This window comes from Phoenix dactylifera, chromosome 8 (genome assembly GCF_009389715.1).
Source record: "Phoenix dactylifera cultivar Barhee BC4 chromosome 8, palm_55x_up_171113_PBpolish2nd_filt_p, whole genome shotgun sequence".
Lineage (NCBI taxonomy): Eukaryota > Viridiplantae > Streptophyta > Magnoliopsida > Arecales > Arecaceae > Phoenix > Phoenix dactylifera.
This window is the reverse complement of record NC_052399.1, coordinates 25,647,476-25,791,654: the sequence shown is the minus strand read 5'-3', so window position 1 is coordinate 25,791,654 and position 144,179 is coordinate 25,647,476. Positions and strand designations below refer to the sequence as shown.

The following is a 144,179-nucleotide window of genomic DNA, read 5'->3' as shown; positions in this document are numbered from 1 at the left end:
TAGGTTAAAGTTGAAGAAAACAAAATTGGAAGAAAGTTTGTCAAAGGCTGTCATAGGTCAAAGGTGCATTAGGAAACACCTGCTTGTCAACAACATGCACAGACCATAAAGTAATACAATTCTAGTATGAACTGATGCAAATCAAAGGTGCAATAAGAAGTAGAGAAATATGAGTCAAGAGTGTTGAAATATGCGAAGACGAAGAGAAAATAAGAGAATTATATTTCTGCCCGTCTTTACAATGCACATGAGCAGCCTTTATATAGATTAGAAGGTTGACGAAATTTAGTACGTAAGGCCAACTGAGTTTAGCATAATCAATCAATCAATGGACCTAATCAATCATATGATTTTAACACAGAGATTAAACATTTTCCTCTCGATTAACTACCAGCCACAACTATATATACCAGATCAAACTGCTGCAATTGAGCAACTACACATTGGATCTGCATGTATAGAACACACAGTCTTGTTGTATCTGTGTATTGAATTGCAGTGGGTTGGCTGGACTCTTCATATCTCATAAATGCAGCCAGCATTGTGGTCGGGTGACAAGATTAGTCTGAAGTGTTTTATATTCCAATGGCCTACACATAACTTGGGAATGCAAGCTATAGGTTTTTTCTTGCTACTTCTAACCTTTACCTGTGTTTTTGTGTGTGCATTGTTGGGTTGTTGAGGCCTTGCTTGGTGTCTCCAAGGCTTTGGAATCGGGGCCCTTTGGGCATCGGTGGAACCCCCAATGATCTCCCAAGGCACTCTGTGGGGTATGTTTATTAGCTCAAGTGAAAGTTATTAAACAGCTAATTGTACTTTCCAATGAGAAAGCCTTTTCTTTATATGCCTTGATGGAGCCTAGGGTTTGGAAAACTTGTCAGGAAGAGACAGTCAACTGGGTCTGAGGGAGGTGAACATGTGGAGATGACATAACAATGGTAGGCAAGTTTGTTGCAAGATTGGAAGGGAATATTTGGGAGTATGAGAAGGGAATTAGAACTTAGAAGGTTTCTGGCATAAGGGCTTTTACTAATGATTATGATTATAATATGTAACTATTTTAAGCACACTTGGAAGCCAAAATACACCCTTTTGGTCAATGGGGTTTACCCCAAGCACCTGACAACCCTAATTTATAATCCTATCAAGGACAAATACAGAAAATTGTTTATTTTAAACATGTAGTTGGATGTCTTACATCGCAACCTCCAATGTCCTTTGACAATTGGGCCGTATTTTGTTGAATAAATAAATATTAACGTTAGATCAAATTGGACAAAGTGATGCCCCTCTTCCTTTTTAATTAGGTATGATTATTTTGGTAGGCTTTAAGTCATACATAATAGGTTACATTAAACTCAAACACAAGCTGCTTACGCTAACAAGATGGTGTGTCCTAACTTGGCACCATGGCTAGCTCAAATAACTTATCTGTGCCTATCTTTTGCAATTCGACAAGCAAAAAGAGCACAGTCATGCATCCTAGAAACTATCATAGGTTGAAAATCTAGAATGCAAGATCTTGTGTAGAGACCATTTAAAGTTGGAGGATAACAATGGTAATGCAACATGAACTTTTGATGGGTTTACCTTTGTTTCTCTAAGATAAAACAAGACAATAAGGCAACTGTAACAACCCAGGATTTCACCCAAAATGGTTAGCCGGAAAGTATTATTTGGGTTCCTTGATCCTGTATAAGTATCCAAGATCAACCCAGCGAATAACCGATGTGGGACTAAACATACGCCCGCACGGGTCCTCACATACTCCCCCCGTTCAAGCCCTGACGTCCTCGTCAGACTAAGGGTTCATATCTATTCAAATTTAATCACAAACACCACGATCAGTCCGTGGTCAACCCCAATGGATCCGTGCTGCAGTGTCCCTAGTCCACATAAGTTATGGGCCGGGTTCGCTCTGATACCATTTATAACAACTCAGGATTTCACCCAAAATGGCTAGCCGGAAAGTATTATTTGGATTCCTTGATCCTGTATAAGTACCCAAGATCTACCCAGCGAATAACCGATGTAGGACTAAACATACGCCCGCACGGGTCCTCACAGCAACAACTTGATCTTTTGTGTTCCATCGACGTGGCATTCATCAGTAGAATACCAGATAATTTACTTTCGTCATTCAACAAGTTATCTTTCTATTATCATGAGAAAATGCATCATCCCCTATCCCACTAGTAAACGTGACAGGCGGCCTGACATCCTGCAGGTTTCGACCTATAGGTAAACTAAAGAAGAAGTGGCATATAGCATCAATACTAAGCTTTCATAGAAAGATAATTATTCATAATTCAAGATCCAACATTATTTTTCAAATATGTTCTCTGTGTATTTTATACATATTTATTATAAAAGAATATATGCTGCTTCTAGTCCTAGTCCTCTCGCTCACGGCCCATGATCCCATCCGCACTAAATGTTAGCATCTGAAAAAGGGCAAAAAAATGAAAGTGAGTTAAAAAACACAGCAAGTCACCTCTATCTCTAGTTCAATCAAGCATAATATATACAGAATATCAATTTCATTAAATTAGAGTTTTAGTTATAATTAAAAACATGCTGAAGAAAGTAAACTATATATTTTAAAAATATGTAATGCATCCAGTCAAAGATAATATTCCAAATCAATGTTTTCAATTACTCACACTCTCTTCTAGCCTTTACGATTATGGCCACAAATAATCCATGACAAGCTCCGAAAGAGACTAGCTCCTGACCACAACATGCCGCTAATCAACATGCATCAGCGATCGCTCACTAACGACCTGAAGGAGACTAATTTTGAAACCATATGGAAAATATGCTTGCAATAGTATGAGCCAGTAATCCCGCTGTTGATGTAGCATGTAAGAAAGGTAACTCCTAACTAATTTTGAAACCATAAGAAAAATATGCCTGCAATGGCAAGCGCTAGTGATCGTCCCACCAAAGGCCCAGAAGAACACTAAATCCTAACGTGTATGATCATAGTTAGGATAGAGCAAATCATTGCAATAAAAGAAAATCAACAATATCCTAATGCAACAATGATGCAATTTATACCTCAATAAATTATTTTATGCTTAATTATATATTTTTAGAATTGAACATTCATGCAAAAAATACACAACATGTAGAACGCAGTATATAGATACACAAATGATCTTTATAATCAAATCTCAATACACATAAAGTATATTATGCATATGAAAAAATAATAAAGCAGAGATACTGCTCAACTGATAAGATGTAAGAAACCCCCTTATTGAATTAGGCATGACCTATTCAAAACAATTTTCTAATGGTTAGATTTTTCTTTAAAAAAAAAACTCAACTCATATACTAAGTATTCCTACATTCGTGGGGCGACTAAAGTCCTATAATTTAGAAAGGATCCACATCAAGGGTCCTAATCCTAGATCTATCGATTGGTGGCCAGTATCCAGGCGCATGCTTCAAATCTAATCTAGTCCTTATGATGCTATCCATGTCTCCAATCTAAGAATAGTGAATTAGAGGGGTTATAATTACCTCAGTTGTTCGATCAATCCACAAAACCTGACAGGCCTCCAACATCTGGTTCATAATGATCCCCTAAACTTATATAAAAATAAATACACTAGTTTAGTGAGATAAGGAGAAAGATAGAGAGACAGAGGGAGAAAGATATAAGGACATAGATGGAGGTTAGGAGAGCAAAAAGAGTGGGGTTGGCCTTATGCCGATCACCCAAGTGAGAGAGAATTTGAGAGAGATTGGAGAGAGAAATAAAGAAAAAAATAAAACAAGGAAAAGAGAGAATGATAGAGGAAAATGAGAGAGAGAGAAAGTACGAGGCAGGGGAGGTTCTCATGGAAGGAGGAGCGAAGGAGAGAAGAAAAGCAGGGGGTGCTGGTGGCATGGCTAAGGCAGTGGCAAATGGCTTAGTCGTGGGCGGTGGGGAAGATGGTCGATGGAGATGAACAAAACAAGGAAGAGAAGGGATAAGTGCGTAGCCTAGGGAGAAAAGAGAGGATGATGGATGGCTCAGCAGTGTCATAGGCTCCTGAGGTGTGCATAGCAGCAACACTCTCACCGGTGACCCGAAGAAGAAGAACAAGAAAAAGGGCATCACAAGAGGTGCAAATCAAAGCAAGTCTTCATAGATTGCAAGAGGAGAGGGCTTGATTTTAATGTTATTATAAATGTCATCTCACTTTCATGCATAGAAGAAGAAAGGAAGGTGGGCATGATTCGCCTCTTCTCGATTGCCTCCGGCAAGCAAGAAAAGGAGGCATGATCCTTGCCCTGCTTCCTTGCTGGGTCAAGCAAACAAGGAAAGAAAAGATGGCCTCATCGCGGTTAGGCAAAGTAGAAAGGAAGGAGATTGTGGGATTTTAAAATGGATCTAGCCAACTTGGATGGTAGTCGTAGCTCCAGATTCATCCTCGTTAGCTGCCGAAGTTGGCAAGCTAGGTGAGGGATTAAAAAAAATTTAATAAGGGAGGAAAGTTAGCTCACCCCTATTTTAGGCTGTTACACCCTAACCTCCTAAAAGAAATTTCATCCCCAAAATTTAAGACTAATCTGGCCTTCAAAAATTTGAGGGTATCTAGACCTCATTTCATCTTTAAGCTATCAAGTAGCCTCTCTCTTTGTATGGTTGCTCCACTGGACTTTTATATGTAGTGTGGTATGCCATCTCAAAACTTAATCCCTTCTGTCTATAATCTTGATAGGCTACTCCTGATGAGAAAGATCATCATTAAGTTGCAGAAGTTTGAACCTTACGACATGACTAGGATTTGGCATATACTTTATCAGTATGGAGATATGGAACACATTGTGCGCCCCTCCCAAAATTGATGGAAGAGCCAAATGATAGGCTACCTCTCCAACCCTATCTAAGATCTCGAAGAGCCCCATATATTTGGAACTCAATTTGCCTCAAACATCAAATCTCATTACACCCTTGGTAGGAGATACTTTGAGGAATACATGATTTTCCCTTTGAAAATTTAGTTCTCTTCTTTTTTTTTAACATAACTCTTTTGTCTACTCTGAACAATGAGATGTCTCTTCTGGATGAGCTAGATCTTATCTACTATTTGTTGAACAATCTTTGGGCCTACCAATTTTTTCTCACATACATAATTCTAACAAATTAGAGATCTGCATTTTCTTCCATGTAGAGCTTCAAATGAGGCCATCTAGATGCTAGTAGTTATAAGTAAACTCCACAGGATGCAAGTGTTTGTCCCAAGAACCCTTCAAATCTAGCATGCAAGCTCTTAGCATGTCCTCTAAAATTTGAATTATGCTTTCCGACTATCCATTTGTCTGAGGGTGGATGGCCATGCTAAATTTTAGCTTGGTCCTCATGGCCTGATGCAAACTTTTTCAAAATTTAGAGACAAACCTTAATTCTTGATCATATACTATAAATTTAGGAGCACTATGGAGTCTCACAATCTCATCTATATATAGCTTGGCCAGTATTTCAAGTGAGAAACCATTCTGGATGGGCAAGAAGTATGCTGGCTTCATGAGTCGGTCCATGATCACCGAAATTGCATCATTACCTTTATGATTCTTGGGTAGCATAGACATGAAGTCCATAGCTATATGATCCCATTTCCATACTAGATAAAAAGAGGTTGCAATGGTCCTACCGGCCTTTGGTGCTCAGCCTTAACTTGCTGACAAGTCAAAATCACTGGACAACATATTAAATAATTTTTCTCTTCATGACACTCTACCAAAAATTCTCTCTTAAATCGCTGTACATTTTCGTACCACGAGGGTGAACAGTGCAGGCAGATCTATGAGGCTCTTACATAAACTTTGTCAGTTTTGTATTCCTTAGAGTGCAGAGCCTATTACTGAATCCTAGAGAGAATCCTCATGGATCCTAAACTTTTTTCAAACACTAGACTCTATTTCTGCTCTAATTCTCACTAAATTCGGCTCTTCCCTATGAGACGCTTTAATCCTTTCGATTAGGGTAGGCTACACTATGAAGGCAGCAAGCTAACATCCAAAATTGTGTAGCAGCACCTCAATCCCTGATCTCTTTAGTTCTTCTAAGAGAACTTCTGTGAAGTGATCAGAGCTGCTATATCACTAGAGGATTTTCTACTTCAGGAATCTGCGACTATGTTAACTTTCCCTACGTGGTAGCTAATGGTTAAATCATAGTCTTCTAATAACTCCAAATATCTTTTCTGTCTCAAATTCAGCTTCTTTTGAGTGAAAATAACTTGAGTCTCTCATGGTTAGTTAAAACCTCACAAAGTTTTTCATACAATTAATGCATCTAATTTTTCAAGGCAAAAGCAATCGCTACTAGCTCCAAGTCATGCGTTGGGTAATTATGTTCATATTGTTTTAACTGTCTTGAGGCATAAGCCATAACTTTTCAATTTTGTATTAATACACAACCCAAGCTCTTCTAGGAAGCATCATGAATCCGCTATTTTCAGAAGGCAGAGTGAGAAGAAGAGTCATCACTAGGCAGTTCTTCAACTTCTGCAATACCTGGAGAAACCTTCAGCAAATTTTTTGTAATATCTAGCTAGCCCAAGAAAACTACAGACTATATCTAGGTTGGTCGGCTTCAGATCATTTTCATTCTTTTTCACAACTTCTAGCCAAATATTAGCTTTGTCTTATAGTTGGTAAGCTGCAAAGCAAACCTTCTCTTGAATCTGTACGGTCCAAGGCAACAAAGGCTTTCTCCATCTCATTTAGCCATTTTAGTGTCTCTGAAGGTTTAGGAGATCCCTCAAAGTTTGGTGGTGCCATTTTCTTGAACACCACGATGCCTTTCTCCACCTTTGTTGATTTTCCCGCCTTAATCCTTGGCTACATCTCCTATAGAAGATAGGTCAAGACCCAAACAAAATTGGCCATTTGGCCTTAATTTCTTAGATCTCGACTAACTTTTTGATTGTTGTCAGCATTGATTGAGGTGTCATCTTGATAGCAAGTGAAGTTAACATCCTTCCTTCTCACCCCTCCCCTCCACCCCCAATCGACAGGCTATCAACTACCCAAGAGGCAGAAAAGGCATGATGTGCATGCCCTTATTATGCCCCATCCCCGCTAATATGAACGACATATGATAGATGGCCATGCGCCAATAAGGTATAAACTGTAGGACATGTAAAACGAAAGAAAAGGTTACATATAGTATTAAAGCAGGAAAACTAAAATACCAAGCTTTTATAGAATGATAATTATTCATAATTCAAGGTCTAATATTACTTCCAAACATGTTCTTTATGGATTTTATAGATATTTATTACAAAAAAAAGAGTTGCTTCTACTCCTTGTCCTCTCTCTCATAGCCCATGGTCCCATCCATACTAAATGTTGGCATCTGAAAAAGGGCAAAAGAAATGAAAGTGAGCTAAAAATCCCAATAAGTCACCTCTATCTCTAGTTCAATCAAGAGTAATATGCACATAATATCAATTTCAAAATATAAGAGTCTCAATTATAACTAAAGATATGCTGAAGAATGTAAATTATATATTTTAAAAATATGTAATGCATCCGGTCAAAGGTAAAATTCCAAATCAATCTATTTAACCACTCACAGTCCCTCCTAACATTTATGACTATGGTCACGATCGGCCTATGAAAAGCTTCAAAAGTGACTAGCACCTGACTACAGCATGTTGCCAATAAACATGTGCCAATGATCACCTCTATGGAAGCCCAAAAGAAGACTAATTTTGAAATCACCTACAATAACATGCCAGCAATACCCAAAAGAAAATTAACACTTGACTACAACATAATGACAATCGGCATGCGCTAGTGATCAACCCACTAGAGGCCTAGAAGGAGACTAGATCTTGACCCTTATGATCATAGTCAGGCTAGAGAGCAAATTATTGCAATGAAAGAAAATCAACAATGTCCTAATAATTATACTATAATTTAATATATTAATAAAGTATTTCATATTTAGTCATATATTTTTAGAATTAAATATTTTTGTAGAGCATACACAAAAAATAAAATACAACATATAACATATAGATGCCCGAATAATATTCATAATCAAATGTCAATACATATAAAGTATATTATACAAATAAAAAGGTACTAGAATAGAGGTACTTACTGCTCAAAGGCATTCCCTAATCACTAGATTTTCCCTCTAAAGCAAAAGATATTATTTTAAAAGAAAAAAAATGCAGCAAATATGCTCCCTATGTTTGTGGGGCCCACTTGAAGTCCCATAATTCAAAGAAGATCCACATCAAGGGTCATGACCTCAGATCTATCGATTGATGGGTAGAATCTGGGTGCATGCTTCAAATCTATTCATGATCCCATTTACCTACTCCAATCTAAAAATAGTAGAATCAAGAGGGGTTGGAATTACTTCAGGGGTGGGAAAGTTTTCGAGAACCTGAAATGGTTCCAAGATTTGGTGCTCTGCACTCTCATAGACCTACATAAAAATAAATAAATCATGTTAGAGAGAGAAAGAGAGATGGAGAAGTAGAGAGAAAAAGATATATAGGGATATAGAATTATAGATGGAGGTCAAGAGGGTGAGAAGATAGGGGGGTCGGCCTTATGTCAATTAATCAAGTGTGAGAGAATCCAAGAGGAAGAGCGGAGAGACAAATAGAGTGAAAGAGAGAAATGAAGAAAAAGAGAGAACATGAAAGAGAAAGAATGATAAAGGAAATGAGAGACAAAGCCATAGGCAGGGGAGGTGTCCATAGAAGGAGAGGAGGGGGGAAGAGAAAAGAAGTATAAGATGCTGGCAGTCTAGCTAGGACAATGGTGGAAGGCTTGCTTGTGGGCTCAAGGATGATGGCCGGTGAAGATGGACAAAATTTGGGAGGGAGAAAGAGGGCAGAAGGGTCTCAAATCAACCATCCAGTGGGATAGGCTTGGCTTGAAAAAAAAAAAATAAGGATGATAGAGGGCTCACCGGTGTCATAGCTGCCCCTGTGTGCACGGCGACGGTGCTTTCATCCGTGATCCAAGGAGGAAATTAAAAGAAGAATGAGTGAAGGGGCCGATGTAGAAGGTTGAAAAACAAAAGAAAACGTACTTGATTTTAAGGTTATCATGGGAGTCAATCTCACCCACATGTTGAGGAGAAAAAAAGAAAGGAGAAGGGTGCAATCTACCCCTCCTTGGCTGGCTCCGACAAAAAAGAAAGAAGGAAATCTCCTTCCTTATTAGAAGTAGCAAGAATGAAAGAAAAATAGGTACATTTTCAAACAATTTTGGCCATATTTGAATATCTTCAGACCGATTTGGAAGGTAATTGAAGCTCTCGGATTCACCTTTGCTGGCCAATGATGGCAAGCTAGGTGGGGGAGAAAAAGTAATGGAAAGAAAGAAGAAAAATCAACCATCCCCTATTTTGGAATGTTACAGTCTTTGCTCGAGTAGCATTCATAGTGTGGCTACTGTTAGCCACTAGAGATCCCTTAGCAAGGTCAGCAACTTTACGGGTCTTGGTTGAGGCCATCTCAATCTATATCCACAAAAAAAAAAATTATCTTTGAAATTATTATTTAATTAGACTAATTTTAGTATTAAGATTTTTTTTTGCTCAAAAAGATATTATTCTAAGGTGTTCTTCATATCCCAACATTCTATCCACTCTCACTACCTAGCTTCTGATTACAACATCCTAGCAATCGATATGTGCTAGTGATTGCCCCACTGTAGGTCCATGAAAGAGGCTAGATCCGGATTTTTGTGATCAAGGTCAAGCTAAAGAGCAAATCATCGCAACAAAAGAAAATCAATAATGTCCTAATGCAACAATGATACAAATTTATACCATAAGAAATTATTTTATGCTTAATCATATATTTTTACAATTGAATATTTATGAAGAGCATAAACAACATATAGACTATATACAAATGCACAAATAATATTTATAATCAAATCTCAATACATATAAATTATATTATACATATGAAAGGATACTAGAGTAGAGGTACTTACTGCTCAGCCAACAAAGTACAAGAAACTTCCCTATTGAATTTGGCACAATCTATTCAAAAGTATTTCCTAATGGTTAGTTTTTTCTTCTAAAGAAAAAGATAATATTTTAAAAAAAAATTATATACACATAATGAGGATCCCTACATTCGTGGGGTTCACCCGAAGTTTCATAATTCAAAAATGATCCATATCAGAGGTCGGGATCCCAAGTCTATCAATAGATAGCCAGGATATGAATGCATGCCTTGAATCGAATTTAGTTCTCATGATACTATCTACCCCACCCTCCCCCCTGCCACCACCAATCTATAAATAGTTAGAGCAAGAGTGGTTGAAATTACCTCAATAGTGGGATCAGTCTGCAAAGCCTCACATGCCTCCAAGATTTGGTGCTCCTTGCTCTCCTACACGTATATAAAAATAAATAAACTAGTTTAGATAGAGAAAGAGAAAGATAGAGAGGCAAAGGAAGAAAGACATAGGAACATAGATGAAGGTTAAGAGAGTGAGAAGATGGGGGGTCAGCCCTATGCCGATCATTCAAGTTTGAGAGAATCCGAGAGAGAGCGAAAAGAAAAATAAAAAGGAAGAGAGAACATAGCAAAAAGAGAATGTGAGAGGAAAATGAGAGGGAGGGAGAGAGCGTGGGGGAGAGAAGCATCCATGGAAGGAGAGGAGGGAAGGAGAGAGGAGAAGCAAGGAGTATTGGCGGCCTGGCTATATATGGCAGTGGTGGAAGGCTTGGTCATGGGCAGCGACGATGATGGCCGGCGGAGATGGACAAAATAGAGAAAAAAGTGGAAAGGTTCTCGGATCAATGAAAACAGACAGTTAAGGACTCTGCATGAAAAGAAAAGAGTGGGTGATGGAGGGCTCATCAACATCGTGGCTCCTTGGACGTGCATGACAACGGCACCCTCATCAGTGATCTAAGTATAAGAAGAATAAGAAAAAGGGCACTGCATGAGGTGACAATCAAAGAAAGGCTTGATAGATTGAAAACGAGAATGGCTTGATTTTAATGTTATAATGGGCGTCAATCTCGCCCGCACACATAGGAAAAGAAAGAAAGGAGGACGGCATGATTCGCCTCTCCTCGGCTTTATCTAGCAAATAAGAAAAGGAGGCATGACCCTTGCCCTCCTTTCTTACTGTGTCAAGCGAAAAAAAAAAAGAAAGGATGGTCTCCATCACGGTTAGACGAAGCAAAAAAAAAAAGAAATTGAGATAATGACGAGATTTAAAATGGATCCTACCATTTTACCCTTGCTGGCTGCCAAAAATGGCAAGCTGAGTGAGGGAGAAAAAGAAATGAAACAGGAGAGAAATATCAGCCCTCCCATATTTCGGGTCATTACAAAATATGACCAAAATGATCAAGGCCTCAAAATCCTAGATCGTCCAAACACTATTAATGAAGTTGTAAAATCCTTTTCGTTTCTACTTTCCCCTGGTTCAATCAGTTGCCATTGAATTTTAATTTTGCTCGATTATTAGTGGACCATACAACCATGAGTTAGCCCGCCTTTGGAGCTCCTTAGCTACCCAATCTTGGCACAGGCAGGTTCTTCTCCTTGTACACCATCAAGAAAACTTACTCGCAAGCTAGCTTGTAAATTCAGTAATCGAAATGTGGAGAGGATAAGCTCAACTGTGGATAATGATATGATATTTGATTAGGTCACTTCTAATATTGATCTACAGTATATATAAACAGATCAACAATTATACACTTAATTATACGTAACTGAAACTTCCTATTCGCACAGTAGGAATAAAAACCATGCAAACGCTGTCGTCATATGCGGTGGGAAGAGTGAATAATTGAAAGCGGCCGCACACTGTTCGGCAAACTCATGGGACATTGGAACCCACCCACATTTCCAATCCAATTTATGGGTGAGAAAGGGATGGGCAGAGCTCCCGACTCCTCTCTTTTCCCCGTTAGAAAAAGGATTGAGAGAGACCGACATAGAGCGAGTCATCACGGTCCCAAACCGCAGGGTGTGGGGGAAAAGGAATCCCCGCACGAGCCTCCAAACCCTCCTCTTTTCTTTTCCCTTCTTTCTTTCCCTTCTCTCTCTCTCTCTCTCTCTGTCTCTCTATTCTTGAATTGATAATGGTAGTTTTATAACCCGACGTCTCCGGGGTAGCAGATCCGAAGGCCCCCCGTTTCTTTAGTGTTTTGACTATTTGGATCTCTCTCCCACTATACTTTTCTCGAGTGTCATTTTCTCACATATACTCTCTCTCTCTCTCTCTCTCTCTCTCTCTCTCTCTCTCTCTCAGAGGGAAGACCTCAAATCCTTTCCAAATGCCCCTTTCTTTCTCCATTCCCCCACATCCACTAAGGTTATTCGAACACATTGATAACCCCTCCTCTCCTTCTCTCACTCACCCTCCTTACCCTCTCCTTGAGCTCTCCTTTCAGACCTGCCATCGAAACAAGGCTCCAAACAGACAGATAAACTCTTATTCTGATTTCTCCTTCTCTACTCTTCCCCTTGTCTACTCTTCTCGTCCTTCCTCTCTACAATCCTAGCAAAACCACCACACACCAAGCTGAATCTAATCTCTCTCTCTCTCTCTCTCTCCCCATCTATCTCTCTCTGAATTGTGTTCTCTGGATCATGGGATATAAGAGCAAAAGGAGGAGATAATGAGTATAACTTGAGCTTCCAAAATCCCTTTACCATCTCCATTCTTCCCATCAAAGGAAAGCCTTACCGCACTTAGTCTCTGCGGGAAATTACTCTTCCTGTAAAAGAATAGAAGAGTCTCCCACACCTCTTGTTTTCCCTCTCCTTCTCTTTCCCTTCTTCAATAGCTCAAGTGGAGACCGAAAAAAGGAGATGAGGTAGAATTCTCATGAGAATTGCTAGTGATCATATTGTGGATGCTGAATTTCGAAATAGGAAAGTGAGTTCAGATAGCCATCAATTCATACATCAAGTGTAGAAGAGAGAAAAAGGTGAAGGTGAAGAAGATAGAATGCCGATTGAAGAGGTCCTCATGGAAGCCACCTCCATGCCGTCACCCGACCTCTCCTTGCACATCAGCCCGCCAAACAGCGTCCCCTCCTCCACCTCCGGCATAGCCTGTGCCGTTGACTGCGACCGCGGCCACGACCTGCGACGGTGGGCCGACTCCCCGGAGTCCCACCGTTACGGCTCCAATGCCTTCCCCGAGCTCTCACTCTCACACCCCTCGGCCACCTTCGAGGCTGAGAAGACGCAGCAGCGGCAGGGCCCATCGGCAGCGCCACCGCCATCGAATGACCACTGCCACCACGCCCACCACCACAGTATCGGAATTGGGTCATCGGTCCACACATCATCGGAAGGCTCGAGGCCAATTAAGGGGATCCCCATCTACAACAACACCCCCTTTCACTTCCTCCCCTTGGACCACTCCAAGATAGGATTCCACCACCCAGCGTCCGCCTACCCTCCGACATGGTCCTCCTCGTCTTCATCGATGCAGTCGTCCTCCTCGTTGGCCTCACCCTCCAATTTGGACCATGCGGCACCCCTTCTCCACCGAGCAGGTGGGGTTCCGCCGATGGGCTCATCGTACCACCACCGGTTGGTCGCAGCGCCGACAAGTTTCAATTGGTTGTCATCGGAGTCATTCAAGTCACACCACCAGCTCCACCACCATCAGTATGGTATGGGGCCGTTGGACGCCCCACACAGCATGATAAGGTCGCGGTTCATGTCGAAGCACCCGACGAGAAGGAGCATGAGAGCGCCAAGGATGCGGTGGACAAGCACCCTCCATGCCCGTTTTGTCCATGCTGTTGAGCTCCTCGGCGGGCATGAGAGTATGACTCTCCGTTTCCTTCCTCCCCTCTTCACCTCTAATTTTCCCTTTTTTTTCTTTTTTCCTTTTCCCATTGATGATATCGTACTTGGTGCTTGGTTGCTTGTTTAGTATTTTGGAATGCATTGTCCTCTTCCTTTTCTTCCTTATATTTGTTGGTTATGTTGGTGCTTGAGTGTTATGTTTGTTATGTGGATTTTTTTTTTCAGGGGCCACTCCAAAGTCAGTTCTTGAGCTCATGGATGTGAAAGATCTTACTCTGGCCCATGTCAAGAGCCATTTGCAGGTATTTTCCCTTATAATTCTTCGCATTGTGTTCCTCTTTATCATCTCGCTCTTCCATTCCCTCAACCCCCCTCTCCCGAGGGGAGGGGGGCACAAGAGCTAATGGATGCAGTGAATGAGTGACTGACTGAGTGAATGAATGAATAGATGGGTGTGCTTCTCCAAGACAACAGACTGCCATACACAGAAAAGATGAGAGAAGGGGGCGGGGGGTGGGGAGAGATAGAGAGGGGGGGGGGGGGGGGGGGGGGGGGGGGGGGGGCGGGGGGGTGGAGAGAGAGAGGAGTGGTAAGAAAAGTTGCCATCATTTCACAATAATACAACACCATACATAGAAGCAACGCCCCAAAGCGTCAACCTCGTGGGTAATGGCATGGGGAAAGCAAGAAGACCCCTCAAAAAGAAAGGATACATTTGGATTGAGAGTTGGGTTTTTCCTCCATGCTTGTCTTCTCTCTCTTTTTCTTTTCTAGCAACCTCACTTCTCTTTTCCTTTCTTCTTATCTACCCACCTCTCTCTCTCTCTCTCTCTCTTTTTCTTTCTTTAATGGCCTTTGGTTTTTTTTCTCCGTTGCAGATGTATAGGACTGTGAAGACCACTGACAAGCCTGCAGCTTCCTCAGGTAATTCTCCTCATTTACTCTCTCTCTTTTGTTTACCTGAGGCCTTAAAACTTCGTCGGAGATCTTCACTAAAACCATACTGTATTAATTGGTTGTCTCCAAATAAGTATTTCCTTGAACCATGTATCAGTATAATACATTTCCATTGATACTCCCTCACTGTATTTCTCCTATCCTACATATTTGCAGGTCAATCAGACGGCTCCGGTGAAGAAGATTTTGGACCCGGCACCACTGGTCTAAACTTCCGACGGTTCATCAAGCAGAGAGCGACAGAAAGGCCTGTCCAACCACAAGATATGGACTATTCTTCAACCACTGCTACCGATGCCCCCAGTACTATAAGGTGGAGCAACTCATCAAGGTAACCACACCTCTTCTCCCTTGTGATCTTTTGGCAGGGATATGTACTTCTTCATTGCATGGAATTAGGCTTTGGTTAGAGGATTGACAAGCAAACATACATGAGGAATAAAAGGAGCCTGATGGCAGCTTTTGCTTTTCTCCCCCTCTTTGGGTTTTAGATTTCATGTGCGCATATAGTGCTTAGCTTGGACGACCTAAAAGAAAAGCTAAAGAAAGAAAAGAAGAGTGGCAACTGGCAAGTTACAAGCTCAGAGGGCTATATCAAAGAGCATCTAACTTTATTATAGGGATGCTTGTTCATTTTTTAGGAAAAGAGTTGGGTTGCCTATGCTTATTTCTACCATTAAGAAGATAAGATTTTCTTGGCATTAGGCCCCTATTCATAGCATCTCAAAGGAGCTAATGTTCTGTCACATAAGACCAAAAAGACCCCCACGCCCCTTGAGGCCTTGACTTGTGTATACTTATTATATTAGAATATTGGGACGTCCTATTTGTTTCTTGGGCATTGCTTTGTCGTTTTCCTCCTCTTGTACATGACTTTATCTTTCCTTCCAATGCATGGCTCTGATTCCAGGAATATGTTTTGACCTGACAAGCCCTAATTCATAGAAATATGTTTCTGTCTCTGCTCTTCTTTTTTCTTTTTTTTTTTTTTTAAGTGTATTGTTTATGCGCTTTTTCCTCTCTCATTCTTTGCTTTTTATCTTGCTCGAACCAGTTTCGCACTACAGTTGGTGCTTCTTTTCCTTTATCTTTTCTGGTTTATTTCCTTTTCTTCTCTGCCTCACAAAAGTTCAACGCCTTGGAGGGATAGATGTGGTGAAAAACTTCGTAAAGCTGCCTCATCTTACATATTAGAGTATTGTGTCTTTTTTATATCTTTGGGCACTTAATACATGCAGCGTAATTGCCAGTTATAACTCCTAAACTATAGAGAATGGATTTTCAATCTTACGTTATTTCGCTTAGTACAGAGACGATTATGTTGAAAGCCTGGACCTGTTATTAGTACCTTTTTTTGCTTCGGAGTAAGAGATTATTTTTATTGGGTATGCGACAAATAAGCTTAGCTGGAAAAAAATTTCCAAATATTTTCTTGAGAAATGAATTATTGAATTATACATATTATTTACGTCAGATGATTGTTTTATGAGCAAACTTTTGGTTTTGTATGTTCAGAAACTTATCCTTTTGTATGTTTCAAACTGATTTACAATAATAATCAAAACCTGTACTGTCAGTTGATAAAAGATTACTTCTGAAGCATAGATTTAAAGTGAGGGGAAAAGAATCTTTGACAAGGAAATCATTTCTGGGTGTGAAGGCCATTTCCATATGGGTGGAAGATGTTCATTATTTACTTTCAATAAAATTCAACTGCTTATAGCTCAAATAACACATTATTCCCTTTGGTAATATATGACTGAAAAAAATATCTAACTAAATAGAATGAAAACTTGGGAACTGGAGCTGCTAAGTCATTTTGATCCATAAGTATTTTAAAAGTAGCATTCAAACACTGCAAAGTATTCATCTTCTATAGCGTCATGACCATTATTTACTTGCTAGTTTTTCAAAAAATCATGAGCAGTGGCTTCAAAAGTGGTGGGTTGTGGATCCATTTGCTTTGTTCCATAGATATCCGTTGTTATAAAAACACATGCATTTTAGGGTTTCAAAGTGAGAAATAAAAGACATTTTACAAAATAATATTTATTGTTTTCTTGATGGAAGAGGAGGTCTAGATCCAAACACAGAAAAATAATATATCATGTAGTATAAAACAAACATTCAAAATTTTATAAAAGATCTTTCTAAAAAACAATTCTGCAGAAGGCAACGAATAATTTAACGTTAACTGTTAAAAAGAAATTTAACTGAACTGATTTGGTTTCTTCAAGATCTTGCTCTCTTGTTTCCGAGAAAAAACAATTGAAGATAGGTTTCCCGAGTGCATTTTATCTCCAATTTCGTAACTTGTGAAATTATTTATTAAATACGACTTCTGACTGAAAAGAGACTTTGTGATACTTGGTAAGCAAGAAGCTTTTTTTTATCCCCTCCATTCTTTTCATTTACCAAGTTCCATAAAGAGCTCAAACATCTAGTCTCATATGATCGATATCACACAAACAACAATGATTCAGTTATTGTGTGCATGTGCATGCGTTTGCACACATGCATGTACGGGCGTGTACATACGTACGCACGTACAGACATGCATATATACATACATACATGCATACATATGTAGATTCATGTAGATAGGGAGAGGGAGAGAGAGAGAGAGAGAGAGAGGTAGCTAGATAAAGAGAATGGTATAATGGATTTCACACAAAAGTTGCTAACATGCAAAATTTTAAAAGATTCTTGAAGACTAACTAGCATTTGTTCAGAATTGTCTCTAATAACTTAATGAAATCTGAAAAGCAAAGCACCATCTATTACATCATTAATAAGTTTATATGCTACAACTCCTCGGTGTAGGAATTGCATCTGTAAACATTCATTTTGAGGAAAGTGGTTGCGCCAAATGTAAGCCAATCCTGCTGCCCATATACCTTGCTAACTAGAAATATTCTATTTTTACTCACTTAAGTCATTGGAAACTTTTCATAGACGGAACCCCATTTTTTATATATCATATTAATATGATGAGAGAGCTTAATTATGAGCCAGTTGCTTCATATATATCGTAGCCACCATCAAAGAGTAAGCATGCTAATTAGTTGAGATGGTAAAGTCATTAAACAATGGATGCCCGTGATTTTTGTGGGTACCATCCCACCTTCAACCTGATTTTGGCCAGGCTTCCTCCCATGCTAGGTTTCATATAAAAGAAAAGCTCGATTTTTATCTCTATGAGTGTACATATCCTTATCCTCACTATTGAAGATCCTTGTACTCATGATTTATTAACCTTGCTAGTTAGTGAAAACATTTCCTAATCTGAATGAAACTCCTAATCTATCAAAGTTATACTTAATTTTTTTACAATTTAATATAAGTTCAAAGAGTCGTGCAGGCGTGTGTTTAGTGCCACATCGGTTATTCATCGAGATCTTGGGTACTTATATAGAACTAAGGAATCCAAAAAGTACCTTGCGGCTATTTATTTTGGATGAGGTCCTAGATTGCTACAAATAGTATCAAAGCGAACTTGGCTCATAGCCTATGTGGATTAGAGGACACTGCAGTACGAGTTCATTGAGGCTGAACACGGGCCTATCGTGGTATTTGTGATTAGATTTGAATGGATTTGAACTCTTAACCTAACGAGGATGTCAGGGCTTGAATGGGGGGAGTATGTGAGGATTCCATGCGGGCATGCATTTAGTCCCATATTGGTTATTCGTCGAGAAGATCTTGGGCATCTATACGTGACTAAGGAACCCAATAAGTGCCTTTCGGTTATCCTTCATTTTAATGAAGGATCTTGCTTCATGTTTTAACATGGATGCATGTAGTAGCCTTTGCACTAAAACCTGTGAATTTACTGAATTTGATATACTTCTTGTGATGAAGTCTTATTTATATGTTAATCACTGTACTGTGCTTATTTTTTTCGTTTTTCAGTTTTGTTTCTGGAGTTTGTATGGTTCTTAATTTGAATTTTGCATCATAAAAGTCTACATTTCAAAATAAAATAGATCTCAGAAAATAAATATATTTTAAATTTGGCCTAACATATCATTAACATGTCCTATACAGTCTAACAGCGAAAGTTGTTTTCTTCAGATATAACAAATAAAAATTAATCACCGGGCAGTGCTCAATAATGAATTCTTAATAGGCTTCTGACAAAAAAAAATCTTAGTAGGCTCAGATTATGGGGAAAAAAGAATGCACGTTCCAATTTATAAGTCCTTTGACCACTTCCGAAATACTTCCATTCTAGGAAATTGACTTTGCCTGTTTACGCTAGCATAGGTAGGCAAAATGAGATAGGTCAACAATATGCAGTATTATTGCTCTTGTTTGCAAAGGCAACTTTAGGACAAACATTTATTATCAAATAGATTATTTTTTTGTAAAATTCTGAAACTATTCATGGGAGTTACAGATTTGTTCATGAATACTAAGCAATACTTGAAGAATCTCATATTAGGGAATTTGGTGAACATCACATAAATCTCACTGGAAGATCTTTGTTCATTTCTGCAATTTTATCACACAGATATTTATTTAACATTACAAATTATTTAATGAAATAGTCCCTAAGCAGTTCATTGTTGTCCATTATGGTATATAAAGGAGCATTTGGAAACTTTTTTGATCTAAGCTAATAAATATTAGTTGTTAAATAGAAAAGTTAAAGCATAAGAAATTATATCTAACATTACCATCCATGATGAGAAGTATTACACTCTTTATGATGAAGAAATCAAGTTTGAAAAACTGAATAGAATGCACAAATTATGCATGAAATAGAGTTTAATCATTCATTATGAAACTTATTTCGATGTTAACAACTTCAAGGCTGACACCCACCCTTCAATTTAATTATTGTAACAAATGTACATAAAGTAATTTTTAGGAACTATATGAAACTTGCTACTTTAAAGCAACCTGATCTTGCATAATGACACCATGTCAGGATAGACACAGATGTGAACCAATTAACATGTAGCACATTTTTAGTGGTATCTCTACTTGTAAATTATCTAGAGAAGAAAAGAACCACAGTCTGCCTTGTACTTTGTTAAAATGCATTTTAGAAGAAGTGTAAGAGTTGAACAGGTCAACAATATAATCAAAAATATGTAATACTGACTAATGGTTCTGTGCATGTTCAATCAATAAATAAGGAGGGTTTCAGGTTTTTGTGCAGAGGTAAGGGAAGAGTAAGGAATGAGATATTTATGTACATGACAGTTTTTTAGAAGGTTTTGAATGAGCAGCTAATTGGAGTTGTAGATCATATCCCAAATGGTTGGAATAATGCTGCTCAGTTGTGATTATTGAAATTAAGAATGAAGTGAGATAAATGCCCGGGTTTCTGATGATCATGAGGATGGCCACAAAATGTATAGATCCATTCGTTTTGGTATCAGTGCTTAAAACAGGCGATATACAAGCTTGGCTGAATTTGTAATCACTAAAATAAGTGGTCCACTGTATAATATTCTTATAAATGAGGCTTCTACCTAGATATTCTTCAGGAAATAATTCAAAGCTTAAATGGGTATCTTTTCGAGAGAAAAAAAAAAGAATAAGAGATGTTTTTCATGGATATCAAAGAAATTATACTCATCTATCTGGTTGGTGGTAGTTGCAACTAGTCATGGTTTGAAATGATAGACCTTGTGCAAAAGATGGGCTATGCAACATGATACTGAAGCATTAGAGGTGTTTTGGCTAAAACTGAAAAACAAAAGAAAAAAAAATCTCCTCCTATATTGATCTAACGAGCAAGATATAAATTAGGCACAACCAAAAAAAGTTGGTCTTCTGAGTTTCTAATTGTCTATCTTTTTCCAACATCAGTATCTGTTGGTGTACATGATTTATATGATTGACATGATGTGCTTGGTCTTTCTGGAAAATGGTGCATGCTTTGGTTGAGAAAGGTTTCGTTGCTATATGAATCTCAAAAGTTTTTGCATGACAAAAGCTCCTTTAAATAATTTCAGCAGAGGAACATGGCTACAAAACAAACCTAAGTGACAACGATGGGCATAGATCAACAATGTTCTCATCTCAGATTGAGGTATTAACTTACATGCAATCATCAATTCAATTCTTATATGGCATGCATTACAACTAATCGAGCCTACTAAATGCTTCAACACCGCCCTCTCCCTCTTCCTCCTCCTCCCCCTCCTCCTCCTCGATCTCTCTCTCTCTCTCGTCTGTACTTAAGGGTGTGGAAGCAAATGCATGAAGGAACATGCAGAGTAATGACTTTAACTTGTACAGGATAACAATCCTTGCCGATTTAATGGTTTGCAAGTTTCTCAACAAAAGCTCAAAAACCCTAGCTTGGAGTTCACCTTGGGAAGACCAGACTGGTGCGGCGCAGAGCATGATTGATGCTAATAAAGCCTAATCCTCATGGTTTTGGCTCACTTGTTTCAGAAATGGACAAAGAGATCGAGAAGACCAAAAAAGCTTAATCCTTGCATCACGATGCCCTCATTGTCACTAAAGATGACTAGAAAGAGGGAAGCCTATATTAATGAATTTGAGGGTACAGAGGCAAACTTTATTGCATCAGGCATTCATCTCTTTTTCTTTTCTTCTTTTTCTGTCGCCGAATTACAGTCATTGTGGAGTGCGAAAGATGAAGTTGGAAGCTGTTATGCAAATGGAAAGTGGGAAAGAAGGAAAAGGAATATGTTCTAATGGAGGAATCTCAACAATATCAATTTTCATCTTCTGTTTCCTTTTCTAAACTTTTCTCCGTGTCTCCTATGTTAGCGGCTCCTTTTCAGTCCTTATCATTAAAGTGTAAAAGCTTTGACCAAGATCCATACCAATTCCCTTAAGCACAATATAAAAATGATCTAAGTGGAGGAAATATCGTACTATATCCACTCGCATAACATGCAGGCAATGTGTCAAGATGAAACACATGATACATGGATAATGGAAGGAATACTATGTTAGAGGTATGATTGTCATAAATTGTCAATATTGCTTAAAAATAATAATTCCAACAAATTTAATAATAACATAAATTGCACAATTAAATAGAAAAGAAGACGTGCTTGGTTAAAGGTATGTGAAAATAGAACCCTAAAAATGAATTTCATCTCGTTATGATGGTTCATGGTGAGATCATCGCCAAGGTACAACAAACATGGCTCAATCCAATCCTTCTATCATGATCACGATCGTGTGGGAGGCTTGTCCTAATCAACTCTCCTTCAGTTGCTTAGGGAACAGATCAAAATTGGCTTAGAAAACATTCAAAGAATGAAAAATTAATAATAGAGGAGCTATCTCTCAGGCTTTCATAAAGAAGTAGCACAAGACCTGTAGGGTATTGTGTTATATCTGAAATTTCGGATCAAGAGCAATTTTATAGGCTCAGGTCCACATGACCACTGGAAATGCCCATAAAAGGCCTAATGACTCTCTCAATGAAGCACCCCCTCCCCCTCAAAAAAAAACAAGAAAAAACTCTCTCAAACAAGACCTTAAGGGCAAGCAAGCATTGGCGCCTCATAAAGACCCACTTGCACAAGCATGTTATGACTTGTAATGTTTAAGTTATGGTGCTATTTGATATGGCTCAAATTTTCCATCCCTAAAATCTCGCCCACCAAACGACAATATATCCAATGAAATCAACGGCCAATTAAATCTAGGAAACAATCGGCGTAATTGGTTATAACTCAGCATGATCTCAATATGCCCAAAAAAAATATACTAACCGCCCCGATTAGTAAATAAGAAAAGCATTCGATCACGACGCACCTTTCTGATCAACGAATATGGAAAGAGCTCAACTTCCATTCTGCAAATATCGCAATCCTAACCATACAGATTCCCATTCTCTCCTCTATAAATACCAAGCAAGGGACTACAGAAGTATCTAAGTACTACACTCTCATACTTCTATCTCTTTTTATCCCTCCTGTTTCTCTCGAAACTCTGCCTATCTTAAGCATTGTAAGGTCCCCAGCTGGACATATTCTAGCGACCCTCTGATCATTTTCTAGTTAGGTTTTAAGCAACAACACTATTTACACCCCATTTTAACAACTTATAGCTAGAAGACATGAGTAAGCAGCACATGAATAAGGATAGAGGAAGTAAAGATAAATGAAAATCTTATGACCCTTGCTAGGCTGGATAGAGTCCTACTATAAGAAATATCACTTATGATGGTGCAAACTGAAGAGGTAGAATTTGGCCATGATGTTTATAAGTTGATCGATAGACTAATCAGAATACAAGGCATATAAAGTCTGATGGCCAGTAGGAATAGATCGAAATGACTGAACCGGTCTCTAAGATCTTTTCAAAGTAAAGAAGATCGTATTATTGGCTAGAGTAAAGAAAGATAGCCAATGTAACACATCTAAATAGACCAAGGTCAAAAAGATATGATTATTGGCCCAACAATTGGTGAAGAGCAACTATAAAAATAAACGTACATAGTGGGACGACAACTATCATTGGTTATTGGAACCGCCAGGACTTGAAGCCAATCGAGGTAACCATTAGAGTGGGTAGTTATTATCTTTTAGTATAAATAAGTAAAAATTGTACTTTGTAAAGGTCCTTTGATAATCCAAACCAATGCAATTTATCTTATCTAAGTTTTCAGTCTATCAATAGTTTTTATGCAAAAAGTAGCTACAACATAGAATCTTTCCTACTGTAGTCCTGTACTATATACCCTTATCTCTATCCAAATCCATCTCCTTTGATCAATGGTGTGACAATGATAAAAGTCCTTGAAGGTCAAAGTATCTGGAACTATGTTACTCTCTATCCTTCCTTCAATCACCATCTTTTTAGCTGATCTGACATCAGTGGCATTTCTATGTACACATTTAACAACTTCCATCTGAGTTGCCACCCTTCCCCTCCACCAACAAGTTTCATGGCAAACCTAGATGAGATATGAAAACGTAAACAAGTTCTTTGGCATTCCCAGTAGGGCAAAAAGAGCAAAAAAGCTCTTTAGCGTGCTTGATGAGACAAAAAGGTCAAACAAGCTTATTAGCATACTCGATGGGACACTACGTAGTTACCACATATCATTACAGAAGAAAGATAAGAAAATAGTTACCACATATCATGAAATATGCAGCATCTTCAACATCAATAATAGAACAAGTTTGAAACTTGTTTCTATTGTTGGAAACTAATATGTTCAACCAAAGTACATTCTTTGTGGAGGATGAATTGATTTTACATGGAAGTACTATGGTTTATGAAGAATCCAAAATGGAAACTTCGTCTCATCAAGAGAAAATGGCCAAAGACTATTCAATGAAGTCCTTGTAATGCATCGACTGAGGTAGCTTGGAAACTATGCCAACAAGGTTATGATAATTCAAACTAATGAGGGATGCTACGATCAAAATCTGGCTAATATTGGAGAATATCGATCATGGTGAACCGTAGAGGATCGCTAATGAAGTCAGCAAATCCATGCCAATAGTAGTTCAAGATCATTTGTCTCGGACTAAAGGGTAAAATTATAATAGCTTTATAGCACTATCCATAACCATCATGAGAGTTGGGGGGCAACCTAGTCAAATGGCACCTTTAGACTTTTTTTGTAAGACTGTGTTTTCCAAGTGCATATGCCAGGGACAACCTACTCAAAATGTACCTTCAGTGTTTTTCTATGTGATGTGTATTCCAAGTGCGCACTACAAGAAAATCAGGCATTGACAATACTTTTTATCGTCTATTTTGATACTTATAATCTTTGTTAATTTTATTACTGATGCTTTATAAAGCATCGCAAAAGCTTCGACAGTGTGAACGTTGAAAATCAATTTACTGACATTTGTAGAAAGTGTTGCTAACTGCTAATGCTTATACGCATCGCATTTAGCTACGCTTATTAGCGTCGCTAACTGGCGACCCTTATTAGCGTTGCCTATTGCCGATGCTCTAATAGCAACACTTAATAGCGTCACCAGTTAGCGACGCAAAAAAGTGTCGCTAATATTTAAAACATCATTATAATTATTTTTTTAAAAAAATATTTAAAAAGATTTTAAAACTCTATATTCATATATATGCTAAACACGTGCCCAACAAGAGTCATATTATTACATGATAAAATAGATTATTTGAAATATTCATATTGTCATATATGATTACATTTACATTGTCAATTTACATTTATAATGTACTTCGATAAACATAAAAATATACATATAAAACTCCTAAATAAATAGTCTAAGAGCTATCAGGGGTCAATGGTAGCATCATCATCTCAAAGAGTAGAGAAAGTCTCAAAAATCTACAACAAAAAGATAGAAACTTTAGAAGTTAAGGATACAAAAATCATTATGCTAATAAAATAATACATGATAATCATGTAAAATATTTTGCAAGGATGTGGTTACTAACCTGAGGAGGGACAAACCTATGCAACATATATGCAATCTAGTCTAGTTGAGCCCTTAAAGATTGTATCTCTGTCTGATGGCTCTGTCTCATCTCCTCCATCTCTGATGGCTATGCCACATCTCCCCTATCGCTGCCTTCAAACTACAAACCTCTGCGGTGCTACTACTTTGTCTGGCATCTTGGGTATATCTACTCACTGCAAATAACTAAGTGGGATAAGTCCAATGCCATAATCCCTCATTCGATTATATCGCTCTCGGCCCATCAATTCAGTAAACACTTGAGCTTTGACATGACTGGTCTCGCAGGATTGGCTCTTCGAGCAAGGCCAAAGTCATTTTTCTCAGTTGGTTGGCTTCTCAGATGGGTATGAAGTTGTTCCCCTCAACTTGTGTCTAAGATCAAAGAGATAGGTCTGGCCTGAGGTCAAGGTGGCCAATATTTTTTCCATCACTTTTCCTCCACTTTCGAGATCGAACTGTATTCTAGTTCGAGCGATGGAAGTCGAGTCATCACTTCAATCGATGGTGAAATCCTTGTCAAGGTGCAATAAATACGCCGATCAATCTTCTTGAAGCGTCATAATATCTAGGATATCCTACAGTGTCATCATTGCGAGGCTTTCTTTGAGGTGTCACTACTGTAGTGATCCTAGCAAATCGTCAGGCCGTAGCCGAAGTTGACATGCTGCTTGATATGTCCGATAGCCGAATCGGAGCTTTGATCAAGGTCATTCGTGCCTCTATATAAGGATCATCTCTCTCCTTATTTTATACTTCTTGCTTTATTTGCTTCTCCGCTCGAGTGCTCAAGCGTCCAGGCTACCAGGTAGTGCTCCATCAAAGCCCTTCGACTCCGGCTCCAACACCCTTCATGCTTCTCCATTTTTAGTGGGTTTTCGTTCCTTGGCTGCTTGGCTACTTCTCCTTGTCTTCCCCCTCGCCGTTTGGTCTTTTCCTTAATATTTTTCATCATTACCATGAGTAAGGCTGAGGCCAATGCTTTGGAGCAAAGTCAGCCATCTGACCACTTTTCTTGAGGTTGGCAGCCATCACCTATGGGTGAGGCTAAGTCCGAGGTCTGATCAGGCTCGGATTGTGAGACATTCATCTTACTCAGGAGAAAATGGACCTCATCTAAGCTCAGCATTTTGTGCCCTCCGAGTTCATCTTTGAGCTCACTGATCCTAGTGACTAGATGACCAACCCACATCCTTTTCAGCTTGGCTATTATGAGGAGACTCTACGGGCCAAGCTGAGGCTTCTTTTCCACCCCATCTTTGTGCAACTTATGAGGTCTTACAGCCTTGTTCCGACCCAGCTGGTGCCAAACTTCTTGTAGGTCTTAGTTAGTTTTCTTTCTCTTTGATTTCTCTGGAACATTTTAGCCTCGATTCTCCTCTTTCGGGGGTGCTTCACTCTGAAGAAGCATCGTCGAGATAGTATCCTGTGGTACTATTCTCCTCAGAAAGATCTTCGGCTGCTCTAAGGTACTCCCTCTTCTATCCATGGATGGAAAGAAAGATTTTTTTTGGTTCACTTTGAGCAACCATTGGGGTTCGAGATCGTGTGGAGGGCACCTCAGCAAGACCTGCATCGGCCCCTAAGGTTGTTCAGTGACGATCAAAGGGCCTTGTACAAGCTTCTGGAATCTCGATATGAGATTCCTACCCTGCAGGAGCTATTATCTAAGAAGACTCTAATTAACATCGATCCAAGCTAGGCCGACATCCTGGGTAGGATCCTCCTAAACTCTTCCTCTATCTCTCCACCTTGTTGCATTCTCTTCTAACATCATCCTTGGTTTTGCAGTTCTTGCTGCCATGAAGACCAACCTCACATTGATTCATCAGAGGAGGAGAATGAAGAAGAGGTCGGTCGTGGCTATCCAGGTCGAGGACCCCTAGGAGAAGGCAAAAGAAAGGAGTGGTTCTTGGTTATGAAGGAAAAATTATTTTTTTAAGGAAAATTATTCAATCTTCCAAATTGTTAATCAACTTATATTAGCAAAAACATAAGTGAGAACTTCAAAGAAACGTGCAAGAAATAATAGAAAAACTAATAAAAATGGTTTCCATAAAACTCTATAATGCATGGCTTTGCATGCACCTTGATCTCCAAGCACCCCATGCATGTGGCTACCAGACCTTACATGTAGAAGTAAAATTAATTAAATAGTAAACATGCCTTGTCATAATGTGCCAAGGTGACACATACGGGGATGGGTAGGAGGTGGAGCTAGGGGATGATGGCAGTTGATCCTTCTTCCTCCTTTTTTTTTTTGTCAATGACGGTTAGAGTTTCCTTGTGGATGGAGGATGAAGATGATGGGATGATGGCTAATTTGGAGTGCAACTGGGTTTAATAGGGGTTGACCGAACGAGGAGGGGGTTTGATTTGTGCGTGAGGGGGCTTGGAATGTGTTGGGAATTGGTTGGGACCCAAAGTGGGGTTGGGCTAGGGGCGTGATGAGTTGATGGCATGGATAAGGATTAGAAATTCTAATGGAACTAGACTCTAAAGGAATGTGGGATATGGAATACGGTGTGACAGAAAAAATACTAAGATGGCGTGAGAAAAAGAGAGGAGTCCTCTTACTAGGACTCTTAATTAAGGAAAGAATATAGCATGAGAAATAGATTGTGACGTGAGAAAAGATAGTTACAGATTAGGATGAAAGAGTCTCACCTTCACTCCAATCCAAGGGTTGGCATGAAGAAGGAGGAGTCTCACCTTCACCAACTTCTGCCAAAGGCTTGGTATCTCACCAAGAAAAGGAGATGGAGCATCGCACTCCAAGGAGAAAGAGAATTATTCTCAATTCTTCTAAACTCCAATCAATTATATTCTAAATTTTATTCTTCAACCTTATCTTTATGTAGAGTAAAAGGTTGGCAAAATAAGAACTCTTACAACCAAAAATTTGGATAGCAAGGACTACTACTTAATATATACTCTTTTAAATTAAATCAAATATTTGACCAATTCAACCAACAATCTATTTAGACTCCTACTAGACTAGGACTCTTCATGGCGCATGGAATAAGAATCTCATTCATGCTTGGAATCTTAGCTTGCGCACGCCCAAAGAAAGACTTCACGCACGCCTTAGATGAGCCTTCACGCACACCCACAATGCCAATCCTAAATTCAGGTTTTGGAATAAGTCAACAAGCAAACAACTAATTAAGGACTCTTTCTAACTTTGGGTCGAATATATGGTGTCAAAAGTTGAGTCAACTTTGCATCCCTCAGGACTCGAGCAATTCAAGCGTGGGAAAGAAACAAGGGACAAGGAGAAATATAAATTCTTTTAAAAAAAGGGGGAAAAAAAGAAGAAATTAAATGCACGATAGTGGTGGCAGGCATAATTTAACCGTGGCATGCCCCTCGTTCTGAAATCAAATTATTTAATTGATGATTGCTTCATCATCCATTCTTCCACTTTGTATTTCAGTTCATCAAGTTATTTAATTGATGATTATTTCCATCATCCATTCTTCTACTTTGTATTGTAGTTCGTTTTCTTTTCCATGTCCCCACCAACTTTGACCAGTTACGCATTTGATAGCCAAACTGAATCTCTCTCTCTCTCTCTCTCTCTCTCTCTCTCTCTCTCTCTCTTATATATACATGGGCACATATATCAAGGTAAAAAAAAAAACCCATTAATTTGCCTTAAATCTAATGACATGACATTTGTTATGGACTGGTAAAAGAATCCAAGGAGAATGGGAACAAGGTGGCAAGGCATTTAAGGTGTGTGACTTGTTGCCTTGGAGCCTTCGCATGGTCTTTTACTCTAATTTACTAGAATAGGATCTTGGGATATGGGAAAGGGAATAGGATTGGATGAATGGGCTTCAATCTAATTCTCACTAGGCTTCTTTTGTTTTGCAGCTTTAGCTATATGTCTTTACGTTTCCTTCGAAACGTGAGTTGCCTTGTATAATCTTGGATGGTTACACCCATAAGAACTTGTACTTGGATCCAGATGGAACTACGGGATGCTTTTTACTTGGTAGCTGATATTATTTAGCCATTAAAAGCACTAACTCAAAGAGTTTGCACTTGATTAATTATCTTAATGGAGATTATGTGATTTAAGACTCTACATGAACCGACCAAGTCAATGATTTAATTAAAGAGCCCACTTTCTGTCCGACCCATGTCACACCACCAGCAACCAAATGTCTAATGACAAATATTTAATCATTGTCCTCTCTTCAATTTTTGAGTGGGGATCAAATTGAACTACTTCCATTCCTAGCTTCAGATGCCACCTTTTTTTAAGAAAATTGTTCCCACTCTTAGTCTAAAATTAGGTTCTATCAACAACAAGGTGCTACAATTAAGTTACATCACTGTGAAGTTAATGAAAGCAAGTTGAAGGCTTGTCCACGACCCATCAAGCTTGCCTTGGATCCATTTGGCAAGACACATCCTCCCATGCAAGAAAAGTGATCAAAAGTTTACTGAAAAGTTTACTTTAGAAAATTAATTTTTCGATACCTGCAGCAAGGTAAGAGAAAACGAAACAAAAGGTCCCCTCTCTAGTCAGTTTACTTCGTCATGGAATTAGTCTTGCTCAGCCCTCGTCCTAGCAAGAGGGAACGGTATAATAGGAAAATTTTGAAGCAGAAGTGATATAGGAGGAAAGAAACATTAGCTGCTAAAATTCCATCAGTACTGCACCTTTCACCCTCTCTTTGAACCAATGTCCCCTAATAAATGCCCACAAATGTCCAGGTCCAATGGCCCATCCATGTACAAAATTTTCACGATTGCGAGTGCAACAAGTAAAATTTTTACGTGGAAGGGGTCAAAATAAGGTGCATATATAACACAGTGAAAGGCCAAGGTGGACCTGATACCAAGACAGTCGCTGAAAGGATGAAGAGCATTAAAGGGAAGTCAGATGGGAGCATGGCTTAGCTTCCTTATTTTTCTGTCAGCAAGAAAACTGAACAAAGAGAGAGATAAACAGACTGACATTAATTCAGAGAAAGAATGAGACACAGAGAGAGAAGGATGGGTCGGGGGTGTTGGAAATGATTTTGTAATCCATTGCTTTATGATTGAATTGTGTCTCTCGCTCTCTTCCTTTTTCTTTTCTCTGACAAAAAGGAAGCTATGATGGCCTTATGATAGAGATAATCCTCAACGGACTTAGTGTTGCTTCCCTCCCTTTTTACCACTTATAATTCATTCCCTTCTCTCTCCCAGCCTTTATTTTCTAACATTAGGGCTGACCAGGTGGGGCCTACGGTCTGGTTGTCTTCTTCCCTGTTCTATCACCATCCAAGACTGCCCCTTTTTTTTCTCTCTCTCCTGTCCACTTTGTTAAGTTTGTTTCCTCTTCATGAGCTTGTTTTTGTGAATTTAATCCTAATACCATTACAGGGCTTGGGGCTGCCCAAGAGGCCATAAAGCTCACTGACAAATCCTCTACTGGACTCCCCCCCAGGCCGGACCCTGAGCTGCATGAATGCCCAACACTGACGACGGGAGAGAGGAATGAGTGCGCTTTGACTGTCACTCTCTAGCCAACTTTTTCTTCCAAAAAAATGTCTATGAGGAGTGAGAATCACAACCAATCCTTAATAACTTCATGTACGTTTACTAACATGTTTAGATTTGGATGCGTTACTTCTGTCATTAATGCAACTTCACATGCAAACTGTAGCTCCAAAAAGGCAGCTCAAATGCTATAATTTGTTCACTTTTCAAGTTCTTCCTCTCGAAAATTACATTTGGCAACCTACTTGACTTTTTATTACATGAAAAATGATTGCAAGGTCTTTGCATAACTTCAATGGAATAGCCATCTAACAGAAGGAGATAAGCTTATTTCCCGGATCTTAAATGAAGTGGGGAAGTATTTCTTTTATTGGTTCAAGTTGCAAAGTAATGTGCAGAATTGAAGGCATATGTTGCCTCAAAAGTATTTTCATTTTCTAGTATGAACATCGTGTATGACATTTAGGGTTCATAACACCCTGTGACTTGCTGCTTAACCTTGAAATGTTGAATCTTTACCCAAAGGAAAAAAAGAACGTGCAATGTTGTATATATATTGTTGAGGAAAGGGAAACTTGTAAATCATTAAGAAATTACTTTCATATAGAATCCCTTCCTTAAGAGGCACATCTATCCCCATGACCAGTAAACTAGTCAACTATAAGTACAACTATTTTTCCTGCAAATGTGCTGACATGACGTTTATCAACCTGCGGGCTCTACCAAAATATTTAGCTCGGCTAATCGGGTGATTCAATCACAATTGTTCAATTGCGGTCAGCTCCCAATAATTCACGGCATTAGGTCGATCTGATTGCACTAGGAGAGATCTATCAATATCTCAAATCCTGAAGATCTAAACACTTATTAATCAGCTATTACGTGTGGTAGCAATGATATGCAGAGCCAGAACTATTTAGTTTTGTCCACGTGCAAATAGTTGTAGATGATCGGTTGTATGCAGTAATGGACTTGCGAAAAACTGATATGGAACTAAATACATACCAACACTGATCGTCGCCGGGCTAAAGATTCAAATTCATTCAAATCTAATCAAAAACATTATGATCAACTCGTCAGCCTCAATAAATCTGTGCTGCAGTGTCCCCTAGTCCATATAGATTATTGGACATGTTTGCTCTAATATCATTTGTAACAATTCAGGATCTTATCTAAAAAATCTAGCCAAAAAATATTATCTGAATTATTTGATTTTTGTATAAATACTTAAAATTTATCTAATAAATAATCTATGTGGTATTAAATACGTGTTTGTATCGATCTTCATTAAAGAATGTCGTATCTTTTCTAAATACCACCACTGAAGATATATAGCTTTTGTTTGTATTCATTCCCACCGTTCATACTGTTTTTCCGGTCTTTGCCAAATTAATAGGGGAATGTATAAAGAGGGGACCTCTGAGCCTCTGACCATAGAATGAAAGTGACCCCAGAGGAAGAAAAGTGAAAAGTGAAAAGTGACAAGTCCACCCATCGAAGCATGTGGTGCCGTCAGGACACGAGAAATATGACTACTCAAATTTCTTTTCTTCATTGCCACGCCCCGTCCTACCAATATAAACGAGGACAGCCGGCCGCATGCCCTGCAAAATTTAACCTATAAAAAATATAAGATCTAAAGAAGAAGTTAAATATAATATTAATGCAAGTAAATTAAAATACAATTTTTTTATAAAATGTTAGTTATTTATAATTCAAAGTCCAATATTAGCTTTCAAACACGTTTTATATGGATTTCTTAGATATTTATACAAAAGAAAAAAAAATTTCCCCTAGTTCTAATCCTCTTGCTCACGACATTCCATTAGCACTAATGTTAGCATCTGAAAAAGGATAAAAGAAATGAAAGTGGGCTAAAAAGCTTAGTAAGTTAGCTCTATCTCTAGTTCAATCAAGCATAATATGAACGGAATATCAACTTCATAATATAAAGTTTCAATTATAATTAAAAACATGTTAAAGAATGTAAACTATATATTTGGAAAATATATAATACATCCAGTCAAATATATTTAACCACTCACATTCTCTTCTAGCCTTTGCAACAATAGCCACGATTGCTCTGTGGTCGACCATGATCGGTCCATGGTAGGCCATTATCAGTAACCCGTGTGTTTATAGTCAGGCTAGAGAACAAATAATCATAATGAAAGAAAATCAACAATATCCCCGGTGCACGAATGATGCAAATTCATAACTCAATAAATCATTTCATGCTTAAGCATATATTTTTATAATTGGATATTTAAGCAAAGCATATATAACATACTGAATACGACATATAATATATAGATAAATGAATAATATTTATAATCAAATCTTAATACATATAAAGTATATTACGCATATGAAAAGATACTAGAGTAGAGGTACTATTACCACTCAATTGACAAGCTACACGAGACCCCTATCGAATTAGATGCGATCTATTCAAAAGTATTTTCTAATGGTTAAATTTTTTTTCTAAAGCAAAAGATATTATTTAAAAAAAAAACTCAACATATATACTAAGGACCCTATGTTCGTGGGCCCATCCAAATTTCCATAATTCAAAAAGGATCTTGATGGGTCGTGACCCCAGATCTATCGATCGGTAGCCAAGATCCAGATGCATGGGACTCGAGGATTCTAATTCATGCACCCCACTCCCAAGAAAAAAAAAAAGAAAAAAAAGGCCACTAAGATGTTAAAAATTGGAAATATGAATTTCATTTTTGAAAGACTTTATTCAATTCCATTCTTGTTTGTAGAAGCATTAGATGCCCATCCATTTTTACATTTCAAATACTTACATGTTAGTGTTTTCATTTTTTTTAGTGCTCCGCAAGTGTAGTTTTTTTTTTTTTTTTTTTTTTTTTGTTGGGGGGGGGGGGGGGGGGGGGGGGGGGGGAGGGGAGTGATTAGTCTAAAAGTATAGTTCAAATTTAAAACACCATATGGCGAACAACAACTTAGCACGGCATAGCTCAATATCTTAATAAGATATACCAAAGTCATGCTCTTGGAAAATTGAGTCTTTTCACTTGGATTGATTGCCATTTAATATTGAATTTTCTGCATGTATACTCTTACAAATTATACTATCAAATTTTCTATTTGCTTACATATCCTCATACATATCTCAATTTTGATGTATACCATTGCAAATTTACTATTTGAATATATACCTTTATAACATATTTCTTTTTGCATATATACCCTCGAATTTACTATTTTTGTATATATATATATATATATATTTGCATGTATACTCTTATTGAGTTAACGGTATACATGTAAATAGGGAATTAGTGTGGGTATAGATATATTTTTTGATATTTATAAGGGTGTACATGCAAAAAAAATCTTTTAGCATTTCAGCGTTGTTGATGACTATTTTTATTACCAACCTTTTATTTCATTTTCCTAAAACCTATGCAGTTATAGACATTGCATAAAATATATCAAAGAAACAAGTATAATTGTATGAAAAACAAGTCTAACCATAAGGGACTAAAAATAAAGCACTTAACCATGTAAACATTAATCATATTGGAAGCTAAACAATGACTTAGGTGTCATATTTGCTCTTTCCCCTCCTTTGACTATAGGAAATAGTTGATGTGTTATGTATAGGGAAACACTTTTATCTGGCAAGGTACTCCAAGATCAAAATCAAGCATGTTCTATAATTTCTATAACCAATATCTCTAATATACCCAATGAAAAGCCCCAGGACATTCTGCTCATTTTATTTATCTTATTTGATTTGTGCCTTGGACGCTTGGAGTTTATGGTCTGACTAGGAGCTTATCCAACTCTTCGCCAACTTAAACAACCTCATTTTGAAAAACTCTCGATCATGTGTGATGTAAATCACAGATATTGTGATCGAGCAGGATCACACATGCAAGACAAGCAGGAGTTTGATATCTTATAAATGAAAAAAATTGAGACTTGACCAAGTTTTGCATCAGCAATATTCATAACATTTTTATATAAATATTATTTCCTATTTGCACGTCTCCTTGTTTCCCTTTTCATATTTCTAAAAGTATACTGTCTATAAAATTCTTTAATTCTATATTCACCCTTGAAAATGTTGATAGTGCATGAACACTACTAAAAAGTCAAAAAATTTGTATATAAACTGTTCACATCATTTTGCTTTCTTTCATTCGTTTTTAATTCTAACCTTTGTTTGGCTATGTTAATAGTTATTTATCTCAAGTATAGGCCATTTAACCTTGATTCAATAAACTTTGTAGCATATTAAAGCAGATGTCCAAAATTTATTACCAATGTTTACACGTACTTTTGATTTGTGATGTTTAAATTATCTATGCATTTTTTGAAAGTATACATGTAAAAATCCTAGGAGAGACAGCATGGAAAGATAAAATGGTAATGTTGCTTCTAATATATATGGCCCATGTCACCATAGGTTTATATATTCAATTTTGATTTCTATGACATATAATGCAAGTTTCATAATGTGGCAAGGCATACAAGTTTTAGGCCTTGGAAGAAATACATATACATATACATACATACATCCATTCATGCATACCTACGTACATTCATGCATGCATACATACATGCATACATACATACACACACACACATACATACATATCAGATTTTAAAATATTAATAAATAAGAAATTTTCAGAGGGTATTTATGTAAAAAAATCTTGAATCAACAAATAAGCCATATCCCAAGTAATTCAGAATTAACCATTTAGCTTAACTCATGCTTCGAGTTATAGTACGGCATGTTATCACAGAAAATGAATAAAAATATAATTTAGATTAGTCACGTATTGCATATACTTTCATATTACTTTTGTAACCGAATAGCCATCATATGATGACCTGAACGTAATCTCTTTTCAGAAAATTCTCCAGCCAAGAATCTTTCTTTAAATGCTATCAGTTCACTGTAAAATATCTATCATGTGAAATATCTCTTCGGGTATTTTGGACCTTTTTCTGATTTTTAAAGGCTTCTCTTTTGGTGTTTGTCATCTGATAGAACACCAAATTAGGCTAAAATATTTAACCATTAACACATTGATGCTTCAACCTTCTTCACTTTTTCATCTTTGATTTGTCCAACAATTTTTTATTAATTTTATTTTTTAAAACATTAATATGTGACTATTTTTTCTAAAATATAGGATATTGCTGCATTCCTTATTTTAGAGCGTGCCAAAGAGTCATCATCATCCAACAAGACTAGTCCTATCGAAGCTCAGGTATTCTCCGAATTGATAGGTCCGAAGCATTATGATCGAGTGAGGGATTATGGCATTGGAGTTACCCCACTCAGTTATCTATATGAGGATGATAGTGGTATTTTGATGATTAATACAATGATTAAGAGTATGTTACAAATTAATTCGATACATCATTAATAAGTCTGTCAACTCGATACATTAGTATAATGAGATTAAGATGTATTTCAATGATTATTAATGAGATAAAATTTGCGATAGGAAAGGGATAGTGAATTCTAAATTCTAATTCGGCAAAGTTTCAAGTGAAACATACTCTTAAGTGGACAATAGTAATTTTCATTGTTTGGAGTATGTAGCACTACAATGACATATATTCAAAATTGTTTAAAGTTTATTTCATTGATTATATGGATGAATCTAACCTTAAGTTGCAGCAAAGTGTGGATTGAGTCGACCCCAAGATTGATTGAGTCGACCCCAGCACATCAAGAAACCATCTGGCACACTTCTGCAAAAATGGCACGGATGAACAGTACTTGGGTCGACCCAAGCAAAGGATGAGTCGACCCAATCCTCAAGCCTCAAGAAAACAGTTCTCTGGAAACCCTGAGAGGGTCGACCCAAATGAAACTTGAGTCGACCCAAACTTGAGTCGACCCCGAGTTAACATGAGTCGACCCAAAGGCAATGACATTCAAAAATAGATTCTCTGGAAACCCTGAGAGGGTCGACCCAAGTGGAAGTTGAGTCGACCCAACTGAATCTTGAGTCGACCCAAAAAGTGTTGAGTCGACCCAAGTGAAGGAAGGCTGAAATACAAGGTTCTGTGGTTTCTGAGAGGGTCGACCCCAATGTTGCTTGAGTCGACCCAAGTGAAAGTTGGGTCGACCCCAGTAAAAGTTGAGTCGACCCAAGCATGGGCAGAAGCATAACGGCTAGTTCTGCAGAAGTACTTTCAGACCTCCCAACAGTGAGTAACGGCTAGTTTTTGAATTCTATCCATTGGGGCTTGTCTAATGGATGAAGAAAACTATTTAAAGTGACACTATTCATCAGAGGAAACATCCTTTTACAAAATATCAAAGCTTACACAAGAAAGACAAGTGCCCTAATCTTCTTCATCCAAGTGCTTCATTCAAGAGTCAAAAGAAAGTGGTTGAGCAGATTCCAAGAGATATTAAGAGCTCCATCCACCCTTAAAGAGTGAAGCATTCCTGACAAAGAAGAGAGAAGTTTTATCAAGCGATAACTATTCTCTAAACTCTTCTTTGTAGCTTATAAATGTTATATTTGCTCATCTAGGAGTTTCAACATTCTTCTTTCTTTTTAATCACCTAGTAAAAGTTTGTTGGTGAGCCCGTAAAACCAATGGTGTAGGTTTATTGGTGAACCCGTAAAACCAATTGTGAAGGTTCGTTGGTGAGCCCGTAAAACCAACATAGGTTCTTGGTGATCCCGGAAAACCAAAGTGTAAAGGTTTTTGGATTGTGAGCCCGGAAAACAATCCAACTGTAATCTGCGGGATTATAGTGAATTTCCAAGGGATCGCTTGGGGAGTGGACGTAGGTGCTTAGGAGAGCACCGAACCACTATACTTCTTGTGTGTTTGTATTGTGCATTGTTCTAATTTCACTTACTCATCAATTGACTAAAGTAAGATAGTAAAAATTAAGAGAAACCAATTCACCCCCCCCCCCCCTCTTGGCTTGTCACCTTGGGCAACAAGTGGTATCAGAGCTAGGTGCTCATATAGTATTTGTTGATCTCACAATCAAGAAACAAAGATCATGACAACCCAAGTGGGATGTTCTATGAGTGAGGGGCAATCCACAAATAGACCTTCTCTATTTAATGGCACTAATTACACATACTGGAAAGCTAGGATGAGGATATTCATTCGAGCTCTAGACTATGAATTGTGGTATATTATAACTAGAGGACCTCACACACCCACAATTAGTATAGAGGGCACTATCATTCCCAAACCAGAAATGGATTAGAATGAGAATGATAGAAGACTAGCACAATTAAATGCTAAAGCAATAAATTTACTTTACTGTTCACTAGATGTAAGTGAATTCAATAGAATATCTACATGCATCTCCGCAAAAGAAATTTGGGATAAACTTGAGGTCACATATGAAGGAACTAATCAAGTTAAGGAGTCAAAAATAAACATATTAGTACATAAGTATGAGTTGTTTAAAATGGAATCCACTGAATCCATAACTAAAATATTTACTCGTTTCACGGAAATCATAAATGGGCTAAAGAGTCTAGGAAAGTCTTATACTAACTCTGAGTGTAACAAGCCCGGGCATTTCAAGATAGATTGCCCGGAATTAAAGTGGATGGCAAGAAAACTTAAGAAGAAGAACTTCATGGCTGAATGGAGTGAAAGTGAGGAGTCAAGTTCGGAAGAGGAAGATCATCAAGAGACGGCCCAAATCTGCCATATGGCCAATGACGATGAGGTAGATTCTGAACTTGAATGTGATTTTACTGTTGATGAATTACATGATGTATTTTTAGAACTCATGGAAGAACACAAAAAATTGATCAATAAAAATAAAGTTCTAAAAGAAGAAAATCAATCTCTTATCAAAGATAAGCTGAAACTATCTAATAACTATGAAACATTAAGTAGGAGACTCACAAATGAAACCAAGAATCTAATTGCTGAAAATGTCAAGTTAAAAGAAGATGCTGAAAAATATAAATCCTTAGTAGACAAGTTTACACTTAGCTCAAGCAAATTAAATATGATTCTTGATAGTCAAAAAGCTGTATATGATAAAGCTCGATTAGGATATAAAACAAATAGGAAACAAAAATACTTAAAGAACATATTTGTAAAAGCTAAAAATGAAAATATAACTTGTCATTGTTGCAATAAATTAGGACATAAAGCATATGAATGTAACTATAGAAAGTCTATATACAACAAATTGAGTAATAATTATAAGCTTAAATCCAAGAAAGTTTGGGTTCCAAAAGGAACATCAAGTACTAACCCTAAAGGACCCAACATAGTTTGGGTACCTAAAGCTCATTCTTGATCTTGATTGCAGGGGTGTCTTGCAGCTAATAAGGTGGATAAACGATGGTATCTAGATAGCGGCTGTTCAAGACATATGACCGGTGACGTAGACCAATTTGTCACCTTGGAGTCTAAGAAGGGTGGAGTAGTAACCTATGGAGACAATGAAAAAGGGTATATCATTGGAAAGGGTAAAATTTTCATTACTCCATCTACCTTCATAGAAAATGTCTTTTTAGTTAATGGTTTGAAACATAACCTACTTAGCATAAGTCAATTTTGTGATAAAGGGTTTAAAGTCACATTTGAAGCATCAGTATGCATAATCACAAATCCTAAAGATAATAGCATTGTACTTATAGGACAAAGGCAAAGAAATATTTACATGGTAGATCTTCATGAATTAGGCAAGAAAAATGGATTATGTTTAATTACTAATGAAGAAAAGAAAAATGAAACAAGTTGGCTTTGGCATCGTAGACTAGGGCATACTAGTATGGATTTAATATCAAAACTAGTCAAGAAGGAATTAATAAAAGATGTGCTAAAATTGATCTTTGAAAAGGACAAAATTTGTGGACCATGCTCATTAGGAAAACAAACAAAATCATCCTTCAAATCAAAGAATATAGTATCAACAACTAGGCCTTTTGAACTCATACATATGGATCTATTTGGACCCACTAGAACTGCGAGTCTAGGAGGAAAAAAGTATGGACTAGTTATAGTAGATGATTTTTCAAGATATACATGGGTTTCATTTTTGGCACATAAGAATGAAGCATTTTCAGCATTCTTGAAATATTATAATAATATCATAAATGAAAAGAAGCTCACATTAATAGCAATTCGAAGTGATCATGGAACTGAATTTGAAAATCAACACTTTGAAGAATTTTGTAATGAAAATGGTATCTCACATCAATTTTCAGCACCTAGAACGCCTCAACAAAATGGGGTTGTTGAAAGGAAAAATAGGACCTTGGCAGAAATGGCACGCACGATGTTGTGCGAGTCAAATCTTCCAAAGTACTTTTGGGCTAAAGCTATAAGCACTGCTTGCCATATTCTAAATCAGATTTTAATACGACCTATAACCAAGAAAACTCCTTATGAACTTTGGAAGAATAAGAAACCAACCGCTAAATATCTTAGAGTATTTGGATGTAGATGTTTCATTTTAAACAATGGCAAGGAGGATCTAAGTAAATTTGATGCCAAGTCAGATGAAGGTATCTTCTTAGGATACTCCACATCTAGCAGGGCATACAGAGTGTTTAATAAAAGAACTCTTGTAGTCGAAGAGTCAGTTAATATCATATTTGATGAGTCTGATAGTGAGTCTGCTAGGAAAGAAAATATCCTTGATGATGATGCAGGAATTATTAACTTTGAAAAATTGAATCTTGATGACGTGCCAAATCAAGATAAGGAAAATGATCGCGTGCCACCACAATCTCAAGACTTGCCAAAGGAATGGAGGTATGCATATAGACACCCTAAAGACTTAATCATTGGTGATCCATCTCAAGGGGTAAGAACTCGATCCTCTCTTAGAAATTTAAATGATTATCTTGCTTTTGTTTCACAGTTAGAACCTAAGACTTATGAAGAAGCTGAAAAAGATACCAATTGGATAAATGCTATGCAAGAAGAATTAAATCAATTTAAAAGAAGTAATGCATGGACATTAACTGAGAGACCAAAGCATAACTCTGTAATTGGAACAAAATGGATCTTTAGAAATAAATTAGATGAAAATGGGGTAGTTATAAGAAATAAAGCTAGACTTGTAGCTAAGGGATACAATCAAGAAGAATGGATAGATTTTGAGGAAACATTTGCTCCCGTAGCTAGATTAGAGGCTATTAGATTACTTCTAGCTTTTGCATATTTCATGAATTTCAAATTGTATCAAATGGATGTAAAAAGTGCCTTCTTAAACGGTTTTATAGAGGAAGAAGTATATGTAGAGCAACCTCCTGGTTTTGAGAATCATGAATTGCCAAATCATGTGTTTAGACTACATAAGGCATTATATGGATTGAAGCAAGCACCTAGGGCTTGGTCTGATCGACTAAGCAAATTTCTACTAAATAATGGCTTCAGTAGAGGAAATGTAGATAAAATACTTTTTCTCAAAAGAAAAGACAAAAATCTGCTAGTGGTACAAATACATGTAGATGACATAATCTTTGGTGCCACAAATGATAATCTTTGCAAAGAGTTTGCTAATTTAATGCACGGAGAATTCGAGATGAGTTTGATGGGAGAACTAAGTTTCTTTCTCAGATTACAAATCAAGCAAACCAAAGAAGGTATTTTCATTCATCAAACTAAGTATACAAAGAAAATATTAAAGAAGTTTGGGAATGAAAATCACAAGGAAATAGGCACCCCAATGAATCCCACTAGTAGACCAGACATAGTGTTTAGTGTGGGAATATATGCTAGATACCAATCAGATCCAAAGGAGTCACATTTAAGTGCTGTTAAAAGAATCCTTAGATATTTAAGAGGAACTACAAACATAGGATTATGGTACTCAAGAGACTCCTGTCTAGATTTGCTTGCCTACTCAGATGCAGATTTTGCTGGATGCAAATTAGATATGAAGAGCACTAGTGGAACATGTCAATTTTTAGGAAATAACTTAGTATCATGGTTTAGCAAAAAGCAGAATTCAGTAGCACTGTCAACGGCTGAAGCTGAATATATAGATGCCGGCAGTTGTTGTGCTCAAGTACTATGGCTTAAGCAACAACTAGAGGACTATGGAGTTAAACTAGATAACATTCCTATAAAGTGTGATAATACTAGTGCCATCAACCTTACTAAAAATTCGGTTCAGCACTCTAAAGCCAAACACATTGAAATAAGATATCATTTTATTAGAGATCATGTGCAAAATGGAAACATATGTATTGAGCATGTATGTACTGAGAAACAATTAGCTGACATATTCACAAAACCTTCGAGTGAAGATAGATTTTGCATGCTTAGAAGGAAATTAGGCATATGTGATCCTTTTGATTGAGAAGATATAAAAAGGAGCAAGCTGTCTCATGATACTCTCCTCCCATTTCTAAAAACCCAAGAAACATTAGTCAAACTAGTCATCTATAGATTCCTTACTCATGTATCATTGTCCCAGTAAGAATTTGTAAGGATTGGAAGAAAGGAAAATTTTTAAAAGAAAAAAAGAAGAGAAAGAAAAATTTCTGAACTAGGGTCGACCCAACCCAGAATGGGGTCGACCCAACATTGAGTCGACCCAAGAAAAATCTAGGGTCGACCCAATGACGGGACCCCACTGTTAAAAGGGGGACCCGTGAGCAATCTAGGGCACTGTTTTCACTTTGTCCTCTTCCAAAAACCCTATTCTCCACTCTCAAATCTCTTCCAATCATCTCCAAACAGTAGAAGGAAGCTTCCCCAAGCCGTTAGATCAAGATCTTGAAGAAATGGGACCCAAGAAAGCCGTAGCCAAGCGATCCAGGAGGGTTTCACGGACCACCCGTGTTGAAAGAGATGCTACAGAGCCTTCTACAGTGTCTCCACAAGGTGAGACACGTGTAGAGCCTCCTCCTCCTCCCTCCCCTTCAGTCCAACTTGCGAAATTTGCGGGGAGACCGGTTACCACGGGAAGAAGGATCTACTCTGAGTTTTTGGATCAAGAAGGGTTTCGGTTGGGTGATTGGATCCGAAGGCAAGGATGGGAGTATCTTTGCTCTCTAGATGTGGTGATCTACCCAGGATTGGTTCGTGAGTTCTATGCCTTCCTGAAAACTGGAATGGGAGGGCTTATATCTGAAGTCCGAGGAGTAAGGGTTAGGGTTTCCGAAGAAAGTTTAAGTGAGTTGCTTCATCTTCCCTGCGAAGGAGCAACTCCAGAAAAGCCTGAAAATAAGTTAAGAGCTCTACAGTTGATTCTTGAGGATGATGATTTTGACTATTCCGAAAATGTAATAGCAAGCTCTCTTTCAGCTGAATAAGGTTGTTGCACAACTTCATAGGTCGGATCTTGTTTCCGAAAAGCTAGAGATTTGATCTCATTTCTGAGCGAGACCTGGTCGTCATGGAGCACATTATTCAGGGCATTCCCCTGAACTTCCCAGCTATGATACTTAGGCAGATGAGAAAGGTCATATGCAATTCGAGAGTCTTCCTGCCTTATGGTATGATACTCACCCTGATCTTCCGACAACATGACATATCAGTAGAGGGAGAGATCTCCAGGCATCTACTATTCACTGACACATACACGCACGATCCCTTATTCGCATGGGTTATGAGAAGGTGAACGAGCAGTGGGTACGTGCAGGAGCTGGGATTCAGGATGATGCACCAGAGATTGGAGACCCCATCCCTGAGGATGAGGAGCCTACGGATTATCCTACAGCACCTTCAGAGGCTGGACCTTCGTCATCTGTTCCTGCGGGAAACACAGTGAGTTTTGGAGTAGGATGACTGAGCTTATGTCAGCTCAGGCGAGGACTATCACTGATGGACTGACGAGCAGATTGGATATTATGACTGCTGAGATTAGCGATCTTAGAGAGCAGGTAAGAGCTCCACGGAGAGAGAGAGAGGTTCATGGACCATCTGTGCCCCAGGCAGCTGAGTCAGAGATTTCGGCACAGAGTCATCCAGCTCACCGAGCTCCACGCCAGACTCAGTCCCATCAGGCTCGACCTTCCCTTGCCACTTATGCTAGGAGGATGAGGACTAGATCACAGCCATTAGATACCCCCTAGGCTGATATTAGCACCTTTGGTATTAGTGCCTAGGATTTATCTAGTTCTCATATGTATTTTGTGTTGATCATGTACTTTGTACTTTGATTGAGGAACATTGCTTTGTTTTGGCATTAATGTATTACAATGTTCCATTTTGATCAATGAAATTGAACTGTTTATTATTTATTGTGTCTACTTATTGTGTCTATTTGATGATAACAAAAAGGGGGAGAAGCAAGGAAAGAGAAATAAGTTGACAAACAAGGTTGAACATTATATTAGAAAAGACTGTACATTTAAGGGGGAGTAATCTGTAACAATGAAAATGTTAAAGTCTAAGATTTAAATCGAATTTCAGAATTTGGCACATAGAATTTCAGAATTTGACACATACCTTTCACACCTCGATACATAATCTGAAACTCATGCATTATCTCAAATTTTTGAAGTTTCATCTTTAATGAAATATAAAAGAAAGGGGGAGTAACTCAAAAGGTCAAATTGGAAACATTTGGATGAAATAGGGGGAGACTTCACTCTCAAATTTGAAAAGCTGAAATTCAGCAACTTGAGCCCTTCTAAAACTAATTTTAAGATAAGTATCAATAGGCTCATACTCAATATTTTGTAATCATAAAAAAGGGGGAGATTGAGGATGATAGTGGTATTTTGATGATTAATACAATAATTAAGAGTATGTTACAAGTTAATTTGATACATCATTAATAAGTCTGTCACTCTCGATACATTAGTATAATGAGATTAAGATGTATTTCAATGATTATTAATGAGATAAAATTTGCGATAGAAAAGGGATAGTGAATTCTAAATTCTAATTCGGCAAATTTTCAAGTGAAACATACTCTTAAGTGGACAATAGTAATTTTCATTGTTTGGAGTATGTAGCACTACCATGACATATATTCAAAATTGTTTAAAATTTATTTCATTGATTATATGGATGAATCTAACCTTAAGTTGCAGTAAAGTGTGGATTGAGTCGACCCCAAGATTGATTGAGTCGACCCCAAGATTGATTGAGTCGACCCCGGCACATCAAGAAACCATCTGGCACACTTCTGCAAAAATGGCACGGATGAACAGTACTTGGGTCGACCCAATCCTCAAGCCTCAAGAAAACAGTTCTCTGTAAACCCTGAGAGGGTCGACCCAAATGAAACTTGAGTCGACCCCGAGTTAACATGAGTCGACCCAAAGGCAATGACATTCAAAAATAGGTTCTCTGGAAACCCCGAAAGGGTCGACCCAAGTGGAAGTTGAGTCGACCCAACTGAACCTTGAGTCGACCCAAAAAGTGTTGAGTCGACCCAAGTGAAGGAATGCTGAAATACAAGATTCTGTGGTTTCTGAGAGGGTCGACCCCAATGTTGCTTGAGTCGACCCAAGTGAAAGTTGGGTCGACCCTAGTAAAAGTTGAGTCGACCCAAGCACGGGCAGAAGCATAACGGCTAGTTCTGCAGAAGTACTTTCAGACCTCCCAACAGTGAGTAACGGCTAGTTTTTGAATTCTAACCATTGAGGCTTGTCCAATGGATGAAGGAAACTATTTAAAGTGACACTATTCATCAGAGGAAACATCCTTTTGCAAAATATCAAAGCTTACACAAGAAAGACAAGTGCCCTAATCTTCTTCATCCAAGTGCTTCATTCAAGAGTCAAAAGGAAGTGGTTGAGCAGATTCCAAGAGATATTAAGAGCTTCATCCACCCTTGAAGAGTGAAGCATTCCTGACAAAGAAGAGAGAAGTTTCATCAAGGATAACTATTCTCTAAACTCTTCTTTGTAGCTTATAAATGTTATATTTGCTCATCTAGGAGTTTCAACATTCTTCTTTCTTTTTAATCACCTTGTAAAGGTTTGTTGGTGAGCCCGTAAAACCAACGGTGTAGGTTTATTGGTGAACCCGTAAAACCAATTGTGAAGGTTCGTTGGTGAGCCCGTAAAACCAACATAGGTTCTTGGTGATCCCGGAAAACCAAAGTGTAAAGGTTTTTGGATTGTGAGCCCGGAAAATAATCCAACTATAATCCGCGGGATTATAGTGAATTCCCAAGGGGTCGCTTGGGGAGTGGACGTAGGTGCTTAGGAAAGCACCGAACCACTATACTTCTTGTGCGTTTGTATTGTGCATTGTTCTAATTTCACTCACTCATCAATTGACTAAAGTAAGATAATAAAAATTAAGAGAAACCAATTCACCCCCCCCCCCCCCCTTCTGGCTTGTCACCTTGGGCAACACTATAGTTAGCAGGTATATCCAAGATGCCAAACAAAGTACTAGCATTACATAGGTTTGTAGTCTGAAGGCAGTAATGGAGGAGATGAGACAGGGCCATCAAATAGAAATGGAGGAGAAGAGGCAGAGCCATCAAACAAAGATATAATCTTTAAGGACTCAACTTGACCAGATTGCATCTATATTGCATAGGTTTGTCCCTCCTCAGGTAAATAACTATATCCATTTAAATATTTTATATAATTATCATACACTTTTGTATTAACATAATGATTTTTATATTCTTAACTTTTAAAATTTCTATCTTTTTCTTGTAGGTTACTGCTACTTTTTCTACTCGTAGAGATGATGATGACGATGATGCCATTGATCCCTGAGCGCTCTTAGACTTTTTATTTAGGAGTTTTATATGTATATTTTTTATGTTTCTCAAAGCACATTGTAAATATAAATTGACAATGTAAATTAACAATGTAAATATAATCATATTTGACAATATGAATATTTTGAATAATTTGTTTGATTGTGACATGTGTTATTATATCTTTTGTTGTGTATGTGTTTGGTGTAAATATGTATAGAGAGTTTTAAAATTTTTTTAAATATTTTTTTTAAAAAAAAACTCTTACGACGCTTTAAAGCACCGTTATAATATGTGACTAGCGACACTTATTTGTGTCACTATATGCCGACGCTTATAAATGCTTATTAGTGTTGCTATGTGCCGACGCTTGCCAACGCTTATAAATGCTTATTAGTGTTGCTATGTGCCGAAGCTTATAAGCGTCGGCTAGTAGTGATGTTTTCAAAAAGCGTCAGCAAGTCAATTTTCGACGCTCACATTGCCGACACTTTTGCAACACTTTAGAAAGCATCAGGAATAAAACTACCGATGCTTATAAGCATCGGTATATACAATAAAAAGCATCGGCAATACCTGATTTTCTTGTAGTGAAGGCTCTTGACCTCTCCGATCGTGTTGATGACTCTGAGAGATTAGGGGTGATCCAACTACTAGCCGGAAGAGATTAGGGACTTGGTTCTCCATCTCCTCTATTGGACTCCATCCACAATAAAACCACCAAAATTCTGGGGAATCATCTCCTTTTGTCGAGTTCTTTCTTAGGATTCATTGTTGGAAAGAGCCACTGGGCCACTTCGTCGGACCGAGGTATGTGTTTGTCATCTTCTTCCTCCTTGTTTTCCAGTTCGGTGGCTATTGTGGTCGTGGATTTGGGCCGGCGAGCTGCCGGAATAGCTTGAAACAGGGCATTCCCTATTTTTTTCTTTTCTCTTTGCTTTTGCCGACCTCCGTTGGCCACCATCGATCACTATCACTGGCCACCGTCGCCCTTGTTATCACTTGGCTGCAAGGTGAGTGATTGGCCACCCACCATGGTTGAAAGGAAAGGGAGGGAGAGAAGGGTTGAGCCCTTCACTCTTTTCTCTTTTCTCTTTCCCATTTTCTTCTGTATGGCCGACCTCTATCACCGTCGATGTCACTAGGCTAACCATCATCACCTGGGTTGGACTAGTGTGGGCCGCCATTCATTGGCTCCTCCATGGTTCGTGTCGAGTGGGAGGGGAGGAGAGATGACTCCCTATTTGAGAAGAGAAGGCTTTCTCTCTCTCTTCGCTTCCTTCTCTCTTTTTTTCTCTCCCCTCTCAAACCTTTCTCTCTCTTCTCTGTAATAGGTTGAAGAGATGTGGATGAGAGATTAGGGTACGTGATTGTAGACCCCTGGTGAACCCCAATAGAGGGTTCTGGATAGTTGATTTTCAGTTTATGATTTTTACTTTAATAGTATATTTGGTACTATAGAGGAATGACTTGCAAGACAGGGGAACAATTGAGGAGGGTTCTTGACACGGCGCTTTCTAAACAATGTGTGGGTTGTGTGAGAAGTTAACGTAAGGCCCTAATCCTTTATTTATTATAGTTTTTAATTAAAGAAGTATACATAATATATATAATTCAAATATTAGAACTCTAAAATTAGATAATTATTGAATAATTAATTTTTAAATATTGGAAGTGATTGATGAGGAATAAATTGTTTTTATATTGATATTAAATTTGCTGAACATGCTAGGTGCAGATTGGAAGCATTGTAGCTGTGCTAGATTCAGGTTAAGAGGGTGTTGAATTGATACCAATCATAAGAAAATGGATTGCCCAATTCATGAATCCAATAGTTCCATGAATCTAATAGTTCAGTCTACTAGATTTCCCAATTAAGCTCTAAATAGTTAAGGCTTTCGCCATGAGTTAGTCTAAAATCACTAACACTTTAGACAACACCAAGATATAGTTATGAGCGCATACAATGCAGCCACAGGGCTGATAGAATGAATGCGGCAGTATCCATGGCTGTACCTACTTAGATGAAGGTGAGATATAGACCCATCACCTACCGTAGAACCATGGTCCCAGATGACGGATCACATGTTGTCACCCTGGCCTCAATGTCACTCCCATTGCCCTATGCTTTTGAATCCTGGACATTTGTACCGTCAAACATTGAATGAGTCCTATGCTTGTGGCCTCATATCGTGAAGTGCATCCTTCTTTTCCTTCTCTTGATGCCTTTTGGTGGTCGCTTGCACACGTCAATGCAGCTTTAAATGCCTTTGCTTGAACCTTTTCCTTGTCACAATCTCACTTTATTTAAAGAAGAGAAAGAATGCGAGAATGATGCATGACCTTTGACAATGGCAGCACAAGTAGAAAGTAGATGATGACCCTCAAATGACCTATTGTCCCATAAAGGTATAGTAAATAGCAACAAGCACAAATCCATTGATAGAATGAAGCACAAATCCATACTAGTGAATGGGCCAGCCATGCAGGCAAGCTCTTAAAACAAAGCAACAACTTTCTAACGAAGCATTTGTAATCCATAATAACTCGAACAGTTATAAAAAACAAACTTCCTTGTTCTAGAACTCAATTCTTTTTGGCTGGAAACAGTGTCTGATGGCGACATTGCTTGGTTTAATGAAAAAGACCTGCTATATCAATCTCTTAAGCAAGAAATCTTCCATCCTGCTGAGGGTTAACACTTAAGAAGATATAATTCTACATTTTGTAAGAGATGATTTAGCAACATTTTTGAAATTTGTTTCAACTTTGATGTCTGGTACCCTAATTTGAATACTCAATAGATCAAATGATAAGCCTTCCAAATACAAAATCATATACTGGGCTTTTTATTTGGAATCATAGTATGTTGTACCGGTCCAAATCAAGCAGTGCGGAGCGTACCGTACCATATTACTTCGGTACTGATATTCGATATGAATGGCATATCGATACTCGATACGTCAAGAAAACTTCGTACCGTACCGTACAGACATTGTATTAGTGTCGCACTAGTGTGAGGTCCGACACCAAGACAGAAAACTTTATTTGGAACTATAATTTCGCAAAATTACTATAGGAAAAAAAAAATGTCCCTTATGATAGGCATTTCATTTCAAAACAAGTGCAATTCATAGAAGTTAGTATCATGATGGCGCTAACTGGATAGATATTTTACAAGGCATCCACACTAATGGATACATTTATGCACTCAATTTTCCTTAATTTAGAATAAGTCAGAAGATCAATCATTGACGGATATCTTCCTCCATGATACCGTCTGACTTGCTATAGTGGATAGTAATCAAGAAATAACATCAGCTCTCCCTGGTCCGCTCCCTCTGCTGATGTCGTGATCCGCAGGTACAGATATGATATACTGGGAGTGAACTGATCCCAGTTAAAATCACATGATCCGGTGCATCACACCAATGTCAAACTGCCATATAGGAAGATCAAGTGATGAACGGCTCTACTCAAACTCTGGTGGTGCTGCAAACATGGATCTAAAAGAGATGATCGCATGAACAACTTCAAAAGTCCACATCACCGTCACCAATACAAAACTCTAGCAATCCCAAGTGGCATGGGCATTGGTCTTAATTAAAATGCTCCGCGGGACACCTCCAACACGATTGGCACGCCCACGAAATGAACGGTGGCGACCTCTCTTAACACAAGTCGGCACCTTGGCTGCCGTGAATCCGCCACGCATCCCTTTTTCCGCGGCCCTCTCTCGCGTAGCAGCTCTTCAGTGAAGTAACTAGTGGAGACAGGGAGGGGGAGGGGGAGAGAGAGAGAGAGAGGCGATGGCGGAGACCGACGAGGGGAGAAGCAGTACCAACGGCGTCTCAAGGGTCTATATTCCCCGGCCGATCGAGATCGAGAGCTCCGGCGGCGGATGCGGTGGCGAGACGCTCTACGCCGTCCTCCGGGCATTCGTCGCCGGCGTTGTCGCCCCGGACGCCACCGCGTCGCCGCCGCCCCCGCTGATCCAGCGGATCAAGGCCTCCTCCGCGAAGGCGGCGCCCCGTCTCCGGGAGGCGTCTCGGAACTCTGCTCACGATCTCCTCCTCTGGACCCGCCAGGGAAGCCCTCTTCGGGCCCTCCTCGTCATCTCGGTACAGGCGTTTAAAATATAGATAGCTATTTGAATTCCATAATTCCATGATGTGAGATAGGGTTTCCTTTTTTTAAAAAAAAAATAAAAAAAAATAAAAAATCTTTCTTTGATTTTATTGAATTTTTATGATTTTTTAAACGTTTTAGTTAGTTGAAAATCTTGTGAAATACTTGCTATGCTACCGATTGTTGGCGGAAAATCTTGATCGAATCGGAAAGGTTTGTAAAACTGCTTGAAGAAGAAGCACGTAGCGCAAAATTTTCACCTTGAAGAAATTATTAATATTTTTATAGAGAAATGAGTGTGGGCTGTAGTCACCTTTCTTTTTTTTGTTTTGCCTCCTATTTTTATTCATTTTTTGAATTTGTAATGATTTTTTATTTTTTTGTGAATTCGAATTTTGTGAGAATCTAGCACTGGAGTGCCAATTGTTGATAGACGGTCTTGACTTAATGGGAAAAAGTTTGTGAAGTAGTTCGCAGAGGAAATCTATGGTTGATGATCTTGATTAGAAATGATAATATATATTTACTGTTGAATATGGAAGAATGAAATTCTTAGGCTTTAGAAACAAACTTGGGAAATATAGATTCCATGAAATCGTACCATTTCATTGTTTGAATGGAGAATAAGAGAAATGGGTTAAATAATGTTGGACAGCAAGCAGTGTTTGGAGCTAGTTTAGGAGTTAGTTCTAGTGTTGGTATGGATGGCTTCGAAACAGATATTGGTTATTTGCTTGGAAATCATGGTAGTTCTCTCATTTTGTTTACTCAAGATGGAGAAGCCCATTGGTTACTACGATTGACATTTGAGACACATAATTTCGAGGATATTGGCATGCACCCCTTCATTTGTGTAAAACATTAAAAGAGAGAGATCATTGTCATTTGTGGGAATAATTCAATTGCATCAAAGTGAAAGTGTCCTTTTGGGTCTGGGGTACTTCTGGATTTGGTGAATGGTGACATATGGAACTATAGATAACTGACCGATGGGACTAAGATGCGTTATGGGAAAACCAGCAAAAGGACAATAAAGCTTTATCATAGATAATTGCGCAATCAGACTTGCAGGGAGAGGCTAAAAACAGAAAAGAATGAATGGGATCCACTTGAGAGCTAGAAGGAGCAAAGAACATGCACCTTGAAATCCTCAGAGAAAATTTGACGCTTTGAGGATAGAAGTTCATAGCAAACATATGGACTAACTGGGCAGACTAATTGCCATATCTGATCAATTCTGTGTAAAGGGTGGAGAAATTGATGATGTAAAAGTCATAAGATATTGGGGGCTCCCATTGGGAGATTGAATCATCTCCTTTCTGATACCAATTAGCCTATGGCCATAGAATAAATGATCAGGGAAGTGATCATGGGTTCACAGAAGTCAATAAACATCTACTAGATCATCGATTGCCGTTGTTGTTGATTAAGCAAGCCAAAGAGGCTTGGGTTTTGGACTGACGAGATAAATGGAGGACAACAAGGAAGTAGATAATATTGTAAATTTGGCAATGGCCATAATTGGGGTTCTGGTCATGATTGTAGAATACCTATTATAATGAAGATGAGGAAGCAGAAAAACATATGGCAAGTCTCAAAGTTATGAGAAATCTCAAGTTCAGAACTGTTACATTAATCAATTGCTCACTATTAGTCTGTGTACAAGGTAGCCAGTGAGTAGATTTTACATCAAGTGGGGCGTGAAGATAAATGGCAATGATGGTAAGGAACCTTTGGGTGCAAAATTTGTGGATAAGGTTGATGAGTGTATTGATGATAAGGATGTGTTGTTGCTTTTGTGATTTTCCTTTTAGTACTAGTAGCATATATATTTTGTTGTTCCAGTAGTGGAGGAAACAGATCACTTAGATGATGACGATTATGATATTATTATTGGTGTCGTTGAGTTTATTGCGAAGAATGCCAACTTCTGCTTGATGGAAGAGATTCCTCCAAGGATCAGTAGAAAGGTTGGTGGTTCCGGTATCTCTACATAGTTCTTCAAAAATGAAGTTGTGTCATTTCGCCAACCAGCTGTCCCCAAAAGAGGGGGTGTGGGGGCATGAAATTCAAAAACTTGCTGTTGGAGAATGAATCACAGGTTGGTTATTCAAGAATGCATGAGTTTCAAAATCATAAAGTTGGGGAAGATATGGATAATAGTCGATTAGCTTGCTTGATATGGTTACTGTGGTACACATAATCATAATCAATTAGTAGAAGTTGTAAAGATCTAGTTGTTGATTGCTCATGAGGTGATTCCTTTGGCAAATTAAAGAATTTTGCACCATGACTTGCCTAGTTGTGGCTTCATGAAATTATGTTCAGACAAGATAAAAACATGGCAGAAAGAACTAAAGGCATGGATAATTTTGGTGTTGCGACTGTCTGCTGTACAGACCGTTGCATGCTGTTGATGCTGAAATAGAGATGTTGATTATTTTGGTACTCTACGAATGGGGAAGTCCTGTCATTGGAAGATGTTCGTAAACCAAACATAGGATACTTGGGATTGAGTCTAATTATACATTACAGAGTCAATAAAAGACCTTTTTTCGAGGCATTTCAGTTATGGGATATTAGGCACTAAATATGTTGACTATCTGGATCTGTCACATCTTGATTAAAATATTATCATTTTCTGCCTTAACACTTAAGAAACCAGATGATATAGCTTTATGATTTCTCTTTTTGTTTTTTTTTAAACAAATTTTTGATATGTATTATCAATGCAACTTGGTTTGCTTGCTACATTAGAAGAATGGCTTGTAGTAACAATTTTAAAGTTCACTCCGATGATTATTTTTCCTCAGTGGTAAGGAGTTAAAATTTGCATTTATCTTCACCAAAGGGCTTTTTTTTTTTTTTTGTTGCATCTAAGTCATCTTTTGGGCTTCAGACACATATTTAACCAAATTATATGTGAAGGCATGAATGTTTTTAATGAAATTAAAGGGCTTATATTTAGTTACTAACCATCCAAGAAAGTTGAATGCTGATCATAATGTATTACTAGTAGTTGATGTCAAAGAGAGTGAAGATTTCTGTGCAAATGCTTTTAAGGAGGTTGATCTTCATACAAACATTTCAAAAGTGAACATCAAAGCACTGTAGATACAACTTGTTTGCTCTTGCTGAACAACTTTATATGTATGAAGGAATAGATAGGAAAATCAATTGTCTATAACTGTTGCATTTAGGCAAGAACAGATTTTGGAATTTAAAAGAACAAGAAAATTATATTTGGAGGCACAAATTTAAATGTACTATGTAAACTAATGTTACTTATATCATACTTTTTAAATTTTAGCACAATCTTGATTAGTTTCCCTTCTTTAACTTTTCCGGGATTCCTTGTTGGGACCTGCAGGCTAAAATAGTTTAATATTATTGGCATGCTAATAATATGGGAACCTAGTTTCTTTATTTTCTGCTTTTTTTTAAAATCTTCCTCTTGTTTTTTATATGTAAGAGAAGTCATTTTGGCACCTCTTTCATGAGAATCCCTTTATTTGCATGCTAGTGAGTTTATGGGATATATTTCTTGAGACACATGTTAGTGGAACTTTCTGGAGCTTATATAAATGGGCCAGCTAACCAATTTACACCTGATAACATCATGAACTACATGCAGGAACAAGCTTCTTTTGGTGCAGCATGAAGTCATAAACGTGTCTTGCTCTTAGATACTTCCAATACTTTGTAATTTTATGCAAATAACATTTGCTGCCATTGGTTTATCTAAATCAATTTAAATTTAACTAATGTCATACCCCTCTTTAAACTTGTCATCAAGGTTATGTTAAATCATCTTACAAACATAATTGATCAATTATAATAGTTTTTAAAATGCCTCCGTATTTCTTTCTTGCTGTGTATCATTTTGAAGGAGTATTACTTTATTACATTCTTTTGCAGTTGCCATTTCTTTCAGTTGTTTGTAGTATTGAAATTCATCCTTTATTCTTATAAAAGACATTGAGAATGCTTACATGATACATATTATTTACTTAATGAAATTTAAGGGTAGGAATTCTTCTGTGTTTCATGAAGTGGCTCTATGTCGTTAGAGAAGTGAGATTGATGGATTATTTAACACTATTTCTATGTTTTCGAGGTATTCACCATGATTCATAAAAAATAGATCTTAGGAAAGCTAAGTAGGAAGTAGTAATTAATGCTGTGATCCAAGGATTATTGACAGCTGATTTAAGGTTTCTGGATCATTCATGAAGGTTTGAGGTCAAAAGTGGATTAGGGAGCATGCTTTTAATTCTTTGGTCAATGGGTCATTAGTGGCTGGTTCAATAATTTTAAAGCACTTATCAAATTCCTGGACGTACAAATAAGGGGAAAGCAACCACAAAGTGAGGGTGGATTATTTGCAAAGCAAGATGCTTTTTGTGTTAGTAGAAGAATGATGAAATATAAGGATTTGTGACAAGAGAAGTTACATAAAAGTAGATTGGCTTAATAAAGGGCTCCTATTAGACATGCCTGCTATCTCAAAATGCACTCATACATGTCTCTTGCTTTCATGAGAATAGCATTTTGTTCATTAATTTTTTGCCCACGATAATCTATTTTTTTCCTTTTGGTGTGGACGAATAAAGTTTGTTACATGGCCAAAGTCCAATGTTATGAAATTGACACATGCACATGTGCATTTGCTTACACTTTAACATTTCAAGTAGCCAAACCTAAATGTTTTAGTTTGGTTTGCACTTTGGTGAAGATGGCTGGAGCTAAAATTTTAAAATGTATGTTCTTAGTTTGCACTTCAATTTCTTGGGAGGACAAAGTCTAAGTTATAGGGATGGATTCTGCTAAATTTTGCACACGAATAGCTTAGGTTGTAATGCACTAAAATATTTTTAATATTTTCAGATTTTTTTGGGGTGATTACTAGAAAGTCCTCGAAGTCTGAGGATTGCTTAGTCATATTTAGGAGGCTAAAGTGAGATATATTTTGTAAAGTGGACTGTTTTAATGAAGCGAAGTCTTTGATTAGGAGTTCATCATATTATACTAGTTAGAGTTTAGGTTCATCATAAATAACTTGCGGGTCCTAGAATGTGAAGACATTGTCTTAGACAACGTTTCAAATCTTGTGGTATGCAGATGCCCCCATGTAGGTCACATACTAGTACAATGTGAGATATGGTGCAGGACTTGTATCTACTCACGGTTCGCCCAACCGGACAATACTTAGTGTCAGTATGGGTCAATACAGTGAATGATATGGGGTTGTATGGTACAGTCGAGATTTGATGCTCTGCTCTTATAGTTAAGTGTCTATAAATATGGGTTCATGAAAAGTGATAAATTTTGTATGATTGGCATTATTCGTTCTACAATAAGTACGAATAGTAGTAACAGGTTCATTATGAGGGGTTTTTAGAGGGTCAAAAAGTCTTGTAGGTCTTTTAGAACTTGAATGAAACCTTCAGAGTTATCTTTTAACCTATCACATGATGTCATAGAACAAGCATGAGACTTGTGACCCTAGATATGATTTCTAGGTTCCATGAGTGGATCCGATTCTATTCTTTCTGTCCCCTGAGTTTTTCTTGTGGCCTTTTGTGTTTGCTTTTGATTCTTCTTTATTTTTTACATCAGTTTTTTTTTTTTTTCAAAGTCCATATCATCTTTTCTCTCTTTATTCTTTTATGATAATTTATGGTTTCTTTTACTTCTTTATTTCTTTCACATCTAAATCTGTTTTTCCATATTTTTTTCAGAATATTAATCCCAAATTACTTCTCTTGATATTTAAATAGCCCATCATCCAATCATATATTTTACTGCATAGATAAGCTATTGCTATTCGATAGCCATTCGAGTCTTTTCTTTCTTTTGTTTTATACCTTACTCCACCAATCAACCCTAATTTCATGTTCTTTAGATTCACAATCCGTTGACAATTTGGTGCTTTAATTCTGAAAATCATAGTTCATTTTTAATCAAAATTCAGGTCTCCATTGAATTTTCCTACAACATTTAGGTTGAGTTCTAAAGCCTGATAGGATCCTATCCCTAGATTGTCCTATATCAATTTAGTATATTAGAGCTCTGATGTGCTACGATGTTCAACCATACTGGCAATCCAAAGCATGGAGCATATCTGATTATCAACAATGCACTTATGAGCATATCCTTTATGAAGATTCTGTAGAACTTGAACCACTTGAGTTTTTAAATTGAATCACTGATGTAGAAGATTCTTCGACTGGTACATCATGCTTAACCAGTGTGCGTCCACTTCACTAAGATGAAACTTAAAGTGGAGAAGCATAGAATATTAGATGAATTATTGAGGTTGCATCTTGTTATCAATTGGGAAGAGATGGAGAAGTTGCTCAAAGAGAGGTATTTTCTTCCCTATCTTCATCATTCAGCGTAGCAAGAAATATGTCTAACCTATTTCCGAGAAGATTTTAAAAGAAGTATTTTGCACAAGAGCCAGAAGCTTCCAAAAGATCATAGATCCAATTAGCAAATGGCCTTGCTTTTGCACTGGAAGGGTTATTGAAAAACAAGGTGCATGAAGAAGTCAAGCACCTAACATCTTTGGGTATTTTCAGACATGGACAAAAGTACAACGATGAAGGCATTCTCATTTAAAAGCAGTATCAAAATATCCTTGCATGATATTTGGACCTAATGCAGTAAAGAGAGTGTCAAGTTGTGTGGTTATGGTATTGAAAGAAGAGAACAAGCAACTTCTCTAAAATTCTGAACATGTGCAAGATTCTAAAAACATTTTCGAAAAAAATACATTGGTTGATAAACTTCACAAGATTCACATATACTAGAGTTTGGTGAAGAAATAATTATGGATGTTAGAGATTTTACAACCAAACTGGAAGAATATGAGGTGATAACTAGGGGATGTCTGGATGCTGATTTTCATACAAGAACTTACAGAAGTTGGGGAAGTTACTTCCCTCGATACTCCAAAGTTTAACGAGCAAGCTAGCCCACAAGACCCAAGAAAGTTTGAAGAACTTGTCACCTCAAATAAAACAAATAATAGCGTTTATGCCTTAAAAATAGTTTCACAATGGGCACAACTAACTAAAAAAATTTATGAAATTTGGCTTGATTTGAAGCAGTTCAATATATATTTTAATCTAGTACCACCATGTTTGATTGGATTGTGCATCAACTGGAGTTCAAGTTCTATTGAGAGGATAATGTGACATCCAATCTTAGGCATTCATCATCCAGATAATCAATCACCAAACTTTTAACTTCAAAAAACTTGAGGCAACTTGTTACGCAGCGGAACTGAATGACGGAGACCAAGGTTGTCATGATGAATTAGAGGGCTGCAGGAGATAGGGACTTAGCTTGAATTCAGCATATGCTGTTAGTTTGATTTTTTATTCTTTTTATTCTTTTATTTCTATTTTCTTTGTGCTTTAGTAGTTTTTAACAAGTGTATGTCTGAGATTAAGTGATCTCGAAAGCCATACTAAATAGTTAGATGAGGCAATGATGTGGCACAACTTGATAATAAAAGCCACTTCAACTATTAATAAGTTGTGAGGGAAACAATAATGTAGTGTTTACTGCCTATGACTGTTTATGCTACAGCAACTGTGACTGTACTAAATAGTGCATTTCAATGGGTACTTTAGGGAGTCAAAAAGTCCTGTTAGGGTTTTCTTTTTCGTTAAGTATGGAAACTGAGTTATGAAATCAGATGAGGATGCAGAATATTAATAAAATTATGTGGTGATCCTCTAAAAAAGGCATGAGGCTTGTAACCCTAGTTGTGATTCCTAGGCATTTGGAGTGAGTCTATTTTTTTTTGTGTGTTATTTCTTTAAAGTCCGATGTCACCTTTTTTTCTTTCTCTTTATGCTTTTCATGATAATTTAGGTTTTTTTTTTTAATTACTTTCCTATCTAATTCCTTTTTTTACTGCTGTTTGCAATGTGTCGATCCCAAATTACTTTTGTTGATATTTAAATAGTCCATCATCCGATCATAAATAATACTACACATATAAGTCATTCAATAGCCCTCCAAGTCCTCCTTTCTTTTGTATTACATCGTACCCCCCATTAGTCTAGCCATAGTTTCATGTTACCTAGATTTACGACCAAATTTGTTATCAATTTGGTGCTTTAATTCCAAAATTGATAGTTCAATCTTAATCAAAAAATCAGTTTTGAATTGGATTTTCTAGCAACATATAGATTGAGTCCTAAACTCTGATAGGTTCCCATCCACAGACTACGCTCCATCCAAGCTCATTTTTCTATATGCCTTAAAGAAGGGTTCAAATATGAATTCCGACACTTGTTTAGGTTTGGTCCTAGAATAGTATGGCACTGGGATGCTATTTCCTCGACTCTTGGGATGGTTTGGCACCCTTATAGCAAATTGGACTGATATTTTTTAAAATTTTCTAAACTTCTTATCATACATGAAATGTTAATGAATGTTGTTATGTTTTAATGTCCTTAAACATCTCTCTCTCTTTTTAAACCTAAGACACATCCACGAAAGAACCCAGGAGAAAAAAGCATGTGCCCCCATTACTGTTCTTTTTCTCTTTCTTTTTCCTTCCCAAAAAAGTGAACCGGCCGAGTCATGCTTGGTACCTAGCAAACAAGCCTTGTACCGCCTGCTTAGTCCGTGTTCAAGCAGGATGGGTGAGGAATATGCTGCATGAAGAAACCAGTGTCCTATGTCCTAACACACATCTTGTATATTGTTTTCTGTGTTGAATGGGATAGTGCGCGATAGGTCAGCACCACTAGTACCTCGATTCTTAAAGCCTGATTAGGCCTAAAACTTTGGAAGCCCTGGAATTTTGTGCCAGCCTAGAGCTTAGAACTAAATTTAAAATGTGAATGTGGCTTAGATTAGGGCCTGGCTTGTCCAAATGAAATACCATAATTTGGGTTTCACTTGGGCCCAGTACCCTTGGACTCTGTTTGGGAAATGCTGTGGCTGGATCTGCAGTTCCACCTTTGAGATGACATCAAGACTATGCCTGACTTAGCTTGACTTATCCTATAGTCACACAATTCATCATCTGTAGTTGGACTTTTAAACATCATTTAAGCAGCCCATGATGTTGTATATGAGAATCCCCCTGACCATCTGCATTCCCTTTATGCTGTACGGGCTAAATAGGTAGAGCTTAGCATTATGCAACCCACTCGTATGTGGGCCCTTGTAGAATGGTAGGTTTAGGCAGGGCTGGACATGGGTTTTGGGTGGGCCAAATTTGGCTATTGATAATCATGTTAATTTGTTAATAAAGCGATGATTATTTCTAGTTAGTATTGAGTTCTAAGTACTAAGTTTTAGTTGTTGTCATAATTAATCTTGTTTATATCATCGCCGTCATCAACATCATTATCATCTCTATGTATTTTATTTGATTTTTTTATTCAAAACTATCAACTGTGTATGCACGCGCATGTCACTTACATCAGTTTTGTTCTATATGGTTCCTTGACAAGCTGCATATGTCAGCTACATTTTGAACACCACTTTGTATTTTGAAAAATCAAGTTTAATTTTCATACAATAGCAGTTAGTAATGACCTTGCGGCCGCCAGCACTGGCCCATCCCGACTCATTAAGTTCAGTCTAAATAAATGCATTTAATATTTATGATGCATCTAAAAAATGGTCAGCTAGCACTCCTTATGTGAAGCTAAATACAAACAACCATTGCATTTTTCGAAGATCCAGAAGACACCAGTGGCACGTATCTGCATGTCCAGACATATCTGGTTACATGGGTATCAGATGATCTGCTTTATGTTGTATGTTTCAGTCATTCAACATTTCTGCTTTTACAGAATAAATTTTCTGAATTGGGGTCTTGAAAGCCCGTAGAAAACCAATACGCTTCCAGGACTCTTATTTGAAACTGCAATCTTTGTGAAGCAAAAAAAAAAAAGAAGAAGAATTTGATATTTGCAACTTCTCTGGTGATTTGAGTCCTTAATAGGTGCTTGCTTTGTTTTAGAATGTTTGATATACCAGAACATGCAACTAAACATACTTAAATATATTTGATGCTCGATAGGAAGATTTGAGTGGACTAATGCAAGTCCATGGAGAGTCAAGAAATATGTGTATCTTAATATTTTCATGATAAATGTACAGTTCTCACTTTTTATTTTCTTTCCTGTATGGCAGGTTGGAACAATCACACTTGTGGCTTTGACAGGGTTGCTGGTTTTCATGCTATTCTTTTTGGCAGCAACACTGAATGCTATCATCATTGCTTTTCTCATGTCTCTGGCAGCTGCTGGAGGATTTTTAGCTCTTTTCTTTGCCTGTTTGACAGCAATTTATATTGGAGCATTATCTGTTGCAGTCTTCATAATCTCTACAACAACCATTTCAACAATCATCGCTGTCATGATTGCCACTGGTGAGTTGCAATAGGTTCTCAGTTGAATCTCTTGTCGATAATGAAATTATCTGGGTCTGGCCATGTAATGCTTTGCTTCTCACAACCTCTTTTTCTGTGCTGTGAGCAGAATATATGGCACATACTAGTCATTAGAGCATGCATTTATTCTAGCTATCTTTGAGCCATGCTATCTCCTGATTCCTAGTTTCCTGCTATGTTTCTCATTTCAGTACGATGGGAACCTCTTCAGACATGACTACTGCACTGTTTCATTGCCATTATCATCAGTCAAATGCTAATATTAAATTTTCTTGATTCCCTTTTTACTTTTGATTTTTTTTTATGGGACTGGGAAAAATTCTTATAGTTCCACAAAACTCCACACACTTGCCTTGTCCTTGGTTTCCATCTGAACACCCAAGTGTAGATTTGTCAGGGAGGCTGAGTTATCCCTTGCTCTTCTTCACTTCTTAAGCCTCCATGATAACTACTACCTTGAATAAAGATTTCCCACTATTTCAGTTTGTTCTTTGGGGGAACAAAATGAGACAGTTGCACCTCCCAAATTGAGAATGCATTTACCAAATTACCTGAATTGAAAAGTAATCAGATTTGGAAGTTGCGGCCATCTTTCCTACCTCTCATGTGCATAGCTTATATATAGTTTTCTTTCTTTGCCACTAACAAGTAATCTATATATTCTGCTTATAGACAAGGGTTACCAATAATATTAAAATGGAATCAATTAATGGAACCTTAAAGTAGTTCAGGATAAGGAATTTCCAGGGGTGCTAAGAGATTTTAATTACTGAATGTTAATTTGAAAATCTTTAAGATTACTTAACATTTTCCCCTGGAGAATAGGTTTTATTTTTGTTTTTTCCTGCTTCAGATTTCTTTACTACATCAATATCTAAAGTTTGTCAAAACATCTGGCTGCAGGGTGGGTTGGATTTTTTTGGGTTGTCTGGCTTTCTGCCAAAAAAAGCATGAACCTCGCTAAGCAATCCTTGAGCATGACGAGTTCAGCAATTTCAGCATATTCTGCTTCTCGGCATGCACGACGTGATGTGTCCTCAAAGTCTGCTGATTGAAGTCAATCGAAAAGCCAAGCCTTTTTGTATATTCTCTGCATCTCATTCTCAACGGTAGCTTGTTTGTGTGGATTGCTTATATCAGATTTTTTAATATACTTGGTCTATTTGATCTAGAATTCTGCTCCATGTTTAGATCATCCATGGAACCATTTTCAAGCGAGTTCAAATATTTTCAGACTAGACTATTTTGTTTGTACTTCATGATGGATAAATGTGTAGATTGTGAAAAGTATCCATCTAAACCCAAAAAGAAGTTCGGTAAGTTCATCTCTACTCCTTCCAGTTAAGAAAAGCTCCTCTGCAAACCATGAAGACATGCCAATCACTATGCAAAGTTTGCTATTTTATGTTACTTTTGAGGCAATTACGGAAAGTATCTTCATACGAAATTGTTGCTACGTGAAGAGAATTTGACATGATTGCTTTGGAAATGCAGCGGAAGACGCATGCCCAGTGCAACTTCAGAAGCTTCATTCAAAATCTTTCCAAATGAATCACTGCCATACTTTGTCTTCCAATTCTTGCGTATATTCCGAAAAGAATGTCCATGAGCTAGGGTCGGTGACAAATCGAATGTTTCCACTCATAACAATTATTCTTCTTGTTGTGAAAAAATCGATCAATCTGCATATTCGTCGCAGCTTTTTGTTTACCGTACCAACATTGTTAGCGTGGGGCTTGTAAATCTTCGTCTTCTTGTTTCCTTCAGTTTTGGTAGCATGCGGTGAGGCTTCAATCAGCTTCCAGCCCAACTTAATTGGTTTCCTAACATTCTTTAGCAGCAGTACACTTCGATCTTATCATGCTTTAGGGCTGCCATTGTACCTGACGTGATGGATTCTTTTATTTTGAATGGCTTTTTTTTCTATAAAAAAAAGTATTTCCCCCACCTCATTCATCTTCTCTACTCTTAGGGGCCGGTTTGGACGTGCAGACACCTGATTCCCCAATATAATTTACTGGCATGGAAAGATGTTGAGAAATAACTTGAAATGAAAAGTTCGGGGATGCAGGAGGTCGGAATAAATCATCACAATTTTATAGGGATAATAGAGATCAATATAATATAAACATGATCTTTCATATCCCTATAAATCCGAGCAGTGGAATCCTGAACTTTCTCAATTATTAGATTCGCTTCTTGACAGTTTCTTATCTAAGAATAATTAATTCATAGATTAACTGCATGGGCTGACAAAAAGGTCATAGTATAGGTTCCCAAAGGGGTTCTTTGGTTGACTAGTTTATCACAGGCAGAAAAGAGACTCAACATGAATGAATTTTACGAATATGGCTATTCGCTTCTTTTATTTAAAATTTCTTGTACCCTATTTGACAAGTCATAAGACTCGAAAAATTAGTGTCCTTAAAAACAAGTATTTTATTTTTGTTTATGAAGTCCGTTCTGCAGAGAATCATGTTTTATGATTCAGGTTTAAAATAAATTTGGAGACAACGAAACCCCTTTTAACATTAGTCCTCTTTTTATTTCATGAGTGTGGTAGGAAAAGTAGTTTGCATATATGCAGGGACTGGTAGTTCATAAATGCATTTAGGTGGTTCTCTTCTTGTTTTTCATTTCTATATTATCACAAAAATATGGCTTCTAGAGGCAGAAAATATTGAGTACACGGTTATTTGTTTTTCCCCATAACTTGCATCAGAATTTTGATTTGCGGCTAATGATCATAGCCTTGAGAATTTTCATAAAAGAATTCTGATTAGAAGTGACTAGTGATAGTCATAGGCTCGAGAATGTCACCTAATGACTAATAGGATGGCCATTTTATGATTTGTTAGCCATGTTCCTCATAAAATGATTACTGGCGAGCTATAAGACGGTGTTAGTAGGCGAGGCAAGCAAATTATACAGCCTAAACATCCAAATGATGGCTCACAGAATTTGAGCCTCCCGTATTTTTTCCTTCAATCTTTAAACTTATCAATCAGTTAATCTTATGAGTTGCATTTTTTTCATATTTTTTATTCATCCAGACCGTGTGAACCAAGTAGACATGGCTCGTCGTTCATGGCTTGTTATTAAGTTGCATTTAAGCTTGTGTTTAGGGTTACTGCAGCTCAACATGGTGCAACCCTAAACAAATTAGGCTAGACCACACTTGATAGCAAATTAAAAAGGGCATCATCGCAGTGTAAATGATCCTACCCACACCTTTTTTTTATTAATTAAAACATACCCCGGACTTAAATATGGTATATCAAACTGCCAAAGCACCACCACACCATAAAAGCTTGTTAAACTATAGAAGAGTACCATGTATATATTTTATAAAAATCTAAAACCAAATCAACCTCTAGTGTAATCGATTCCAAACCACAACCAAAGGTTCTACACAAATCAACCACCAAACAGCGCCAAAAAAAAAAAATACAATAGGAAATAAACACAAAACACCAAAGAAATAAAAGAAACAAAGAAGAGCTCTTCATTATAATTTACAAGCTACAACTCTGAAAAACAATGATCCATATCTCTTGCTAAAACATGCCTGATATCCTTGGCGAAAACATTGGCAAGAAACCATTCGAACAGGGTCATTTGCAAGTGACACCATCTACATGCTGATGCATGCAACTTTAAATGTACTTTGATCTTGACATAATTCTCAAGCTTGATCAACACAGAAGACAAACAGTAGACGACCTGGATTCGCTTATGATTACTATTTTCTTGATGAAGTCATGTACATCTAGTTTTGTTCTTCTAGGCTTCGACTAGAAAATGCCGACATAAATTACATGGTCTTGCTTTTCTGTTGATGCTGATACTCATAAATCTAGCAATCTGATTCAGATGCAGCCCATAGCGAAAAGTGATAATAATAAACGTAGCAACCTGTCTTCCAAGGGGAGCTTCAAATGCCATTTACAGGGTCATTCACACAGCATCACTGCATCAAGAATCCCAAACAAATTCATTATTCATTCACGATTTTGAGATTAACCACTCAATGAATACAATCTGAAGTTGGGGGATCTTTCATTTTTATCTCCTTCAAGAAAAAGGATAGAATACTGACAGCTCTGTGAGACCTTGGCTGGAGACTAGCTCAAAGGTTTTTTCCATTTATTGTAGAAGCTAGAGGAGCAACAAAATAGCAATTAAGAGAATGATACAGAAGTTCATAAAACTATAAGAACTATATAACAACGAGTCCACAATTTTGAGTTCCACAGCACAGCAAGCCAAAGTTGGCAAGCCTCCACCTGCCTGCAATTGAATATCTAATAGAACAGCAAGGTACGCAGCAGTCAAAGAGAAATTGTAGTGTATAGAGTATTGTAACATTAAGCAACCAAAGAGTCAGCACCATTTGGTAGATCAAAGTAGAAAGTATCACTTTATACCAGTCAGGTCCTACCAGCTTAAAGAAGCTTAGGACTATAGGCTTTGTTTTTTGTTCTTTCTTCTCATTCTTCTGATCTCTTGATCAGTGAAGTCCAATATAAGAAGCTAAAGGCAGACACATTATAGCAATATTTTTAACTCAAAGGTGCAAGGCATAAGACATCAATTTATTAAGTGCAGTAAGAACCTAAAAACGGATTTAAGATTTCAACTCAACATTGCAAGGCTTAAGGCCTCAATTTAATCAATACAGTATACATGACAGAACACAATGTATCACCCATTTACCACCCCCTCCCTCTGTCCCTCTATCTTTATTTCATCCTGGGGTGTCTGTGTGTGTCCGCGCACCTGCGCTTGTGGTTTTTTACAAATCTGCCATCCAACAAATTTGAATAAACTAGATAAGCCATTTAGTACCCAATTCTTCAAGGAAATAGTCAAGAAAAGCAACAAGCCCCAAGCAGGATGAAAACAGAAATGAGGAAAAGGAGCACTAAGAGTGGTTTTCGAAGGCACGATGATGGATAGAAGAAACAAGTACGCTCCCTACTCTCTACCCATAATCCCCTCTTCTATCTAATCAACCTTTCCTTCTCTCAGTCTCAAACAGTAATTTAATTTCTTTAAAGAAAATCAGAGGAAACCCTTACTGCTCTGTTTTAATCCAGGGGATTGGAATTTTTTTTCAAATCTGCTGTAGATGATTTTTTTTAGTCCATTTAATCCTACTTTATATAAACCAATCCAATAGCATGTAAGTATTTTAACTGATTCCATTAGTTACAGGTTGGTATCTTAACTGACATAGGAAAAGTCTTTACTTATGAATTTAAGACACAAATGTTTCACACTTTTGGTATTTAAATTAAACAATCTGCCAATAAATGTCCATTATTTTCACTTATAGGCAATTGATCTAATGACCAAGCTCTTCAGCCACATTAATGTCGAGTCTGGATCTGATAAACCATGGAAGGTCTCAGGTCCCATGTTCTGTTAGATGGTCATGCAAAAATTGCAAATAGAAATAGCAGCAAAAACTTGATTAAGGCAACCAATGAGCTGATTTATTTTTTTACGAATGCATATTGTCATAACTTTAAAATAATTCCATTAGTCTACGCCCCTGCAGAGGTCCATGATAGGTTAGCTTAAGCACCAAAACAGACGAACGCAATGCACATACCCAACACAATTGTTTGAACGACCAAACAAAAATAAAACGAACTCCAAAATTTTCAAACCCAAATCATTTTTGGTGTCAATAGGGGAAAGATCAAGACTAGCTGGAGACTTGTATCTTAATAGAAATCTGGTTACATGTATCCTGTGAATTGCAATATTTGTTAAAATTCTCTATATATCCATTTTCCCCTATCCTCTGGCTTATCGATATAAATTTTGTTCACTCAGTTTGATAAAAATGCCATTTTACCATTTCTATTTCTCTCCTCAAAGTTGGAAATTCTCAATCCTTTTTCCTTATTTTATTCCTTCCCCTCCCCTATTCTTTTCTTGACCTATATTCCTATTCTATTTTACTCCTTTCTTTCCCCCGAGGTTTCAATAAAAACGTTGCCCTGTTGTAACAAAACCTTATTCCAATTGTCATTGGCTGTTATAGTTATTTGCTCCAACCTATTTGATTTGGAACTATTTATTATAAAACACTATGACAATGATAATGATTGTTATAACTGCATTATAATGGAAACTAATAGACCACAATAAAGGTTTCAATAGCAGAATTATTATGTCTTAGCAGGCCTCATTGAAATCATTATTGATCATTATAACCGGTTACAACGGCCATTATTTACCCCAACAAATTTGATTTGGAGTTATTATTTTTAAAATTGTGGTTACGAATGGCTATTATAATGACCTGATAATGGAAAATAATAGAAAAATAATGGCGTATCATTTATTCCATCATTACCAACACTCTCTCCAAGTTTCAATAATAACATTATTATGTTACAATGGACGTCACCAAAACTGTTATTGACCACCAAAATGGTCATTATTTGCCCCAAACTAATATGATTTAGATATATTTATATAATAATGGCTACTATAATGGCCATAAAATGACATTGTAATAGAAAATAACAAGCAATAAAAGATTAAAAAAATCATTAGTGTCCATGAATTTTCATTCAATCAAAATGTATTTCTTTTCCTTGGGGTACAAACTATTGTGAAGAAAAATTGTCAAAAAAAGATTAAATTTTAAAATTATTTTATTTCATGAAGAAATAAATGTCAAATAATTGCACTGTTCTTGTTAAATAATAGTTGTTATAAGGGGACAACAGACAAATAATAGCCATGATTTAAAAACCAACTATTAATATGCATACTTCAAAAATCATTATTAACATTATAACGACCGTTATTTTTAACCATGACTTCCCTTCTCTTTTCTTTCTAACCTTCCTTAGCCCTACCACTAAAGCCCTTCTACACCAATCCCTTTCAGTCGCATGGCATGCCAGCTGTGATGGGCCTTCTCTGGTAACAAGATTGGGCCCCATAGCATTACTTGGGGCAGTTTTAGATTGTATTGGATGCAAGATACGTCGTACCGGTATCAGTACGGCGTACCGATCGCCTACCGGACCGATACGATTCCATTTCGGACCGGTTTGAAGCAGTATTGAACCGGAAAGCGGACGCGCGGAACAGACGCACGGGTGGATGCGTGAGGCACACACGAAGTTTTATGCCACAGAGTGGCAGCGCCCGGGCGAGCTCCCCATTGCGCGGGGAACCGCGTGCGGGCGCGGTTCCAAGAGCGCCCACACGAGCATGCTGCCCCCCACGCATAGGTCTGGTTCGCACAAGTATCAGGCTTGTACCGCTCGGTTCCAGCCTTCTTGAGGCCGGAACCATTTTCCACGCTTGGACCGGACCGGTCCAGTATGGGCTGAACCGGCCCGTACAACATACCATGATTGGATGTGAACCCTCTTATTATAGTTAGGTTTGGGTTGGAGCCCTGCTGTAGGGATTTTTTTTTTGTTGGTCTAGGTTGGGATAGATTGTTTGAGCCTTCAGCCTAAAATCAAATCTGACTTGACTTCAAGCCAGGTCAGGCTGTCTAATCCTTCAAATTGCAACCAGGCCTACTTGAATTTCAACAAAAACCAACCCATGTTAGCACAGCCGCCCAATCGTCGGTCCACTTAACTTCATTTGAGATGCATGTTATGCACACATTATAATGACTGTACATGGTGTTACCACCCCCACCCCGCACCCAAAAAAAAAGACCAATTATTGCTTGCTTAAGGAACTTAAAAGAAAAAAAAGAAAGATATTTTTCTGAAATAACATACTAACTGTTGGGTTCATCATTAATTTTTTCCTCCATCTTTTCCCGAGATAAAGTTCCTTTAGAATGACCTAGTACGCACACTTACCGTTCCCCAAAAAGGGAAGAAACACCAGTTCGAAAGACGCATTTTATACTGTCATGTGATTCATAACATTTTTTTGAAATTTATAAAACATTCAGCACAATGGATTTTTTTCTGTACCTTATTTCAGGTTTACCAAGTAGTTTGTGATGCTTGTCAAACCTCATTACTGATTTTCTCTAAAGCATTACTATGCAAAGCCCCTTCTAAATCTCATAACAGGATAGCTTCTAATTTGTGCTCAAGTTTCCTCTTTCCAAAGAAGGTCCTAATCACCATAGTTCAGTGTTTTATAGTACTTGACAAAATGCTCAACACAATGCCAGTGGATTTAAGAAAAAGAAATTGCAGCAATGATTCGTTATGAAATTATAGAAATCATGGCTCAGAGAGACCTAGGATATGATGATAGAATTTTGCAAGCAAATTATGAGTTTCCAAGGTTTAGGTGACATGGTTACAAAGTTTAAAATGAATTTCAGTGTTCAATATGCATTTAAATTTTATATTCTTTACATATGAAATAAGCTCTAAATATTATTTCACATTGAAGAAAAAAAATAAAAGGACAACTATAGAGATAGGAACCAAATTTGAAAAAAAAATGTATATATATATATACACACATATATATATATACACATATATATATATATACACATATATATATATACACATATATATATACACACATATCATAACAAAGTAAAACTATCTAGCATGTCAGAACCTTTAATAGAAACTCTTATGTAGTACCAAAAATTATAGCAAAATGATTGATTTTTCAGACATAAAGGATATAAAAGAAAACCATCCAGGAGCAATTACAGAGATGAAGCATCGATGCAAATCCAAAAATCTATATACTGTTACCGAAGTCAATGTAGCTTGTCCAAACCTTTTACCAAAAAAAATGCACCAGAAATAAATGTAAGCAAGTTAGTTGATGTTTCGCATGCAAAGGATATAAAGAATACTTGGTTAGGAGTAGGATATGGAGATGGAACTTGACGACAATAATCGGTTATATATATGTATGTATGTATGTGTATCTATATACACACACATAAACATGCGTATACAAGTCTAGAATTTTTCTTTTTACATAGCAAACAAGATATAAATTCTCAAAACTAGGACCCATACCAATAGGGTGCCTTCCAGTATGGCACCAGTAAGTGCTGTCAGAATGTTAGTTGAAGCAAAGCAGCCAGCCCCAATTGGGTTTGTTGTTAATGCTTTCTTCTCCTTTTTCCTTTTCTGGGATACTAGTACCAAAGGCATTCCAGGTATTGTTCTACTTCACTACAGTCTGTACGAATGGCTAGAGACCAGTACTTTATCCTTGGCAGCAAGGATAACATGACCCAAAGCATGTGACTTGCAGAATAAAAGTTGGAAAGCAAGCATAAAGCCTTCATTAAGAATAACCTATATCACTTACATCTAAATGAACTTCTCTTTCTCAAACATCAAGATTTTGATAAAGGAGGATCGAGAATCCAAGCAGCATGCCACTTCATGAGTCAACAAGCTGATTGGTCAAAAGACAGACAAAGAGTGTCCTAGCAAGATAGTTATGTCAGAATAATAGTGAGAAAGAGCCTACATGATGAAGCAGGAATCAAACACAACATAGGCAACGAGCTAATATACAACAAAAGGCAGGCATCTGGTGTGAAACCAAGCAAAATAGCAAAGCGAGAAAAACCAAAAACAAGAATAAAAAAAAAATGGTGTTTGAACAAAAGCTTGTGCAAAATTAGGTGGATTATTCCAAGGCTCATTGGCCAAAGCCCACAAAATAGCATTGTAATCCTAAAAGCAGGGCAGAGCTATCAGAACTAATCATCTGATACAGCACAAAGTGCAACCAACGGGTACTATGACCAACTAGACCATGCCAAGCACCGAAGAAGTCAGCACATTTATGAGCAGAAACTACAAATAAAAAATTTGATTTATTTCAAACATTTTCAGCAGATTTTCTTATAAATTTTCTATTAGGGATGGTATCAACTTTTAGTCATGTTTCCATATTTATAATAGAATAATTCTAGCATATTTTCTTATTGTCGGATCCTATTGGGTTTAATGCCCGAATTAGGGTTAAGGTGTCATGTTCCATAAATATGCATGTAATACATTGTAAGGGACAACCTTTGAGATCTTAATAAATTTCTTTTCAAGAGAATTTCTTTCACCAAGTGAAAAATTCTTCAATTCAGTTTTCTTCTATTTGCATGTTGATCTTCAAAGCATAACCTCGTTGATCAAATCGCCCCTTCTTCCTTTTCCTATTGCATCATCACCAATAATCATTGAAGCCCTCATGGCTGGGGAGACATGCTAAGAAAGGCATGGAATCGTACCACCAACCTTCCCAAATTAATTTGGGGAGGAACATATACTAAAGAGGTAAGAAAGCGAAAGAAATTCCAGCTGGCAATCATGGTGAATTCAAATATTCGAATCATCAGTGTTTGGCATCCATTTTGTGCCGTTCCAGACAAGCCAAACTGGTTTTCCAAAACTCAATTCACTCAGCAATTGCTGTCCAAAAAACAGTCATCTTATTTTGACATGATCCATCGGAACTTTCCATGATGGCAAAGCATACACAAATCAAATCCAACAACTGGGCTAATCAACAGAGGCTCCAGTGATCATCAAAAGTGATTAAAAGGAGAGGGCTGACAGGAGGGTCTGGAGCAAACTCGGTAGACCAAGGGTGAGCGTTCGGGACCTCCGTGAGTTGATAGCAAGAGCTCCGACACGACAGATAGAGGGAACGTGGATCTGGCAACTGTGGATCCACCCTCGGGTTGCCTTGTTCATTTGGAAGGTGGCCTGGGGGTGCCTACCGACCGGAGGTGTGCTGGCGAGCAGAGGGTTGAAGGTTTCCCCCACCTGTGGGGCCTACCCAGCGACGGAGGAGACCATTTGCCATGCCCTCTTCTATTGTCCGCGTGCAACACAAGTTTGGCCGTGCGCGGGGCTTGGCCTCGACGTCGGATGAGGCAGGTCATCAAGGGAGGTTTTTGCTCTTGCGGCTATCTGCGAGGAGGCCTGACACGGTGGAGTGGGGGGGCCGGTGTGCCTATTTGGCCCACCATACTTGGCTAGATAGGAACGCCCGGATCTTCGAGGACAAGTGGCTACATCCGAGGCTGGTGGCGGCCAGCCTTGCTCCATGCGTCGGAGTTCATCAGCAATGCACTATCTAATTCCCCTGAGACAGCTAGGGACATCTGGGTCTCTCATCCAGCTAAGTCAACGATCAGGTTTGTCTATGTTTCCTGTAAGCCCCCATCCCCTTGCTTTCTCAAGATAAATTTTGATGGCAGTGCTGCTGAACGAGGCAAGAGGGGTGTGGGCTTTATCATTAGGGATCACCACTCCAGATTTGTGATGGTTGGCGGTCAATGGATCTTCGACACCTCTACTATTGGAGCGGAGCTGCGGGCAGCGTAGGATGGGCTCTCCTTCGTGAGGCGCACTCTGGGTGCGGAGTACATTCTTATGGAGGGTGACTCGACTGCGGTGATAAAGGAAATCTGCGGGCGACCCTCCGAGTCGGATGGGTAGTCCCTGCTCTGTGACATTCGGATTCGGCGGATGGCAGGGGACTATGGCTCCTTTAGGGCCACGCATATGTATCGGAAGGCCAACACAGCTGCTAACTAAGTAGCCTCTTACACGGCGCAGCACTCAGAAAATTTTCTTTAGAGGGACCAGGCGGATGTTCCCTACTCGCTTAGCCAGCTTCTTTTTTCTGATTTCTTGGTTGAACTCATTTACGTTTGGTTTGAGGAGCCGATGTACCAAAAAAAAAAAGGGGTTGTTTTGGATTGGGTCAACTTTGAAACCCTTACAATAATTACAAAAAAAAGCTTGAAAAGCAAGCCATAGGACAGTAGAAGATACATACAAGTATTATATCCACCATTGTGGTCAATATACCATAACACAACCTAGATGTAACACACAACTCATACCTATATATGCACCATAACAAGCACTATGAAGACCACAACAAAATTATGATCAAACTATCCTATCATGTAAGGTTAGAAACAAACAAGAATAACTTGGGAGAAAATATCACTCAATTAATCGTAGTTTATAGGATGCTATGACCCACCAGGATATTATTACTAACGCTGGTCATTTAGCAAGATTTTTCAAGCTACAAGTCAGCAAATAGGGGCCAGATGTCAGAAAGAGTGGTGAATACCATCTTGTCCATCAAAAGAAAAAAAGAAAGTATGCATGGTCAAGCCAATAGTAAAGTTCATATCCACAGACTTCTGAAGACAAATGCATGTTTCATACTGTTAGCATACACTCATAAAAGAAAAGTTACATCATTTTGATATCAGAGTGGGACAACTAGTAGTCACTACTGTTAGCGAGATCAATAAATTTGACCCCTATTTCTGGATGCAGCTTTCAAAATCCTTCTTGAGCATCTTATAGGTCCAAAGCCCTTGTCAGCACAAGCTGTTTAGATTCTTTTCTGATAACAACCATTATTTGGTTGGTTTCACTTTTTGTTTGTCTGTTCCATACAAATTATCTTTTACTGTTTTTCCTTCATTGAACAGTAGCACATTATCCTAATTAACAATTCTAGTTCCATCTTTCACAATTTTATGATGCATCCACCTTAATATTCTCATCACTCAATGGGTATCTTTTCCTGCCAACCACATTTGTTGCCCAACATTCTGGATATGTGACTGAGTGGATATGTAACCAAGTCCCATTTATGAAATTAAACAAGTTTTGTCTGCCTCTAAAACATTCCACCACTCTTCTACAATAAAGGCAAGAAAAAGAAAAAGAAATATAACTCCATGATCTCAGAAATGAAATTATTGGGTCTCAATTTGAGTCTCATTCACATCAATCTATGAACTTCATTTTTGTTTGACATTTTTTTTCTCCAGCAGTATCTTATTGTCTTACACCGTAATCCAATCCTAGATATAGACAATACCCAGAAAAAAACATAGCCATGTCAACAACGTAAGCATATAGAGAACAAGGTTCTTGATTACAATTAGTACTTCTTCAAAACTATTTATCAGTATCTGCTTCTAAGTATGCATCAACAATATCTGAGTTCACCCAATCACCTAACCTACCTTAACGCTGCTCAAATCACTGCTTGCAGCACTTAATCATATGCTTTTGGGGCTCCTCTAAAAATCCCCCCCAAGCACTGGAATAGAAAAAGGACTTCATTATTTGACCCCTCTTGCATAAAGCTAAAGTGATTATCAGCTTCCTGTCAAGATCCTTAGTTCACAACCCTCGCACAATCTCGTGGCATAGTTCAGAAGTATATTTTCCAACATAATAGATTCATCTGCACCATGGTGTTAAGTTTTATATCAAATTAAAACAATTGAAATGGTTTGATTTCATCTGAACCAATCCAAAACCCACCATCTTTTAGGACTTTTGGATGACCAGTCTTCTTCTAAATTCAGCAGAGTTAAATGGATCAAATTTGATATGCACGTGTATAATTAGTTAAAAGTTGAAAACAAGACGTATCATGGGTACACATTAAGCCCCTTTGACCCATCTCCATCAACATCCGAGCATTTTACGATCAAAATCAGAATGTATCTCAGTTTGACTCCCTTGCTCATAATTTGTTACTCAATGATGAAAAGAATCCCTATACATATAGTCATCTCATCATACATCAAGCAGAATTCGATTCAAAGCATCACAGCTTGCCATCTTTATTTTGATGCAATAAGTTCCCGAGTCCGTGTAAAGTTTTGATTGGCTTAAACTGCAATGAACAAATAAGGAAATGGCTCGTAAACTTTCATGACATATTTCCCTTTCTAGCTTGAAGTCTTAGAAAAGACTTTAGAACAATTTCTTAAATATTTGATGCAGGTTAAGTACTTTTTAGTTGGGCCCAATGGTCTAACTTATGGTTGCCAAGACCTTGATCCGAAAAGGGTTTGAAATCCATAGTTGCACCAAGAACTGTAGCACCAATCCTACACACTTTTCATTTTTCATCATACTTCGACAGCTGTGAGCAGAGCGTCGAAAAGCGAAGCAAGCCACGCTAGCATGCTACTCTTCCTTTATGAGCAAGACTCTATCCAGATCTACTGTCTCTTGTCAGCTACTCTTGCTTCGTCCCTGCCACTGCAATCGAAACCGCCTCTACTCTTCCCAAGTTAACTCTAGTCTATCGTTACGAGTCCAGCATAAATACCCTTAGCTTCTAGCAAAAAATGAGCTATCCATTTCATGAATTTTTGAGGTCTCAAAAAAAGGGCTTTTTTGTAACATGCTATGGTCTCAACACCCTTACAAGGTTTCACATGCTCTAAGCCCGAGCGGCGCACAGTTAGAAATATTGGCCACAATCTGAGAGGTAACACCCATCGTACCCAATTACCTATGAGCGGTCATCCGTCTTGCAGCCGCCCGAAGAGGAACTGCAGTGATCTTGAATAGAGATACTACAATGATAGATAGAATCCCCATAAAAATATCACTAGGTCAGGAACCACTTCATGGCTAGTCTAATGAAAGATTGAGTCTTCTGAATTATTTGCCTCAAAATCTGTGATGCTCTAGCACTAGTAGAATGACCCAAGCCATAAAATTGCTTGGTAATTTTCAATGTTGTTCACTAAAGTAGGTTCTGGCTATGTTTACTAAGTCATTTCCCTCAAAGGAGTTTGGCCTGGCATCTCATTCTTCAGCCCGAGCATTGTTGATGACCAAAAACCGATGATTCCTTCGTTCTAATTTGTTGCACTCCTCTTTTGGCTTGGTAACAATATTGCGATCAGGTTTCCAACAGTCGAAGGATGTCAAATAGACTCAGTAGATGATCACATTTTTGTATGCTCATTATGGTTTGTCTTAAATATACAACCAATACTCTCTTCTTTGATGCACTTCAAAGTTGTACATGCATATGCATGTGCGAAACCCCCAAAAATATTTTAATATATTCTTTAAAATAACTAACTTCATTAAATTTAATCAAATCGACCAATTAGTTGTATCAATAAATGGTAAAATTAATATGGGCATAATGTAAATCAATTTTGGTTTATTTTTGTAATGTCATGTCATATGAGAAACACCTAAACAAGATTATAATATCGTAAACAACAAGTATAATAATGTGGAAATAATGGTCTTAGATGGGAGGAAATTTTTAAAGAAGGTAAATGTTTACAAATATTCTCTTCTCTATGTTTATTACTTTTATAAAAACTACACAAGGTCTTGAAAATCTTATCCATAGTTTATGAAATCGCCGAGCTGGGATACATTCACTAATTTATGTCATGGCATCTCAAATGGCATGGTGATCATGTGACTAAAAACTTCAAGGTCAATCATGGGATGTCATTTGCTTCTTGGAGTTAGTCTTGTGGCAGAACAGCAATTAAGGTCGTGCAGGAAGAAAGCAAAAGCACGGGGTACATGGTGAACATACTGGAGATCAGTTCTAACTGCTTCACCACTTTGGTTGCTCACCAAGAGCAACGATTAAGGGAATAGTTACAGCTGCCGGCTGGGTATTAAAGGAAAATTTTTATTTTGCCTTTGCCTCTATGAGAAATTCTAAGTTCTTGTTTTCACCATAGATTATTGATCAACCAGACCAATTTTGCATGCTTATTGATCTCTTTCGAAAAGCTCTTACATGAAATATGGCACTACTAATGCCAAAGATCTTCAGTACATGATAGAATATAAGGGGAATGTCAAGAAAGAAATAGTAAGGGAGAAGGGCGAAGATGTCTCTATTACTATTAAGACGCACGAACCAAGCCAAAGATGTTAAGCTTAAGACCCCAAGGTCAAGGATGTGCTATGAGAACTCTTGATATTACAAATAGTTGCACCGGATATGGCTTCCAGTTAGAATTTGAGGATCTAACATTGTGATAGTTCCCCACTTTGAAAAAGGGATGATCCTCTGGAAGATGCATACAGAGTACGCGATGTCATTGCCTCTGTAAGAGTGCTTTTTTATAGATGCCGATTAAATGGTTTCCTTGGATGACATCAGAAAGAAAGAAGAAAATGAAGTCAACAATCCATGTTAAAGTACAACAGACCTGAGTTATAGCTGGAGAAGTGATAGCAGCCACTATAGCAGCCATAATCATCAACATCACTCTATGAAATCATTCAATCACGAATAGTTTGATTAGCTGGAGAATGCTCAATATCATGTGCCTTCATCTATTCCATGATTGCTTGATCTGTCACCACAAGCATGTGGATGGGATCTTTAATATTTTGAGCTATAGTCTTCTCAGCATGAATTGGTTCAAGTAATGGCTCATTGATTGGACTGGAGAAGCTTCTGCCCCAACTGATGCAGAAGGGATCACGATTGATTGATCCACGAATCAAAAAGATTTCAATGCCTTAACACATGTTAAAAAAAAAGAAAATTACTGTAGAAGAAAATAGTAAAAATGAAAAGGTGATAGGAACACCCAATGATAAAAGTGAAATCTACCTTGGAACATTTCTATGGCAAGGAAGAAACCTCGGAAGGGGAAGACAAACTTACCACTTTTCCCTAAATTTTTAGTGATAGAAGCTGAACAATCATCTCATTGATGTCCAGATGAACAGCTAAAGAAGAAATTTTTAACAACCTAGGAAGATGATGCTTCTTCCTCATTGCTTCTTTATAATTTGTGGGAATTACCAGGTGGTCAAGCTACTTTAAGATTAATTTAGGAGGCTAAGGTGCAAAGTTGTGACCTTCAACCCCAATATATGGGACTCAACCAGCATATGTAGGTGACCGTAAGGCAAGAGATATACGTGATGAGGTTGCAAATGTTTCCACCAATGTTCTAGGCTTAGATGCCGGATTCTCCATTCAAGATGGTGGTTCCCTTGGACAATTGAGGGCTGGGCATTAATCTTGATGGAGGCGAATCATCATTAGAGAAAGAAGGTTAACGCAAAATCAACTTTTTCCTACTGCTGTCAAGGTCCACTCAAGCCGTGTCAGTTCTTAAGGCTACTCACTGATAGCAGCCCCAAAAAGAGCAATGGAAGATTGTGCCTAGGCATGAAAATTTAGTTTTATATATAAGCTACCTAATAAATTAATGATAGTACCAATATTTCTCAAAATTTAGTTCCTACTGTTGGTTGACTATTGAATATGATCAACTAAGAAGAATTTGAATGAGCCTTTCTTGGCCAGATGAGTGCCAATTGTGTTAAGTGTTAACCCTCTTCACCATAGGACCAATGGATTCTTAACTAGGAAGAAAAGAGTACAGAAAAAGAACAACATTGAAATGGACAAAATGAAGTAGTGTCCTAACTTGGAGATATGCCTACATGAATGGCTCTTCACCTCAGGTCGACCAAGGAATATTGCAATTGACGAAAAATGTGATTGCTTTCCCTAAACCAAATTTTAGGCCGAATTGCTAAGAAAGTTAAGATTAGAACCCACATTTACTATTAGAATGGGCATTAATCCCATAGTGCAAGCCAAAGGCACTAATGAAATTTGTCCATGACTTATATTTTCAAAGCTGCAGAAATTGGAACTCCTCCATTGGTCACCTAAGCTCCCGCAGGTCAACTGCTGCTGCTACTACCTCCAATCCCTTGGACTTGAGTTCAAGTGGAGAACCAAGTTGGATGTAACTTAAAAGTTGAAACCAAAAGTAAGGTAGAAAAGATGGTTATCACAATCATTCCGAAGCCTTAGAACATCATGAGATTGGAACTGCACAATTTCTAAAGTAGAATGCATGGTCGTACGTGAGAAAAGAGTCCTAAAGCATCCAGAGATCATTCTCCCTGACATAAGTTCTAGAAAATAAGCAAAGAGCCATGCCTGGAGAAGATAGACTGGTCCGCCAATATTGATAATAAACTTGTCATCGACCATCTAATGTAGAGCATGATAAAGATAGGCTAGCAGAACGGTGCTATAGCAAGGCATCGCGCAACTTTCAAGGTATTGGTGATGTTGACCAACCCTTTAATCACCAATAGTGACTAGCATCCAACACTCTTTAATCATAGTAAGATGAAGAAGCAATGCTCTTAGCCAATAACATCACCTTCACTCTTCCATTTGACCTGTAGAAAGATGGCCAAGAGAAAGGTTGTTAGGAACTCTAAAATCAAAAAACCCTGTCATTTCTTTGATTTGTAAGTGGCCTTCTGCACCACGACCTAGAAATCCCATGAGGGTGGACATGAGAATAGCCATGAGGAATAAGTCCACAAGGAAAATGGAAGGCATTGATGGAGGATGACCAAAAACAAATAGCAGTACTACAGATATCTTGATCTAGGGTATCTTGTACCTTGAAAGCTGAATAAATTCAAAAAATCTAGCATTTTACCAAGCTCCACCTTTAGCCTCCATACACTTGATCCATTCTTCCTAATAACTGGAACAATAAGGCAAAGCAGAAAGCTTTTGGTCTCAGCTAGTCCACTCAAGAGAATCCTTCTGTGCCAAGAGCAATTCACGTCCATAGAGTAGATAAGTTGCCTAGGCCAATTATGGGATAAACCTTCTAAGGAAAAGACCACAATGTGTTTGACCCTATAAACAAAAGAGGCTGAAGTCAAGGGATTGCATGAATTCATCTTACTTCAACATTGTTACAGCGAGTAACCATGTTTATAACAGAAGATTGAGAGAGGACTGGACAATAGAACTCAAGTTCAAGGTATCTAGGGTTTTTAGATTGAGGATGGGTTAGACACATTGAAGATGAAGATAAAGGGTAAAGGCAAAAAAAGAGTGTGCATAAAGCAGAGTTCGAACAACATTAGAACTATCATTATGAATATTTCAAAATATCCTATTGAAACCCAACAAAATTATTTGGAAAGAAACATGGCGGTGTTGGCTAACTATAGCAATTAAACAATTCCAATGACTATATTGGTTTTAGACAATCGAAAGTTCACCAATATAAATATCCAAAGAGGGGGGCATATGTTTACCCTTACAGTTAGAACAAAAAGAAATAAGGCCACATGTCAAATGATAATTGTGATCATATCAGTATAAACTTCGACGTCGGCTACTGGATGTCATGTGCTTCTTAAAGTTGCTCATTTGATAGAATAATGGTTAAGGTCATCTGCAAAGAAGGCATGGAGCACGAGTTGAACTTCAAGGAGTTTAGCACTACTAACTAATTCACCATAGCAAGTATTACTCGAGAGCAACTGCTTATAAGGAATGGTTACTGCAGTGAATTAGGTAAAAAAGGAAAGTTTTGAAGGAAGACAATCTCTCTTGCACATACTTTCAGAGCCATAGAGCAACTGCCAACATCAAGCATCATCTAAATGAAACCCATGTACCTTAGGATTTGGACTTGTCCTGATGGAAAGGTCTAACCTGCCCCAAAGCTTGTAGATAGACTAACGAATCTCAAACTCTGTACTTGTGTGTCAAATAGTTTGTCAATTCAATTAGGTTCAATCTCTTGAGGTTTATTACCCTAATCTTGTGTTCTGATTTTATTTTGCCTCTGGCTTCCACTAGAAAAGATAGTCCTGTTTGAGGCAACAAACATATATCACTTGATGAACTATTCACATCTCAATCGACCAGATCAATTGGCATTCCTCTCGACCTATCCTAGCAACCTATCAACCTACATTTCTGTTTCTCAAGAAGCTCAAGAACTTTCTTTATCTATATACAAATTTTTAAACATGTTAGCCTTTACATTTTAATAACTAATATGCATACAACTTATTACATATAATGAAATGCAACAAAAAAGGTAATAGATTAGTAATAAATTTCAAAAATTACTTTCTTAACATTACTTTCTTCTTAAAAATAATCCTAAATTGAATGGTTTTTAGACATGGTGCAAGTGTGCAAAGTGCCTTGAACGAGGCGATCAACAGCAGAGTTGAAATATAATAATTTGACTACAAAATCTTCAAAAGTTCTCTAAAGCTGAAGTAATAAAGAAATGCAGCTTAGAAAGCAAATCTAAACAGTTCGACTCATCAACAGATCATAATATGTTGATTCCACTCACTATATCATTGATCATTCGTAATAAATAGTTCAGCAATTTTTGATACTACTTGACACAAACATTTCATCTCAATGAAATGGGTTATCAACCAGAGCAATTCATATTAGCATTCATCCTAGCTTTATTTTTTTCTTAAATATTTGAGCAAGAAATTACGCAATTTCACCTTCTCAGCGTTACAAATTTCAATCAACAAATATATAGTGCCATAATGGAGACCCACTATCTCAATACACAAGTACACTATGCATGCAAGAGGCCATGTGTTTTTTAAAGCAGCTTTCAGATTGGAATCGTTGACGCTCTCGGTGAGGAAACCATTATTCACTTGTTTCAAATATGCACCAAGTAGAGGCAATTAGTGTATGTTATTAGCAAATGCAAATGCTACTATGTGCCTTGAGATAGGATGAAACTTAAGATGGAACATTAGAAACGATTCAAAAGTTTTTAAATTTAGCCAGAATCCAAAATAGGAACATGATACAACTTCATAGCGATTATTTGTGGACCGAGAAGTTGGGGCATAGTTGAAATTGTGAGCAAGTGCTATGCAGAGAAATTTCTGCTACCTTGGATGGAGACAGAAAGGGATGTCCATAATATGTTCAAAGCAGGATGGTTATAGCAAAGAGATGACCAAGCATTAAAAAACAAATTGGAAATAAAAGAAATAGTGATCCATAGATTTGTTGTTAGAATAAAAAGAGTCTAAATGCATAAGATAAGCTTAAAAAGAAATAAAGATGCAAAGGTAAATGTTTGTTAAAATCAGGACTTCAGGAGTGATTCACCTAAAATTAAGTACTTCAAAGGAGGCTTAGAATTAGACCAAAGAAACAAGGGAAACAGAGATATGGACTTTATATGGATGGGATCTCATAGTTGAAGGGTAAGAAGATCACAGTAGTGGTGGTTAAACAAACTCCAAAGGCTCGTCCTTAGATAAGAGTCAAATTACAATTGACCTATATCTGCTTGATAACAACATCAATTATTTGTGTTGCAACTTTTTCAGACTTCTTCGTAGAAGCGCAACAGAACTTAATCTGACTCAACCTTCGATAATAATCTACTAAATGTTGCTAACTCAAAATCAGTTCAAACCAATGTTGGTATAAACATGATGTCCGTAGGGTCATAGCATGAAGTGCCACTATTATGTCCACGATATCCAATTTCCAGAGTGCCTCAAAAGACTGCAAAAAGTCAAAAACCCCATTCTTCCATAGTTCACATCATTGACCTTGGGTCATAGTACTTTGGAAGGCACTCCAAAAATCACAAAGATGAAAAGGAAGTGAGAAAGTACTTCCCATTCTAAGTAAAACAACAAGTTCAAAAAAAAAAAATGATAAACGTTGACAGCACATGATATTTTACTTCTAGACTGTGTAAGAGAGGAATAAGTTATAATCTTTTCACATACACATGTATCACACACAGAAGAAAAGGAAGACTAACGATACCAGTTAGTAATATTGTCATTGCACTTTGCGTCAAACAATGACTAAACCTGAGATAAGGTAGACAAGCATGAGATGCCACATAAATCACAACGAAATGACAAAATGGCAACTCAGTTGATATTGGACCAAGAAATACCGAATGACTGAGGGAAAGCATAAGATTAAGATATCCATGGCATCCTGAATAGGCTTGATGAGCTCAATGAAAGAAACAAGGAGCACAGAAAACATTACACCAATGCACACCTAAAACCACGAGCCTACATATAGAGGTGAAGTGAGCTGTGCCTGGTCATCTCCCATAATACAAAGTAGAAGAACCTGGAATGATTGATAGTGGTGCATAAAAATTGCATTAAATGCTTGCTGATAACAATGCAGACAAAATAATTTTCTCAGTACCTTAGACCATAGAATGAAGCACCGACAGTATGTAAATCTGTACAGTCTATACAAGACAACAATCATGAAAAGGTGAATAAAACTAGATGAGAGCCAGATACAAGACTCATCATGACAAAGTACCAATTATTGATTATTCAGAATCCTTATCAGATTGAACTGAAGGCCATATCACCAATTGGACCATTCAGATTGAAAACATATTAATTCAGTGTTTTATATTTACTCAGATTATATACAAATATAACAAAAAAAAATCTTGAAACATATAATTTGTAGAAAATTAGGGGTCCAGAGTAAATGAGAAGCAGTGGTGTAAATTTAAGAGTGAAATAGCACTGGATCATGTAAAGAGCAAATTGTATTCTTCTGTTCATTGGATGTTTTATGCAGTTCCAAGTTAAAAAAAATCAAAATTATCAAAAAATAGGGGGAAAAAGCTTTAAAATTGTGTTTCGCATCATCATACAGCATGATCTACCATTTTAATGCATGATAATCAAAATTCTTGCGGCATTTGAGCTTAAGCCTTGCAAAGCCAAGCTCAAACCTCATTAAGCTACTTTTTGGTGGGGCAGCTACAAAAACATCTTCTCAATTACTCGTAAAATATCTGAGAGCTCCCGAACATATATCAAACTTTGAAATTTTCTTAAACTTCTTGAAGCCACACACAAATGATTCTAATTCAAAACTTGCAACATTTGAGAATATTGCTAAGAAAACTCATCTCAAAGATTGATAAATTATAACCCATGAGTAAGCTCCTTAGTCTTAACTAAATGAAACAAATAAATAATCCAAAAAAATAAAACCAAAATAAACATAGAAATGAATAACTAATCAAAAATAACAATAATTACTAAAAAAATAAAATTAGCAGTCCACCTCCACTGTCGTTTGCCAAAATCGCTAACCCAAAAAAATTCAATTTGGCCAAAAAGGATGACTCAAAATCACATTTCAACCAAAATATAAAATCTTTAAATGGGAACCCAAGACATGTTCCAGTTGAGATAACAAAGGATGCATTATACTGCTTGAAGATGGGAGAACTAAGGCACAAGAAGCTCTATCTTATTTACAGCATAAATGATGAATGTTGTATATTACTTACAGCAAAACCAATGTTCAATCTAGTGAGGCATAGATACTGTAGTCCACCAAGCACACTTAAGATACTGCAGGATCCCAGAAAGAACCACTTCATGAAAGCAAATTCTCAAATAACTAAATCTAGTGAAATAGACATGGATATGAAGTTCAAACTTATTAAGTTACATCAATATATTTAGATTGATAAAAAGCATACTTAATAAAAACACCAAGAAAGTTATGTTGAGAGAAATTGTGTTTTACATTTATTCTTTGATGTTTTCTAAAAAATATTAATTCTTTGATTAAGTTTCACTTATGATGAGATATTTTGATCGTTCACTTCAAATTTGATGACATACAACATAAATCAATAATATGGTAAGATTTCAAGAAAAAGCACAAAAACAGTATAATCATCAACTTGGGTTCATTGATCCATGCTATTTAAAAGCACTGAAGATTCATCCAAACCAAAGTCTAAGAGCATGTTTAACACCACTAAAGCCCTTTTCAGCAAACAAATATCAGTAGATAGATCACGTTGATAGAAACGATGTCCTTATTCCTAAAGACTACATTTTTGACCTCTTTTACTTCATGCATTAAATTGAATGAGAAGCCGGTATTTAATCACTACAAGAGCAAGCATGAGTCCAGTGTTACTCGGATTACTCATCGGACACCAGACAAAAATAATTAGAATAGTAGACTATACATTCTCAATCTATGTAGCAATTAGATAAGTTTTTCGTATATAGAAAAAATGCTGGTTGTATATTTCATTTGAATTATCTAATTGCAGCCAACTCTAATGCTTATGGAGGGGAAGGCACAATAGGCCAGGCAGGATTCTCATACATTTCATCTGCATGACCTGTACCAGTTGACAAACTTTACTTGTTTGTTTACGCATTGGTACTAATAATTTTTCCATCTGTGACACATGGGTTAGTTCTAGAAGAATGTAGATCCAGGTGCCCTTTATCTTAAAGCAATTCGAAGTTCTTTGAACAAATAAGTGGGAAACAAGGATACAAAAGATGGTGCCACAGTTGTTTGCAGAGCTAAATTTATTCAGATTGTTGAGGAAATATAAATCACTTAATGTGACACAAAATGAATGATACAGAAGATTAAAGGTTTAGAACAATGATTTGCAAAGATTTGTAATATTGATCTTCCGCAATGAGACTATTAATTAGTTTTTCATTCAAAAAAATGACATGCTTGGAGGATATGGACAATGTCACTTGCTAAGAACAGATGAAAACTGAACTGGAGATTCTTCCTTGCACAATTGCCACATTCTTGGCTGATAGAGAAATTAGGAACATTCATTTCTCAACCCCCCACCAAAAAAAAAAAAAAACAGAGAAAAAGTTGAATCTTGCTTCGAGTTGTGCCTAGTGCATGCAGTTGTATCTTAGAACATAAACAATTTCCTTTCAAAATAATCACATGTACAATTTTGGAAAAGAAAGCATCTAAACCTGATTTCCCCTATTTGAGTTACTGATTCATGATAGATATTGAAATCTCAAACTTCATGCAAGATCCAAACTTGAATTAAGAGTAAAATGGGTTAGTAAGTAGGCTAGAAGTAAGCTGGATACAATATATAATCCCGTAATACCAGCTTCTGCAGCCAAGATCAAGTTATAGGATCTATATAAATATCAGCTTTGAATTGGGCTTAGCCAGGATGATTGCACTTAATCATGACGAAGGAACATATTGGGTCTATATTCAGGTTGGAAGCCAACCCGGGCACCCAAACAAAATCAGGGACAATCATGTGTGCAGTGACTGCATGCAGTGAAAGCAAATTGGTGTGGCTGAAAATGGCCAAGAACCAACCCTCTTAGAGCCCTTGTATGGCCCTTGCTGGTCAAGGGAAAAAACCCAACCAAACCCTTGGAGCCACTGGCTAGCCTTGTTGGTCAAGGAAAGCAGATAAGGCTTTGATAAGCTTTATTGAACCACATGTTTCCTTATCTGAATCTTCTTTGTTCAGTTCAGCAATAGTATATATCCAGCTTGTGTTCTGATTTTATTAGAAGTCATTTTAGGGGACTTTTGGAAATAGGAAGTATCAGCTCTTTTAGCTGATTTAGTTCAGATGCCATAAACTCCCAAAAATGTCTAGTTTATGCAATAAAATCATCTTGGATATTATCCTTTTAAAGAATTCAAAAGGAGACCTCGTATTATAATTTTAAAAAGAAATAAAGGATTCGAATAGAAAAAATAACAAGTGATTAACCTTCCACTTTAAGTATAGATCTTCATTGGCTACTTATGTTTAGGATGGATTTGAGTGCCAGTTGGCACAGGCATGAGATGCTATGTACAACACACTGGCATGTTAACAATTGCATGCCAATACTTGGATGTTGCAATTCCAGTGTATGCCAAGCATACCAAGTGCCGTCGTGGCACAAATCACATACCAAGCCAGTGCTATGCTGCATGCCAACAGCAAAAGGCATTTAATCCTTGCTATTTACCATATTTCTTATTTGAAGAGTCAAAATTGGAGTTTACTAGGGTGGCTGCATGAACCTAGGATCATGAAGAATGTTGAGTATTACTTGAATAAGAAAGAGAACTAGGATCATGATGTTGAGTATTACTCGAATAAGAGAGAACTAGGATCTAGGATCATGATGTTGAGTATTATTTGAATAAGAAAGAGAACTAGGATCATGATGTTCTTTTCATCCCCTCACATGCTTATCCTATACTCTCTAACAGCTCCCTTTTTTCTCATCTCTCTCCTGTTTAAGCTCCTCTTTCTCTTTCAGTGTAATTGAACTAAAGATGTTTGGAGCAGACAAAAGGGGATAAATCTCAGACATTAAACAGATCCAATTGTGTCTTTAATTCACATTGCCTCGTATACTAGTACTCCGACGACATTATGCATCAACTTTCAAGGCAACTACTGCAATCTGTTGGCAGAAATTGGTGCTACAATTAGGTCAAGAGAAAATCTAAAATTGATACCGGCTGCTGTTTGTCAAGAACCAGCAGTCCTTTGCCAGGTTCACCTTATTAGTTTTTGTTAGGTCTCAAAGCATAGTGTTTATGTAAGACCCAATTCGGTATCTATGTAACAATTTCTGTTCTGGGGTTTAGAGTATTAGAATTCTTTTGCAGACAGCAGTCCAAATTCTGATAGATTTCTGAATCTATTGCCAATTTATTAGCTTCTTGTTCTTTTGTTCTACATCAGACTCCATTTTTCTGATTTATGGATGTTTCATTAACTTGGAAGTCATATGTAAAGTTGGGTTGCAAAAACAGCAGTCCAAAATCATGCCTTGGTGGTGCCACAAGTTTCTGACGTGTGAGCTTGAAATATGTTGAATTTTGCTAGGTTTTTAGTGATTTATGGCCCCTCTTTGCCGGCAAATGTTTCTTATTTGGATTAAAATCAAAGCACCATATAATATCATAATCTGACATTTACCAGTTACTTCATCAATGTAGTACGTAAAAACCGACTGCACAAACAGGAACCAGTGAATCATATTGATATTGTGTAAATATGAGTGATGATTGAACAGGTTATCTTAACGAGTAGCGAAGCAGCAGTAGATTATATGAAGGCACTGTATGATAGAAGCAACTTTGATGTCCTGCACAAACTGGAACCTCCATATTGATATTGCATAGATACAAGTAAAGATTGTCTTAATCATGTGAACTTTAAGGAGTAGTAAAGAAGCAGAAGATTATATGATGGCACTATAAGATGGATGCAACTTTGATGTCCAAGATCTTATGGATGAACATACAGGCAAACCCCAGTGAGCAATTCTGCCAGTTCATGAATTGTAACCAACGCCGATGCTTCAAGAATAGCCTCAGCAGCGCTGTTAGAGAATTAGTTATTTCCAATTTTAAGGCAATCAATTGTACAATAATTACAAGAAATTCTCAGTCTTTAATGAACCAATATCTGATGAAGATTCTTACATAGAATGCCAGGTGAAGGAGCCAATTTTGAGGAAGAACTATGAATAGAAGTTATCCTTGAAGAATTTTTTGGTGAAACTCTAATGGATGACAAACTGATACAAGCTAATAATAATCTATGACGGAATACCTAATTAAAACTTTTATAATAATGCCATAGGAGGCCAAAAAATCATTCACATAAATTTTCCAAGACAAAGGTGAAGAATTTTATATTAAATTAGTAATGCATCAGACTTGGAAGAAGGTCAATGCAGTTTGCAACTCCCTCCAAGAAAATTAAATTATTGTTAAACAAGATTCCCCCACCATTGACATTTGACATGATCTAGATATGCAGCCTTAATCAACTAACTCACCCAAATCTATCTTCATAGATTAGCTAGAAATGCTAGAGCTTTTGCTCCACAAGCATCTAATTCAAGATCAAATGAAGACTGACCTCCAAGTTGCTCGAGTTAATATACAATTTGAGCCCGACACCGTTATAGCAGGAAGGTACATATATCTTATAAAGCACATTAAAGGGTTGTGCAGTTCCGAGAGAACAAGTAATTAAAAAGGCTTAAACTGGAGCAATTCTTCAGACTTCAGAGCGGGGTAAGGGAATGGCTGTCCATAAACCTTACATAAGTTTTGCTTCACAGTCCAGAAATCAGCCTTTAAATTCATTAGCTCAGTTGGGATAATTGATTTTTCTATCACAATAATAGACAAACCTTTACGCAACAGTTCAGTGGAGATCAACTGATTCTAACCACATCATCACATTACTTGCCAATGTCAGACCCTCCCAGACCTCACGGAATTGATGCAAGAGACCCTCTATCATGCGGATGATCTGAAGATGTTTTTAACAGTTAAGATTTTGCTAGGACGTAGCTTAGATCGGATATTCAGAGTATCATTTATCAAATTCAATGACCAGTTACGACAGAAGTGATCTCATTTATTCCTGGGCTAGGCTCCTGACAAGTCATTCAAATTTTGATGGAAGGGAAATATCTGGAGATACCAAAGCATAAATATGGTAGAAATTCAAATCCGGTAGCCTTCAGTGATTCTTTTTTTATCTGGCTTGGAATAAGAAACTTTTGACCATCCAGATTTGGTACAAAACATAAGAAGTATCATTTGGTGAAATATAAGGTCAAATTTGGTAGACTGAGAATCAAGGGCCTTATGCCATTCAAATAAAGGATAAATAAAATTACAGAGAGATTTTAATAACATTAAAGCCCAACACAGGCAGTTGTATCGGACCAAGGAAGGTGCCAGAATCAAATAAGTAATGGAGTTTAGTGATATCTGAGCCCCAGTTTAGTCTCTACCATAACCAGAATCCTTACAGATACAAACAGTATACATATGAGGAGCAAAATTTGGTGGTTTCCAAACACCATGGTTGTTACAAGAAAAGGTTCCAAAATTTTAAGTAATTCAAATTGGGCATGTACCACAGATTTGCATGTTGGTTACATAGCCCATGCTAGCACATATGTCATTCAGTGCAGACGCCAATATAAAAATAAAAATACGCTCCATTTAGATTAAGTATACAAAAGATACACTAACAAGTGCCACGTTCAGCTATGCTAGGTACCAATACTAACTTCTTAGAGCAGGGACTGAAACTATAGCATTGACCAGGGGTGGCAAAAAATCAACCCAACTGAAAAAGCCCAACCTGACCTAAACCTTTTTGGGTAAGGTTTCGGTCAAGTTTTCTTAGTTATCATTGGGTATCGCTCGGATTTTCTGACCTGAACTTTAAACGGGTCGGGCATCGGTTGAAGTTTTCACCCAACTCAGGTCATGAGGGTAGTATTCTATTATGGGTCCAAATAGGTTGAGTCATGATTTGGATAAGAATTTTTAAGTGATTGGTCTTTTTCTTGATAATAGTTGTTCAAATCATTTTGGAAATTAGATGGAAAGAATTGTGATTCAGATCTGATAGGTTAGCAAGGATTGAGCTTCATAAAATAAATTAGGTTACGGTCAAATGGGTGACCTGAACTAACCGGTGGGTGGGTATGGGTCAAGAAGTCTTGACCTAATATCTGGTCGAGTCAGGTATGAGTCAAGGCTTTGTATGTTGTTGTCTTTACTAGACCTGACCAGACTTGACCCATTGCCACGCTAATATGGACCAACAGAGGGATAGCAATTGGTTGTTTGGGAATTCTAGTAGGGGGATGGAACATGTTCCAAAACTAAAGCTAAATTTCAGTGATCATGTCTATAGAGTCCAGATATGGTATGAGTACAAGGACCAAATCCATAACAAATCCATACTTTGTTTGAAGTATGTAAAGGACATGTTGCGGTATTCATGCCCAAATTATTTACAGATTCAAGATCCATAAATCTAGGATGATTTGACTCAGTTACAGGCATGAGGGTGAGATTTGCTGTACCAAAGGCTACAAATGGATTCATGTCTAAAACCTTGGAATATTCCTAATCAAGTGTTTATCAAATAGTGCCATGATTTTCCAGTATCAAAGCTCAAATTTCATATTCACCAAGGTTCAAGAAAGCGTGCTAAAATAAACATATAGTTGGCCGATGGTATGCTGTACCGGTCGGTACCGAACGTATCGTACCAATACCGATGGGTACCAATATCGGTACGCCAGTGTCGGTATACCTGACGTACCGCATACCGTACCGTACCGACACTCGGTATGCCTATGCTAGTGCAACACCGGTATGGGGTTCGGTACCAGTACGGCGAACCTTGGTTGGCCCAATGTCGTGAAAACAATCCAAGGCCTAACAAATTAGTCGGCCTTTCAAAAAATAACATAAACTCGATAATTTGCAGCTACACAACTAGGCCATGAAGGCTAATTTCTTATAAACTATCCGTCCACTTTGGCCAAAAAATTTATTAAGCAGGCTTTAGTAAGCATCTTTGCTTCTTATCTGGGTCAAGCTCAATGTAAGGGAAGGGTCAATTCAGCATGTCTTTCTGAAGTAAGTCGCCCACTTATTGACCCAATGTTGTGAACAAGCCCTAGGAATTACCTATTTCAGTTAAATGCAAAAAACACTGGCCCAAAAGAATATATCAATATTAAGTAGCTCTTATGATATCTTTGTAAGGCCATTTTGATTTGATCTATTTGCGCAGAATTCTTGCTACATGCTCCAATAGGCATCATATCTGAGTATATAGTTCAAACATAATTCATGCGAAGGATTTAATGCCCAATTCATAGAGTACAATAGCCTGAAAAGTGGCCCCAATTTCTTGTGGAAAGCCTAAACTAGGCTTTCTGATCGAGTGAAAGGGAATGAAACTGATACTTTATCAAGCAGGCACAACAGGTCATCATGTTGAGTTTTGCTTGTCTAACAATAGTCATCGTCAATGAACTGCATCTAAGGGCTTTATGTTGACTTGCATGGTTTAATAGGAGTTCATATTCAAGAAAAACAAGCCCCTAAAGGCACAACATCAGCTAACATGCCTGACAATGGCCATCATCTCATAACGAAAACCTCTGGGGGCTTGTTCACATAGGACCTTAAGATTTTGAAATAAACATAGAGAATCAACTGACTCTACATTAGAAGCAACCCACAAAGCTTAGGATCAGCAACCGAAAATTACAAGAATCCATCAGAAGACAGGAGAGAGAAGAAGTGTGTCCTGCTTGTTATTCATGTACAATCTGGAAAGGAACCAATAGGTTCTTATAAAGCAGAATCCATGGAACCATACAGCAAGCATAACGCTTTGATAATCTCATAAACAAATAAATATTTTTACCTAGACACTTGGGACAAGTGCCCCAGGTGTCCCCCAGAATCTGATGCTTTAACCTTCAAAAATCTCAACACATGGAGATGTTCATACAATAAAATATAAAGATAAAAATATATAATACTTAAAAACTAAAGTAAGTTCACTATCCGATAGCAATTTTTGTTAAAGAAAACTAACATTCATGTGATAATAACACTATAAAAACAAGGAATTACGTGAGACACTTCATTAATGGAGCCTGAACACATTAGAACTGTTTAGGATTTGAAAATAGATGTGGGATTAATTGCAATATGGTGCTTTTCAACAAGGTACTCAAAAAGACATGCCAAATATCAAACAATTTTAACTGACATAAGCAAGACAACCCTTAGAAGAGTGCCATGGAGTGTTGTGTCGTATGTCACATCAGGTTGTGCCATGTCCAAGTATCCAAAGTACTCTATAAGTCGGAGCATTAAAGTGTGTCCATGTAATGCAGGGAACCTTTAAGCATTAAACCAAAAATGAAGTGCCATGGAGTTTTATGTCATCTTGGAAGTTGCATGAAATAATGATCTATAAAATGGCCATGACATCAGATATGGATTCAAGAAGATCAGTTTCACATATTTCTTCCTTCAATGTACAGATAACCACATTCAGCAATTTTTAAGTTGATGATCACTGTTTTCACAATATTCATTGACAGGAAGCATGTCTAATCACTATTATATCATAGTGGTGAATCACATCAACGGTCATATCTGTGCAGGACTTAGAATTTATTTGGTCGATATCGAGCAAGTATTCACCATAATAGGCTTCTGACCAACTATATGGAGACAAACAAGCCAGTGTTGATAGGAATCTCCATCAGATTAAAACCTCTCATCCATTAATTCAAAAAAACAGCAAATAACAAGAATAAATAATAAATAATAAATAATAAATATCAATGTGTGCTTCAATGCACAAGAAACACAAGCTTCCAATTGGATAACAAGGAAATAAAAGCCACACCAAATTCACAGACAAATTAAGATGAAACACATGCTTTAAATTTTAACAAACATAATTTAAAAGATTGAAGGTGCTGGTTCAGAGTCCACAAGTCTATTTCATTATGTGCATCAATGCACATATACATATGCTGAGGCTTTAATGCTCATATATCAAAAAGAAAAGAAAAGGCACTAAATGATTGATTCCTGTTGCATCCACCGGGGCTCAAAACACCTAACAGAGCACCAAACTAGGCAAAAAAAAAATCATATTCCCAAAGTAAGATAAGGAAATGACTTTTGTAAGTCATCCTGACTCTAAAGTAGTATATGTAAATCGTAAATGTAAATAAATTACCTGGCTCAGAGCTGGAGTCTGTCCACTAGCTTTCGCTCGTTTGCACAATGGATTGAGTTTTAGTATCATTAGGCCCCATCCTCGGTAGAGCAGAGTCTTTAGGCTCCAAACCTGGTGTAACAATTTCAGTAGGCTCCATTATTGTCGCAGCAGAACTATTAGGCGTCATACATGGCATAGCAGTGTCATTTGGCACTGCAGCAGATTCAGGAAGTGCAATCCTTGGCGCATTGCTGTTATTTGGCCCTATCTCTGGTGAAGCAAATTCATTAGGTGCCACTTTCAGTGAAGCAAATTCATTAGGCACCCTCTTCTGTGCAGCAGAGTCTGTACGTAACATCTTCGATGCAGCAAAGTCAGTAGCCACCATGTTTGGAGAAGCAGAGTCAGTGGCCACAATCTTTTCTGCAGCGGAGTCAGTAGCCATCTTATTAGGTGAAGCAAAGTTATTACCCACTATGTTCAGCATAGCAGAGTAAGGAGGTGCCCTGTCTGGTGAAGCAGAATCATCAGGCTCCATATTAGGTGCAGAAAAGTTGGTCCTTTCCATGTTTGGCACAGCAGAGCTGGCAGGTGCCATGTTTGCAGCAAAGTGATTAGTTTCCATGTTCACTGCAGCAAAGTCAGTAGGTGCCATGTCTGGTGCGGCAAAGTAATTAGGCTCCACGTTTAGGTTGACAGAGTCAACTGGTTCCATGTTTGGCGCAGCAAAGTCATCATTTTCCTTGTTCACTGCAGCAGCATCAGTTGGTGCCATGTTTGGTGCAACACCATCGGTAGGTACCATGTTAAGTGCACAGGATTCATTTGGCTCCATTGTCATTGTAGCAGAGCCATTAGCCTCTGATGTTGGTATATCAGGACCAACAGGTTTCTCTTGTGCAGTAGAGTTATTGTACCATGAGGATGGCTGCAAAGTGAGCAAAGAGAAGAAAGAACTCAAAACCAAAGATACATAATTAAGATTTGACAGATGCAAACATTACCTGAACATGGTAATGCACATCCATGTGAGCTTCAACTTAGAAGATTCACTAACTCTTCTTTAGTTGCAGGTCAATTTTATATAAAAATTTCAGAAAATGTGCGCTCATTGCAAAAGAATGTGACATAGAAGAAACAAGGCAGTGACTCTATGCAGTTTGACATATTTTTATTGGGGAGAGTAACTTGAGTTCATGCATCTTTGGTGGACAAAAAAAGACCCAATTTACACAACAAAATATGATCTGCATCTGATTTTTTAAATTCACTAGAAGTTATAATACATTACAGAAAGGCAAGTGAGCAGGAAACATAACAGAACATACTCCTTGCTTCATAAAGATAAGAGGAAAAAATTGCACATCTTCATTTCCCAGAAGAATTAAAAATCCTGGAAATTCAAGATGGCAAAAAAATGTGCTCTTTCTATATGATCCACATTATATTCATCCAAATCTAGCATAACACACAGATAGGAGGGCCTTGTGAGATTAGCTTCACGTACGCTACTTCTCAAGGCCAAGCGTCCTGAAATGCAAAATATAATATCTGTAGGGCAAATGCCAGTTATAGCATTGGCAGCATCATAAACAACTGAGAGCAATATCAGAGTCTCTGGCATAGGATGAAATTCAATATTGATCAGACCTAAACATGTGAATATTTAACTTGTACTAATGAAGCCTGCCAAAAATTATATGGTTGAGATGTCATAATAATTTAGTACCATTAATCTATCCTCAAATTCTTCGAGAATTTGGAATCTCTGTTCGTACGACTGTTCTCAGCTAATATATGCATATCTACAGAAGGTAGACCAAGTATTAAACATTCAGGGGATACATTTTGCCCTAGCTTGGCATCCAGAATGTGAATCTGCTCTCTTTGGGTCTAAAAAGGAACTCCTTTCTCCAAAAATTTTACAATCCCGTCAACTACAGTTATACTAGATGTCAAATTTCAGCTATTCAGAAAACCACTGAATCTAATGGCACAGTTTTTAGGCTGCCATAGTCTTTGTACGTCAGAATATCAGGAGGTGATTAGAGAATGTTAAAAAAAGAAATGTAACAGAACTAGGAATACAATGCAACTGGGCAAAAAGGAAACTAAGAGCAATAACGATGATGGACTAACCGAGGAGTAAATGTCTTTGATGGTTTGGCCAAGTTCAGAACAGCCAATGGCAGCTCAGGTTGATATACAGATTCCATGACTGATCAAACTAATGAGAGTATCACCAGATACTTCCATTTCTATACCTTGAACATGTGATGAGATGAAATAAGACTAATTTCTGCTACCTATCTTTGCATATAGTTTCATAATTTTCCGCTCATTATTTTCTTTTGTAGCATTCCCCCTTTTTTTAAGTTTTCCTCAAAAGACATCACCCGAATCTTTCCTGGATGGTGGTTTGAATGTTATTGGGTACAAGAGCAAAGGAATTCAGACTCTTATTTTCCAAAACAGGACAACCTGATCAGGGTTCAAAAGCATATCAGCCTAACCTTGGTCCAGCTATACTGATATGAAATGCTTCCAACGGTATACCTGTATATTAGATGATCCATCACGCAATTATTTAATTGCATTAACTTCTGAGACAGCGTGATATGTTCATAAAACACCCCACCTTCCAACACACAAAAAAGAGCAAGCACTCAAGAGTTTGCATGTAAAAGGTGAGCAACATCTGGATGCAGCATTTAAATCAGTCGCAGCAAATTAGGAGAAACACTGGGAATATTGACATATCTAGCCAGTCACCAAGATGAAGGGCAATTTTAGTTTTGATATTTTATTTGGGTGCTACGAGGATTGCAGGTATTCACTTAGCAGTTGACCAAGTCCAGAGGCGGCTTGACAAATGTGTGACTGGACATTCAACCATAGGTGGTATATCATCTAGCAAAACTAGGTGAGTGAAGATGGATGGAACATTTAGAAGGTTGTATTAGCACACGAGTCTGCATGAAAAATTTATGGTTACCATGCTAGTTTTATTCGTAAAACTGAGCATGTTTTCCATAAGCAAAAGATATACACTTCACTGTCAAGGAGACAAGAATGATGAAATAGCCTTCTAAATTAAAACCATTACCATGGCTTCAACAATTACATTCAGAATTTTTTTCTATAATTAGTTTACACATCATCACCTCCATCTTTAACATTCACATCTTTTTGTACATACACGTTTATATTCTCACTGGCTAAACTTGAAAATGGAATAATCACAAAATTCAAAGCATTCACAATATGGCATGCTTGTGCAGTTTTTGGAAATACAGACGAGAAACTGTTCAAAAGAACAAAACGCATCATCCATCATTCAAAAATAAAGAGCCTTAGAAATGGTTAAAATTATTGCATATCAAACATCTCTATGAATTCATATTACATACATAATATGCTAACATACTTAAACATATACTCTGTGTGTGTAAAACATACACCAACAAGCAATATCATCATAAGCAAAATATTAAGGATCCATCATCTAAGAAAGCGACCTTAATGATGTAATTTTCTGGAAAAATGTGCTTTTTTTAGAAATGAGTTAGGACAATTCTTCGGCATCAATATAATCATAGGCTTGTGGCTACTACATGCTGATTAACTTCTGAGAAAACTGACCTAAGCAAAAACATCTCAGCACTTCCAGTGAGGATCACTTCATCATTATAATCATATATTTATTCTTCCCAACCTTCTAATATTAGAATGAGATATTCTCCAATATTAATCCATATTTGCCTTTTTCCTAACAGTCACAAGGTGGGTAGTGTTAAGATGCTCTCAACTCAACTAAGCCTTAATCCCAAACTAGTTGGGTTTGGTTATATGAATCCTTTTCCTCTATTCTGCTCTATTTAGGTCCACATTTTCTGAAAGATGTAGCGATTTTAAGTCCTTCCTTACTACTTTATCCCATGTAATTTTTGGTCGAACTCTATCCCTCTTTTCTTCTACATATATCAAATCACTCCTTTATTCTAGTGCATCCCTCGATCTCCATTATACATATCCAAACCAACAAAGCCATCCTTCTCTCAATCTATCCTCCATTGGTGCTACCTCCACCTTTCAACAAAGACTTCATTTCTATCTCATCTTTTCTTAGTTTTACGATAGCATAATAAAAAACTTCTAATGGTCATTTTCACCTTAGAGGTAAGAAGGGTCAACATTCTACACATGATCGGGATTTTTATGCAAACCTTTCTCCCTTTAAAGTTCGCGATGATAGATGTCATTTTTGCAACGTTCTTATCATTATAACATTGCAAAGATGCCAATAGCATAAAACATCCTATAGGATATTTGGTAATGTCAATTTTTTTCGACTTGGATTTTGTAATCATCAAAGTGGAAGTTCAAAAATGGCAGGATTTATTGATGTTGATATGTCCTTACATCTTTCATAAATCAAAAACATATTGAACGAGCATCAAAGTAGTTGTGAAAGAAGGAAAAGGAGAGCACAAAAGACAAATATACAAAGAAATTGTACAAAATCCAAAGCGGAAGTTTAAAAGAAATATATTGCTGTCATAGTGTTTTTTTTAAGCCATAAATAAGACACCGCATTGTAATCTTCTTCAAGATCTCATACATCATATTGGGGTAGGTGAGGTGAGGGGAGAAAGGGAGAGGGAGGGGGGGAGGGAGGGAGGGGTGAGAGAGAGAGAGAGATCTTTTAGACTCAACAAACTTGAGTTGGAAATACTAAGGGCATAATACTCTGACTTTGCATTGTAAAAAAATTGAAGGATTAAAGAAGAAAAAGATTATAGTACTCGTTAGGACATTTTCAGAAAAAAATTTTAAAGAAGCAAATTTGAGGTCCATGGGAAGAAATCAAATTTTTCCAAGCTTGCTAACAGAATTCAAGAGCAAAATGACAGAGAGATATTATCCCAAGACAGCAGTAGTAGCAACATTCGTTTAAAGTTTATGACCTTGCAGCTTTGAAAAAGTCACAAAGGAGAAAAATATAAGAAATAATGGTGCAATAGACGAAAGAAACGTGAAGCCTATGTCCTCAAAGAAACACAAAAGGCTATGACAGAACAAAACATAAATCTTGTTTGATCATGGCCTCTTTCTAAAAGAATGAAGAAAACAACACAAAACAGATAGCAAATGATAATATTTTTTGAGAATCATTAAGTATTAGCTTTCTAGAACAAGATGCCATACCATCCCGGGTGGTACAGCACATACCATACGTACCTGTACCAAATCGGTATGCAATACAGAGTCATACTGACACTCAGCACACCAAAGTAGCTCCCATACCCGGCATACCGACATAGTAACAAGATGGCATCAATATAGAGCTTGGTACCAAGACAGTGTACCTTGTTCTAGAATTTTTAAGTGTGCTCACTGTAGGACCCAAGGTACGCAGTACCGAGCATACCGATGTACCGGTTGGATTCGGTACCGATACGGTACCAGTGCCGAACCGAGCCGAACTGATACCGTACCGATGGGGCTGGTTCGGCCTGGTTTCGACCCCGTCGTCGTTTTTTTTGGGGGGGGAGTTCTCTCACTTTTGGATATTTTTTTGATGTTTCTATGTTTATGTTTAAGGTTTAAACTAGATGATGCATCTTATTACTTCCAAATGATTCAAATAATGAGATGAAGAGCATAAAATATCTTCAAATTAAGATACGATCAATTACATACATTTAAAGCACTCTCGGATATCTAAAACGGGGTCGAGTGGCGATCCTTCTCGTCGATATCTGAATCATCAGCATAATACGGAGACAGATCAACCCATCCCTCTAACCAAGCGATGTTATAGTCTTGTATGCTCAATCCCCGAGGAATGCACGTCGGGTCATAAGAACTCTCGGATCTCTCGCTGAAACTCTGGCTCTGAGAGGTGTCTTGACAATATAGCTGTGAAGGGGCTCGTCCGAATATGCCGGCACCAAAATCCGACCCGTAAGAGCCTCCGGTCTGCGCAGGGTAGTAGCCACCGGAAGATGACTCCGATGCACCATATCCATAGGCTGGCTGAGGCCGCGAATAATAGAAAGACTCGGAACTTGATACATCAATGAATACTACTCCACATGGAAGGTCATCTGCAGCTGCATCCTGGCCTCCTGAACGACCTCGAGGAGCCCATCTTCGATATGCAATGGTATCCAACTGGCCTATATTAGACGGCCTACCATGATCCGTATCTTGTGTAGCATGCGTAAACTGGGGCTCACCGGTGTATCGAAAATCTTCCTCCAGCTGTGTCTCATAAGTAGTACTATACTGTCCTCCACTCCCTCCATGGCTAGTAGATCCATCACCACTAGAACCTTCATCGCTGCTGGTCCAAGTCTCCTCGACACTCTCCATTAGGGCCCTTTTCTTTTCTTTTCTCGTTTGCTGGGATTGACGTCCTCCTGATCGAGTCGACTGGGTACTAGAGTATCCTCGTTCTCACATGAGAGGATCATCTCTCTGAACGAGAACGTCGTACCAGTCATGTGGTGACTGGCTCCCCTCTAGCCACGTCCTATCAACTGTACGAGTACGTGGAATGTTGCGCTCAGCCCATTGCTGTGGACCGACCATAGCCTCGGTGGCTATGATGCTGGCTGGTCGTCGAGGCGATCCTGGCTCATCAAGCTCGGGCTCCTACTGCTGGGCTGCAAGCCAGTCGAGCATAGGATTATCATCATCATCTTCTATAGATGGGATCTGCATACTTGAGCTCTACTTCCTCCTGAATACATTTTAGCCTCAACTGCACATCGTAATGCACATAAACTAGGTCGTTGTGGCGCTTTTGTGTCAAACAGTTCCTCTGTTTGCTATGGATGAGGGCGAAGGTGGACCAGTTGCGCTCACAGCCACTCGAGGAGATTGTTTGGGAGAGAATCCGGATAGCTATCTGCTTATAATTTTTTGCGGATCCGCCAAAATAAATCTACCATTAAACTGCAAAAATATTGAAGATAATTACATTTTACATATATGATGGCCTCATAGTTGAAGATAATTCAGCTGCAAAAATGTCTTGCAGATTTGTATTGTACCTGGATTCATAGTTGTCTTGCTCACGACAGCTAGTCGCTGTCCAAAGCTTTGGCTGCCCTCTCTAAATAATTTGGTCTGTAAAAAGAATCTTGTTGTAGTATGTTAATAATATAAGATCCGATATATTTACATATGCTGCTAAATCATAGTTACCTCTTCTATACATGACGCGGCGACTTCTGGATCAGGCTCCATCTTATAAATAACATTACGCAGAGCATCAAGAAGTTTATCATCCATACCAATTTCACTCTCGTACTGGAACTGGGGATTCAGGTAGTATGTTGCACATAGACGACACCATCTTACTATAATTATACAAATATATCCATCAGTATAATTATCAATATTATCGCTTACTTGCTAGATGTAATTTTCTACCCATTTGGGCTCCTCACAGCCGCTCAATGATGTCGATGTACTCGTGGGCATGGGCTACATCTGCTTCCGTGATCTAAACCTTTGCCTTCTCCATCATGTGATACAAAAAGCCCATCTGGGGGTACCTCTCGCTATCCACGGCCCGCAGCACTTCATATAATAGTTTGATAACCTTGACTATCGCATTGGCTCGCTGCCAAAATGACTGCCTGCTTACCAAGTCTTCCATCCTACTTCCTTCAGTGCCAGCCTGGGCATATCTACTTTTCTGCTACTCGGGACTGACAAACATCTGACATAGGGCTCCTTTTTTCTCGATAAGGCTATCAAATGCAATGTAGTTCGTAGCAAACCGTGTGACTCCTAGTTTCAGAATCTCTTCCCCTGTATACTTTTTCATCAATGAAAGAACCCAAGTATGGCTATAAATATACCTGGTAATGCGTTGGGCTATCTCCACCATATGTTGCACCCTACGGAGCTTTTTCAATGTTCATCAGGATGAAGTCGATGCAATGTGCAACACATGGGGTCCAAAAAATTTGTGGTCGCCGCTCCATCAAGATCTCCTCGGCCAACTTATATTGCGGCCCATTATCAGTGACGACCTGCACGCATTCTCCTCTCCAATCTGATCAATCACCTCCTCCATAAGTCTGAGGATGTATGAGGCATTGTGCACCTTATCCGAAGCATCAACTGACTTGTGGAAGAAGATCTTCGTATCACAGTATGATCAATCACCCCCACTCCCCCTATCGGTGCGAACCGAGCGGTTCGCATCGGTTCGAGCCCCGTACCAACCGGTTTCGACCTAGATTGGGCCGAAACCGATTTCCACCTTCGTATCGGACCGGTGCCAGTCGGTCTAGTACGGGCTGAACCGACCTGTACCAGTCGGTTCAGCAGACCTTGGTAGAACCTATATTATTTTCCAATATCCATAGCCTTAAGCATGGTAATGTCAACACATGAGATTTGCTGAAAAGCATAAAATAGTATAAAATGTCATAGAAGGACTTACAATTAAAATTCAGAAGCATTTTAATTAAATACACGAGTCACTATAACCTGATTGGTTTCATCGATGATCAAATTAGCATGTTCTCTCATTGTTGATTGAAATATATAACATTTATAGCTCAAAAGACAAAAGCTTATGCAGTTTTGATGCCATAAGATGATTCCTATGGTCCAAGAGCCACGTTGCAAACATTAAAAATGAACTTTGCAATCAAAAATTACATATAAATTTTCAGATTAGCAAGACTGTCCCAAAACTTCAGCAAACCAAGCTACAGGATACTAGCAAGTAAAATTCTAACTTAAGAACTTAAACCATATATTAACTAAAAATTATTCAAAGAATAGGAAAAAAGCTACAGCCAGATAATAAGATGACAATATGAACTAGGGGGCAATACAGCATAAGCGCTAAGGTAAGCATAGAGATAACAAGAAATGTCTTAACAAGTTCGCATTTGAAATGTAAGTGCAATATATGTACAAGCTGAAGTAAGATGGGTAGGAAAACAAAAGATAATGCTACAAAAGACAAATGAAATTCAAAAGAGATCGTTGCTACTTAGAAAACACTATTACTGGGCTCAAATACCCAACCACCAAGCTCTGAAGAGCAGTAGTATGAAAAAATAATATAAGGGTGTATAGCCAGCATTTATGTTTCAATCAAATTGACAAATCTGTGCAATTTTCAGCCTCAAAGACTTTTACAGTGCTCAATGTTTTCAAGGGCAATTAAGGCATAGAAAAAGGATATGGAGCAAGATTGATAATGTGAATCACATAGGTAAAGAAAAGGGAAGAGAAGACAATACAACAAAAAAAGGCAGAAAAGCAAGAGACGTACATGAGGAAAAATGACAGGCGAAAGGCCCCAGACTACATTTCCCACATGGTTAAGGAGGTCGAGGGATGCACAAGTGATGGAAAAAGTAAAAGAATACACAAGTGCCACATCAGTTTTTTTAACTTGAGTGAAGATCTGTGAGCCCTCCATATCTTGAATTTTATTATTTTATGATGAAGTTTTATCGCTTTCATTATGTCATATCAGCCATATCACTATGTTATGCACCACATTGTTTAAGTTGTCATATGATGAGCACATAAGCGGTGGATGCTCTGAATACCTTTGATAGAATCATCATATTTTGGTAATACGTGTCTAACTGAAACATCAACAGGTGTGTTAGCAAGTTAATGAGAATCCATATTTAAAATAGCTAATAACTTCAAAGGGAAAATGGTCGTATAACAAGCAAAATGAACTGAAGAGAAGTTATGTCAGTAATCCAATCCTCTTTTCAGAAGTACGGGACAAAAGTTACATCAGGTTCAACTGGATCTTCTATGAATATTAAGGCGAAAACCATAAAAGGTTTTCTGTTATTGAACTTAAATCGATTTACTCTCATTTGAGCATAAGATGAAAAACATAACACCTTCTACAAATTGTTGAGAATTTCACAATTACTATGAGAGAGGGTGTGTGTGAGAGAGTGAGAAGCAGCCAGACAGACAGAGATGGACGATAAGAGCAGGCTGCCAATATGTCCCTAAAAATCGTCGAGCCTCATACTATTTATAAACATACATCAACACATGATAAAATAGAAATTTCAAGTATTTTACAATTAGCTCTCAACACACCAACACTTTCGTGTTTGGAACCAACTTCCTAACCAAAGAAACTTGGGCAAAAAGGAGTCCATAATGGACTCTGAAAGACTAGCTAGCCCAGACAGATAGAAATCACTGCATTTAAAGAGCGCAACTAGAAAAAACATTATGAAAAGGAAAGAAGGTGAGATCTAATCAAGGTTCACCATCTCAGTACCGGACCCCATACCAGTGCCACACTAGCACTGTGTCGGTACGGCATGGTACAGAGTCCTTTTGGCATACCGAGTGTCGATGCGCCACCCGTACCGAGTACCGGTACTGAACTGGTATGGTACGGTATACTCTATACCGTCCGATTCGGACTGGTACGGCAAACCATGGTTCTGATGTAAGGAGCATATATCCATCTTCTTGCCACATATTATAAGCCCAAAAAGCCAAACCAGAGAACAAATTAAAAGCATCTAAACACATCAGCAAGTAAAAGAAACCTGCCAATTTCCAAAAGAAACTATGAAGTCAATATATTTGAAGCCAAGGGTTGAAGTATCAGTACCGGTACCCATCCCAATAACATATCAGTACGATTGATGAACTATACACCTCTTAGTATCGACAGAAAAACAGAGGTGACATACAAGGTGGGGGATCAGGGTATATTTGGTATCAATACTTTAAAGAAACTGAAAACTATGCACTGGTACTTAAATCCTCATTCAAAGAAATAACACATAGAATCCAAACCTTTTTCTCTAAAACTCCTTTCAAATAATGAGACTCTACAAATAGAAACAAAACACTAAATCAGTGATCATAGAACCGACGCAAACCGGGCAATTCGGCCCGTACTAAATTGTACCAACACGAACCTAGGAAAGTTCAGTCGCTAGGGTTGGTTTATATATGAAATCCTCCCTGCTTTGAGAGCCTTCGAGGTCTCTCTTTTTGCTCACTCCCCGGACTCTGCCTTCGATGGCACTGATGCTGCCAGATGTCGCTCGCTCCCTACTCTTCGATGCCAACCATCGTTGGTAAGTCTCCCCCCTTCTCTCTCTCTCTCTCTCTCTCTCTCTCTCTCTCTCTCTCTCTCTCTCTAATCTCAAAACTCAAAAGTCTCTCCCCTTCCCTCTCCTTGTTTCAATACACTTGAGAATAGCAAGGCTCGGTCACTGGCCAATATGAGCCTCGATACCAGTTCAGCAAACCTTACCATAGATAATAAGTAGTTTCTACGCCTCAACTATTGTAAGCAAGCTAAAAAAGATTTTGATAAGTAGGTTGTGAAAGCTCAATGTTAGAAACAAAATCAACATATAGATCAACATAGAAATATTAAAAAGTAAAATGTTTCAAATAGAAGCTTTTAAGATCAGTAGCCATCAAGTAAAGTTATTATATTAAGCACAAAAAACAAAATGAAGCTTAAAGTCAAAAAGAAACAACATGACAATCAAATATAAAAATAGACCAGCTTCCACATAGGAGCTTCTAAGATGTGAAGCTATCAAATAAAGTTTAAGCCCAAACAAATGCCGTTTTCGAGTTTTAGTTAAAATGCATGATAGATATTCAAAAAGTTGCCAAGAATCAAAAAATAGAAAAAGTAATTTTAGTTAAATTGCAAGACATAGAATTCCAAAATACATAAGAATCATGATTAAAAAATTAAAAATTGGTGTAATATGCTTGAGAACTTTCCTTTTTTCCCAAGTAAATTCTTGATGTCATACATAATTACAAATAAAGTTACAACAGATGATAACAAGAAATTGTAAGTTGCAAAATGTATGGAAGACTATAAGAGGGTGTCACATGCTAATTCTAATATTTTGAATATAACGGTGAAATGCTAGCTGAAAAAGAAATATAAAACTGTCGGTCGAGTCCTTCCCCATGACGCTAGGTCTACTACAAAGTTGACGGTATAAACACATTGGAAGTTGTGTTCCTTTGACAGTCCGTTATTTTTCCATTAAAAAAAAAGTCTAAAATTTAAAAGTAACAGAAACAATGCAGTAAATCAAGTTCGCAATGATTGGAAGGGTCATTCTAACACCCAACCTTGGGATGGAGGTGAAAATTTTTAAAAGGGAAAAAGATATTTGATATAGCATTTCTGCTATCACAAACAGCAAACTCTTTCTAGCAGCCATATTTCTCCCTCTAAAAGTTCCACCACAGAATCTGCTGATTCTTCCAAGCAACCCCTCCTCCTCCATTCTTAAGACTTCCAATAGCCTTTTCTTTCCTTTCTTAAGAGGTGAGGCCCAGAATTATTGACCGTCTCCACCAACCTTTCTTCTTTTACTAAGTGAAGCTATTATAAATCTTTGGTTATGGATGAAAAAATAAGGCCTTGTTTGGAGGAGCTGTTGGCAGTGGAATTTTTGGAAGTAGAGCTTTTTAAAATAAAGCTTTTATAAAAAGTTGTTTGTTGTTCGATAACTACATTTTTAAAGTGCTGCGGCACTTTAACATGCGTTTGTAAACAAACTGAGAAAGTACTTTTAGTATGACAAAATGACCATAAAGAACGTTGCATAGTATTATACAACATAGCATAATAAAATATAATATGTATTAATACATAAATATATGATATAGTATAATATAAATGTAATGTAATATAATATCATTATAATATAGTAATATAATATTGTATACTATAGCATAATAATTTAATATAATATTAAGTTATTTAACATAACATATCAATGTATTATGATATAATGTAATATAATATTATATTTATAGCATAATACAATAATAAAAGTATAAAATATTATAATTATAAGCTTAAATTAATTTTTCATCCTCTCGATGACTGTGGTATAATATAACATAATATTAAATTATTTAACATAACATATTAATGTATTATAATATAAGAGGACATTTTGTGTAATTATTCTATTTTATTATGGGTAGTTTAGTTCAAAAAGAACAAAAATTATAACTCAAAACAGCTTTTCCAACAATTCCTAAAAGTGCTTTATCGGATCCGAAAAAGCAATTTTAGCTTTCTAAGAAAGCTAAAACAGCTTCCGAAAAATGTTACCAAACATCCCTATTTTATCTAAAAGTGCTTTTAGATGGCCAGAAAGTACTTTGTGGCCCTTTAAAAGCTCCCCCAAACGGGGCCTAAGTTAGCTTCCCATTGTCCATTAGATGATTTAATCTCATCCAACCATCAAACTAAAAACTGAAAATTGCAACGAAAAAAAAAACCCTAAAAGAATTGAGTTATAACAAATTCGACAACCTACTTCTTGAATATTGTACAAAAATCATATCAAACAACAACATGATTTGACTGTCGTACTAAAAAAAAATAGCTTAATTAAGAAAATTAAACAAATCAACTTACAAATAAAGTGGGATAGCTCAAAAACCAAGTTTGTTCGACCTGACAAATAAAGGCTAACTAATTTATCATCAAAAAAGTTCATGAGTCATAAATGATATTTGTATGCCAAGAGTGCAATTTTTCAAATGCCAAAATATAAGAATGTAGCAGTGGTCAGTGTGCTGGAACCACAACAAACGTGGATCCATCGGGTAGACACAATAAATATAGAATCACTCAAGTTTCCCCGTACGTGCCTAACAACTTCAAGTAATAACCATGAAAATGGATGATCTTGATCAATAGCTTTGCAGATAAGAAATATAAAAGGTAGGTTCAGAAGCATGGAACTGTCACTCAAATTTACTATAAAGCTGGTCTTGAAAACTAACAATATAATATTGATATTAAGAGGATTTTACCATTATGATATTTCTAGAGTATAGCATGTGCAATTCAGGTGACTGGCAAAAGTCTAAACTTTATGTTGTAATCCGAAAAAAGACTTAATGCTAACAATAAATTAAGGATAAAGACTAGAGAAGTTTGGAGTCGTAGTTCAACCCAAAACATATCCAGATGAAGTTTCTATATTTACCTAAAGTATCAGATGAGACCTAGAGTTCAAAGCCAATAAAATCAGCCAGGCACCAAAGTTCTCATCTTGGCCAAGATTCAACCGCAATCTTCATTTGTATTGGTACGGCACCTTCTGATATGATATAGAACAGATCTCAGGCCTAAACATCTCGGCCATATAAACCAAGAAATCGAGAAATATCAGCCAATGCAATATAAACATATTGGCCGATATTTTTTTAAGCACCTTGTTACCCTTTTTATATAGTTTTACAAAGAATAAATTTCAAAATTAGTAGCTTTATAGAGTTGTAGATTTTGGATTTACCATATTGGACAAGATTTCGATATCTCGGTCCTAAAATATCAGCCGGGATCTTGGAAGACCTAGGTTTCTTTGAAAATTGACCGCTTTCCATATTGGCCAATATAAACCAAAATCTTGGTTCATCTCAATCTCAACACCTGCCAAGATAACCGAGATCTCTGTCTTTAAAAACCTTCCCAAGCAGCCAATTTTAGAGATTTTCTGCTTGAAAATAATTTCATGTAGGCCTAGAAATGGAGAAAAGATGGGCAGAAAGATGGAATGAGGGGGAGGGAAAAAAGACAGCAGAGTCCAACATCGGGTGGAGACCAACCCCCAAGCCTTGACATTATAATACTAGAGATAATCAGAGATTTGTTCATTTATAATACTAGAGGTAGATAAGCATGGAACAAGGAACCGAATAGTGAGAACAAAGTCTAGGACATGAAAATTGTAATTCCACCTCAACAGACAGAATACCAATTCTCAGAAAGCTTATGCTCAGTATTTTTTGTCATGCAACCAAATGCTTAAGCCTGTGTATGAGTTGCTGTTTTGAAAAACAAAAAAGCAAAAGTCTGATGCTATAGAAATTAGTGGTGTGCAAGAAAACCAACCAAACCACAAAACTGACCCGAACCGGCTATTTCGATTCAGTTTGGGTCACATTTTTTCATATCCAGCCTGATTTCAGTTTGAAAAATTTTCGAACCAGAAAAATCGGTTTGGTTTTGGCTTAAGTTTTAAAAAACCAATTTAAATCAAAACAACCCATCTATACACATACACTTATGGGTTCACTGATTCGATGGCCGGTTCAGGGATTCAGCAGCCGCAGCGGCCCTCTTTTCATGCTTTCCTATGTCTCATCCCACTCTGCCACTCGAATTGCTCTTCACCACTCTCTGTGCCAAAGCTGCCCACTCTCTCTTGCCTCCCTCCTCCAACCCCTTGCTCAGCAACTCAGGTGAGATCTCTTCTCCTCTCTTCTTCTCTTCTTCTTCCAAAAATAGATTAAAACAAGGTTCGCCGTACCGGTCGGTATTGTACCATACCATATCGGTACCAGAACCGAACCAACATGCATTCTCGTACCGTACCGACATTTGGTAGCCTCGTCTTCTCGTAACGTACCACATACCAACACTGTAAAAAGATGGTATCATACGAGGTCCAGTACCGAAATTGCAAACTTTGGCTTAAAAGTTCAAAACCCTAGCTTCTACTCATAAAATCATAGATCCATGGAACCATGGACACACACACTCCACCATACTTCTTCCCCCCATCATCTTTGCTCCTAGCCCCTCCCTGACCACCAACATAGCTGTTGCCGTCACCGCTCCGCTACAAGGCAAGCAACGATGAGAAGACGTGGAGGATGCCGATGGGATCGACAAAGAAAAAAGGTGGAGGATAAAGGAAATGATCAGAACGAGGAAGACAACAAAGAAGAGGAGGCCCTTGATCTTGCTTCATCCAGCTCCACCAGCCCTCCAATCTGAGTGCGACCTCTTTACCTGATTAACCTTTATTTATTTTTATTAATTGTATTCCTTAATTCATGGAATTGAAATCTTAACTAAAAAAGGAATATTAAGACTAGCATCGTAATGGATCCAGGGGCTTGTAGATACCTCAACGGGCATTTAACTAATGGCCAATATTGTGATCAATGATGCTATAGCAACATAACGGCGTTATTTGGTCCTTATTAGAGATTAATGTTCTAATTTTCCGTTTCTTTTTGGATATTTCATGGGGACTATGGCTGTGGTGGGGCTGGTTGGTGTCCAATCATTCCGATGGCTATTGTACATATGGCAACTGCAGGTATGACAGACCTTGCTCCATCCCATAGCAATTGTTCCTCTATGCTAAAGTCGATCACCGGATGGTGCTCGTGCAGGGTGAACAATTTTTGCTTTGCACGAGGCCTAGCCTAAAATGCACTTGACAGCTCCACCACCTAGCATCATTTTGAACTAGTCATAGGAAATTTGTATTTTAAATGGCCCTAGCCCATTTGAAAGAAACCCATTTGGCCCAGCCCTATTCAACCCGATAAATCGAACCAAACCAGATTTCTCAGGTTGGTTTGAACCGATTTTTGTAGACGATTGCCTTGGTTTCAGTTTCGATTTTAGAAAACCGATTTAAATCAGTTCGGTTTCAACTTTCAAGAATACCTCTAAACGAACCCGACCTGAACCATGCACACTCCTAATAAAATCCAAATGCAGATTTCATCAATTAACAAAGTATTCCACTCACTGATTATTTTAAATTACAAATTCTGAAGATTGTGTTAAATCAAAAAAACAACTTACACTGCGCTGAAGTCTTGTCAGTGTACACATCAGCAGCTGTTCTCCAACAATTGCTTTCATCTTCTTCACTAACTCTTCTCGAGTTATTGCTTTACTCTAAGAGATAGCCCAACTAGCATGTTAATCCAACTGAACAAGGAAACTGAATGACTAAATACTTGGTCAGTTATAACACCTAAATTCTGTCAAGCAATACCTTCAACTCTTCATAATGGCGAAGCAGCAACTCCTTTGCTAATGGAGATACATGATTTTGTATTTCAGCAAACAGCACAGTAAAGGGTATCCATGGTGAGGTTGGGCCCCTTGTTGGCTCACATCTTATCTGAACAAAAAGATTAAGTAAAAATAAGAATAATATTACCTATATGACAAATCCAAAGTCTTTTTTTCAGCAGGAAAGAAAAAAAAACAAATAAGTATAGTTTAGATGTAAAGCACAGCCTCTGTAAGGGAAACTTCCATTTGTCAGCTGCAGTTGCGGAACAAGCATCTCATGTAGCAAATAAACACGGAACAAGCATCTCATGTAGCAAATAAACACAGAACAAGCAGAATGATTCTAAAGGTACAACGATGCAAAAAGAAGGATAGGTTGACTCACAGGATGAAGAGAGGAAAAGTCTTGTACAACTTTTGTTGCTGCAACTTGGAACCGTACATCCTTCAGTCCAAATAAGTACTCTAAGAAAGAAATATTTAAAGGAACCAAATTGTCTGTCAATCTCTATATGACTCAACAGCATAGATGACTATATCAGCCCTCTTAGTTCTAATTACCTCGGATGTTTGGGGACAGCTTGAAACTAACAACATACTCTGGATGAATATAACTGCCCAAGTGGGTAGACCACAAAACATGACATGTTGGACTCAGGCAATCATCTACACCCGAATCGTTATCCCTACTACTGGGAAAGCACTGTCTGGACCCAGGCTGGACTCGCTCCATATTTCCCAGGATTGCTCGGCATAACAGCATGCACTGTACACCTTTTTCGTCAACATCACAAAGATTAACACTGCAGGTTTTTCACAAGGTTAAATAATATAAGTGTGCAGGCCAGAACTTGTTTATTCCTCTATACTTCTCAACTATGGAAAGTAACATCTGCTCTGCTCACACAACTGAAGATGAAATATATAATCAAAGCAACATGAACTAACTGGAAATGTTTGAACAGAAAAGGCAAGTGCTATAGGTATTAAATAAAAAACATGTCAAAACTATACTAGGCACCTGGCAAAGGCACGGTTATCTGGTGTGAGATAAACACCAGTGCCTAAAACTCCCTCAGTAGGCTTCCCGCCCATGCCAAAACCACGAATCAGAATTTCAGCTATCTCTATCTTCTTTGAACCAAACCATCCATAACGTACATTTGCATCCCCACGCTGCACTCTAGTAGACCGTATCTGTCTCTCAAAGGCCTCACATCTAATCTGTGTGGGAAGATCCTTTGGGGCATAGCGGTGAATCTGCAATATGTTTTGGGGTATAGCAAAAGGACCCATTCCTGAGAGAAAAAGGTTTTGTACAAAAAGAAAGCTTTCACTGTCCCTTTCCACGTTTTCAATCTTTAAGCGTAATGTCTCTGCAGTTAAAGGCTGCTGTGAAACAGAAGCTGCATTTTCCATAACAACACGCTTTACCACCTCAGCTGGAGGACATAACGCCCTTGCCAGCATTGGTCTGTGGAAACTGCTGTTCCTGATGCCAGAACCCAACTCAGGGAATTCTTCACCCATATCATCAAAAAAAAGGGAAGGAAAGAAGCACTTGTCAGAATCATCAATCCATGCCACAGAGCACTGTTTCCTAGTTCTCAAGTTGACCAGGACCATTGACACAAAATCAACAAGAAGAGACTGGCCATTCACCATGACCATTACGCATGACTTATCATCCCGGAACCCTTCTATAAGAGACTGTTTCACTGGTTCTGGAAAGTCAGACCAGTCGCCCCGGTTGTAGAACATCACACGGCGCGGCAAGCCACTGTTGAGATAGTTGAAGCAAGTCTCAGTAAGGTTGGGCTGCATGCGACAGCAGTGGCAGCTACAGACACTAGAACGGGAGGATGGTCCATGTTCTACCCCGACACGGGGAATCTTACTATCTCTTAATCCAGAACTTTCAGCTAGCTTGCGCTTCAAAGCAGAACCACAGGGTTCACTGGGTGACGCCATTGATAGATGGCTTGGCAAGAAAGCAACAAAAGAAAGGAAAGTCCCTAGTATAGAACAGGAATTTAGAGACCTCCCACCATCTTCCCCTTGAGAGCAGCAGATTCAATAATCCTGCCAATAGCAAACCAGCCCATTGAGTCTCACAAGCACTAGCAAACATTATTATTTTCCTAAGACAAAATACAAATAGTTGCATTGTCTTTCCTATTAAGTTAATGGTTTATTTGAGTTCAACTAGAAAACCTCAAAATAGATTTCTAAAATTAGGATAGTTTTGATTCATTCTTGTGTTTTCGCAATTGTCTCGATAAAAAATCCTTTAACAAGAATTTGGTAGAGTAGCAATCATTATACAAACACTCGATAACATAGAAACATAAACAATGTGAAATTAAAATAGGATTCCTTGATATTCAATTAAACTGGACAAAATAGCACGAGAAAAGGATGAAAAGAAACTCCAAAAGCATGCATGGATATGGCAAAATTAAGTATCAGCAAAGATATATAAAAATATACTCTACAAACAAGAAGGCAAAGTAAGCCCCAAAAGGAGTATATGAGTTTCTTAAAACTGGGTTTGGGATTGCAGAACAAAGTTCGCCGAGAAAGGGAGTGATTTCATGAATAATGGATGAAAATCAAACCGTTCGAAAAAAGGGCAAAACAAAAGGAAGCAAATTTAATAGACAAAACAGCAAAAGAATAATTCAAAAACATGCAACCAAGCAAAAAAAAACGTAAGGGCTCGTTAGGTATAGCTCTTGTTTTTTGTGCTTTCTTCTCTACAAATTAGTGAAATACCCCCACAAATATTGATGTCGAAAACAGTATTTGCGTAAAATACTTTTTGAAAACCATGCTACAAAAAGCTCTAAAAATTTTGCAAGAAATTTTAAAAGACAGAAGGGTTTCCTCATACAAGTTGCTCAATCTAGTTCACTTTTCTGCTTGGGTTTTTAGAAACAAAAAAACAGAAAACAAAAGCGATGCCAAATGGGCCTTTCACTAATCTACTCCATTTTGCCAGCTCCTTCAACTCGGTTTCTGCCCACAGATTCCAAATCCTTTAACAAGGTTCCCCCCCCCCCCCCAAAAAAAAAAAGAGAAGGCCAATTTGACAGCACAAGGCATGCAATAAAACCTAAAACTGCGAAACTAATCGAATATCCATCAAAATCCACCGAATAAACTCAAATAAAACGAAGAAATCTAGAATCCATAAACTAGCGAAAGAATTTTAATCCACCACCAAAACAACCCCTTCCACTATTAAAAAAAAAAAAAAAAAAAGCAAACCCATCGATCCAAACACCACAAAGAAAACCAAAAAAACCAGAAAATTCTTGGGAAAAAAAAGGAGAAAAAGTAGCGATTCAGGGAGGGCTCACATCAGAAAATCGGAAGAAAGAGAGAAATGGGGTCGATCACCGAAGGATTCCTATGGGCCTCGATCTCTCTCTCTCTCTCTCTCTCTCTCTCTCGCTGCTCGGGCGCTAATACTTCACCTGTGACGGATGCGAATGGACGGGGCACAGGTGGTGTATAAGGGGAGGAGAGACGCGAAAAAATCGTGTGGCAAAAGGGGAAGGGATTAAACGCCCAAACCGGGGGACGCGAACGGGGGTGGCATGGGGAGGGCGGCTCGGGGGACGAGAAGCAGTGAATCCCCTCCACCCGGACGGCATTCAGTGGAGTGTGATTTTGTAGGCTTGCGTAACCACCACGATGGATGGGCCACTTTTACCATGGGCTGGCTCCACTTCACTGGATCACTTAGGACTGCATAGGTGAGAATTGATATCACTTTAATTTTTAAAATAAAAAATAATTTATAAATAAATATAATTAAGTGAGGTTTGAAAAGTAAATAAGAAAGAGTGAATATATAAGATTTGCTAGTATTTTCGCGAGAGCAAAAGTTTAGGTAGGTTTTGATATGCTAGGGCTTGCTAGCTAGAAAATATTATACGGTGAAAATTTAGTTGATTATTTAAATAGAAGATTTTTAATTTTACTGAGATTTTCTCGTATTTATGGTTTATGGGATGTATTAGCGAATGTTGGATTGGAATTTGTGAAAGTTTAGAATCATTGAGTTCAGCCAACATATCGTTCTTTGGCATGGCTTCGTTAAATTCGAATATCCAATCATTAGCTACTTTCTTTAGCATGGTTTCATTGAATGTGAACGTCCATTCATTAGCTTCACAAGTTGTACCTTTTCTTGATATATTCATACATGTGATTGTAAAATTTATTGATAAAAATTGGACTACAATTCGGAAAAAACTAAAGGCATAGGTGCAGAAAATATATTGTTTCAATGGTGTGATTTCATTAAATATGGACCTCTAATTGTTAACTTCTTAAATAGATAAATAGTTTCTTTTCTTAAAATGTTTCTACATGGTAGTTATAAAATCTGTTGTTGCCGGATATCAGATTAGGTTTTGTGAAAGCCATAAAACCTAGAACTATGGAGTGTGACGAATACGTTAGTTTTGGTATGATTTCATTGAACATGGACCTCCAATCATCGATTGCCAGTACTTTGCCTTCGTCTCTCTCTTCCTCATCTTCATCTTCTTCAGAGCTGCTGCTTCCACAGTGTCTTGTTCTGCTACCTGAGGTCTGAACAATCCCTTGACATCCCTCTCCTCCCGGAGTTATAGTTGTTGCCGGATATTAGATTAGGTTTTGTGAAAGCCTAGAACTATGGAGTGTGACGAATATGTTAGTTTTGATATGATTTCATTGAACATGGACCTCCAATCATCGGCTTCATAAATAAGTTGTTCAAATTATGAGGAACCAAAAATACGACAAACAATGTCATAATTTCAATAAGTACAGTAGTTTATGAAGTTTTCTATATCAAATATTTTGATAGAAATAGAGAGTTGAGTTTGGTTGGGCATAGAATTCTTTAAGGTGTGAATTAATTTAACTTATCATCACTCGCATGCTTCACCGTCATAAAATAAGAAAAACTTAATTTTTGATGGAACCATGCATAATTATGCCTAATAGGGAAAGACTAGGTGGTTTCTATGCCGTATGCTGAGCACCATTCTAAGTCTAGAGTTTTGGGGATTGAATTACATCACTTTGAGAGATTTACTAGCACTTATAGATAATCCAAAAATCTAGGTTCCAAAAAGAAGTTTCCACGTGCTAGGGCTCACATGTAAGTGTTGTTGTTGACCCTCTATTTTGCGCAGGAGGCTAGTGCTCCCTTAACAAGGTCAAAGCCCGCTCACATAATGCACAAGAGGTAGTCTAATAGCTCGGATGGCAAGCAAGGATTGGCTGAAAGGCAAGCAACGATGGATATATTTGGAGGCACATTCCCAAACAAATAGAGAGATTAAGTTACAACTACTTCTAAGATAATATAAAACAAAAAAATTAAACTAGCACCTCCATTACTCCTTACTAATCAAATAGCATAAATGGTTATCGCTTGTTCAATTGAGGATAGGCTCCTCCTAATCTATAGAGAGCTGAGAGCACTACAAGAATTAAGCTACTCCTTAAATAAACTAAGAGAAAAAGATGATAGTTAGGTGATTGCTTTTGTTGTTGGAATTGATCTAAGAGATATCCTAGCATCTTCCTCTAGGCTTCCCTAAATAATGCATATCCTTGAGCTAGCAATCACAATATGGTTATGGGTGCACAGGCAGTTTTGTGAACTGATCCTGTGCAACCCATTTCGTTTCCAATTTCATCTCAATAATGGGTAGATTAGCAAAAAGATTTTAAGGGTATACATATAATTTTATGAAGGTATTCATGTAATTCTTATAGACCCAAAAAAAAATCTTTTTTTTAGAACTTTAGTAATTTCTTTACTTGTCTATGAGCATAAGTAATGCTAAAGTAACATAGTTTCGCTACACTACTAATATTATTTGGGATCTTAATAAAGTGTTTCCTTACCAAAAAAAGAAAATAAATAAAATTAAAAGACAAAATAAACATACATTCTATTGATCAGGATATGATGACTCTATCTTACATTGAAGATCAAGTTGGAGCCCACGCAACCTACTCAGTATATAATTTTGAATGTGGATTGTTTTTAGAGGTGTGTTCCCCTTCTCATTCCCTGCATGTCATTAGTTTACTCATCAGGGCCCTCATACCACAGTAATGATGACGATCTGCAGGCCAATGCAAGTCCATTATAGTGTTGTTGCATCAAGCATGCTTGGATACTTGAGATAATAGGATGCAAGGAATAGAAGGGGAACACATTCATATCAATAGATAAGCATCTTATGGCATTGCCCCTTGTATTACAAATTATCTCATATCAATAGATACTTGAGATAATTTGCCTCTTTTCATAAAAACCACCAATCTCTTACTTAATGTCTTATATTGACATGGAAACAAGCAAATTATAGCCATATAGCCAATATGCATAAGCTGCTTAGTTCCTTACAACAAAATGAAATAAAACCTAATTAAGTAAAGCTTTATCAAGGAAGTTTACCACCAAAAAAAAGCTTTATTAAGGAAAATTTCTTACCATTTACCATTTTTTCTTGTTTATTCCTAACTTTGCAAATGTGGCTTAAGCTTGCATGGGTGTGATCACTGCTATTTGAATCCTGTAACATGCCGCCATGTGGCAAACTTGTATGGTGTTGATGTTTTATACCTTAGTCACCCTTTCATTCAAGTGTATCTAGTGATGCATGTCACATCCATTGCAAAATAAATCTAATGGTCCTATTTATGTTATGTTGCCCAACCTATTAATCCTTGCAGTTCATCATAGCATCAATTAAGTGTACATGGCCTCCTTGATCAAATAGTGGACAGAGTGCTATCGAATATGATCAAATGGTATGAAAACCGTTATTGATAAGATTTAATGATGCTGGGGCTGCCATCAATTTTTGTGGGCTATACTAACTAGTTTTTGATCCAATGGAGAGGGTGGTACCATTAGATTGGTTGGGACAGTGAAGGCTCTGCCATCAGATGCTCTGGGATTTATGCTTGATTTGTACCTTTTGTAGTTAGCAAGTTGGGAATATCTAGCTTTGATTTCGTTGCATTAGCAAATTGCAACTAATTTAGGTTATGCATGAGAGATGTTTAATGCTTGCAAGTGGTCGACAAGATAAGTTACAAATTGATAAGGGAGTCCAAATCTATTTTGATTCAAAACTCTTTTTCTCAAAACATACTTTGTGTTCCACATCATAAGATGTAATATCAAAATTAGTCAAATATAATTCATATCAAAACCAATACGTTCCATCAAGAATTCTATACTATTGTAGGAAGAGGTATATATAATAATAAAACACCATGCATCAAATTCAAAAATCGAGAATAATTTGATTTAGAAAATATTTATAGTTTGCCAGTAAATTTAGAAAAAGAATTATATTACTTATCTTGCAAATGCAATCCAACTAATAGATCAAATTAATCATAAAAATCTCTCTCAGAGCCCAATATTCGAAAATTATATTTTCTTAAAATTTTATTATAATTATTTTAAAAATCAAACTTCTAAATTCTAACATTCTCATAGGAATGACGAAGTAGAGGTGTCTGACATCCAGGTCGGTCCGATCAAGGTGATTTCATCGAACCATGCTCGGACTAGGGTACAGATGGTTCAACAGAGATAAGGGATGACCAATTATAGCAATGTCCATGAAGGGCCAAGGTGGGACTGGCGCGCCGCTCGACGACCATGAATCAGGGCCATTCACCAAAGTTGATTCAAAAATCACTAAGAAGAGTATTTTACTGGATCTATCATCTCTATAGAGAGTACAGAGAAAGTCCATTGGAGAGAGAAATAAGAGAGAGCATATGGAGAAGAGAGAAAGGAGAGAGGAAGAGAGAACAAAATCTCTTTCTAGCCAAGGTAGAAGAAAGGAGAGGAAAAGGATAGTGTGGTGGTGCTTGGAGTCAGAAGACTCACGACCGGCCAATAGACGACCGGCGGCGACTAGTCCACATGGGCCATGGATTGGATTTTTTCTGTCACGATCCTTAGTGTTCATAAACCCAAGCTCTAATATTATTTGTAACAATTTAGGACCTTACCCAAAAAAGACTAGCCAGAAGGTATCTCACCCAAAAACACCAACAAGAAAGTGCTATAGGATTCCTTAGCCCTGTATAAATACCCAAAGTCTGCCCAATGTGTAGCCGACATGGGACTAAATACATGCCCATATCGTCCTTACATTATATGAGGACTTGCGCTGGTATGCATGTAGTTCCATATTGACTATATAGTGGGTAGATCTTGGGTGTTTATACAAGGGCAAGGAATTTAAAAACACTTTCTCACTGGTCTTTTTGGTGAGATTCTGGATTGTAATATTAGGCTAGCCTTAATCATATCTGTCACGACCCCCGCCCCGTTCCCGGCGGGCCGCCGCGACGGTCCTAGGGTGCGGGTAGGCATAAGGCCACCAGCCACCGCGTAGAACCCTACTACCTATCAATCATCAATAAATCTTGAAAAATTTGGCATGATGCATGCACAAAATGATCACTTTTCCTATAGTGACCTGTCAGGATTATCTCAATACATACAACACACTACCTGTCAGAGCAGCAATCACATAATCTGTCACATATAAACCTGGACAATATATAGCAATACATTATCACAGGCACACAACTGATCTGCACACATATATATACCTGCTTCCCAATCCATCCATGGTCAAACCCATATCCACAACAGGATCTATGACTGTAACTATGCACTATATATAATAGAAGGTTTATAATACACCAAAAGGGGATAAACCTCTATCTACATTATACTATACTATACTATGGAGCGGCACAGCTAGCAGGCAACCACTAATCCTGCTCCTCTCTATACAATACCTTTCCTGCAATCAAAAACACAAAACTGGGGAGTGAGTATATAAATACTCAGTGAGTGGAGTAGAGAGTACTATGCACATGAGACCAGATATAATCATGGCTCGAGGTGAAATCTCAAGATCAATAATAAGATGAACATGATCTCAACATAGAGAATATGGAGTAAGTCATCAATATCACCACAATCAATATCAACTCATCTGAAGCATATATGGAATAATCAAGTCAACATATATGCTACTCATGAATATGCTCAACAGGTCATAGTACTGAATCATATAAATCAGGTGTCAATAGGCTGAATCATCAACAAGACAGCTATCGGGAGGTGGGTTTTACGCCCCAGGCGAACCAGCAACAACTCCTTACTGCCATATGCATACATCGAATATGACACCACACCAATATGTAAATCATCACTAGACAGCTGTCGGAAGGTGGGTTTTACGCCCCAGGCGAACCAGCAACAACTCCCTACTGTCACATGCATATGCAGGATAAGACACCATACCGATAACATAAATGCTAGACAGCTATCGGGAGGTGGGTTTTACGCCCCAGGCGAACCAGCAACAACTCCCTACTGTCACATGCATATGGAGGATAAGACACCACACTGATCATATAAATGCTGGCCAGTATCCAGAACAGAAATCCATCTCACATCTACATACTAAACGGCACCTCGCGGGAATTCTACATCCGCGGAAAGCCATACTGCACCTCGCGGGGTCTTACTATGCCCGGCGGCAAGCAGAATATAAGTCGTAGGACCGGCCGATCCTACGCCTAGGGCCGTGTCCCCCCTAGGAAGGGACTGGGCTCCGCCCACCCAGAAGGCTACTATGTGCACAAAGGCCGATGTTCAACCCCCATCGACTATAGGTGTCCTGCAGATACTGCCAAGCCATGCATAAATGCCATAATGCACCCTCCCAATACTCTACTAAAAAGGAGTATGATCAAGACTACCGCTCACTCGACTCCGACCCAATCATAAACTAACATCAGAGTTGGGAGTGAGGGGTCAAGGATGTACAATGCAACTCAATATACCACTGAAATGGGCTCTACAAATCTTTGAAATAGAGGAAATGAAATCAATTTACAAAAGAAATCATTTCACAATTCGGAATCAATTTGATTACTCATCAACCCCTCGTAATTCCTCTCAATGTTCCCTCAAATGCATGTACAGAATAATCAAGCATGGAGAATCAAGATTATAGAGGAATCTACTACAATATCAATCAATATGCTCAAGTGGAATCAATTCACACTTGGCGACATTCATGAAAATGAATTAAGGATGCTCATAGTGCAAAGTACATGACTCCCACTCACCTGTCAATCTGGCACAGCCCTGATATGCCTCCAAAAATCTACAGCTGGCAGTAGGAAACTTCTTCCTCTTGTTCCCTAGCTTCTTGCCCAACTGTAACATGCATTTACAATACATTTAGTTTTGTATCAAGGGCTATAATCTACGTGCCAATTATAATATAGAGAACTTTAATTAATTCAACTCCCCCGGTCCCTAAATCTTTCCTTTTCTTTCTCTTTTTCTTTTTCTATTAATTAACTCATCATTTATGTGTATTAGGGACTCCCTTGCACGAGTACAAGGTCCCCTTAGCTTAATCTGGGCTTAATATCTATTATAGCATGAAATCCCCTATTTTCCACCCGGATGAACAGTAATCCGAACTGACAGTGGGTTACTTCATCCCGGTTTTGATCCACTTTCAGGACTCCAAATTTGATGAAATTTTTACCTAACATTCTACACTCATAGAGAATTCCAAAGAGATAACATGCATCATCATCGGAGGCCGTTTGACCCCCTAAATAATTCGCCGAAGTTGGGACTTCGACACAGTTTTTCCGTAGTGCCGGAAAAATTTGTCAAAATCCGATTCTTCCTCTTTTAACCGCCTCTACAACCCTTATCCGACCCCTCTAGACTATATCCACCCTTTGTATAGCCTAATGTCATCAAAAGACTAGATAGGGATGGATATTTACCTTTTTCTTTTTGGAAATCGAGGTCCTTGCGTAGAGGGGAAGGAGATCTACGTTTTTCCCTTCAGCTGGAAGTGCAACCGGGATCTCTTTCCTCCTCGAATCCCCTTCCTCTTTTTCTTTCTTCTTCTTCTTCTTCTCTTTTTCTTTCTTTCTTTCCTCTGTTTCACGCCTGAGAACCCCCTCCCTCTTTCTCTCGGTTTCACCAGCTCAAACCCTCCAATTAAATCACATCAAAACACTATTCACCCTTTGTTTAATATTATTAAATTCCTATTTTGCCCCTAACACTTCAACATATCTACCGTTATGCCATTAACTTTTGATTCCTTCCAATTTTACCCTTACCACTTCAATGCATCTACAACTATGCCATTATCTTTTGATTCTTTCCAATTTTACCCCTTATATCAATTTTAAAGAACTATTCTATCCCTTTTTATATATAAAAAAAAAAAATTTGGGGTTATTACAATATCATATTAAAATATAAAACATGTGATGCTTACATCCTGAAGAGCCGTGGAACTGGGGGAGCTTCACCAATGCTCAACTCTAGAATTCAGGTTAAAAGGTGGAATATATTTAAACTTGAGTTGAAGGCAATATTTAATTAGGCATTGGACATAAGTAAAAGAAAATTGTTTAATCCATTTCTTATTATGAATGGCTCATTTTAAATGATCCTAAAGCATATAATTTTGCATGATAGTTACTTACGCTCGTGGATAGATTTCACAAGTTTACCATTTAGCAAGTTAGGTTGATTCACCATTCTAAGCCCATTCATGAACAATTCTAGAGAAATAGGAAATGTACCTTTCTTTTCCTTTATAGAAGTGACATATTAAGCAATTTTCCACGAGGATGGGTACACAGTATTGGTGATTCGACCTCATTTCACTACTAAAAATCAAACATTCATGGACCACTAAAAACCTATCACATCAACCGTTCAGATGCCGCCCAAAACAATCTTCAGTGGCTAATAGCATCACCTCTTGGACCCAACATGATGCTCGGTAAGAAAGACGGTATACCGATAGTAGGTGAGAAGAGGACAACCTGTATATATATATATATATATATATATATATATATATATATATATATATATATATATATATATATATATATATATATATATATATATGTGGGAGCAAAATGGACCGTCTTATTTTCGGTATGAAGTCATCCAATTCTAGCCGAACCGACCTCAGAAGACTGAACCGACCTCAGAAGGTCGATCTCGTCGTCCACATGCTGCGACCATGCCCTGCAGCAGCCTCATCGCACCATACTTTACTTGCTGGCCACACCACGACATATCAATCAGGGACCGTGCCCTGCTTCCTCTGCTATGCCCTGCCACATCTACCAACGTTACCGTTCACAAGAACGGCCTATGTCGTGTGCCTCAAGCAAACTTTAACTGCGCGCTATCTGGCTAAAAGCTATCTCCTCCCATGATGAAGATGGGTCATACCTCCGCCACCTTGGCACCTCTACGGGGACTATAAATAGCCCCATCAGGTAATACCTAAAGGACTTTTTTGATCAACTAAACTCCATCCTAACTGGAGCGTCAGAGAGCCCTCACCGGTGAGGCTTTGTGCAGGTACGCCGTCGCACGGAAGATGGCTCACCTTCTTTCCCAATATTTCGGCAGTTCCTCGACTCCTCCGGCGTGGTCACCCTCAGGCCAAATTTGAGCCACAACATATATATATATATATATATATATATATATATATATATATATATATATATATATATATATATTAAAAAAACCTAGAAGAAGAACTAATCTATTTCTTTTTAAGTCCAAAATTATTAATAAAAGATCCAAATTGTAGATTTGCATTATTAACCATAATCTATACCATTAAAAATATTTAGAAATCAAAAATTATATATTTTTTGCATCAAGTGGATATAAAATGGGCGATTTTCATAGTACTATTATATTAAAATATAAATTAATACATTTAAATTAAGAATCTAGCTTATTAATCCTAATCCAGATACATCAATATATATAAAAATTAAAAATTAATAAATTTTAAAGTTTAAATCATAGTAAAACGTATTCTTATATTGTTTTAACTGTTTTTTTTTATCCACCAAATATATATATTGCTAAGATGATGGTGTGAGAAAATCATCTTGAAGAATGTACATGCAAAGTTTGCCTTGTATAGAGCTAAGGCCTCGCTATCTTCAATTTGGCAGTTATTGCTAGTGCTGTTCACTTTGCCAAAACACATAATATATCACATCGAGGAGCACAAGTGAAAGTGAAAGCTATCTTGCTTCTGGCCACTAGCTATGCTTATGATCCAACATGATGTGCTTGTACTGAAATATTTTTCAAGTCACGGTGATCAACTTCATAACCAAATCGCTTTCCATATTTCATCATGATCCATGCGTCCGTTCCATGCTGTCAAAGAACTTATCTTGACATTCCATTAACATGAAACAACACTTACTGATCCTGTTTGGTTTTAGATTAAAATGGAACAAAATGAGAAGACTTGACTTATTACAAATTATCTTGCCAAACACTCGCAGACTATTTTTGCAGAGGACGAAGGGACCTTTTTTAAAATCGGCATCATTTCTCCAAACAGAGGCAAAACAATCTACTACTGAATTAAAGTGGGTTATGGTTAATTTGACCTATTGTCTTGCAACCAACTATCTATCTTGTTCTAATAAAAGTCATTGTATAAAGGGTCTTCACAAGTTATTGTTTACTGTATCCCACTAATTTCTTTGACAGTATAAATTCTTGAATATAGTATCAGAAAATTTTCTATGGAAAAGGTGTTCAACCTCAATAGACTATCTATCCAGTTTTATTTGTCTGAAGAAGGCTGCATATAGTCTACACTAATTTAAAAAACAACTAACTAGTTTTATTTATATAAAAACAAAAATGCTTCTCTTCTTTTGATTCTTTGCTTGTTTGTCTATGACTGTTGATAAGCCGGACAAATATTGATTTGATCAAGATTACCATGGGCAGAGTTTGCCTAGAATTTGCATCAATCAACATATTATTGCAGCGCGGTTAAACTTACATACTTTGTGACGATTGTTGCATTTCCTTAACAATCGATTTCTCTTAGAACCCATATTCAGGCTGCAACTTAGGACAGTTTGACATGACTGAACCTAACCAACTCATTGCTTGGATTGGGTTAGGCAATCAACAGTTACCAAACCTGGATTAGTCTAGGATCGATATAAGTCCATCCAAATTTAAGTTGAGCTTGATTTAGGTTGAAAGTTTGGGTTATTTAACACAACCAAAAATCCATTTAGGTTTTCATAATAGAGCTTGCGCATGTTCGGACCTGAGACTAACCCATATTTGCTGCTGATATTCCAATCACAGTCAATTCTAAGAAAACCTATGTACATATAATATAAATATATAATTGTTGGCTCGACGTAACCTAGGCCTTAAATCGAACCAACCTGATCAAAGAGCATCAAACTCAATCTAACTTATCTAACTTTTTTGGTCAAAAATTTTGAAGTTGGGCCTAGTTGAGTTTTGGATGATCAAGCTTGTTTTCGTATTGGTTAATTTGGATTAAATTAGATCCCTGTTTTCATGGTCTTCTTGGACTCAAGCTGGCTGTTAAATCAACCCAAACGGCACAAGGAACACACCACATCTAGTTTGGACCTGGTCCAATAATTTCACATCTTGAAGACAGCATCCATCGTTTTTTATGATGATGTGTCAAGCTATAATTGGCGCATGCATGTCTCGTGGGTCCCGCTTCCACCAGTTCCCAACCATGCAGTAAGGTTCATAGCTGTCCAAAGACAGCTACTAATCCTCTCCTTGCCGGACGAGTAAGTTGACGCAAAGGAAACGGAAGTACGGTTGACCAGGCCAGACCGGACCGGAGAAAAGAGAATAAACCCGACCGGTCCAACGTACCCGGTGGACCTCACGACAGCGAGTGCCACGTGGCGCACATCAACCGGGGGAGCCAAACGCGAGGCTACTTCCCAACGTCACGCGGCCAGGCGCCGCAACGGGCCAGGTGATCACACGGACGTAAACAGGACACCTGGCGCCCTCATGGCCCTCCGTTCGATATCATGACGAAAGAGGACAGGGGAGCCCTCCCAGGTTCTTCCTTCGGCTCCCCTCGCCCTCGTTTCTCTCCCTCCTCCCATATAAAACCAAAGGAGGGCGAGGTAATCAAATCCTTCCATCTCAAACCCTAGCTCTAAAATTCTTCTGGGAATCTCTCGTTTCTTCGAGAATTATTGCATTTCCTCTGATTCCCGGGGGGAAAGAGGACGAATTCAGGGAAAAGATTGAATTGTGCACCTCTACATCGGCGTATATGCTTTGTATCGGGGCGAGCCTTGCGGTTACGAGGATCCCCCAGCAGCGCCAGTTTCACGAGGAGAGGAGCCGGAGCTTGGGGATTCAGCGGCGGCGATCGTCGATCGAAATGGATTCCGCGATCAAGCCGGCCACAGCGATCGCGCCGCCGCGGCCCCTGATCATGACGTCGGGGTCGAGCGGGCGCGTGAACGCGCTACTGTCGCTCGTCTCGCTCCACGCCCTCCGGAGCCTGCTGCAGCTCCTGAACGGCTTTATTCTGCTGCTGCTCCTCCCGTTCCGGCGGCGGACTGTGGTGGTGTCGGCGGCGGATAGGCCGCCGGCGACGGTGGCGGTGGCGGGGGAGGTGGTGAGCGGGGCGAGGAAGGGGGCAGGGAGTGGAGGGGCGATGGTGTTGACGGTTCCGGCGGCTATGCTGCCGTGGTGGCCAAGGGAATCCCAGGAGGCGGCGGCGAGGCGGGGGATGGCGATCCGGCGGATGGGGGTGGAGGAGGAGGAGGACGAGGGCCGGAGGAGCGAGCGGGGGTTTGCGCTGTTCACGACGGCGAGAGGGGATACGCTCTTCACCCAGTCGTGGGCGCCCGTTTCCGTTCAAACCAAGTACGCACTCCCTCTCGCTTTCCGAAAAAATATTACTTAAAGTTTCTAAATTTACTATATTACTTTACTTAAGATTATTTGATAGGAATTTTGTTATCTATTTATTTATTTCAACGTATTATTATCGATTTCTGTAAACGGCACCAAAAAAAGAAACAGGAATCCGGACCCGTCTCACAGTCTGGGCTTATTGCATCACTGCGCAGTTTAGAATTGCGGATGTTTTGGGGTTGCGCTCAACTGAAAAAAATACTATTTCCAGAACGAGAAGCCCGTAGAAGGCGGTCGCTTTCTCCGTGTCACATTGTGGGTTCCACTAGAATATTTTTCGGTATACTTTTTTCGGGCTTCTAGTGTTTTCTTTCTTTCATTTATATTTAAATGTTTTACTAACTGTAAATATATGTTACGGTCAGAGCGACACAGGTGATGTCAAACGGTGAGAACCTGCTTTTTGTACCTGATCTTGTTTTTATTTTTAAAGATATATGATATTTTTTTAAAATTATTTTTAGAATAAAAATACTTTTTTCAAACACTTTCTCCTTCCATCGTTATCAACTTGTCAACATCTTCGCCGTTTTCATGGTCGCACCATAAATTTCGTTGCTATCTCTGCTAGCTCTCCATTTACCATTACCGTTATAGCCTCGGTCTTATAACTTCATTACTTTTGCTGCCACCATAACGGTGCCTACACCATTATCAGCTCCGGCATATTATTGGCGCGTTTTTTGCTGCCTATTATTTCTGCCGCTATTATTATTTTAAAAATAAATAATAAGATAAATATATTTATATTTTGAAAATTAAAAAAAGTATATAAAAATAGTGTTTTTGTTTTTATTTTTTGAAAATAAGAAAATTTAAAAGTGATGTACAACAGATGGTAAACTCAGCTAGAGTCAGCAGATCGTCTTGGAAAGCAATCTCATCCTATTTATAATCCACGGTGCCCCGTCTAGCTCGAAGGTTTTTGGTCCCATATGGTTATAGATACCGTAATGTGAAATCTTTTATCTTTCTCTTTCTTATATTTACCAACGGTACGTTTTGTCCTCACTCGCCCACACCATCCATTTTGGCTTTTCTAATCGTGCCGTTAATAATCCCTTCTGCCAAGAGAACATTCTTCTATTGGCACGGTATGGTTGAAAAACCAAAGCTGTGGTCCTCTTTTTTCTTTTTTTATTTTAACATAAAAGATAGAAGACTGAAAGCTGTCAGGGGGTGGCTTTTTTTCTGGCGACCTAGTAGTTGATGTTATTAATTTGTTTGGTTTTGTGACCGTTGTAGATTGGGCAGTAGGTTTATGAGGCATCAAAAGATGCTTTTGTTGTTATCATTATTTAAGAATTGAGCACCTAAAGCTTGATTCCTTGAGCATCAATTATTTTTCTGTTGCATATAAGAGTGGGGTGATTCCTTGCTGGCTATTTCTTATGCCAATCCTTTACATAGGAATTATTTGACTTGGGGAAAAGGAAGTAGATGCAAGGAATATGGCATCATCATGTAGGCATTTTGGATAAAGCAATCAATTGCTATGAGCATCCTCATTTATAAGAGTTATTACTTATTCTCTTGGGGTCATTTGCAAGTTAGAGATTCTACTGCATCTCATTCCACATGAGCAGCCCAACAGATTAGTGGTGGTAATTGAAGAGATGTGGCTTACCTTGCTGATACCTGCTTTCATAGGTCCTACATGTAATAGGCAATGCATATATTGTGGGCCTTGGAGTGTCCGATGGCCCTAGTGATTAGTGAATCATGCACCAACCAGCATGCATGTTAAGGGCATCAGGACTTGTTAGGCCATCGGATTTGCTTCTTGGCCCACAAAGCATGCATTGATGGAACCTTAAATTGTGCCTCTAGTAAAATTGTATGTTGTCATGGGCTTGCATTCATGTATTTGACATGTACAATTCATGTGACAGAAAATATATTTGACATGTCATAGTGTCACACTATCACTATATCGGTACAGTATGGTATGAGGCCAATTTGGCGTACTAAGTGTTGGTATGCCTTCCGTATCATATATCGGTACCAAACTGGTACGATACGGTATGCCTCATACTGTCTGGTTCGGTACGATATGACATACCATGATTTTTGGTGTAAATAACCATCAGAAGTTAAATTTTATGACTCTATGTCATAGAGGAGGAATGATGTAGAATCCTTGTACATGTCCATTGTGGCTTGCACCAATGGTTTATCCTTTTTTTCTTTCTAAGTTACAGATTCAGGATTTCAAAACCTCTCTGTTAAAGTCACCTGCTGATTTTTGTTTTTCTGGTGTAGGGGACTGGTGGTTCTTTTGCATGGCCTGAATGAGCACAGGTGTGTAAATATCTCTCTCCATGGAAATTTACTAAGGCAGCTGTAGGAGCTTGTGTAAAAAATTTCAAATTCTGCTGAAGGCAACTATTTTATGTTCAACAGTGGAAGATATAATTATTTCGCGAAGCAACTGAATGATAATGGATTTAAAGTGTATGCAATGGATTGGATTGGTAAGTTATTGACAGGGCATCATCTTCTATTATTTGGATAGTTCTCTCTAGAAGTTGGTCAATTCTATGCTTTACTTAGATAAATATGTAATTTTTGATATGTCATATATCATCTTTTATCTTTGGCAATAGACATATGGTCACCATTTTGGCATTCTTCTAGAATCTTTATCAGAGTAAGGGTCTGTTTAGAAAATTCAGTAGGATTGGGCTAGATTTTATATTAGATTCAAGAAGTGGGTGGTGTTGGAAAAAATATTGGATACCTCGATCTTGGGCTAGACCTACCCCTTTTATGTGGGATATAAGCCGAGGAGAACAACCTCGATCCTAGCCAAGCAACCGACCAACCGAAGGGAGCTCCTCGGCATCAACCGAAGTGAGCTCCTTGGTATCAGCCAAAGAGAACAATTAGAACGTATCGACAAGAACTGACAGTCCTAACAATCAACAGCTCTAGCAGCCCATAGCCGTGGCAACGCCACGGTCTGCATCCCACTAGTGCTGCCTGCCGCCTATGTGGATTAGCACCCACGCCTCGGCCGTACTACAGGCCGTTACTTGTTCATCATTACACGCCACGTCAGATCAGGTAATGACAAAATAGGCTCTCCTATATAAAGAGGCAGCTTGGGGGACTTCAGGTACGCACACAATATTATTCACAAAGACCACACTCTGTTGAAATTCTCTTACTTATATGTTGTTGCCTAGCTATTTTGATTTGGGCATCGGAGGGTTCTTCGCCGGAAACTCTCTGACAAAAGGACATTTTGCAGGCCACATCCGGAGGAGATTCAACTCCTCACCCCTTGGCCAGCCTGCTCAGCTCATCTCCAACCAACCTCAGGGTCATTTGAGCTGCACTTCGACCTCAGCTCAGATTTGGCGGCAATAATTTAGCTCTAGAGGAAGGGTACCAATCCTCGGAACATCAACATTCATCGAAGGGAAAGACAGTTAGTATGAAGTCACAAGGAGCTTGCGACGCATCACGCGCTTCGCAATGCCGCGCTTAAACCTCTCGAGGGTTGTCATAGAGCCCGAAACCTGCTACGTCGGAACAACCCGCCACGCCTGTGGACAATGAGCAATTAAACCTGCTCACTCTAAAGGTGCAGGCACTAGCCATAGCAGTCCAGAGCCTCCAACAGACAGTGGCGCGGCCGGAGCCGGTCCGATTGACCTTGTTCTTTTCTTTTCTTAACCTTGTTCCTGATTGAGTCATTCTTGACTTGTTCTTTCTAAGTCATTCTTGACTCATTTATGCCTTCAAGTGCATGGTCCATGCCGCACGTGAGGAGGGGGGGTGTTAAGACCCGTTATACATTATTGACCTCTTTCCTAATAGCTTAAGTTTTGGACGTCTAGTGGTTGACACAAATGGTGATGGTGGCATTTGAAGTATGCAAGGTGAGAGATATTCTCACATCATATTAAATCTGGTGAATTGTATAGATTACTAAATGACAGCTAGGATATCTGCTCTCCAACAACTTACAACCATAAAATTCTTCTGCGATCTCCCACAAGAATGTTTGACTTTTAGAGTTTATTTGTATACCACACCCAGGATTTTGCCAATATGGCATCCTAAACCTCCCCTTATCCCTATTTGCCAATTAATCCAGGCAAAGTTATATTTATTTGCAAGAAGTGCTTGTTGTTAGGCTACCCTCTCTGATTTGAAATGTTGATCCTGGTTAACTAAACCAAGGGTGCTAAAAGATAGTTGTACCCCTAGTTACTCTCAATTAGGGTCCACTTACAGTAAAGTTAAAAAAAAAACTTCACTCCATTGTTGTTACTTTCCCATTTCCCTAATTTAGTTATGGTTCCTTGATAACTCCCCCCGCCTCCTCACTCTTATCACCATCGCCGATGTCATCGCTAACCATTGGCAATGATGGTTCACTTCTACTTCATCCTTTCCAAGCGCCCCATCACCTCCCTCTACGAGCCCCCTCCACTAGGATCCTTCTCCTGTCATCCTTTGTTGGTCCATCACCTACCTTAGCCACCACCTTGACTGTATCTTTGGCGTCGAGCTTCTCTGCATTTGTAGTGCCGAGCCCTGCCCCACCAACATCCTCTAGACTATCGCCAAGCTTCTCAAGGAACCAAATTTAGGCCACCAAAATATGGCTTTGTGCAAACAAGCACTAAAATTTAAATACAAATAAATTGAGTTCTAATGATAATACCAAGTTTGAAGAATTAAATATAGTAATACTTAATAAATGTGTGAATCACAAGCCTTAAAGTTTAAGCATTTTGAACCTGGAAAGGCTACATGGCTGCATTATCTATATACATATTTAGCCTGATTATTTATAGTGTATAGGTTCGCCGTCTCGGTGCCGGACCCCGTACTGGTGCCACACTAGCACAGTGTCGGTACGGTATGGTACGAAATTTTTTTTAGTGTACGAGTATCGGTATGCCATCCGTATCGGATACCGATACCAAACTAGTACGGTATGGTATGCTCCGTCCCATCCGGTTCAGGCCGGTATGGTGCACCATGGTGTATTCAGCCCTCCTTACCCATACTCGAATTGTCATGTAGGTCTTGATGCTAGACTCCTAGAACTAACAATTGAGCATCGCTTTGATTGAGCATATGACATGTGGCTTTAGTAGGGTTTGTCAATCTTTTTGATGTCTCGTAATGCCACGTGTAAAGAAGGTGGAAGAGTACTCATATAAGAAAACTTTATGAAGTTCAATTAAAAGTATTTACAATTGAAACCCAATTTCAAACTCTATGCATAATTATCAGAAATTGGGGTAAAATGTCTATCTGGGAGCCAATACATGTGCCCTCTTGAGAGCAACTTTGAGTTCTTGTTTTTTTCCCTAGTACATAACTCTTATTTCAAACATGGGCAATTTGCCTATGAAACATCACACCCTTACTCCCTTCTCTACAAATGAAAGTGCTCTAAAACTCAAAACTTTCATTGAAAGAAAAAAATTAAAGAAGCACTAATAGGAGGGAATAAAGGAAAAATAAAAGTAGAGAGGAAGAGGGGAAGAAGCCCTAATTCCTGCAAATGCCAATAGTAATGCTTTCTCCGGGTTCTACTAACAGAACCTAACCCAAGGGCCATTTTACAAATAAATACAACTTTATCTTGGTTGATTTGCAAATTGGGATAAGGGAAGGTTTAATATGCAATATTGGCAAAATCCTAGGTGTGATATGCAAAAAAAATCTAATTTTTAGTCAGTCTTTCTCACTTCTAGATAACCATATTCAGCATCATCTCCACAATTAGGATCAGCTTTGTTAATCTTCATTAACCAAGTATCTTATTCAGGGCTACCTCTAGTGTTATTTCAAGTACTTCCATTTTCTTTTCTACCAACCTTTGTTCAGGTTACTTTAGTTCTTCCCTTTCTGTTACACTCTTCAACACATACTAAACTAGCCTTTCTTACAAGACTCCTGTCCAATCTTCAGCACTAAGACAAAATTTTATATAGCACCATCTCATTAGAAATTCTGTTGAATGATTATACTGAATATGTTCAATCTTTATGTCCCTTGGTATTGGAAAAATTACGGGTGGTGAAGGACCCAAAGTTTCCTTAATGAGTTTCCCGATATGTGGTCAATCTTTTTTTACTTTATGGATGAAATATTTTAATCAACTGCTTATATTTCTTTTGGATCGTATCCTACTTAAGCATAAAGTTTTCTGTCCAACAATTATTATTTTATAATTATCAGGGCTTGTCAGAAATTAATATTCATGGGAATTTAGGATGCCTGATGCATCAAGAACTGTTGGTTGGAAATTTAGCCTGGAGAATCACTTATTCAGTCAAAATTACATTCGTGTTCATCTTTTAAGAAAGTTCTGTCCTGCTATTTGCAAAATATCATCTTCACAATCTATTCATGGGATGAGACTGCCTTACAATTCCACAGATTAGTGCGTAACCTATGTTTGAAGCCCCAGTGTTTTTCAAGAAGTTGTGGGTTTGGTGGACATGTATGACATGAAGTGGTTTGTGCAGGATCTCATGTGGATAAAGTAGAAATTTGGCGTATTTGTCTGTTTGTCCTGGTCCACGTGGCCTGTTTTTGTAGAAAGCTGCCTGCATTGTGTAGCTCACACTAGCCTACTACAAACTTTGATGAGGCTTCTAAGGATTTGTAGGTCTCCACTAAGAAATAATTGAGATGAATTCCTGAGCCTAGGAAAGCACATTTTGGAAATGACTTTGTCTGATGATCACTCTTTTCCAACATTTCACTTGTCTAAGAATATCTTCACTCGGACAAGAGTTCCAAATCATGTGTAGTTATCATGTATGTTTTCCTTTTACTGAATGTAAGGCAATTATGATGTTCATTAATGCGAAGGTCCCTGCAATAAAGTTTACAATTTCTATCTTTTGACAATTCACTTTCTAAATTTCTTATTTTCCATTTTCTGCTTATATAGCTTTTTGATGAAATGTTATGTCTTAAGAACTTGAATTTTGAAACATTCCATGCATGACTTCCTTGATTCTGTGTTGGTTTGGAAACTCTTGTTTGAGTATTGCTGTTGATTGACTTTCAGGAGTACTTGATTCAATTTGTTTTCAGGTTTTCAAAGTACTGTATCACCCATGACTTGGATTAAGATTCCTTATCTTGATTGAGACAAGTCAGGTCAGCTAGTCATTTGTGAATACAGTTGAATATCGAAGTTTGCCAATATATAATAAAAACTTGTAGCTAGATTCACTTGTTCTTTCTGCATGTCCTAATAATAATATTGGAAGCTCAGACTTATAATGTGGTCTGACCGTTTATTTCATGGAGATATACTGAATATCCACATGGATATGGAATATAGTGAGAGCGACACGGATTACTAGTAATGAGTGGTTATTTTATTGCCAAAAAAAATGGATAATCAATTTTTCAAACCGACATATATACACTGACCTGATTGCTAACCATGACTGAAAAATATTGTCCTCGATCTTCATTGAGACAAGGCAAGGCTGCTAGTTGTCTGCATACTACTGAATTTTGAATAAGTTTTGTATAGCAGAAACATCCTGCTTGCTTAGCTGTTTTTTTAGTTTTTGAGATAGGAAGATTGCTGTTATATTCCAAAAAAATGCTTGTTCGTTTCTTTTTCTGATCATCATCCTTGTGCTGATCCACCATTCTGGACTGGTTAATTTGGAAGGCCTTTGTCAGGTTGAACATCACTGAAATATAATATAAGTTTTTGACCGTCACATCTGACAGTTTTATGTCTATCAACAAATAGTCCCTCTATGGACGGTCTTGAAACTTCTGATAATAAGGCCAACCTGGAAGGTTCTATATTGAATTGGTCAGATGTGAGGTTTTCTTCACTGGTTAAAATGCAAACTGTCTGAACTATTAAACAGTGGATCTGTGACTATTCATTTGGGCAGAGCAGAAAGGCAGAATTTGTTTAGTCCAAAAAAAGAAAAAAATATAAAAGAGATGACAATTTATTTTTCAATGTCTGGGTAAAAGTCTTCTACCGTTCTAATATTATTTTTTGCATTCTTTGTTTTCTCCACAGGACATGGAGGAAGTGATTGGCTGCATGGTTATGTTCATTCTCTCAATTATGCAGTTGATGATCTGGTATTGTCACTTGATCAACTTGTGATAATGAAGCACAAAATACATTTGTACTGTATGAATTCTCCAGCTGACAGTTCTTGTGTATACAGAAAGCATTCTTGGAAAAGATATTGTTGGAGAATCCTGGGTTGCCATGCTTTTGCTTTGGTCACTCTACTGGTGGTGCTATTGTTCTGAAGGTATGACACATTCAGGATTATTATATTGGTTAGCATTCAGATTCTTCTATGTTAAGTTTTGCATCTAGTCATTATGCCTAATGTTACACCTTATGTTGCCATGTGTGCTGTGCATTTACATTGAGCTGCTTTGCTGTTTTCTGAATATTTGAAGGCAGCATTGGATCCAAAGGTAAAAGTTTGTGTTGAAGGTGTGGTCTTGACATCACCTGCCATTGGGGTTCAGCCATCTCATCCAATTGTTGCTGTAAGTATATTGCTCTCTTTGGAAATCAGAAGGTCACAGGCACATGTTCTAGACTGCGTTATCCTCAAATGTCCAATGAGTGGCTGCAATGGGTGTTGACGCCACTGTGGGTGTTAGTGCAATAGATATTAACAATGTGATTTCCAGAGTTTTTGCAATATAAAGCTGAATTAATTTTGTTTACCAGTAAACTCTTATGCTGTTATGAATAAGGAATGACTTGAAGTGGAAAAGGGTGGTGCCAATCCTCAAAACCTTGCCAAATTTATATCAAGTGGAAGATCCCCCAGTCACCATGGCTGGAAATTTGACCTTCTTATGATTCCCGATATCACAGTTTTATAGCATAAAGAATCTTTTGTTTGTATACATCATGCTTTTAAGATTTTCTTATGTCAAATTTTCACAGGTTGTTTCTTGGGTTTCTAAACTATGTTAAGGTATATAAATAAACATACGGCAATGTGCTCCTGTGAACCACATGATAAATTGATGAAGCTTTAAACGTTTACTCTTTGTTATTTTAGAGTTTTAATCTTAAAGGAAATTCTCAATTTTAGCTACTAATTTATAAAAAGATATTCCCGGTAACATTGCCACAAAACGTTTTCCTATTATATGCTCATTTGAATAGGAAAGAATAGGCATTATGAAAAATAATTAATAAGATGCTGTTTGATGCCTGTATTAATTTTTGAATCTGAAATTTCTTTCCAGTTAGCTGGACATCGTAATATGTTTCTTGGACTTTTTGTGCTCTTCCTTACACCTAGTTTTGTGGATTAGGAACAATTCTATATTATTGTTATGCTGCACTTGAGATGAGGACTGAATTATTTATTGGCCATGTGGATGCTCAACTTTCCTTTTTGTGGGGTATACCTGAGTCTGAAGGGCTGAAAAGAGCAGAGAGATTCAGGATAAAATTGGCCGAATTAAGGAGGCCACCTGTTCCATAATCCCAAGATTTCTATGATGCCGAAAATCACATGAAGTTCTCATATTCCTGAACTCTTGGGACTATGGGATCAGCGGTCTTCCTGATTCAGTTCATTTCGAAGCCCTTTCCAGCGCTATCAGATATCATGCAAGCTTAAATCTTGAGAATCCAAAAAACAGGCCCTTTGGAATTATTAAATAATTCATTGTCATTCTGCATGCCTCTTACACTAAAGAGTGGCTGATGTCTTCAAAAGCACTAGATAGATATATGAGCCTGGGGAATGCCTAGTTTGTATTTGCTTGTGTCATTATTAATTATTCATTAATAATCATGAGTCAAAGGAAAGCTTATCCTTGAATAATATAAATCCATGGAAAGGCCACTGGTGATTTAGATTAGGTTAGTAGAGATAATGCTGCATTTTCAATGGGAATATGGTAATATATAAATGGAATACACCTTCATTTTTGGTGAGAAAAATTTTATAGCTGCTCAATTTCAATGTTAAAATACCTCTTTCATATTAATAGTCTCATTGGGCAATCACATCTGTTGCTGCTGCAAATGAAAGATTGCATCTACCTATATGAATGTGATTTTTATTATTGGTTTTATTTTGTTCTGAATGGCAGGTCATTGCTCCAATATTCTCCCTATTGGTTCCAAAATACCAATTTAGTGGTTCCTATAGGAGTGGACCGCCTGTTTCCCGTGACCCCGAGGCCGTGAGGGCCAAGTATTCCGACCCACTTGTGTTCACTGGTTCTCTCAGAGTGAGGACTGGTCATGAGATTCTCCGCATAACATCCTACTTGCAGCAGAACCTGAGCAAAGTTGCAGTCCCATTTCTAGTCCTTCATGGCACAGCCGATACGGTAACTGATCCTGAAGCCTCCCAAAGACTCTACAATGAAGCCTCATCGACAGATAAGTCCATCAAACTATATGAAGGCTTCTTGCATGATCTCCTCTTTGAACCTGAAAGGGATCACATAGCAAAAGATATCATTGATTGGTTGAACGCCCGACTTGATGCTATAAACAGAGCATAAAAATATAACTGACAGTGTTGGCAATGATAAAACCATCCAGATAGGAGACGTCCAGCTGAAGCCCATACTGCAACCTTTTCCCCCTGGAATGCCACTTCCTGGGATGGAGGTAGATGCTGTTTTGTGCAGTTGCTTCTTGTATATTTTTAGCGCCAGAGCAAGGCAGCACTGCCATGTTGTATTGAATGAAACTTAATTGTCTAGTGGCTTCGCTGATATATTTATCTGAATTGGATGAAGCTTTTACTGTGCTCGAGCTAATATCTCTGATGGTTTCCTGCGTCTGGGTATGGGCACTTTTTTTCCTTCCTCTTTTTGGATGAGAAATAGGGTCGGAATGCCACTTTATACCACCTACTTCTCCCGCTTTACTACTTTGTTTTGATCTCCTTTTATCACTTGCCCTTTATTTGTTTCCTTATCCGCTCCTATCCTTATTCACCTTCCTCTGATACTTTCTCACCATGCGTATGTGCATGATGGCTTCCAAGGTGAGCTACAGTTTGTGCCCCCTGCCGATAGCCATGGATTACTAAGTTTCATTATGGTCACTGCATGACAAAGCTTTTGCTGCACTCCCATATGTACCCTACAAATTTGTTGGTAAGACCCAGGCATTTCATGTTATTGATTCTGGTCAGAACTCCGGAGATGTTTGCTGCAGTAGGACACGACCACTCACATATGGCTGTTGTATACTAAAGCAAATAGGCCATATAACCACTCACATATGGCTATTGCATACTAAAGCTTATCATGGGTCGGGCTTAGGCGCAACAAAGATCAAATTTTACATAGGCCTAGCCCGAAGTTTGATTAAAAATAACTAGAGTTTAGGTCCAGGGCCCGGACCATGGTCATCTCTAAATTGTGTACCAGCTTGACATTAAGAATGTATTTCTTTATGGGATGGAGAGTACGCATTAGAAATCTCGTCGGCTTTTTTATCCTCCCATGCATATCTACTATCTTTGACACACTCTAGGTCTAGATTTTGTGACCTAGTTCATTGGCTCGAATCACTATAATTTGCTGGTATTTGCGCATGAACATATTATTAAGGTTCTAAAGAGTGTTTTTACTTTAACATTTTTGTACCTCATAATTAGATAAAGTCCAAGTACAATCCCAATTGTTAAATAAATTTTGGTTTTTTGGACGAAAATTTTATATCAAGATCTGCAATTTCAATAGAGAATATTGTGTATAATACCTAATCGATATGGTACAGTACCAAAATATATCATATTGATACTTAGTATATAATGTATATTGGCATGGTGCCGGTATAGTATTTTTTAGTTTTTTAATTTTGTATTTTTGAATATTATTTTTAGTTTTATGGATGTTTAAAAGGAAACAAAAAAAAAGAAGGAAGAAAGAAGAAATGACAAGAAAGAGAGAAAGGAAAGATCTTTAGGATTTATAATCCTAAAGGATCCTAATCCTAGGATGTGAACTTGAACGTATAAAGATGTATATATATGTGTGTACTCGCATTCCATTAACAAGGACAATAGTTGCGCTCCTCATGCCCATCTTGAGTGTTGATCTGCAGCATGAAGTCAGAAGTCATTATGCATGATCATCATGATGAGCCTAAAGAAGAATCAGATAGCCAGCATATTCTCAAAAAAAAAAAAAAAAAAAATTGGCACAATAAGCACCGCAAATACTTCAAGCTTCTCTCTCTACACTCTTTCTGTAAGAGAGAACCTGACTAATTTCCCTATTCGTGCAATCACTAGGTTTTGGTAGAATTATAGCTCTATGAAGCTTCGTTTCATCCAATTTACTGCTGATTAAGTTTTGGCATCAGAATAGGTCTGTTTTGTGTTCATTTTGATATTGAAACAAATCGATCTAGGTTCTTTAATGTTGGGTTTGGTCTAAATTCTTGGATCAGGTCAAATCTCATATATTGGACCATATTGATGGAAATGACCTGGGTGTTACCTCAATGGTCATACCCCAGCACTTACAAATCTTGTAGTGATATTGTTTTTATTTTAAATACCTAAATAATTAACTCAAAAAATGGAAAAGGCTTCTGCCAAAGGAGATTTTGTATGAACGAGTACATATCTAGCTCATGCTCACACCTTCAGTCCTTAGATGTAACAAAATCTGAGCTTCTAAATGCTCTGTATCCATAATATCAACCATTTGAAGAAGCATCTTCTCTTTCCAAAAAACAAAACCCGAACGAGTATATAAACAAAGTTTATCTCAGGTACTTCGAAACCTAAAGTATTATTTTCTTTGTTTTATTCAAAGAACTTGGAGGGCCTATTCCCCTGTCAGGACTTTTTGCCTACCTAATCCCTACGTTGGCTGGAGCCTAGGCTCCCGGACAAACTGAGCTATTGCTTGCAGAATAAAGATCTATGGATATAGAGGTTGAAGCAAGTCCCCATATCCTTTGGAAATGAACCTCGCCCATGACAAGAATCTAAATTAGTATTTAGCAGTGATGAAAGAAATATAGGATACCTTGACCTTGGCAACCTTGGGATAAATGAAGATAGGCAACTTTGGCCCTAACTAAGAAGCCAACCGACCGAGATGAGTAACTTCGCCTCTGACCAAGGAGCCTATTGACACGTATCAACAAGAACCAACAGTCTTGGCAATCGGCGATCGTGATAGCGACTGACCGTTGTAACAATTCTTCATTCGGTGCACGGTCGATACTGTACGTCGCCCATGCCGAGGCCATACTACTAGCAGCCACTTGACCGCTGGTGCATGCCGACCCAGGTAACGACAAAACCGACTCTCCAATATAAAAGGGCAGTCTGGAGGACCTCAGGTATGCAATGACACATATTACGCAATATCATAGCCACACTCTGCTGAAATTTTTTCTCTTCTATATTGTTGCCTCTCTATTCTAACTTAGGCATCGAAGGGTCCCCCACAGAAAACTCTCCAGGAAGTAGACTTTCTGCAATCTATCCCCGGAAGAGACCAGCATCTGACACCTCAACCAGCCTGCTCAGCTCGTCTTCAGCCGACCTTAGGGTCATCCAAATTGAGCTCCGACCTCGATCCGGATTCTGCGGCAACAGATTGGCGCTAGAAGAAGGGCCCTACCCCAACGACATTGGTATCAAACAAAGGGTGGAATCGTCAACATAAGGCTGCGAGGAGCACGCGCTACGTCATATGCCTCACAATGTCGTGCTTCGGCCTTGCAAGGATTGCTGCAAATCTCGAAACCTGCTCTGCTAGAAGAACCTGTTGCGCTTGTGGACAATGAGCACTTCAACCTGGGTGTAGGCACTGATCACAATAGTCCATGGCCTGCAGCAAATAGCAGCATTACCAGAGCTGGTCCGATTGAAATCTGGTTAGCCGAGCCGCTACTCTCAGTCGTTGGCGCACCACATGCACCTGGTCAGCCATCGCTCCCCAGATTGGGATTCGGAGCGGTCTCGCCGGAGTAGATGTACTTGGCAGAGCAGTTCCGGTCGGGAGAGTTTTCGGCGGAGGATCCTTTGATGCCTAAATCATAATAGAGAGGTAACAATATGGAAGGAAAAGATTTTAGCAGAGTGTGGTTCTGATATTGTGTAGTGCACATTATTGCGTACCTGAGGTCCCCCGAAGTGCCCTTTTATATAGAAGAGTCAATTTTGTCGTTACCTAGATTAGCGTGCACCAATGATCAGGTGGCAGCCAGTAGTACGACCTCGGCGTAGGCGGCATATGTACTGACCATGAGTCGAATGCGGAACTGTTGTGATAGCCAATCGCTGTCCAGATGGCTGATTGCTAAGACTGTCAGTCTTTATCGGCACATGTCGATCATTTTCTTGATCGGAGGCAAAACTGTTCACCTCGGTCAGTTGGCTCCTCTATCGGAGGCAAAATTGTTCACCTCGGTTGGCGGGCTCCTCGATTGAGGCCAAAGTTGTATGCCTTGATTTATGCTGAGGTTGTCAAAGTTGTTCGAGTCCGAGGTTGCGGTGTTCGATATTTCTCCTACACATAGCAAATGTAGGCTCCAGGGGTGATATGTTTCGACATGGCTGATATGGACGCCGTGGAAACCACCACGGCAGCCACACAAGCGGCAGCCTCCTCAGGGATGCCGGCCACCCTTGTACTTTTCTACTATGTAAGTAATACTGATATGAGCTTAGCCACTTTCACACCGAAAAAAGTAAATTTGAGATTACTTTCAACAGTTGTTCCTCACAATTTGTTTGACTTCGTCTAAGGCTTAAAACAATTTCTTCACAATATAAGATATAATCCGAATGGGATAGTGGTTGTCGTTGGGATCAGACATGGATTTTTTTCCACCTTCCTCATCATCATCTCTCACCACTAATAAATAAGTGAGCAACTCCTTCTTTTATTCATGCAACTTGTGCTTACACTATAGAATAATGCAGCAATAATTGCATTAGAATAAGGGGTATGTTAATCTAGTAATATCCATGCCTAGTTGTGTATGTATGTGGGGCCGCATATGTAGATACTTTGCCCTCTTGCTAGGTTTGTGGCTGATATTTTTCCACCCAAATCTATTTTCATGAATAAGAGGTTACTTATCTACGATTCTGTATTGAATTAGAAATACTTCTAATACACCCACCAATGGAAGTGCTCACTCTGAAAATATTTGCTGTTGGGGTTGAAATTTGGCCTGAGGGTGACCATGCCGGAGGAAGCCAAGAAGACGCCGGCCGGAACGGAGAAAGAGGGCCACCTCCTGCACTCCAGGTACCTGCACAAAGTTTTAGCCGGAAATTTCGGCCAAGGCCCTCCAATGGCTAAGTTAGAGTTGATTCAGCCTTTTCCGGGCCAAAAGTCCTTGGGTGTTTTTGATACGGTTTATTTATAGTTCTCACAAGGGCAAGGGTGCCCAGGTGGTGGAGGTATGGTCTATCTTCATCATAGGAGGAGATGGTCTTGGCCAGGTGACGTGCGGCCAAGGCCAGGGCTCGCTTGTGGCACATGGTTTGGCCAATCCTTATGCACGACATGGTGTTGGCTGGTGTGCCAGGATATGGCTCTTGGCAGGTGTGGTAGGGTATGGCCATACGTGGCAGCAAGTAAGGCTGATCAGCAGCAAGGCATAGTCCATGGTCCTTGAATTGCTTTGTATTGCTTACGGAGGGTCTTTCTCTAACTCCTTTTATAAGATGAGGGTTTCAACCGTTACCTGTAAGTCTTGGGCCGAACCGTGATCAGCTGGTCATTAGCTAGAGGCGGCGTGAATCACGGAGATTAAGGTTGACAGGGCCAAGGTCGGCTTGGGCTCGTATCGAGGTCGGCTCGGCCTTCGACAAGGTCTGAGGCCGGCCTGGCCTTTGGCCGAGGTCGACTCGGCTTTTGACAGAGTCCGAGGTTGGTCTGGCTCTTAGCGAGACCGAGGTCTGGCATGCTCGGCTGTGAGGTCTGCTCGGCCGGAATTGGGTGGCTCCACGCTGGAGTAGGACGATCCATTTTGCCTTCCATCATTTGCTATTAGGATTGATTATGTTATAAGAAAATTCACCAATTTATTTATGGAACTAGGGATTCCATATCTAACAACGAAGTGTTACTGTTGAAAAACAACTGTTTATTTTGTATTTGTGTCGTAGTGTATATATGATTCTCTTTCTGAAATTTATATGACAACATAAAGATTCTTCTGAGCATTTGAACATTTGCGTGGATAAGTGGATAAAAATATATTATTCGACTTTACACAAGTAGTTAGCAAAAAAGAAAAATAAATGCATCTAAAACTACGATAGTATATGATCATAGAGAGCCAACGAAACATAAAGTAGTTGGAGAGCACTAACTTTATCTTATTTATAACTTCGGAGGGTGAAACTGTAATTATCTAGTTAATCTATTGAATTATGAAATTTAAAAAAGAGAAAACTTATTCATAGATGACGCTAGAAATTTTATAAGATAAAACAACCATTACTTAAAAAGGTTGATATGTTGCAACTTGTTATATAAAGAACATTAAAAGAATGCTAATAATAAACAGATGACGTATGTTGCATTCTTTTTTAAAGCAAAAGATGACGAATGTTACATCAATTAGTTTGAAAGCATGAAAATTAACTTTTTGAGAGAAAAACCCATTGAAAAAATACTTAAAGAATGAGTCCCCATCTTTAACGTAAAGACCTCTCAATCCTTGCCTGCTGGCTAGCAGCAAGATCCAAACTCCAGACTCTCTCTCTCTCCCTCTCTCTCTCAAAAGCATGTGTGTATGTATGCATGTATACATATCTACACATATACACTCACAAATTATTAATTGGGGTAATTAATTCTCCACCCTTCAAAAGATCACGCTATAACAAAAAGTCCCCGTTGACCGGTCTTAAAATCTTCCGTCCATTATCTCTATTAAGTTTAATTCTCAGTCCTTGAGCCCTTTTTGTTTTTTTAAAAAATACCGAAAATACCCCTGCCCTTTTTGATCTCCCATTCCCAGAAGAAGAAGAAGAAACAGGGGCAGCCGCCACCGACCACAGCCCGTCCCCGCCCGAGATCCCTCCCGCGGCCGCCACCGGCCCCGTCTCGCTCCCTCCCGAGCCCCGTCCCGCGGCCCTGCCCCCTTCCGTGCCCCTTCCCCTTCTAATCTCCCGTTCTCAGAAGAAAAGAAGAAAAAGGCCCGGCCGCCGCCGGCCTCTGCTCGCCCCTTCTCGAGCCCCCTCCTGCGGCCTTATCCCCTCCCACGGCCCGCCCCCGCCCGAGCTCCCTCTGATGCATTACGTTATTCGTTTGACTTCTTCACCATGTAGAAAGCATAAATACAGTCCGATGAATATAATTTTTTCATTGCTTTAAGGAGGCATGCTTTCTTTTCTTTTTTTTTTTTCTTTTTGAATGTATTGGAGGCCTAACTCCTAAGCTAACCAGTTGAAGGATGCTTGGTTCAAAATGAATTCAGATATCAGTTCAATGTGTGTCACATATTGTATCTTAATCTTGATATGGAAGAATGGTGAAAATAGTGGACAAACTTAGTTTTCTTTGAGTAACATTATTTTTTACAAGAAAGAAACCAGTTGTTTGTTGCCTCACAGTGACCTTAGTAATGCTTGGCCTCATTTCTTAAGAACCTCAAGTTCTTTTTTATGCCGTCACTTCATCATTATGACCTGCACACAAAAAACTATACATCGTAAGAAATATTTTATTTCAATCTAAATGCCGCCAGTTACCATCTTCAAAGAATAGCCTCAATATTTTGGTACACATACATCAGTTCTTCATCCAAACAGTTTTGCTGAGGACTAATGTGTCATGACAAAAGGGAAAGGAAAAAATATGCAGTGTTATCTTAAAGAACACATAGCAGAACACAGGGCATAATTAAGTAGTCTTGGTAGCCTGAACATTTGGCTGCTGCCAGAGTAGAAGCTGGTGAAAGTTAAAGTAGCAAGTGAAAGAAGTGAAAGAGTACGAAAATCTAGCAGCTTGATCTTAAGAAGCTTCTGGGATGGCTGGTAGTAGAAGAAACTCTCATGATCTCTTAAGTAATTTCAGTAAGTAGGACAAAGTTGAATTATCTCAGCTCATGTTTTCTTTTTGTACCTCTAACCATTTGAAATATATTCCCTTTTTTTATCTTGGGTAAAAAAGGTGTCCAACGCCCTCTGTTTCTAAGATAATTAAGCCTAGAAAAAAGACATGCAGAGCCTTGGCTGCAGACTGATGGTGGTACATGATGGTTCCTATTACATTCTATTAAAAAACATGTGGCAAGGCAATTTCCACAATTGTAGGAGCTAAAACTAAGCCTGCGAGACAATAATAAAACATGCATATGACTGAATACATAAGCTTATTCCGCGATGTTCTCTTAGAAATGAATCATATGCTTTCAGGTGTAACAACTCAGGACCTCATCCAAAAAAGCTAGCCGGAAGGTATTTTTTGAGTTTTTTTAATCATGCATAAGTATCTAAGATCTTCTCGGTGAATAACTGATGTGTGGCCAAACACATGCTCGCATGAGTTCTTACATATTTTTCCTATTTAAGTTCTGACGTTCTCGTCAGACTAAGGGTTCAAATCCATTC

At 38.1% G+C, this 144,179-nt stretch overlaps 4 protein-coding genes and 1 long non-coding RNA gene across 14 annotated transcripts; 3 read left to right on the top strand and 2 right to left on the bottom strand.

Moving 5' to 3' along the window:
- Window positions 1–7,198: 7,198 nt before the first annotated feature.
- LOC113461111 lies at window positions 7,199–11,101 on the bottom strand. 2 transcript variants are annotated; one of them, XR_005513108.1, is made up of 3 exons: window positions 10,314–11,101; window positions 8,375–8,443; window positions 7,199–7,357 (listed from the first exon to the last, which is right to left on the bottom strand). It is a non-coding gene; the product is annotated as an uncharacterized LOC113461111 (long non-coding RNA). The 2 variants fall into 2 exon arrangements; XR_003383167.2 differs by lacking the exon at window positions 8,375–8,443.
- An 864-nt stretch (window positions 11,102–11,965) lies between these two features.
- Window positions 11,966–21,466, top strand: LOC103695513 (transcription repressor KAN1-like). 3 transcript variants are annotated; one of them, XM_039129365.1, is made up of 6 exons: window positions 11,967–13,795; window positions 14,004–14,080; window positions 14,657–14,702; window positions 14,892–15,066; window positions 20,708–20,781; window positions 20,991–21,466. In XM_039129365.1, exons 1-5 carry the CDS (start codon window positions 12,964–12,966, stop codon window positions 20,736–20,738), a joined length of 1,161 nt encoding a protein of 386 aa, XP_038985293.1. In that variant the 5' UTR covers window positions 11,967–12,963; the 3' UTR covers window positions 20,739–20,781; window positions 20,991–21,466. The 3 variants fall into 3 exon arrangements, with proteins under 3 accessions (XP_038985294.1, XP_038985293.1, XP_008775090.2); XM_008776868.4 differs by having other exon boundaries at window positions 11,969–13,795; window positions 20,705–20,781; XM_039129366.1 differs by lacking the exons at window positions 20,708–20,781; window positions 20,991–21,466 and adding an exon at window positions 15,227–20,698 and having other exon boundaries at window positions 11,966–13,795.
- Window positions 21,467–49,981: 28,515 nt separating this feature from the next.
- On the top strand, window positions 49,982–62,121 carry LOC103719253. The gene is made up of 3 exons (XM_008808400.4): window positions 49,982–50,395; window positions 60,576–60,813; window positions 61,738–62,121. Exons 1-3 carry the CDS (start codon window positions 50,084–50,086, stop codon window positions 61,887–61,889), a joined length of 702 nt encoding a protein of 233 aa, XP_008806622.1. The 5' UTR covers window positions 49,982–50,083; the 3' UTR covers window positions 61,890–62,121.
- A 2,069-nt stretch (window positions 62,122–64,190) lies between these two features.
- Window positions 64,191–113,344, bottom strand: LOC103719254 (inactive poly [ADP-ribose] polymerase RCD1-like). Of its 7 annotated transcripts, none has more exons than XR_003387915.2 (9): window positions 113,054–113,344; window positions 110,713–111,773; window positions 110,253–110,494; window positions 110,077–110,156; window positions 109,669–109,797; window positions 109,473–109,568; window positions 92,837–93,746; window positions 82,483–82,557; window positions 64,191–64,804 (listed from the first exon to the last, which is right to left on the bottom strand). XR_003387915.2 is itself a non-coding variant. In XM_039129363.1 (8 exons), the coding sequence occupies exons 2-7, from the start codon at window positions 111,660–111,662 to the stop codon at window positions 92,862–92,864; spliced, it is 2,382 nt and encodes a 793-aa protein (XP_038985291.1). In that variant the 5' UTR covers window positions 111,663–111,773; window positions 113,054–113,344; the 3' UTR covers window positions 64,191–64,992; window positions 92,837–92,861. The 7 variants fall into 7 exon arrangements, 5 of the variants coding, with proteins under 5 accessions (XP_038985291.1, XP_008806624.1, XP_026665108.1 ...); XR_003387917.2 differs by lacking the exon at window positions 82,483–82,557 and adding an exon at window positions 64,934–64,992; XM_039129363.1 differs by lacking the exon at window positions 82,483–82,557 and having other exon boundaries at window positions 64,191–64,992.
- An 11,385-nt stretch (window positions 113,345–124,729) lies between these two features.
- LOC103719255 (monoacylglycerol lipase) lies at window positions 124,730–136,386 on the top strand. Its single transcript, XM_008808405.4, has 7 exons — window positions 124,730–125,547; window positions 127,861–127,899; window positions 128,002–128,072; window positions 133,640–133,704; window positions 133,794–133,883; window positions 134,038–134,130; window positions 135,706–136,386. The coding sequence occupies exons 1-7, from the start codon at window positions 124,946–124,948 to the stop codon at window positions 136,123–136,125; spliced, it is 1,380 nt and encodes a 459-aa protein (XP_008806627.1). The 5' UTR covers window positions 124,730–124,945; the 3' UTR covers window positions 136,126–136,386.
- The last annotated feature ends 7,793 nt before the right edge of the window (window positions 136,387–144,179 follow it).

Coding starts and splice junctions, on each gene's coding strand:
- LOC103719255 (XM_008808405.4), top strand. CDS start 124,946: ATGCTTTGTATCGGGGCGAGCCTTGCGGTTACGAGGATCCCCCAGCAG. Junction 125,548..127,860: donor CCCGTTTCCGTTCAAACCAA/GTACGCACTCCC, acceptor TTTCTGGTGTAG/GGGACTGGTGGTTCTTTTGC. Junction 128,073..133,639: donor GTATGCAATGGATTGGATTG/GTAAGTTATTGA, acceptor TTTTCTCCACAG/GACATGGAGGAAGTGATTGG.
- LOC103719253 (XM_008808400.4), top strand. CDS start 50,084: ATGGCGGAGACCGACGAGGGGAGAAGCAGTACCAACGGCGTCTCAAGG. Junction 50,396..60,575: donor GGGCCCTCCTCGTCATCTCG/GTACAGGCGTTT, acceptor CCTGTATGGCAG/GTTGGAACAATCACACTTGT. Junction 60,814..61,737: donor CGCTGTCATGATTGCCACTG/GTGAGTTGCAAT, acceptor ATCTGGCTGCAG/GGTGGGTTGGATTTTTTTGG.
- LOC103695513 (XM_008776868.4), top strand. CDS start 12,964: ATGCCGATTGAAGAGGTCCTCATGGAAGCCACCTCCATGCCGTCACCC. Junction 13,796..14,003: donor GCTCCTCGGCGGGCATGAGA/GTATGACTCTCC, acceptor TTTTTTTTTCAG/GGGCCACTCCAAAGTCAGTT. Junction 14,081..14,656: donor ATGTCAAGAGCCATTTGCAG/GTATTTTCCCTT, acceptor TCTCCGTTGCAG/ATGTATAGGACTGTGAAGAC.
- LOC103719254 (XM_039129363.1), bottom strand. CDS start 111,662: ATGGCGTCACCCAGTGAACCCTGTGGTTCTGCTTTGAAGCGCAAGCTA. Junction 109,798..110,076: donor ACTTTTCCTCTCTTCATCCT/GTGAGTCAACCT, acceptor CTTTTTGTTCAG/ATAAGATGTGAGCCAACAAG. Junction 93,747..109,472: donor TGACAAGACTTCAGCGCAGT/GTAAGTTGTTTT, acceptor CTCACTTTGCAG/CCATCCTCATGGTACAATAA.